At 51.1% G+C, this 135145-nt stretch overlaps 9 protein-coding genes across 30 annotated transcripts; 5 read left to right on the top strand and 4 right to left on the bottom strand.

The window, feature by feature from the left end:
* The first annotated feature begins 247 nt into the window (after positions 1-247).
* On the top strand, positions 248-5522 carry ASPHD1 (aspartate beta-hydroxylase domain containing 1). Its single transcript, XM_003930107.4, is given in 4 exon segments — positions 248-429; positions 431-1334; positions 4358-4471; positions 5267-5522. Coding segments are annotated over 4 exon segments (1173 nt in total). The 5' UTR covers positions 248-384; the 3' UTR covers positions 5377-5522.
* A 281-nt stretch (positions 5523-5803) lies between these two features.
* On the bottom strand, positions 5804-25387 carry KCTD13 (potassium channel tetramerization domain containing 13). 2 transcript variants are annotated; one of them, XM_039478345.2, is made up of 6 exons: positions 24946-25387; positions 22366-22535; positions 11001-11090; positions 10858-10910; positions 9700-9895; positions 5804-6572 (listed from the first exon to the last, which is right to left on the bottom strand). In XM_039478345.2, the coding sequence occupies exons 1-6, from the start codon at positions 25187-25189 to the stop codon at positions 6336-6338; spliced, it is 990 nt and encodes a 329-aa protein (XP_039334279.1). In that variant the 5' UTR covers positions 25190-25387; the 3' UTR covers positions 5804-6335. The 2 variants fall into 2 exon arrangements, with proteins under 2 accessions (XP_039334279.1, XP_074238112.1); XM_074382011.1 differs by lacking the exons at positions 5804-6572; positions 9700-9895; positions 10858-10910; positions 11001-11090 and adding an exon at positions 18511-20798.
* A 30728-nt stretch (positions 25388-56115) lies between these two features.
* TMEM219 (transmembrane protein 219) lies at positions 56116-66158 on the top strand. Of its 9 annotated transcripts, XR_012512767.1 has the most exons (8): positions 56116-56233; positions 57191-57392; positions 57493-57682; positions 61460-61689; positions 64210-64377; positions 64765-64845; positions 65180-65284; positions 66064-66158. XR_012512767.1 is itself a non-coding variant. In XM_010340697.1 (7 exons), exons 3-6 carry the CDS (start codon positions 57228-57230, stop codon positions 64342-64344), a joined length of 720 nt encoding a protein of 239 aa, XP_010338999.1. In that variant the 5' UTR covers positions 56116-56233; positions 56514-56785; positions 57194-57227; the 3' UTR covers positions 64345-64377; positions 66064-66158. The 9 variants fall into 9 exon arrangements, 7 of the variants coding, with proteins under 7 accessions (XP_010338999.1, XP_010338998.1, XP_010338997.1 ...); XR_012512768.1 differs by lacking the exon at positions 65180-65284; XM_010340697.1 differs by lacking the exons at positions 64765-64845; positions 65180-65284 and adding an exon at positions 56514-56785 and having other exon boundaries at positions 57194-57392.
* Positions 66159-66966: 808 nt separating this feature from the next.
* Positions 66967-85300, top strand: TAOK2 (TAO kinase 2). 4 transcript variants are annotated; one of them, XM_003930106.4, is made up of 19 exons: positions 66967-67755; positions 70836-71002; positions 71188-71259; positions 71349-71450; positions 71898-71943; positions 72075-72171; positions 72322-72435; positions 72541-72632; positions 74831-74924; positions 75025-75106; positions 75904-76071; positions 76242-76502; positions 76673-76834; positions 78301-78666; positions 78747-78950; positions 79273-79512; positions 82575-82787; positions 83774-83956; positions 84055-85300. In XM_003930106.4, the coding sequence occupies exons 2-19, from the start codon at positions 70871-70873 to the stop codon at positions 84574-84576; spliced, it is 3150 nt and encodes a 1049-aa protein (XP_003930155.1). In that variant the 5' UTR covers positions 66967-67755; positions 70836-70870; the 3' UTR covers positions 84577-85300. The 4 variants fall into 4 exon arrangements, with proteins under 4 accessions (XP_003930155.1, XP_039333755.1, XP_074238104.1 ...); XM_039477821.2 differs by lacking the exon at positions 84055-85300 and adding an exon at positions 83532-83637 and having other exon boundaries at positions 83774-83867; XM_074382003.1 differs by lacking the exon at positions 84055-85300 and having other exon boundaries at positions 83532-83864.
* A 683-nt stretch (positions 85301-85983) lies between these two features.
* On the bottom strand, positions 85984-89057 carry HIRIP3 (HIRA interacting protein 3). Its single transcript, XM_003930112.4, has 7 exons — positions 88512-89057; positions 88313-88433; positions 88091-88205; positions 86894-87843; positions 86623-86791; positions 86442-86540; positions 85984-86355 (listed from the first exon to the last, which is right to left on the bottom strand). The coding sequence occupies exons 1-7, from the start codon at positions 88574-88576 to the stop codon at positions 86195-86197; spliced, it is 1680 nt and encodes a 559-aa protein (XP_003930161.2). The 5' UTR covers positions 88577-89057; the 3' UTR covers positions 85984-86194.
* A 143-nt stretch (positions 89058-89200) lies between these two features.
* On the top strand, positions 89201-99070 carry INO80E (INO80 complex subunit E). Of its 4 annotated transcripts, none has more exons than XM_039478095.2 (8): positions 89201-89362; positions 89519-89589; positions 89782-89834; positions 93863-93941; positions 94033-94144; positions 94530-94646; positions 97863-97952; positions 98501-99070. In XM_039478095.2, the coding sequence occupies exons 1-7, from the start codon at positions 89282-89284 to the stop codon at positions 97929-97931; spliced, it is 582 nt and encodes a 193-aa protein (XP_039334029.1). In that variant the 5' UTR covers positions 89201-89281; the 3' UTR covers positions 97932-97952; positions 98501-99070. The 4 variants fall into 4 exon arrangements, with proteins under 4 accessions (XP_039334029.1, XP_039334030.1, XP_003930162.1 ...); XM_039478096.2 differs by having other exon boundaries at positions 98648-98734; XM_003930113.4 differs by lacking the exon at positions 97863-97952.
* DOC2A (double C2 domain alpha) lies at positions 98787-105474 on the bottom strand. Of its 7 annotated transcripts, none has more exons than XM_039478093.2 (12): positions 105456-105474; positions 104182-104233; positions 103274-103551; positions 102792-102871; positions 102537-102611; positions 102330-102439; positions 100503-100629; positions 100347-100406; positions 100101-100264; positions 99912-99993; positions 99722-99818; positions 98787-99640 (listed from the first exon to the last, which is right to left on the bottom strand). In XM_039478093.2, exons 3-12 carry the CDS (start codon positions 103536-103538, stop codon positions 99495-99497), a joined length of 1206 nt encoding a protein of 401 aa, XP_039334027.1. In that variant the 5' UTR covers positions 103539-103551; positions 104182-104233; positions 105456-105474; the 3' UTR covers positions 98787-99494. The 7 variants fall into 7 exon arrangements, with proteins under 7 accessions (XP_039334027.1, XP_010339007.1, XP_074238107.1 ...); XM_010340705.3 differs by lacking the exon at positions 105456-105474 and adding an exon at positions 104636-104665; XM_074382006.1 differs by lacking the exons at positions 103274-103551; positions 105456-105474 and adding an exon at positions 104636-104769.
* Positions 105475-116647: 11173 nt separating this feature from the next.
* On the top strand, positions 116648-117925 carry C12H16orf92 (chromosome 12 C16orf92 homolog). Its single transcript, XM_074382002.1, has 2 exons — positions 116648-117686; positions 117800-117925. The coding sequence occupies exons 1-2, from the start codon at positions 117026-117028 to the stop codon at positions 117889-117891; spliced, it is 753 nt and encodes a 250-aa protein (XP_074238103.1). The 5' UTR covers positions 116648-117025; the 3' UTR covers positions 117892-117925.
* A 303-nt stretch (positions 117926-118228) lies between these two features.
* Positions 118229-124990, bottom strand: TLCD3B (TLC domain containing 3B). Its single transcript, XM_003930114.4, has 5 exons — positions 124113-124990; positions 123137-123220; positions 120369-120603; positions 119509-119604; positions 118229-119262 (listed from the first exon to the last, which is right to left on the bottom strand). The coding sequence occupies exons 1-5, from the start codon at positions 124235-124237 to the stop codon at positions 118978-118980; spliced, it is 825 nt and encodes a 274-aa protein (XP_003930163.1). The 5' UTR covers positions 124238-124990; the 3' UTR covers positions 118229-118977.
* Positions 124991-135145: the final 10155 nt, after the last annotated feature.

The following is a 135145-nucleotide window of genomic DNA, read 5'->3' as shown; positions in this document are numbered from 1 at the left end:
CCAGGCAGGACCGCAGGGTCGGGGCGAGTGAGGAGCGAGGGCAAGGAGAGAGCAGGAGAGAAAGAAGCAGGGAGGCAGGAGAGAAAGAAGCTGCCACGGAGGAAGACAGGCTGCGGGTTTTCGGGGCCGCAGGTCCAGGAGGGGTAGGAACTGCTGCCCAGGGGAGCTAGGAGGAAGCGGGGAGGGAGGGAGAGAGCAAGCGAAAAGCGGGGGTGGGTGGGGGGAGAAGGAAAGGGGGAGACTGAGGGAGGAGAGAGAAGCAGAGGAAGAGAGGAGGCCGCTGAAAGGAGAAAGAAGAGGGAGAGGAGGCGACAGAGGGAGAGGAGGAAGAGGTAGAAGGAGAGAGAAGAGAGAAGGGAAAGGGAGAGGAGGGTTAGGAGGTGCATGAAGGAGGGGAGAAGGAGCTTCAGCGTGGAGAGAGGAGAGAGGACCGCGGAAGGAGAGCGCCCAGAGTGGAATGTGGAAGGGAAACAGCCCAGCGGGGAGCCAGGGGACAGCCATGGAAGGGACAGGTGGGGACCTGGGAGGACAGAGGAACTGGGGTCCGGAGGATGCTCCAGGCCTGTTGGCTAGGGCCTCCCTGACAATGCTCCCGTGGCCACTGCCTCTGGCCTCCTCGGCCCTCACCTTGCTCCTTGGGGCCCTCACTTCTCTGTTCCTCTGGTACTGCTACCGCCTGGGTTCCCAAGACATGGAGGCCCTGGGGGCTGGGAGCCGGGCTGGGGGTGTTCGTGGTGGGCCTGTGGGATGCTCCGAGGCTGGTGGGTCAAGCCCAAGGGGTCCTGGGGAGCCCGGGGAAGGACCTAGGACAGAAGGCCTAGTGAGCCGGCGGCTTCGGGCCTACGCCCGGCGCTACTCCTGGGCTGGGATGGGTAGAGTGAGGCGGGCAGCTCAGGGTGGCCCAGGCCCCGGGGGAGGGCCAGGGGTCCTAGGCATTCAGCGCCCAGGCCTGCTTTTCCTACCAGACCTGCCTTCAGCCCCCTTTGTGCCGCGGGACGCCCAGCGGCACGACGTGGAGCTCCTGGAGAGCAGTTTTCCTGCCATTTTGCGGGACTTCGGGGCTGTGAGCTGGGACTTCTCAGGGACTACCCCTCCGCCTCGGGGCTGGTCCCCACCTCTGGCCCCCGGGTGCTACCAGCTCCTGCTGTACCAAGGAGGCCGGTGCCAACCCAGCAACTGCCGCCGGTGCCCGGGGGCCTATCGGGCACTGAGGGGACTTCGAAGCTTTATGAGTGCCAACACCTTCGGCAATGCCGGCTTTTCCGTCCTCCTGCCTGGGGCCCGGCTCGAGGGCCGCTGCGGGCCCACCAATGCCCGGGTCAGATGCCATCTGGGTAAGTAGCTGCCGCCTACTGACCACCTCCTTGCCTCCATGATTTTCCCCCCAGGCCCTCCTCTCCGCACAGAGCTGTCTGCTCTCTGGTTCTCACTCTCTTCTTCCATGGCTCCCCGTTGCCGCCCACAGCAGCATTTCCTGAGCCTCTGTTATCTGCACACCATCTTCATAAGCTTTGCTGTGGTCGTTGCCACCTGTCCTACATTTCTTCACCTTGGCTATCCCCCGACCTTTTGTTTTACTTATTTATTTGAAATAATTTTTTTTTTTTTTTTTTTTTTTAGACAAGAGTCTTGCTCTGTCGCCCATGCTGGAGTGTAGTGCACCATCTCGGCTCACTGCAACCTCAGCCTCCCGGGTTTAAGCGAGTCTCCTGCCTCAGCCTCCTGAGTAGCTGGGATTACAGGCGCATGCCACCGTGCTCAGCTAATTTTGTGGTTTTTGTACAGATGGGGTTTCACCATGTTGGTTAAGCTGATCTCAAACTCCTGACCTCATGATGCATTTGCCTTGGCCTCTCACAGTGCTGGGATTACAGGTATGAGCCACTGCTCCTGGCCTAAAAGAAATCTTTATAGAACTATCATCAGCATTACTTGCCCTGAATAGAAGTATTCATAAAAAGCCTGGACAGGCCCAGCAAGGTGGCTCATGCCTGTAATCCCAGCACTTTGGGAGGCTGAGGCTGGCGGATCATCTGAGGTGGGGAGTTCAAGAACAGCCTGACCAACATGGAGAAACCCCGTCTCTACTTAAAAAAAAAAAAAAAAAAAAATAGGCGTAGTGGTGCATGCCTGCAATCCCAGCTACTTGGGAGGCTGAGGCAGAATTGCCTGAACCCGGGAGGCAGAGGTTTTGGTGAGCTGAGATCAGGCCATTGCACTCCAGCCTGGGCAACAATAGTGAAACTTTGTCAAAAAAAAAAAAAAATAAAAATAAAAAAATAAAAAAAAAGGCTGGGTATGGTGGCTCATTCCTGTAATCCTAGCACTTTGGGAGGTCCCAAGGTGGTTAGATTACAAGGTCAGGAGTTCAAGAGCAGCCTGGTCAAGATGGTGAAATCCCATCTCTACTAAAAATACAAAAATTAGCCGGGTATCATGGTGTGTCCCTGTAATCCCAGCTACTCAGGAGGCCGAAGCAGAGAATCGCTTGAATCCAGGAGGCAGAGGTTGCAGTGAGCCAAGATCTTGCCACTGCACTCCAGCCTGGGTGACAGATCAAGGCTCCGCCTTAAAAAAGAAAAGAAAAAAAAAAAGCTTTCAACCGTCTAGAACATTCTAGTCAAGTGCTCTAGTCTAAGCCTGAAGCCCACACTTTATATTTTAAAAGGGAGCAATGTTAGTGGGGTGTCAAGTTACAGTAGCACCAAACTGAGATTTTTTTTTTTTGAGACAGGGTCTCACTCTGTTGCCCAGGCTGGAGTGTGCAGTGGCACAGACATGGCTCACTATAGCCTTGACCTCCTGGGTTCAAGTGATCCTCTCGACTCAGCCTCCTGAGTAGCTGGGACCACAGGTGCCCACCACCATGCTCAGCTAATTTTTTAAAAATTTGTGTAAAGACAGGCTGGACCCAAACTCCTGGGCTCAAGTGATCCTCCTGCCTTGAGCTCCCAAAGTGCTGAAATTACAGGTGTGAGACACTGCACCTGGCACTTTTTGATGCTTTAAAGACTGGAAGAAAATGGAAAAGGAAATAATTTTCTGTTATTCGATGCCATGACCTTGTTTTGCCCCAAATAATCCCCTGCGCTGCCAGCTGGATGTGTCCTACACTTCAGGGCACACTGACCTCAGGATCAGTTCCAGATCCTTCCTCTCCTCCCCTCTCTCTGTGCTCTAAATCATGAAAGCCTTCTGGCTAATCCTGGCAGATGCCACACATGCTGTTCTGTTCAACCCAGAATCCCCTTCCCCCTTACCACTTCTTGACAAACTCCTATTCAGTCGCCAGGATTCAAATGTTCAGTGCCACACCTCATCTGGGATGCCTTCCTGATGTCCCATCATTTGAGTTGGCTGCTCACTTTCCTCACCACTCAGCCATGTGGTCCTTGGGCCAGGATCATCTTTAATCTTATACCTTGTGGGGAGACAGAGCCTATCACACAGTAAGCTCTTGAGTCAAACTGTCAGAAAGCCCAGGAGGAAACACCACTTCCTCCAGGAAGCCTTCTCTTTTCTCTAAAATGAGGGGTTGCAGCCAGGCACCAAGGCTCATCCCTCAAATACCAGCACTTTGGGAGGACAAGACAGGAGGACTGCTTGAGGCCAGGAGTTCAAGACCAGTGCTGTCTGTATAAAAATAAAATAAAATAAAATGATGAGTCTGGCCAGGCGCAGTGGCTCACACCTGTAATTCCAGTACTCTGGGAGGCTGAGGTGGGCAGATCACTTGAGCTCAAGGGTTTGAGACCCTAGCCAACATGGTGAAACCCCATGTCTCTACTGAAAATACAAAAATTAGCCAGTTGTGCTGGTGCGCACCTGTAATCCCAGCTACTCTGGAGGCTGAGGCAGGAGAATTGCTTGAACCCGGGGCAGAGGTTGCAGAGCAGAGATTAGGCCACTGCACTCCAACCTGGCGACAAAGTGAGACTCCATCTAAAAAAAAAAAAAAAAAAAATTAGCACTGCATTGTGGCGCATGCCTATAATCCCAGCAGTTTACTCAGGAGGCTGAGGCACAAGAAACACTTGAACCTGGGAGGCAGAAGTTGCAGCGAACTGAGATCACACCACCACCGCACTCCAGCCTGGGTGACAGAGAGACTGTCTCAAAAAAAAAAAAAAAAAAAAAAAAAAACAGATGGGGTCACACTACCCACAGCAGCATTTCCCCAGTCTCCTAGCACCTCCTCCTCCAGGACTGTATTGTGATTATACTGCAGCCACCTTCCAGAAAGAAAGGAGGGACGACCACAAAACCCGGCATTTAAGACCCTGAGAGCTGCTGACTGGCAAGGACGGGCCCCTGGGTTGGAGGCAGGAGTGCTGGATGCCCGGGTCTCTTCTTACAGGCCTGAAGATCCCTCCTGGCTGTGAGCTGGTGGTTGGCGGTGAGCCCCAGTGCTGGGCTGAGGGGCACTGTCTACTGGTGGACGACTCTTTTCTGCACACAGTGGCTCACAATGGTAACAGGGTGCCCATTCTACAGGGGGTGGTGAGGGTCTCAGGAGCAAAGAAGCGTAGACTAGAGGGCTGCAGAATCAGGCCCAGCGGACTTCCTGTCCTACCACCACCAGCTTCCAGCTGCATGACCTTGAACAAGTCACATAACTTCTCCAGTCCCCCAGGGCCCCCACCTTCTTTATCAAGTGGCTGCAAGGATTCAATAACGTTAAGTGCACAGAAAAGCGGTTACCAGCACAAGACTCTGGGTTCCTGTTCTACCTCTTGCACTTGGGCAAGTGACTTAACCTCCTTATGCCTCTGTTGTTTTGTATAAAATGGGGTTAATTACGGTAATACAGCATAGTTTGTTTTGATGATTAAGAGTTGATACCTATCAGCTGGGCGAGGTAGCTCACGCCTGTAATCCCAGCACTTTGGGAGGCTGAGGCGGGCGGATCACCTGAGGTCAGGAGTTCAAGACCAGCCTGGCCATGGTGAAACCCCATCTCTACTAAAAACATAAAAATTAGCTGGGCATGGTGGCATGTGCCTATAATCCCAGCTCCTTGGGAGGCTGAGGCAGAACTGTTTGAACCTGGGAGGTGGAGGTTGCAGTGAGCCAAGATCACGCCATAGCACTCCAGCCTGGGCGACAGATCAAGACTCCGTTTCAAGAAAAAAGATCTGATACATATAAAGGGTTAGAACAGGGCCTGCAACGTATTTACTGTTTGCTTTTCTGGTCTTTGGTGAGTGCTCTGGTGTGGAAGTACCTAATGTCAGCGGCTCTGCTGTTCCTGTCCCATGTGCCCTAGGCTCCCCCGAAGATGGGCCTCGAGTGGTCTTCATCGTGGACCTCTGGCACCCCAACGTGGCAGGGGCCGAGCGCCAGGCCCTCGACTTTGTCTTCGCACCAGACCCCTGAAGGAAGGTGCTCCCTTCACACTCCTGGGCTGGAGAGACGCTGCGCTCAGGGACGGCTTCATGGTAGCCAGTCCATACTGCGGGGGGTGGGCGGGGCGGAGGGTGGGCACTGGCTAGTGAGCACTGAAATATAAATTCTGAATCTTCTCCTAGCTCCTGACTACTTCCTTCCCAGGGAGAGCCTGGGGCAAGGCCTCATGTTCTCCCAGTACAACCAAACTAGTACCTCCTCTTCTTCTTTTTTTTTTTTTTTTGTAGAGTCAGGGTCTTGCTATGTTGCCCAGGCTGGTCTTGAACTCCTGGGCTCAAGTGATCCTTCTGCCTCAACCTCCTGAGTAGCTGGGATTACAGGTGTAAGCCATCACAGTTGGCGAGAGACCTCCTGACGCAGGAATCTCCCTGTCCCTCTCTCCAGGAGCCAGCACCAGTTCCTCAACTCAACTTTATTCCAATAATTTAATAGAAAATTAAAATAATAAATAATATGAAACAGACTGAGAACGCTGAGCTGGGCAGGCCCAGGCCAGTCTAGTAGAAAGTTAAGGAGGTAGGGAGGATAGTGGGGAGGACAGGGTGGACTGCCCTGCGCAACGCAGGAGGCGGCTCAGACTGCGGTGGTGTTGGGAAGGGCAGGCTGGACACTTTGGCATGGAAGATGCACTGAGAAAAGAGAAAGGGAATTCTAAATCCCTCTCAACCAGCTGGAGAGGGAAGGACGCAGGATGGGGACAAGCGTTGGCTTCGGAAGGCTCTGAGCGGCGGGGGCAGGAATGTACCGTGTTGTTAGCAATGGGGTCCAGATGGATGGAGAAGCGCCAAAGTGAGCTGTGCCATGCAATGAAGGGACAGAGAAGGACCCACGACTTGACCAGCAGAGCCGGGGCAAAGGTCTGGGAAGGGGAGGAAAAGAGAGGGAGACTGGGTCCCAAGGCAGGAGGAAGGCAGGGGGACGGTCAGAGGTCAGTCCTTGAAGACAATTTGTTGGCCATGAGGGCGCTCATCATGGGTGATGTGGCGCCGGACATGGATCCTGCGGACACGGTGCTCTCGGTTCTCCTCATCCTCCCCGCGACCGGCCCCACCAGCTCCAGCTGCTCCCGCTGTGGCCTCCAGGAGGGCTGGGTCTGGGCCCCGGGGAGTCTCGTAGATCAGGATGTTCAAGGTCTCCTCAAAGATCCGGGCCTCTGGAAATTCCACCTGCAAAAGGCCAGCCAGCCCCAGCTCCTTCCCTCTGGTGCAGTCACATATGGCCATCCCCCTGCCCAGGGCTCCTGCACAGACACACCTCCTAGCCCTGCAATCAGGTCCTTGGGCCTGGCCTGGCCTCTCTGCCACTCCTTTACTCGGCAGAGTCATACTTCAAGGCTCAGCTGTGATGTCAGGAATGCAGAACTTGTTTTCTCTCCTTCATCTCCTGCCCTGCCTAATCTCTTGGTATATGTTTGCATTTGACAAATACTGAGTAAGTGCACCGCACCAGGTATTGTTTTAGGCACTGAGAAAACATCAGTGAACAAAACAAGGCTCCGGTCCTCAGGAAGTTACATTCTGGTGGGAGGACTCAGTCATAAACTAGCTGGTCATGGTGGCTCACGCCTGTAATCCCAGCACTTTGGGAGGGATAGCTTGAGGCCAGGAGTTTGAGTCCAGCCTGGGCAACATGAGGAAACCCCATCTCTACCAAAAATACAAAAAATTAACTAGCTGTGTTCCCAGCTACTTGGGAGGCCGAGTTGGGAGGATCACTTGGGCATGGGAGGCAGAGGTTGCAGTAAGCAGAGATTGCACCACTGCACTCCAACCTGGGTGACAGAGTGAGACTCCATCTCAATACACAAATAAATAAATAAATAAATAAATAAAATATAAATGAAGATATAAGCCGGGTATGGTATCTCCTGATCAATCCCAGCACTTTGGGAGGCTAAGGCAGGAGGATCGTTAGAGCCCAGGAGTTCAAAGCCAGCAAGGGCAATGTAGGGAGATCTCATCTATTTTAAAAAAAGGGGTGGGGGGTGGGGAGAAAGAGAGAGAGAGAGACAAAGCAGGAAAGGAAGATGTGATGGCCAGAGCCAGGAGTGTTAGAACTTTTAAGAGGGACTCCAGGGAAGGCCTCACTGAGAAGGGGAAATTTGACCAAAGGAGTGGGGGTGGGGACTAGGCACACAGCTAGAAAGGACAGCCTGGGAAGGGCCAGAGCCAGCGTGAGAGCTGTGGGTCAGGAGTGTACCCAGCGTCTTACTGGAATATATTACCAGAAGATCAATGCAATTGAGGCAGAGATGAAAGAGAGTGGAAGGGGATGAAGTCGAAGAGGTGACTGGGGCATTCCCTTGTGTGGCCTTGGAAGCATCTAACACAGCTCTTAGGAAACTGTTTTTGTTTGTTGGTTTCTGAGACAGGATCTCACTCTTGTTTAGTAGGCTGGGGTGCAGTGGTGTGATCATGGATCCTTGCAGCCTCAACCTCCTGGCCTCAAGTGACCCTCCCATCTCAGCCTCCTGAGTACCTGGGTGTGCCACTATGCCCAACCAATTTTTTTCTTTTTATTTTTGTAGAGATAGGGGCCTTGCTATGTTGCCCAGGCTGGCCTCAAACTCCTGGCCTCAAGGGGTCCCCTGCCTCAGCCTCCCAAAGTGTTGGGATTACAGGCGTGAGCCATGCACTCTAATTACTGGTTTATCTTCCTATTTTCCCAATTACAGAGGATGTTTCTTGGAAACTGGGTCACTGATTCATTCATTTATTCAATACATGTTTCCTAGCTTCCACTGCGTGACAAGGGCCTGGCTAATTCTAGGGAGAAAGGAAAGAAAAAGACATGGCACTGCCCTCAAGAAACTAACACCCAACTGCTGACACAACCCCCTCCCCTCCACCCACACAGGATAATAAACACTGTCTTTAGCTATGAAGGGGGTGTGACCAACTTTGGGGTTGTTGGGTTGAAAGTTCATGAGTGAAAGTGACCCAAAGAAAGTGATGCTTAGCTTGAGTGTTAACATTAAGTACAAGTTCATTAGGCAGATAGAAGGAAAGAATTCCAAGAAGAGGCAACAGTGTATGCAGAGGTAAGAGGGGTGAAACAGCACTGGGTGCTTAGAGGCTTGCGGTGACTGGTGTACCGGAGGCACACGGCTCACAGTAAGCTTCAAAGAGACCACGTGAGGAAGGGCTTGTACTTTGCTCAGCACTTCATTCACCTTGATTTCCAGCCAGGTGCAGTACACAGCACAAAGAAGGGGCTTGGGGACTATCTGCTGATGATTGCCACGTTAATAACTCAGGATCTACAAACTCAGAGGATGTTCTAAGAGACATCTGGTCCTGAGGTTTTATGAATCTATTTTTGGCAGTGGACCTTTCTGAGTTTCTTTTCTTTTCTTTTTTTTTTAATTAGAGTTAGGGCCTCACTCTGTCTCCTAGGATGGAATGCAGTGGCATGATCATAGCTCCCTGCTGCCTCAAATTCCCGGGCTAGGCCGGGTGCAGTGGCTCATGCCTGTGATCCCAATACTTTGGAAGGCCGACGTGGGCAGATCATTTGCGGCCAGGAGTTTAATACCAGCCTGTCCAATATGGTGACACCTTGTCTCTAACAAAAATACAAAAATCAGCTACGCGTGGAGGTGGGTGCCTGTAGTCCCAGCTACTTGGGAGGTTGAGGCAGAAAAATCACTTGAATCCGGGAGGCAGAGGTTACAGTGAGCTGAGATCGTATCGCTGCACTCCAGCCTGGGAGACAGACGAAGATTCTGTTTCTGTCTCAAAAAAAAAAAAAAAAAAAAAATTCCCGAGCTCAAGCAATCCTCCCGCTTTAGCCTCCTGAGTGGCTGGGACTACCCGTGCATGCCATCACACGACCACGCCACCACAACTGGCTAAATTTTTTGACTTGTTAACAGAGATCGGGTTGCGCTATGTTGCCCAGGCTGGTCTTGAAGTCCTGGGCACAAGTGATCCTCCTGCCTTGGCCTCCAAGAGTCTAGAAATTACAGGTGTGAGCCACTATGCTTGGTCCCTTCTAAGTTTCTAATGGCAACTACAGACCTCCTATACAGAAAAACGCATACACCCCCATAACCTGCACACTAATTCAGGAGTTGCAGACAGCCTCGAAACCCATCCAACAGGCCTAGGCTAAGCAGCCTGCTCTAACCCATGACCCCGACTTCACCAAGAAACAGAGACCCACAGGGATAAGGTGGCTTGCCCGATGTTGCACACCCAGACTCCAGGATCTGGTTCCTGCCTCCTGCTTTTGTCCAGGGTCCTGGTCCTGCCCACCCCCAGCCCCTCGTGCAGGCTCTGAAACCCCTCTGACCTTGGTCTGCTTCTTCTCCGTGGCATAGACAATGGAGGTGCAGCACACCTCGGCGATTTTGCGGCCCTGCCCGTAGAAAGACCAGCAGCAGATCTCGTCCCCCAGGACATCCTTGAGGAAGAGCAGCCGCCCGTGGAAGCGCAAGGCCAGCTTGTCGAACAGCTCGATGTTCTTAAGTAGGTTGTCGTCTGAGGTGCTGAGGACCAGGGGACCAGGAGGCCTTAGCGCAGCTGGCACCCCTCCCTCTGTACCCCCAGGACCAGGGCCTGGATGTATCCCCAGCCCTCTGCTCCTGCCCAGGATTTTGGTGCCCAACAGGGAGCCCCCTCCGTCCCTGGGGCCAGGCTAAGTGGGCCTCTGAAGGGAAGCCACATGTGCTGAGCAAAGCCCAGCACAGCACGGTGGCTCCTGTGGGGGCCCTAGAGCCAGGCCACCTCCCTGGGGGTCCTGGTGCCCCCACCTTTTTTTTTTTTTTTTTTTTTTTTTTTTTGAGATGGAGTCTTGCTCTGTTGCCCAGGCTGGAGTGCAGTGACATGATCTCGGCTTACCACAACCTCCGCCTCCCAGGTTCAAGCAATTCTCCTGCTTCAGCCTCCCAAGTAGCTGGGACTACAGGCATGCACCACCACACGCAGCTAATTTTTGTATTTTTAGTACAAACAAGGTTTCACCATATTGGCCAGGCTGGTCTCGAACTCCTGACCTTATGATCCGCCTGCCTCAGCCTCCCGACGTGCTGGGATTACAGGCGTGAGCAACTGCACCCAGCTGGCACCCCCACCTTTTAAACTGGGTGACAGTAGGCAAGTTACCTCACCTCTTGGTGCCTCAACCTTCTCATCTGTAAAATGGAGCTCACAACAGTCCTGACCTCAAGGGGGAAGACTCTGCCAGTTCCTAGAGAGAGAGCACTTTGGACAGGCTCGCCATTATCATTTTGTGCTCACCCAAACCCCAGGTTACTGATGACTGAGCTGAAGCTGAGAAGTGGAAAGGACCTGCCCAGGGTGCCAGGGGTAAGAGGCGGAGCTGAATCTGCGAGCAGGCAGGCAGATGTTCCTGTAGGCCCCCCGTGTGGCCAAGGCCCTTGCCCTGGGCAGAAGCAGGGCTGTGTGGCATCCCAGGGTCCCACCCGGTACCCCGCACCCCCGCGGTCACCTGGTGTAGGAGTACTTGTTGTTACTGCGGTTGTGCAGGAGCTTCACCACGGGCTGGTGGGGGAGAGAGGATGGAGGAAAGGGGTGAGACTGCAGGGAGACGACCCCAGTGAGCCTCCACCCTACAGGGCTCAGGGGCCTCACCTTGGAGGTGCTGGCCAGGAGCTGCTGCTCCTCCCGGGGAGATGTCACCGTGGGGATGAGGCACAGCGGGGACAGCGTCTCCCTTTTTTGCTGGGGAAGAAGCGGAAGGTGGTTAACAACATGACCAAAGCCACGTATTCCCCATTTAAAAGCCTTCAAAAGCTGCTTGGGAACAACTGCAGACTCCTCAGTGGTCTGCAGGGCTCTGCGGGCTCCGGGCTCCGCCGACCTCTCTGTCATTCTCCCTTTGTTTGCTGGGCTTTGGTCCCACGGATGCTTTACTGCTTCACACATCCAGCTTGTGCCCACCACGGCCGCTGGCTGTGCCCCTGCCAGGGATGCTTCTTTGCTCAGCTGTGAGAGTGGCGGGTCCGTCATGCCATTCAGATCACAGCTCACACAGTGGCTCCTCAGGGCCAGCCCTCCCCAGGTCCCCTGGCTAAAACACCCTCCTCTACATCTGCCTTTTATCAGTTCATTTTCTACACAGCACTTAGTGCTTGACTTTTTCTAAAATTTTTATATATTTGTTTACGATCTGTCTCTTCCCACCTGTCAATTACTACCTAGTAAACAGCTGATGCTCTGTATTTGTTGGATGAATGAACGGATTTGTTCAGTGAATGAACCTCACTGGGTGGGGTGAGGTTGGAGAAAGAAATCAGAAGCAAATGCATGGGCTTCTTTCTCTTGTCTTCTAGAATCTTCATGCCAAAATCTCTCAATTCTCCCAACATTGAAAATTCAATGTGCAATTCTAATGCAAATTCCAGATTTTTTTTTTTTAGAAACTCATAAGACTCTCTAAAATTAACACAGAAGAATAAAAGTCTACAATTACTTAGGACATTTTTTTTTTTTTTTTTTGGAGAGGGTCTTGCTGTCACCTGGGCTGGGTGCAGTGACGTGATCACAGCTCACAGCAGCCTTGACCTCCTGGGCTCAAGCCATCCTCCCATACTTATGTCAGTTTTTAAAAAGAAGAGCAGAGGAAAGGCCTACCCTGCCTGATATTAAGATAGGCTGCAAAGCCGCAGCAGTGAGAACAGTGTCAGTTCCGGAACAGAAACAAAAACACCCGCGAAACACAACAGAGCGCTCAGAAACAGACCGCTGTGTGTATGAGGACTAGGATTTTTAAAAAGACACCACAAATGAGTGAGGCAAATTATGGAGCACAAATTTGTTATCTATCACTATGTAACAAACTGCCCCCAATTTAGCGGCTTAAAATATTTATTTATTACTTCTGTTTCTGAGGGTCAGGAACTCAGCAGTGGCTCAGCTGGGTGGCTGTGGCACAGGGGTCTTGTAAGGCTGTGGCCAAGATGTCAGTGGTGCTGTGGGCATCTGCAAGCATGACTGCCCCTAGAGGAAGCATTCTGAGAAAGCTGTTCATGTGGCTGGCAAGTTTGTGCTAGCTGCTGGCAGGAAACAGCAAATCTCTGCTATGTGGATCTCTCCACGGGGTTGCTTGAGTGCCTCACAGCATGGCAGTTGGCTTCTCCAGAGCAAATAATTCCAGAGAGGGCAAGGTAGAAGCCTCATTCTCTTATTTTTTTCTTTTTATAAGATGGAGTCTTGCTGTGTTGCCCAGGCTGGAGTGCAGTGGTGTGATCTCAGCTTACTACAACCTCCGCCTCCCAGGTTCAAGCGATTCACCTGCCTCAACCACCCAAGTAGCTGGGATTACAGATTATGTGCCATCACGCCCAGCTAATTTTTGTATTTTTAATAGAGACAGGGTTTCACCATGTCGACCAGGCTGGTCTCAAACTCCCAACCTCAGATATCTGCCTGCCTTGGCCTCCCAAAGTGCTGGAATTACAGATGTGAGCCACGGTGCCTGGCCCCTTATTGTCTTTTACCACCTAGGTCTGTTGGCCCTATCCAATGTGGAAGGAGATTACACATGGGAACGAGCCCCAGGGAATGAGAACCCTCAGGTTGCCTTGGTGACTCACTCCACAGGCCACCACTGGCCCTCAGCGATTTCCTCCCTCCCACATGCAAAATACATTCACCGGCTCCCAGGATCCCCCATCATCCCATTATAGCATCAGCTCAAAATACAGAATCTTATCATCTCAATCAGGTCAAGGTGGGGATGTGGCTCTAGTGAGCAGTTCCTTAACTACAGCTCCTTAAATGCATTTCTTTTTTGGGGGGATGAAGTCTTGCTCTGTCTCCCAGGCTGGAGTGCAATGGTACCATTTTGGCTCACTGCAACCTCCGCCTCCCAAGTTCAAGCAATTCTCCTGTTTCAGCCTCCCGAGTAGCTGGGACTGTGGGCAAGCGCCACCATACCCAGCTAATTTTCGTATTTTCCAAGTAGAGACAGGGTTTCACCATGTTGGTCAGATTTGGTCTCCAACTCCTGACCTCAGGTAATCCACCCGCCTTGGCCTCCCAAAGTGCCGGGATTACACGCGTGAGCCACGGTGCCCAGCCCTTAAGTGCATTTCCTATCTGCAGACCTGTGAACTAAATAAAGAGAAAGGTTATTTCCTCCACACACCCAGTGTATGGTGGAAGAGGCAGGCACAGGATAACCAGTAAGGTAGGACACTCTTGCTCAAAAGCAGGGGAAGCTAGGCATGGTAGCATGTGCCTGTCATCCCAGCTACTCGGGAGGCCAAGGTGGGAGGATCACTTGAGTCCATGAGTTCTAGACCAGGCTGGGCAACGTAGCAAGACTGTCTCAAAAAAAAAGAAAAAAAAAATGGGGCAAGGGACAGAAGGCACATATAAGTCTGTATTAATTCTATAATCCAGTTGGAGAAATGCTGGAAAGTCTCTGATGCCTACTCCTGTTCAGGAATGATTCTCCATGGATCTGCCTGAGTCATTCCACCTCTTCCATGAAAGATGTTTGCAGCTCCAGTTTCATCTGCCTGCTTCCTATAGAAGTTTGGGGGTGCAAAGGGCTCTTGTCCTTTTACATTGGCTTTGTCCCTTTCATTACAAGCTGGCAGTGTTTCTGCCAATATAATTCTCTTCATAACTTACTGGGTACCTTGCATGTCTTAGGGTTCACTACATTAGAAAAACCCACACCTAAAAATCTCTGCAAGTGGTCAGGTGTGATGTCTCACTCCTGTAATCCCAGCACTTTGAGAGGCTGAGGTGGGTGGATCACCTAAGGTCGAGAGTTCGAGACTAGCCTGACCAACATGATGAAACCCTGTCTCTACTAAAACTATAAAAATTAGCTAGGCATGGTGCCAGGTGCCTGTAATCCCAGCTACTCGGGAGGCTGAGGCAGCAGAATTGCTTGAACCCGGGAAGCAGAGGTTGCAGTGAGCTGTTTCAAAAAAAAAACAAAAACAAAAACAAAAAACAAATCTGCAAGGTAAGCCCTTCTCTAGTTTGGGCTTATGCTGAGATGCTACACAACACCTTTAAGGCTCTCAGAAGCGCTTTTATTACTTGATTTGACTGGAAGTTCCCTCTGAAGCATCTTCTTGGTATTTCAGAGATCTTAACAAACGGTTTTCATCACATCCTCAGCTTCACCTTTAGACCTCATTTTCCTGTATTTAATGCCTTGTATTTAATCTTTGCATGGAAGCCATTTGTTAATTTTAACATCACTTGTTATCTGGAAAGGTGGGAATTTTCACACCCATCAACTTCAGGCTCCTTTTCATTCAAATGGTTTTTTCTTTAACTTACCCTCTCCTCTTCAATTTTAGTAATAGTAACAAGAAGGCAGGTGGCACCTTCAATATTCTGTCTGGGCAGCTCCTTACCTAGACCATCCATTCATTAGTCGTATTTCCTATCCTCCACATTACTGCAGGAGACAGTGTTGCTAAACTCTCTGCCACTACACAAGGATCTCCTTTCCATGAGTTTCCAATAGCATTTTCCTAAATGTTCTTTAAGCCTTCATTGCAGCCTCCTTAAAGGTCATTGGACTCTTATTAACAGATTCTTAAACTTTAAATTATTTTTTTTTTTGAGATGGAGTTTCGCTCTTGTTACCCAGGCTGGAGTGCAATGGCGCGATATTGGCTCACCGCAACCTCCGCCTCCTGGGTTCAGGCAATTCTCCTGCCTCAGCCTCCTGAGTAGCTGGGATTACAGGCACACGCTACCATGCCTAGCTAATTTTTTGTACTTTTAGTAGAGACGGGGTTTCACCATGTTGACCAGGTTGGTCTCGATCACTTGACCTCGTGATCCACCCGCCTCGGCCTTCCAAAGTGCTGGGATTACAGGCTTGAGCCACCGCACCCCGCCAAAAAAAAAAATTTTTTTTTTTAGAGACAAAGTCTCACTATATTGCCCAGGCTGGTCTCGAACTCCTGAGCCCCCCACCTCAGCCACCAAAAGTACTGAGATTACAAGCGTGAGCCACTGTGCCCCGCCAATATTCTTTAACAGTCCTTAAGCTTTGTTAGTAACACTGTCCTCAAAGACCTTCCAGCTTCTTCCCGCTTCTCAGTTGTACAGCTACTTCTACATTTGAGGTTTCTGTTATGGCAGACCCCCATTCCAGAAACCAAACTCTGTTCTCTGTTACTGGGTAACAAATTACTACAAACTTAGCAGCTTAAAACAACAGTCCAGGTGTGGTGGCTCATGCCTATAATCTCAGCATTTTAGGAGGCCAAGGCAGGAGGACTGCTTAAAGTCAGGAGTTCGAGACCAGCCTGGCCAACATAGCGAGACTCTGTCTCTGTTTTAAAAAAATAAACATTTATTATCTCACATAGTTTCTGTGGGTCAGGAATTTGGGATGAGCTGAGCTGGGTGGCCCTGGCCCAGAGTCTGTCATGATTTTGGCCAAGGCTGCAGTCATCAGAAGGTTTGCCTGGGCCTAGAAGCTCTGCTTCTGAGACAGGTCACCAGTATGACAGGAAGTCTGTGCTGGCTGTTGGCAGGGGTTTCAGTTCCTCACCAAGTGGACCTCTACCTAGAGCTGCCTGAGTGTCCTCACACAGCACTTCCCAGAGTGAGTGACCCCAAAGAGAGGCAGAAGCTGTAATGTATTTTATGACCTAGCTTCAAAGTCTCATGCTGTAATTTCTGCAATGTCCTATTGGTCATACACAAGGATCTCCTTGGTGAGGAACTGAATAGGTCAGCCCTATTCGGTGTGGGAGGGGACTAAACAAGAGCCTGGACATGAGGAGGCAAGAACCCCTGGTGGCTCTCATGGGTGCTAGCTACCAGACTGTGAAATAGCTGGCACCAGGAAAACTAGCCCACCCTACGGAAGACAATAATGAGCTAAATCCCTTCACAATTCATATTTACAAAAGTGAGCTCCATTTAGATTAAAATACCCATATATGAAAAAAACCCATATTTAAAACTATAGGCCAGGCACGGTGGCTCATGCCTGTAATCCCAGCACGTTGGGAGGCCGAGGTAGATGGCTCGCTTGAGCTCAGGAGTTTGAGAACCACCTGACCTACATGGCAAAACAGTCTCTACAAAAAAATACAAAAATGGCCAGGTGCAGTGGCTCACGCCTGTGATCCCAGCACTTTAGGAGTCCAAGGCAGGCAGATCACAAGGTCAGAAGTCAGGAGTTCGAGACCAGCCTGGCCAATATGGTAAAACCCTGTCTCTACTAAAATACAAAAATTAGCCGGCGTGGTGGTGTGTGCCTGTAGTCCCAGCTGCTCAGGAGGCTGAGGCAAAGAAACACTTGAACACGGGAGGCGGAGGTTGCACTGATCATGCCATTGCTCTCCAGCCTGGGCAACAGAATGAGACTTTGTCTCAGAAAAACAAAACAAATCAGCCGGGTATGGTGGTGCACACCTGTAATCGCAGCTATCGGGAGGCTGAGACACGAAAATCGTTTGAACCTGGGAGGTGGAGGCTGCAGTAAGCCGAGATGGTGCCATTGCACTCTAGCCTGGGTGACAGATCAAGACTCTGCCTCAAAAAATAAAATAAAACTATAAAGCTAACAGGAAATGGAGAATCAGAAAAAAAATTTTAAACAAGGCCATAAGGATATGCCATTAGGCAAAAAATGGTGAGGAACTGTACTACATCAAAATCAAATATTTTTCAAGTTGACAATGGAAAGCATGACTTTACAAATAATCTCATGTAATAACGCTGAAGAGGTGATAAGAGTAACAGGTATTCTATGGCACAAATGCAATTACTGGTTCAAGTAAGGATTATCAAGTGATGTGTCATTGATAGGTAACTGTCTTAATTCAGGGGCCAAATAATATCATATGCATTACTTCATAGCTGGCAACAAGGAAATGTAACAATGATAGAGGGATCAAACCACCATCCCCTATATCCAAGGGCCAATTATGAACGTCATTAATGATGAATCGTATTAACAATATTACGGGTTGCTCAATGTGACCTAATATGAAATACATAGATAACATTACCTAAAATGTATTATAACCAAAATGTTTAATATCAGTAATTTTATTTTATTATTTTATTTATTTATTTTGAGAAGAAGTCTTGCTCTGTTGTCCAGGCTGGAGTGCAATGGTACAATCTTGGCTCACTGCAACCTCCGCCTCCCAGGTTCAAGTGATTCTCTTGCCTCAGCCTCTCGAGTAACTGGGATTACAGGTGCCCACCACCACTCCCAGCAAATTTTTGTATTTTTAATAGAGACGGAGTTTCACCATGTTGGCCAGGCTGGTCTCAAACTCCTGACTTCAAGAGATCCACCCGCCTCAGCCTCCCAAAATGCTGGGATTACAGGTGTGAGCCACTGTGCCCAGCCAGTATCAGTCACTTTAAATCTACAGTCTGGTATATAGGAAATTAAGGGTACGGTTGGGTAACAAACCAAATGATACAGGCCAATTTGGAAACAACCAGGCCAATTTGGCCAGCTGTGCAGGACAGCTGGCAGTATCTTTAACAAGCCAGGATCATGAGGAAAAAGGGACCCTTGGATTGTAATAAAGTAATGCATATGGTGTTATTTGGCCACTGTATTTTTGTTTTTTTGTTTGTTTGTTTGTTTGTTTTGTTTTGAGACCGAGTTTCGCTCTTGTTACCCAGGCTGGAGTGCAATGGCGCGACCTCGGCTCACCGCAGCCTCCGCCTCCTGGATTCAAGCAATTCTCCTGCCTCAGCCTCCTGAGTAGCTGGGATCACAGGCACGTGCCGCCATGCCCAGCTAATTTTTAGTATTTTTTAGTAGAGACGGGGTTTCACCATGTTGACCAGGATGGTCTCGATCTCTTGACCTCGTGATCCACCCGCCTCGGCCTCCCAAAGTGCTGGGATTACAGGCGTGAGCCACCGCGCCCGGCTTGGCCACTGTATTAAGGCAGTTACCTATCAATGACGAACCAATGGATAATCCTTACCTGAGGCAGTAATTACATTTGTGCCACAGAATACCTCTAACTCTTCTCATCTCTTTAACATCATTACATGAGATTGTAAGTCATGCTCTCCATAGTCAACTTGCAGATAACCAGACGCAACGTGAAGATCTAGACTAGTCCCTGGTTTGATGAACCAGGTATAAAAACACATTTCTGGAACAACTGGAGAAACTGGAGTATGCCCTGGACTGGACATTAAATATTTATTGACATGTAAAGATGGCAATTATTAACAACAACAAAAAGCAGATTATAAAACATTTCATACAACACGATTCTATTTTGGCAAGCAAAACACATACATGCACACATAAACTCACACACAGGAAAAGACCTGAAAGGATATTTGGTGCTTTTATTTTTTAGATTACTTGTGTTTCTGGAATTTCTACAGTTAATAAATACTGCTTCAAAATAATAAATGGTTATTTGTAGCTTTAAAAAAATCAAGGATTTCCATTCAATGCTAGATGCCATAAGCAGGTAACATTCTAAGAGAAAATACTGGCAATATCTACATTGACTAGATATTTTTATCTAGAACAGACTTTATCAACTGGAGTTCCGCATCTGAATCTCAAAAACCAGCAAAGCTGGGCATGGTGGCTCACGCCGAATCCACTTTGGGAGGCCAAGGCAGGCGGATCACTTGAGGTCAGGAGTTCAAGACCAGCCTGGCCAACATGGTGAAGCCCCATTTCTACCAAAAATTACAAAATAATTAGCTGGGCATTGTGATGTGCACCTGTAGTCCCAGCTACTCAAGAGGCTGAGATAGGAAAATCCCTTGAACTCCAGAGGCAGAGGTTGCAGTGAGCTGAGATTGCGCCATTGCACTCCACCTTGGGCAAAAGAACAAAAAAAAACAAAAAAAAAAAAGAAAAAGAAAAACAAAACACAGCAAATACTTAGAGTATTTTCTGAAATTTGTTGAGGAGGATAGGTAAACAGTCCCATTTTATAGGCTTCGAGGTTAATTTGTTATGTGCAATCCATCCCCAGGGCATGGATAAGACAAGCTCATATGTAATAGGGCTTAATTATCCCTAGGAACTAAACTAAAATATACAAGGATCTCCTGCTAAGCCACATGAAAAAGAAAACAGAAAATCTGGTAAAGAACATGAATAAGCAATTCACAGAAAGGGAAACAAAAAAAATGCTAGTGAGTATATGAAAAGATGCTGAACCTCATTAGTAATCAGAGGCATGCAATGAAAATGAGATCACACTACACTCATCAGATTGGCAAAATTAGAAAGCTGGATGATGCCATGTTTTGATGAGGACATGCAGAAATGGCATCTCTTATGCACTGCTCATTATGAGGATAAAGTGCTATAACCATTCGGGGAGCAATTTGGTGATATTTACTAAAACCCAGTTTGCAGGTGTCCTGTTATCCAGCAATTCTACTCCCAGCTACAATCACAGGAGACTCGGGCACAGAGCCAGAAGGGAGCACGTACCAGGATGCTTATGGTGACACGGTTTGTAGGACCAGGAACTGGGAGGCAATCTAGGTCTCCAACCTCAGGGGAATATGTGAACAAAATATGGTGAATGAACACCATAGATTCCTCTGCAGCTGTTAGAGGCAAAGAACTAGATGTACTTGGAGCAGCATGAATAGATCTTGAAAAAAGTGCTGAATTAAAAAAACACAATGCAACAGAAAACTGATTCACAGCTTCAATGCCATTTATGGACATTTCAAATGCACACATATGCAGAACAATGCTTTAGCTTTTCCAGCATATGTATCAAAACATTAGAATTGGATGGGTGCCCCTGGGGAAAAGGAAAGTAGGCAGGGGATTGGGAATGAAGGGAAAGAAATAAAATGAAAGAGAAAAGGTTTGCACAGACCAATAACGATGATGAAATGTCACACTAAGGAGTGTGCCGAGCTGTATGGGGTGGGGAGGGAGCTTGGAAAGGAAAGAGCAGGAGTACAGAAAAGCATTGCACTTGGGAGGCTGATGGTCAGATAGCCAGGTAACCTGGGGTCAAATCTGAGCTCTGCTGCTTCCAAGCTCTTTGACCTTGGATGCATCACCCAAGCTCCCTTGTGTTTCTTTTTATGTCAAACAAGGGTACAAGATACATACACAGGCAGATAGCAGAATTGCTCTTGAAACACAGCAGATACATGATAAAATTAGTAAATTTAAAACTGCAGGCCTCACGCGGTGGCTCACACCTGTAATCCCACCACTTTGGGAGGCTAAGGCAGGTAGATCACATGAGGTCAGTAGTTCAAGATCAGCCTGGCCGACATGGTGAAACCCTGTCTCTACTAAAAATACAAAAAAGTAGCAAATAGTGGTGGTGGGTGCCTGTAATCCCAGCTACATGGGAGGCTGAGGCAGGAGAATTGCTTGAACCCGGGAAGCAGAGGTTGCAGTGACCTGAAATCATGCCATTGCACTCCAGCCTGGGAAACAGAGAGACTCTGTTCCAAAAAAGAAAAGAAAAAGAAAAAAAAATACAGAGCAGGAATGTACTTCTAAGATCTAGTTCAATGAGTGTTTCTCAAATGCAAGCAGTAACTTATTAATGGGTCATGAAATAAGTAATGGGTCCCAAACAGCATAAAAAGAAAGAAGATCATCAGAGTACATTTCACTAAAAGTATCTTTTTATAAAACTGTTATTTCGGTTATATATGAGTATTAAAATGCATTTTTTCCCCTATGGGATGCAATGAAAAATTTGAAAACACAGATATTGTCCAGAGGAGTTCTACACCTTTGGGTTTCAAGAACCAGTAAGTATTCCCTGAGACAACAGAAAGTTGTTCAGACAGGCCACTTTTTAATCTACAAAGGACATTCGAAAATAAACTTTTATGATCGGCCAGGTGTGGTGGCACATGCCTGTAATCCCAGCATTTTGGGAAGCTGAGGCGGGTGTATCACAAGGTCAGGAGTTCAAGACCAGCCTGCCCAACATGGTGAAACCCAACTCTACTAAAAATACAAAAATCAGTTGGGCATGGTGGTGGGCGCCTGTAATCTCAGCTACTCGGGAGGCTGAAGCAGGAGAATCGCTTGAACCTGGGAGGCGGGGGATGCAGTGAGCCGAGACCATGCCATTGCATTCCAGCCTGGGTAACAGAACAAGACTCTGTCTCAAAAAAAAAAAAAAAAAGAAAGAAAGAAAAAATAAACTTTTATAATCTCCTCTTACTACTGTATCATAAAAGAAAGGACATTTTTTAACATTGTAAAAATAGAACAGAGTAACAGGCTTTATGTAAAACTCACTACTTCGTACTTATTTTTCTCCCTTCACTATCTTTTGGAACATGACAGAATGCCAGAGGTAGGAATGGACTCACTGAAGGTCACTGAGTCAGCTGTGACAGGTGACACAGAATTCCTATGTCCTGGCTTCACTTTCAAGCTCTGATCTTCAGAACCCTAAGGGGTCCACAGAAGTGAAGCCCAGCAGGTGGGCTCTCTAGAATCCCCAATCCTGTTTTACTGGGAGTGGCCCTGCTTCTGTGAGATTTCATTAGAATAAAGAATTTAACCGCTTAAAAAAAAAAAAAAAAAAAACAATTAGAAAGCCCCTGGGGGGTGGAAGCCATGGGAAATGCTGCCTCCCAGGATAGGACCAGATCGCAGAGGTTATTATATTTCAATTTAAATTTAGATGTTTTTCCCAGGTGACATGAGAGAGCTATTTAGCATTTCTGAACGAGAGAGAGAATAGATGGGAGTTGTGGTTAAGGATAATTACTCAGGTGCGAGTGTAACAGCTGGACTGGCTGCATAGGAACAGCAGGAAGCAGAGAGCAGCTATTTAACCATTGCAATGGTCCTGGCATGAGGCTGGGGTAGGGGCACTGCCTGAGGCAGCAGGGATGCAGAAGACAGCATCCCAAATTCTCTGGGGTTATGGCCAATCAGAGGCAGGCTCTCCAGGCCATACCCCATATCTCCTTTTTTCTGTCCTAATACCTGCTTGGGCAGCTCTCTCAGGAACATAGGCACAGGGACTCGGAAGGCCCTCACCTGCAGCGCCAGCTGGCAGTCGTCAATCAGGCCCTGAACCAGGTAGTAGCGTGCTTCTCCCAGCAGCTCTCCCAGTTCTCTGGTACTCTCCGGCAGTGGCACAGACCCGTCCCGCAGGTAGTTGAGGATTGTACCAAAGTGACGGCCGCTCCGGTCAATCAGCACCCAACCTAGTAGGGTGGGGAAAGGCAGAAGGAAAGATGGCTTTGCTGGGGGACCTGGAGCTACTAAATTAAAAAAAAATTTTTTGTAGAGATGGAGTCTCACTATGTTGCCCAGGCTGGTCTTGAACTCCTGGGCTCAAGTGATCTTTCCATCTCAGCCTCCCAAAGTACCTGAATTATAGGTGTGAGTCACCACACCTGGCCTAATTTATAAGAAAAAAAGGGCTGGGCACGGTGGCTCAAGCCTGTAATCCCAGCACTTTGGGAGGCCGAGGCGGGTGGATCACAAGGTCGAGAGATCGAGACCATCCTGGTCAACATGGTGAAACCCCGTCTCTACTAAAAGATACAAAAAATTAGCTGGGCATGGTGGCGCGTGCCTGTAATCCCAGCTACTCAGGAGGCTGAGGCAGGAGAATTGCTTGAACCCAGGAGGCGGAGGTTGCGGTGAGCCGAGATCGTGCCATTGCACTCCAGCCTGGGTAACAAGAGCGAAACTCCGTCTCAAAAAAAAAAAAAAAGAAAAAAAAAGAAAAAAAGGATTCCAGCTAGGCGTGGTGGCTGACACCTGTAATCCCAGCACTTTGGGAGGCTTAGGCGGGCGCATCACCTCACATTTTTTTAAGCTGTGAAGTCGGGAGCTCGAGACCAGCCTGACCAAGATGGAAAAACTTCATCTCTACTAAAAATACAAAATTAGCCAGGCATGGTAGCGCATGCCTGTAATCCCAACTATTTGGGAGGCTGAAGCAGGAGAATAGCTTGAGCCTGGGAGGCGGAGGTTGCAGTGAGCCGAGATGGCGCCGTTGCACTCCAGCCTGGGCAACAAGAGGGAAACACCGTCTCAAAAAAAAAAAAAAAAAAAGGATTCCAAAGTCACAAAAAAGACTGAATACTAATCTGTGCCACGGCCAAAATATCTTTAAAATATCTCTAGTGAGGTCTCCCATAAGTTTTTATACATATCCAGCCAGAGAATTAATTCTTCCATATCTGATCTACAGTCAGAAGGCTCTTACCATGAAAGTTCTTACCGAATTACCTTATCAGTAAACCTCTAACCCCCATGTTAATTCTGACCATCCTATTTAAAATGTCTACCTCCTCCCTCCAGTTCACTACCATTTTAACTTTTATATTCTTCATAGAACTTACCAAAAAAAAGAAAGAACTATCATCTGCAACTGCATATGCATATACATTTTAACTTGCTTACTGATCTCATCTCCCACCTCCTTAAAAAAGGGGACTTTCCATAATTTTGTCAGGTTCATTTACTTATGTATCTCCAGCATTAACTGATATTTTATAAATACTTATTGGACAAATGAATTCGTCACTTTTTTTTTTTTTTTTTTTTTTTTTGACGGAATTACGCTGAGTTGCCCAAGCTGGAGTGCAGTGGCACAATCTCGGCTCACTGCAACCTCTGCCTCCCAGGTTCAAGCGATTCTCCTGTCTCAGATTCCTCAGTAGCTTGGACTACAGATGCCTGCCACCACACCCAGCTAATTTTTGTATTTTTAGTAAAGACGGGGTTTCACCATATTGGTCAGGCTGGTCCAAAACTCCTGACCTAAGGTGATCCACCTACATCGGCCTTCCAAAGTGCTGGGATTACAGGTATGAGCCACCGAGCCCAGCCAAATTCTTCACCTTTGATACTTGAAGGCAGATGTCCACCTCCCAAATTTTTATTCTCCTGTTCTCATAGTCCTTGTTAACTCCTCCCTTAAGAATTTCCCAGTTCCAAACTCCAAAACTTTTAAGGTCTCACTTGGGCATGCAGGGTCCAAACTTGAATGCGACACTCCAAGAAGGTAAGGTTCACCTGCCAAGGAGACCTGTCCACCCCTCCACTCTGGTGTCCCTGGCAAACTCAAAGCATCCTCCTTTTGTAATGTGTATCGACAGGTGGATTCCTAGAGTGCACAGGGACCTGTGTCGGGGGAACACAGAGGCAGACAAGATCTCCCACCTCTCCAGGCTGGCTGAGCAGTTCTGAGGCAGAGAGGGAAACAAAAGGCTGGGCAGCTGGAAGAAACTGATGAAGACTGCCAGGAGTAGAATTGCAGGCAGCAGGGCTAGTACCCAAGTCTTGAGCTGAGGGGTGAAGGGTGGGAGAAGTTTCATGACGATTATGAAGTGACACGTTCAATCACTTACCACTTGCCTGGCAGAGTTACGGGTTCCGTAAATGTTGGTTATTGCTGGGGGTAAAGGACTGGGGAAGAAGGGAAATTATGAATGAGAAAGGAGAGGAGATGGGATGTGGGCGCTGGAGGAAGCTGAGAATGAGTTGACCGGACAGTAGTGAGCAGAGAGAAGGGGCATGAAGAGCCCCGGTGGTGAGAGACCGTGAGGTACGGGAGTTGGGGGTCTGGGGATGGATGCACGGTGGGGATGCCGCTCGTACCTCCGGCGTCGGTCAGCACCTCCACGCGGCCGCTGAACATGGCCTTGAGCATGGTGTCCTGTCCCGTGAGGGTGCGCAGCGTGGTGTAGTGCAGCGAGCCGCCCACGTTCAGCTTCACATACTTGCTGTTCGGGGTCAGCGGCTTGAGACCGTAGGCGGCGGGGCCAGACTCTAGACCCGAGGGCTTAGGGGTTTCCAGGGATGGGGCCGCGGCGGCTGCCGAGTCCGAGGCCTCCGCCGACATGCCGGGTGGCAGCGGCGGACGGCGATCCCAGGCTCTCTCCGCGCCCTCTGGCCTGCTCCCGAGACCCTCGGCCGTCCCCAGCCTTCTGGCCAGACCGCTTGGTGTACACGCCCACTCGCCGCGGCTACTCGGCGACACCTGCCCTCCGCCCCATCGCACTCGCACCACCCGGAAGCCGGCGCCGGGAAGCTGCGCAGGCGCGGCTCCGTCCCCGAAAGGGGGGCGGGGGCTGCAAGTACGGAGCATGCGCAGTGGGCTTGCAGGGGGAGCCGGCGGAAGAGCGGCTTGAGGCCTGAGGGTCTCGGAGCAGGTCGATATGCGCTCCCCTCTGGTCTGTAGTATCCAAGACCAGATCGAGGATGCTACCGACCCCTGCCAGATGTGGAAAGCGAAGTCTCTGCCTCGTGATTGGGTCTCTGCTCTTAGAGAGCTTCACGAGCTTGAGGGGAAACTGAGACCCAGAGGTCTGGGCTTTGGGCAGTTTCCCGCCTCCCAGCCCTGCGCAGTGAACAGACCGTGACGAGAACTGCGAACAAAGCACGGAGGAAAACTCTTAAAGGAGGCCAAAGCGGCTGGGCGCGGTGGCTGACACCTATAACCCCAGCCTCTAAGCCCAGCTACTCGGGAGGCTGAGGCAGAAGGATTGCTTGAGGCCAGGAGTTGGAGGCTGCAATAAGCTGTGATCGGACGACTGCACGTGGGCAGCATAGTGTCCTAAAACAAACAAACGAACAAAAAACAGAGGCCAAAGGGGTAGCAGTGTTGCGCGGGCAACCAAGGATGGAAAGCCTCCCAGAGGAGGTAATGCCGAGTTGAAGCTGGGAAGCGGCCATGTGGAGATGTGAGGAAAGAGTTCCAGGCAGAGAGAAGGCAAATCCAAAGATCCTCAGGGTGCGGTGACTCATGGTTGTAATCCCAGCACTTTGGGAGGCCAAGGCGGGTGGATCATGAGGGCAGGAGTTCGAGACCAACCTGTCGAATATGATGAAATCCCGTTTCTACTAAAAAATACAAAAATTAGCCGGGCGTGGTGGTGCACTCCTGTAGTCCCAGCTACTCAGAGGCTGAGGCCGGAGAATTGCTTGAACCCGGGAGGTGGAGGTTGCAGTGAGCCAAGATAGTGCCACTTCACTCCAGCATGGGAACAGAGTGAGACTCCATCTTTAAAAAAAAAAAAAAAAACTTCAGTCAGGCAGCAACACATTCTCCGTATTTGAGGAGCAGAGGGTGTGTCAGGGGTGGCCACAGCAGCTGAACAAAGGTCTTAGAATCCCAGCTAATGTCATGAGACCTAGCACCCAACCCCAAAAGAAAGAAGAAAAGATAGGAACCCACTGTTGACAAGAAAGTGCACTGACAAGTGTTTTTATCTGACCCAATCTGCATCCAGTTTAGACGCTGATACATCAGGGATTTAACAATCTGCCTTAATGTCTAGCAAGGGGGGGTTGCTGGAGGGAAAACACAGAGTTGGGGTTTTTCCTTCAACCCTGCCAGCAGGTTACTGGAAGATGCTAGACGAAAGACTTTTCTCTGGGCGTGGTTGGTGTCAGGGATGCACATGCAAGAGAGTGCGGAGTGTAAATGAGTGACATGGGCCCGTTACTGGAGATAAACGAGCCTGTAATGACCGGGAGCTCATGTTCTACCAAAGGGGTTGCCAGTTCTGATTTCGGTGGCGGTGAAAAAGAGAACAGCACCTGCTGCCAGCTGGGAGCTGGTTTGCACCCTCACTCCAGAAGCCTTGGTGTTGCTAGGAGCTGGCCTGGCACCAACAGCGAGGCTATGGTGGTGTCCTGTTGAGCATAAGAGTTTCACAAAAAACATCAGACAAGGTCACTCTGATAGATCGAGAAAAAGACCATAATTAAGCCTCAACACAGAAACAAGAACATTCTCCAAACCACAAAAATGACTAAGCACAACCCCCACCAAACACAACCCTCTCTCCTGCAGCATAAGTTACTGCTGCTTTTTGTTGTTGTTTTTGTTTATTTTGTTTTGTTTTTGAAACAGTCTTGCTCTGTTACTCAAGCTGGAGTGCAGTGATGCAGTCTCGGCTCACTGCAACCTCCGCCTCCAGGTTCAAGCGATTCTCCTGCCTCAGCCTCCAGAGTAGCTGGGATTACATGCGCATACCATCATGACTGGATAATTTCTGTATTTTTAGTAGAGATGAGGTTTCACCCTGTTTCCCAGGCTGGTCTTGAACTTCAGACCTCCAGTGATCTGTCCGACTCAGCCTCCCAAAATGCTGAGATTACAGGTGTGAGCCACTGCACCCAGTCACTGCGGTGTCTATACCAAGTACAATTTTAGCTTGACTCATTCCTCCCATTGTCTAGATGAGAATTATGAAAATAACCAGAAAGAACGATTCCTACTTCCTGATAACATCCAACCTAGAGCAAACGTCCCCCTTTTTTAAACCCACCTAGGAATTCATCTAACACAAGCCCCAATCTTGTAGTAAGTCCTTTCACACATGCTCTTACTGAGATGTCCGTGGTGTTTGGCCTCCCTTGTTCAACTATAGGTGCTTCCTGGTGGTCCTCGGTTGGAGGGTACTATCAGAAATGGAGGAACAGCAAAGACTCAGCGGAAGCCCTCACTGCCTTGGACTGAGACCTTTGACCCATCACTATGTGCACACCTGAAACCACTTATATCTCTGAGGTGCCATCCTGCCGATGGCTGGGAGATAAGTGCTCAATGAATGGAGTTCCGATATTTTGCTGATAGCCTTAAGCATTGGGTTTATTTATTTATTTATTTTGAGACAGGGTCTCACTCTGTCACCCAGGCTGGAGTGTAGTGGTACCATCTCAGCTCACTGCAACCTCTGCTTCCCAGCTCCGGTGATTCTCCAGCCTCAGCCTCCTGAGTAGCTGACACTAAAATTAACCAATGTCATTTATTTATTTATTTATTTATTTATTTATTTATTTATTTATTTATTTTCGTAGAGATGAGGTTTCGTCATGTTGCCCAGGCTGGTCTCAAACTCCTGAGCTCAATGTGATCCTCTCATGTCAGTATCCCAAAGTGCTGGGATTATAGGTGTGAGCCACCACACCCTGCTAAACTTTGGGTTTATTTTGTTTTTCAGTTTTTTCACTCCTGTAATAAGGTTCCCACCCTGGATTTTTAGTTTTCTGATCCGATTTTTATTTTGTCCTTGGTGCGATTGTTTTCTGTCCTTCTACACTCATTCCTGTGATGTCTTCTTGTCTAGTATTTTGAATGTTGCTTGTCTATAAGAGGCAAAGTTGGGCCGGGTGCGGTGGCTCACACCTGTAATCCCAGCCTTTTGGGAGGCCAAGGTGGGCGGCTCACCTGAGGTCAGGACTTCAAGACCAGCCTGGCCAACATGGTGAAACCTGTCTCTACAAAAATACAAAAATTAGCTGGGCATGACAGCAGGTGCCTGTAATCCCAGCTACTTGGGAAGCTGAGGAAGAAGAATCACTTGAACCCAGGAGGCGGAGGTTGCAGTGAGCCCAGATCACACCGTTGCACTCCAGCTGGGTGAGAGAGCAAGATTTCTGTCTCAAAAGAAAGGCTGGGCACTGTGGTTCCTGCCTGTAATCCCAGCACTTTGGGAGGCTGCGGTGGGTAGATCACCTGACGTTGGGAGTTTGAGACCAACCTGACCAACATGGAGAAACTCATCTCTACTAAAAATACAAAATTAGCTAGGTGTGGTGATGCATGTCTGTAATCCCAGTTACTTGAGAGGCTGAGGCAGGAGAATCGTTTTAACCCAGGAGGTGGAGGATTCGGAGAGCAGAGATCGCACCATTGCACTCCAGCCTGGGCAACAAGAGCAAAAGTCTGTCTCAAAACAAGAAAAAAAGAGGCAAAGTCGATATTAAAAGGATAGATGTAGGCCGGGCTCGGTGACACAGGCCTGTAATCTCAGCACTTTGGGAGGCCTAGGCGGGTGGATCATCTGATGTCAGGATTTCAAGACCAGCCTGGCCAACATGGTGAAACCCCGATTCTACTAAAAATACAAAAATTAGCCAGGCGCGGTCGCAGGCACCTGTAATCCCAGCTACTTGGGAGGCTGAGGCAGAAGAATCACTTGAACTCAGGAGGTGGAGGTTGCAGTGAGCCGAAATCATGCCATTGCACTCCAGCGTGGGTGACAGAGCAAGACTCTGTCTCAAGAAAACAAAAACAAAAACAAATGAAAAAAAACAGAAAGAATAAAAATAGGAAAGATGATCAGCCTCGAATGTCTAAGGGTATCACACATCTATTATTGCTGAATCTCTGGTGACTAAACACAACTTGTCCCTCTAGAAAGGTAGGGATGCCAACTGTTGAGGGGTTGTGCAACTTGTTAGCATCCCAGAGTCTTATTTGTTATCAGAATTAACTGGAGAAATCACTCCAGCAACCAAGAGCCAGTAAATCTGTCCTACAACCAGCCCCAGAAACTGTACAATTCAGAAGCTGTTCTCAGACTAAAGTCCTTTGAATAAACTTTGCCCAGGTCACCATTTCTTTTTCTTTTTCTTTCTTTCTTTTTTATTTTTTTGAGATGGAGTCTTGCTCTGTCACCCAGGCTGGAGTGCAGTGGTATGATCTCAGTTCACTGCAACCTTTGCCTCCCGGATTCAAGTAATTCTCCTGCCTCAGCCTCCTGAGTAGCTGGATTATAGGCACACACCACCATGCCCAGCTAATTTTTGTGTTTTTAGTAGAGACGGGGTTTCACCATGTTGGCCAGGCTGGTCATGAACTCCTGACCTCAGGTGATCTGCCCATCTTGGCCTCCCAAAGTGTTGGGATTACAGGTGTGAGCCACCGTGCCTAGCCTTTTTTTTTTTTTTTTTCAGACAGAGTTTTACTCTTGTGGCCCAGGCTGGAGTGCAATAGTACAATCTTGGCTCACTGCAACCTCCACTTCCTGGGTTCAAGCAATTCTCGTGCCTCAGCCTCCCACATAGCTGGGATTACAGGTGCCTGCCACCACACCCGGCTAATTTTTTTCATTTTTAGTAGAGACAGGCTAATTTTTTTCATTTTTAGTTTCACCATGTTGGCCAGATTAGGCTCGAACTCCTGACCTCAGGTGATCCGCCCACCTTGGCCTCTCAAAGTGCTGGGATTACAGGTGTGAGCCACCATGCTGGACCCCAGGACACTATTTCAAAACCTTGATAAGGATTTCTTCGGTTTTGTCTATGTCCTTGCAAACTGCTTTGTTTCAATTCTTCTGCTCAGAATCAGGAGGCTTTCTCTGGCCTCTGATCAGCGATGGTGTTTGGCTACTTTCTAGAGATACAAAATTGTACAAGCACCATTCTTTTAGACCCGAGTCTCAACTAAAACTGAGCCAGAGACCTGCTTCCTTATATTTTCTCATGATTTCAATAACTTGTACCCATACATCTCTAACTGACACAATTTCCTCAGGGACAGTTTGTAATTACAGTAGCCATTTGGTGGAACTTTTGATAGTAACAAGATTGTTCATTTGGGAGGTGCCTCAGAACACAAAGGGAAAAAACCTTCGTGAGATTGTCTGCCTTGTTTGTTAAAAACAGAGATTATTTTGTTTAACATAGGCAATATTTCATTTACTTATTTTGCATATTAATAAATGCTGCCAGCCGGGCACAGTGGCTCACACCTATAATCCCAGCACTTTGGGAGGCTGAGGTGGGCAGATCACTTGAGGTCAGGAGTTTGAGACCAGCCTGGTCAACATGGTAAAACCCCATATCTACTAAAAATACAAAAATCAGCTGGGTGTGGTGGTGCACATCTGTAAGTCCAGCTACTTTGGAGGTTGAGGCAGCAGAATTGTCTGAGTCCAGGAGGTGGAGGTTGCAGTGAGCCGAAATTGTGCCATTGCACTCCAGCCTGGGCAGCAAGAGCAAAACTCAGTCTCAAAAAAAAAAAAAAACCAACTATCTTCCTTCTCCTTGCAGAGGGAGTATAACCTGAGCCTTTTGGAGTGATAATTTCCTGTTTGTCTGAAGAAGCTTCTTCTCATATTTTCTTGCTGTTCCATTTCACTCTCTTTTTCCCCACCTCTCTCAGAAAGCTTTAAAGATTAACTAATCAAAAAATTGTTCAGTTGTATGTGCACATTCTAGGGAAAGCTAGTCCTAAAAGAAATAGGAATGTCTAAAAGAAACATAAAGTCATATTTTATATATATATATATATATATATATATATGTATATATATATAGAGAGAGTATCTGTATATATAATCACTGAAAAGTTTATTTATGTAATAGCCTTTGGTATCCCAACTATAAGAAAAGGTCTATCATGCCTGTAAGCCCAGCACTTTGGGACACTGAGGAGGGTGGATCACATAAGGTCAGGAGTTCAAGACCATCCTGGCCTACATGGTGAAACCCTGCCTCTACTAAAAAAAAAAAAAAAAAAAAAATTAGCTGAGTGTGGGGTCAGGCACCTGTAATCCCAGCTACTAAGGAGGCTGAAGCAGGAGGTGGAGGCTGCTGTGAGCTGAGATTGTACCACCGCACCCCAGCCTGGGCAACAAGAGCAAAAACTCCATCTCAAAAAAAAAAAAAAAAAAAAAGTCATCTTAGTTCCAAGATAAAAGAAGAAGTTTTGGCATGGCTCAGTTTAAATTTTTATTCACCCATGTAAAAATGATGCCAGCGTATTTTGATCTGTACAAGAATAGAGTTAATTCTCTCTCTCTTTCTTTGAGACAAGGTTTCACTCTCTCACCCCAGCTGGACTGCAGTGGCATGATCATAGTTCACTGCAGCCTCAACCTTCTGGGCTCAAGAGATCCTCCTGTCTCAGCCTCCAAAGTAGCCAGGACCCCAGGTGCACACCACCATGCCCAGCTAATTTTTAAAAAATATTTTGTACAGACAGAATCTCACATGTTACCCAAGCTGATCTTGACCTCCTGGGCTCAAGGAGTTCTCCCACCTTGGCCTCCCAGAGTGTTGAGATTACAGAGGTAAGCCATTCACTGCTCCTGGCCCTCATGATTTAAGCCTTCTCAATGTGTTTATGTTGATCTTATGAGTTAAGTAAATTGTGATGGCTTTCATAAATTGTTTAAGTTAAATGAAAAATATACACAGGTACTCCTTATTACACCTTGCCTTATTGCCCTTCACAAATATTGCATTTCTTACTAATGGAAGGTGTGTGGCAACCCTGTGTTGAGCAAGTTTATCAGTGTCATTTTTCCAACTGTATGTGCTCCCTTAATGTCTCAGTGTGACATTTTGGTAATTCTCACAATATTTCAAACTTTTTCATTATTATTTTATCTCTTATGGTGACCTGTGATCGGTGATCTTTGATGTTACCACCGTAGTTTTGGGACACTGTAAACATCACCCATATAAGATAGCAAACTTTCTTTCTTTCTTTCTTTCTTTTGAGACAGAGTCTTGCTCTGTCACCAAGGCTGGAGTGCAGTGGCATGATCTCTCGGCTCACTGCAACCTCTCTGCTTCCCAGGTTCAAGTGATTCTCCTGCCTCAGCCTCCTGAGTAGATGGGACTACAGGCATGCACTGCCATGCCCAGCTAATTTTTGTATTTTTAGTAGAGTCAGGGTTTCACCATGTTGGCCAGGCTGGCATCAAACTCCTAGCCTCAGGTGATCTGCCTGCCTCAGCCTCCCAAAATGCTGGGATTACAGGCATGAGCACTGCACCTGGCCTAAGATAGCAAACTTAATTGATAAATGTTGTGTGGTCTGACTGCTCTGCCAACCAGCTGTTCCCTTGTCTCTCTCTCTTTCTTCAGGCCTCCTTATTCCCTGAGATGCAATGATACTGAAGTTAGGCCGATTAATAAGCTTACAATGGGCTCTTACTTTAAGTCCAAAGCTAGAAATGTTCTGCCCCAGCCTGGTTCAAGGAGGTCGTCCAGCTGACTTTACCAAGCGGAATTGGGATATATTTCATACACATTTGCCTGACAACATGGAAAAGGGTTTTCCTCCTCCTTTCCCTCCAAGGTACATTCTACTGCTTTGAACTTCCAAGTATACCTAGTGACCTTTTAAAATGTAAACGTTTTCAGAAAATTGAAAGTTGTTTTCCTTATATGCGCTTGTTATCTTGACTACCTTAACTGCAAGGGATTTTTATACATTCATCTGTTCCAAAGTCAGCAACTCTCCTGTTGGTTCATTATTGAATGTGCTATAAATGAAGTCTTTTGCAATTAAAAAGAGATTTGTCCACATCCAAGATGAAAAAAAAAAAAAAGTGAAAAAGGCATGTCAAAAGCCAAGATAGCCTGCTTGTACCAGTTAGCCAACTTATGAATCCAGTGGAAAAGTTTTTGAAGGAAGTTAAAAGCGCTACTCCAGTGAAGACATGAATAATAAAAAAGTGGACGAGTGTGGTGGCTCATGCCTGTAATCACAGCACTTTGGGAGGCTGAGGTGTGTGGATCACCTGAGGTCAGGAGTTCAAGACCAGCCTGGTCAACGTGGTGGAAACCCATCTCTACTAAAAATACACAAAGTAGTGGGACATTGTGGTACACATCTGTAATCCCAGCTACTCAGGAGGCTGAGACTGGAGAATCACTTGAATTTGCGACACTGCACTCCAGCCTGGGTGACAGAGGGAAATTCCATCTCAAAAAAAAAAAAAAAAAGAGGAAAGTGAAACAGCCTTATTGCTGATATGGAGAAAGTTTTAGTGGTCTGAAAAGACCAAAACAGCCACAACAGCCCTAAATCTTTTCATTACTATGAAGACTTACAGGGATGAGGAAGTTGCAGAAGAAAAATTTGAAGTTAGCAGAGGCTAGTTCATGAGGTTTAAGGAAATAAGCCATCTGCAGAACATAAAAGTGCCAGATGAAGCAGCAAGTGCTGTGTAGAAGCTGCAGCAAGTTATCCAGAAGATCTAGCTAAGATAACTGATGAAACTGGCTTACAAAACAACAGATTTCCAATGTAGACAAAACAGCCTTCTATTGGAAGAAGATGCCATCTAAGACTTTCATAGCTAGAGAGGAAAAGTCAATGCCTGGCTTCAAAGCTTTGAAGGACAGGTTGACTCTCTTGTTAGGGACTAATGCAGCTTGTGACTTTAAGTTGAAGCCAATGCCCATTAACCATTCTGAAAATCCTAGGGCCCTGAAGAATTATGCTAAATCCATTCTGCCTGTGCCCTATTAATGGAACAAGAAAGCCTGAATGGCCACATGTCTGTTTATGGCATGGTTCATGGAATATTTTAAGTCTACTGTTGAGACCTACTGCTCAGAAAGAGATTCTTTTCAAAACATTAAGACAGTTTTTCTGGTCACTCAAGAGCTCTGATGGAGATGTACAAGGAAATTAATATTGTTTTGATGCCTACTAACACAATATCTGTTCTTCAGCCCATGAGCCTGAGTAATTTCAATGTTCAAGTCTTCCTGCAGTTGACTCTTGAACATTGTGGGGGTTAGGGATGCCAAGCCTAACACAGTTGAAAATCCATGTATAACTCTCTTTTTTTGGTAGAGATAGGGTCTTAAGATGTTGCCTGGGCTGGTCTTGTACTCCTGGCCTTAAGCAGTCCTCCCACCTCAGCCTTTCAAAGTACTAGGATTATATGTATGAGCCACCACACCCAGCCTCATATAACTTTTTTTTTTTTTTTTTTTTTGACTGAGTCTTGCTCTGTCGCCCAGGCTGGAGTGCAATGGCTCTGTCTCAGCTCACTGCAACCTCCACCTCCTAGGTTGAAGTGATTCTCCTGCTCCAGCCTCCTGAATAGCTGGGATTACAGGTGCACATCACCACATCTGGCTAATTTTTGTATTTTTAGTAGAGATGGGGTTTCGCCAGGTTGGCAAGGCTAGTCTTGAACTCCTGACTTCAGGTGATCTGCCCACCTCTTTCAAAGTGCTGGGATTACAGGCAGGAGCCACTGTGCCTGGCCTTGGCCTCATGTAACTTTTGACTGTCCCCAAACTTAACTACTAATAGCCTGATGTTAATCAGAAGCCTGACCGATAACACAAACAGTCAGTTAACACATATTCTGCCTGTTATTTTTATTTATTTATTTTTTTGAGATGGCATCTCACTCTGTCACCCAGCCTAGAGTGCAGTGGCTTGATTTTGGCTCACTGCAATCTCCGCCTCCCAGGTTCAAGAGATTCTTCTTCTGCCTCAGCCTCCTGAGTAGCTGGGACTACATGCGCATGCCACCACACCCGACTAATGTTTGTATTTTTAGTAGAGACAGGGTTTCACCATATTGGCCAGGCTGTTGTCAAACTCCTGACCTCATGATCTGCCCTCCTCAGCCTCCCAAAGTGCTGAGACTGCAGGCATGAGCCACCTCGCCTGGCATTCTGCATGTTATATATATTACATATTTAGTCTTATTACAAAGTAAACTAGAGAAAGGAAAATGTTATTAGGAAAATCATAGGAAGAGAAAATATATTTACAGAACTGTACTGTATTATGAATACCATAAGTTTACACCGTATGTTTATAAGATGAAAATCATCTGTCTGAAATGGTGGGCAGCCACAGCTGCAGACCTCAATCCACATTACATATCAAGCAGTTCAACTTTTTCTTGTAATGTCATGACTTTTCCCTGCTTCTTGGAAGCACTTCCAGCGTTACTAGTGGCACTTCACATGGGTCCCATGGTGTTATACAAGGCTTACGGTATTGCATTAAACGGAATGAAGAACACATAAGAACCACAAGATATCACTTTTTACTGTGAAGCATAATTCACTGGAGAGATAAACTGCTCATGTGGAGATGATTAGCGTTAGGTGGCATTTTTTTTTTTTTTTTTTTTGAGACGGAGTTTCGCTCTTGTTACCCAGGCTGGAGTGCAATGGTGCGATCTTGGCTCACCACAACCTCCGCCTCCTGGGCTCAGGCAATTCTCTTGCCTCAGCCTCCTGAGTAGCTGGGATTACAGGCATGTGCCACCATGCCCAGCTAATTTTTTGTATTTTTATTAGAGATGGGGTTTCACTATGTTGACCAGGATGGTCTCGATCTCTTGACCTTGTGATCCACCCGCCTCAGCCTCCCAAAGTGCTGGGATTACAGGCTTGAGCCACCGTGTCCAGCTGGCATTTTTAAAAATTATTATTTTTGCTGTTAAAAGTCAAAGGGGGAAAAAAAGAACAAAAAAATTATTTTTTCTGCTGCACCTTAACAAATTCTTTAGTTCTTTTTTATTTTAAATTGTTATGGGTGTATTAGTCCATTTTTATACTGCTATGATGAATTATGCAAGACTGGGTAATTTATAAAGAAAAAGAGAGGGGCCAGGCGCAGTGGCTTAAGCCTGTAATCCCAGCACTTTGGGAGGCCGAGGTGGGCGGATCACGAGGTCAAGAGATCGAGACCATCCTAGTCAACATGGTGAAACCCCGCCTCTACTAAAAATACAAAAAATCAGCTGGGCATGGTGGTGCGTGCCTGTAATCCCAGCTACTCAGGAGGCTGAGGCAGGAGAATTGCCTGAACCCAGGAGGAGGAGGTTTCGGTGAGCCAAGATCGCGCCATTGCACTCCAGCCTGGGTAACAAGAGCAAAACTCCATCTCAAAAAAAAGAAAAAAGAGGTTTAATAAACTCAAAGTTCCACATGGCTGGGGAGGCCTCATGATCATGGCGGAAGGTGAAGGAGGAGCCAAGACACGTGTTACATGGTGGCAGACAAAAGAGCTTGTGCAGGGGAACTGGCCTTTATAAAACCATCAGATCTCGTGAGACTTATTCACTATCATGAGAACAGCCGGGACCATCTTGGTTCACTGCAACTTCTACCTCCCAGGTTCAAGAGATTCTTATGCCTCAGCCTCCTGAGTAGCAGGGATTACAGGTACCGGCCACCATGCCTGGCTAGTTTTTGTATTTTTAGTAAAGACGGGGTTTCATCATGTTGGCCAGGATGGTCTTGAACTCCTGACCTCAGGTGATCGGCCCACCTTGACCTCCTAAAGTGTTGGGATTAGAGGCATGAGCCAAATTTTTTCTTGAGTAACAAAAGACAATAGAGAGTCAAAGGTAACAGGATGAAGATAAGGAAGATCAGGCAAAGAAAACCTTAGTTAAAGAGGACATTAAAGACAATAACATTAAAGGCAATAAGAATAACAGAACAAATGGTAGGAAAACAGATAACACACAGCCATAGAAATGAAGGAAACCATGTCCTTTGGAGCAACATGGATGCAGCTGGAGGCCATTATCCTAAGTGAATTAACACAGAAACAGAAACCCTAACATCATATGTTCTCACTTGCAAGTAGGAGCTGAACGTTGGGTACACACGGACATAAAGATGAGAACAATAGATGCTGGGGACTGCAGAGGGGAGGGAGGGAGGAGAAAGGGCTGAAAAACTGCCTATTGTTTTCTACTTGGTCGAAGTGATCAACAGAAGCCCAATCCTTAGCATCATACAACATGCCCTGGTAACCCTTTTATCTAAAATTAAATTAAATTGAAAAAAAAAAGGATAAGGGTCAGGTGTGGTGACTCACATCTGTGATCCCAGCACTTTGGGAGGCTGAGGCAGGAAAATTGCTTGAGGCCAGGAGTTCAAGACCAGCCCAGGCAATACAGCAAGACCCTGTCTCTCAAAAAAAAATTTTTTTAATGGGTTAGATGTGGTGATGTGTGCCTGTAGTTCTAACTACTCAGGAGGCTGAGATGGGAGAAAATTGCTTGAGCCCAGGAGGTTGAAGCTACAGAGAGCTATGATCACCACTGCACTCCAAACTGGGCGACAGAGTGAGATGAACCCATTGCCCACTCTCCTCCTGCCCCCCCACCAAAAAAAAAGGCAGAAGAAAAAAGGAAGAAAAGAAAAAAGATACTGAATAATCAAATAACTAATCTTGTTCTGTTGTATTCTGCAAGAGGTGACATATGTCTTTTCATTTGGGAAATGTGAATCCAAGATCAACAAACAAGTTTTATTATTGTGTCAGTTACCTGTTTTTGTTTGTTTTGTTTTGTTTCTGAGGCAGGGTATAATACTCTTGGCCAGGTTGGTGTACAGTGGTGCAATCATGACTTACTGCAGTCTCAACTTCCCAGGCTCAGGTGATTCTCCCACCTCAGCCCCCTTGAGTAGCTAGGACTACAGGCACAAGCCACCATGCCAGCTAATTTTTTGTATTTTTTTGTAGAGATGGGGTTTCACCATGTTGCCCAGGCTAGTCTCAAACCTCAGGTTCAAGCAATCCTCCCACCTTAGCCTCCCAAAGTGCTGGGATTACATTCATAAGCCACCACACCCAGCCTCCCAACTTTGTTTTAAAACTTTCTTTTAGGTGTATTCTTGGTGGCCCTTAACAGAAGGACATTGACACTGGAATCTGGATTTCTGTTTGCTTGTTTGTTTGTTTTGGATGCCAGGTCTCCCTCTGTCACCCAGGCTGGAGTGCAGTGGCATGATCTCAGCTCACTGCAACCTCCGCCTCTCGGGTTCAAGTGATTCTTTTGCCTCAGCCTCCTGAGTAGCTAGGATTACAGGCACCCGCCACCATGCCTGGTTATTTTTGTATTTTTAGTAGAGTCAGGGTTTCACCATGTTGCCCAGGCTGGTCTTGAACTCCCAGCCTCACGTGATCCACCCACCTTGGCCTCCCAAAGTGCTGGGATTACAGGCATGAACCACTGCACCCGGCCTGGATTTTTTTTTTCAGTGAAAGATATTGATTCTTAAAAAGTTGACTCAAAACAAGTTCTAAACACCCTGCATCCATTTCATGTTGCTATCACAGAATATCACAGTCTGCGTAATTTAGAAACAATAGACATTTATTTGGCTTTCAGTTCTGGAGGCTCTGAAGTCTAAGACACCAGAGCTGCCTTTGGTGAGACATCATCACATGCCAAGAGAGCACGAGAGAGAGGAAGAGGGGGCTGAACTTGCTTTTATAACAAACCCATTCATGCAATAATGGCATTAATCCATTGACCTAATCGCCTCTTAACGATCCCACCTCTCAACAGTGTTACCTCAGGGATTAACTCTCCAATGCATGAGCTTTGGGGGACTCATTCAAACCACAGTACTCTGAAATCAGAGAAATAGGTCTATGGGTGAGATTCCAGCTGAGGGTTGCCAATTTGCAGCCTTTCAGTTGAATGGTCTCCCTTCTGGATGTCAAGGTTAATACTGCTATGAACAGCTATTATGCACCTAAGTTGAACCAGAAAGAGAACACATCCTTTCACATGTACTGTATTTTATTTAATATTCTTTTCTACTAAGTCATTCAGAACTCTCTAGACTGTCTTCGTGCTGTGTTATTTGCAAGGTTGCCTGCTGCATGTTTGGTTATAAATGAGGTCAAATCCCAATTTTGCAGGAGGATGTGGATGTATGCCCATTCCCTTCCCGCTGTGAGCCAGTAGCCATGGGAACTGCGATCAAGTACACAATTACTCCTCCATGAACAAATCCTCAGGGAACAAAGTCCATTTGAATGAAGCTGGCTTGACCACAGATGAATCTGGGGGACTTTCTGAGCTTCTCGGCCTCGTGCCACCTCGTGACTTGAAGTTGGCTCTGGAGGAGGAGGAAGTGGAGATGTCCCAGGTATGGACGTTTTTCTGGGAGCTAGGGCTTGGACCAGGCAAAGAAAGGTGGTAGTGGGGAGAATTTCCCAGAGAAGGCAGGAGTAGGCCCTGGATACCAGCTCCGCAGGTCTCTGAGGGCTTTCCTAGTTCTGGGAGTATGTGGATTGAGCCTAAAGTCTAGAGGGAATACCACCATCACCCAGGGCGTTGGCTGGAATATCTTTAAGGACCCTTCGAGACCGGGAATAATAGCAGCAAAGGACGCAATTGTATGATGGCTGCTTTGGCCTGTGAAGACGGAAAGACCAGGAAAAGCTTTAGGCTAAACGATGGAGTTCACACCCCACTAATTCACCTCCCTTTCTGCATCCCTGACATTTCCCACACAATATGTGCTTCACTCTGTTCTCCAAAATGCCCAGGGCCATTGCCTTCCTCTAACTGCCTGAGATGAGTCCTGAAAACCCTGTTGCCTACCAGACCCCTGACTTTCTTCTTCTCTGCTCTGTGGGCCAAGGCCTCGGTTGGCCTGTCTGATGATACAGTTGCCCTAGGACTGCAGCTAGCCCTGGCATCCTAGAATCCCTGACAGGTGCTGGCCCCTGGAGTCAGGACTATCTTGCTGTGCCCTGTGCTTGTAACATCACAGTGGGCCTTGCTGCAGAAGAAACTGATTACTCATAACTGCCATTCTGAATATAGTCACTACCAGGAATCGCTGGCAACCTGTGACATACCATCTAGCATGGTACCACAGCACCTGGCCCAGCCCTTTGGGAGGCTGAAGTGGGAGAATCACTTGAGGGCAGGAGTTTGAGACCAGCCTGGGCAACAACCCCATCTCTACAAAACATTAAAAGATTAGCCGCCGGGCGCGGTGGCTCAAGCCTGTAATCCCAGCACTTTGGGAGGCCGAGGCGGGTGGATCACGAGGTCAAGAGATCGAGACCATCCTGGTCAACATAGTGAAACCCCGTCTCTACTAAAAATACAAAAAATTAGCTGGGCATGGTGGCGCTTGCCTGTAATCCCAGCTACTCAGGAGGCCGAGACAGGAGAATTGCCTGAGCCCAGGAGGCGGAGGTTGCGGTGAGCCGAGATCGCGCCATTGCACTCCAGCCTGGGTAACAAGAGCGAAACTCCGTCTCAAAAAAAACAAAAACAAAAACAAAAAAAGATTAGCCAAGTGTGGTGGCACATGCCTGTAGTCCCAGCTACTTGGGAGGCTGAGGCGGGAGGATTACTTGAGCCCAGGAGGTGGAGGCTGCAGTGAGCGATGATTGCACCACTGCACTCCAGCCTGAGTGACAGAGAGAGAGTCTGTCTATAAATCAACAAAAGAGATGGTTGATTTTCTAGAAAAAACAAAGGAGATGGTTTTTTCTATAAAAAACAAAGGAGATGGTTTTTCTACAAGAGAGTTAACATGCAGGGTGCTTTGCACTGTATGGGGTGGAGACTTACCGAGGTTCAGTGGGAATGAGAGCTCAATCCTGAGAGTGGGGGAAGGCATTACAGAGGCTGTGATCTTTGAGACTGGTCTTGAAGAAAGAGAAAATGTGTACAAGGCAGAAAGAAGGGAGAAAGTTCCCCAAAGAGAGAACTGTACCAGCCAAAAATATGGAGGTATGGAGTAGGTAGAATTGTGAGACATTTATGTGACTGGAGTGAAAAATGAGAGATGATGCTGGAAAGGAGGGTTAAGGACAGGTTTTGAAGGATCTTTTAAAAATAATAGGCCAGGCATAGTGGCTCACACCTGTAATCCCAGCACTTTGGGAGGCTGAGGCGGGCAGATCACTCAGGGTCAGGAGTTCAAGACCAGCCTGGCCAACATGGCAAAACCCTGTCTCTGCTAAAAATACAAAAACGAGCTGGGCTTGGTGGTGTGTGCCTGTAGTCCCAGCAACTTGGGAGGCTGAGGCGGGAGGATCGCTTAAGCCTAGGAGCTTGAGGCTGCAGTGAACTGTGATTACACCACTGCACTCCAGTCTGGGTGACAGAGCAAGATTCTGTCTCAAAATTAATGTATTATTATTATTATTAATTTTTTGAGACAGTCTTGCTCTATCACCCAGGCTGGAGTGCAGTGGCACAATCTCTGCTCACTGAAACCTTTGCCTCCCAGGTTCAAGTGATTCTCATGCCTCAGCCTCCCTAGTAGCTAGGACTACAGGCATGTGCCACCACACCCGGCTAATTTTTTGTGTTTTTAGTAGAGACAGGGTTTCACCGTCTTAGCCAGGCGGGTCTGGATCTCCTGACCATGTGATCCGCCTGCCCCAGCCTCCCAAAGTGCTGGAATTACCGGCACAAGCCATTGCACCTGGCTGGAGGATCATATCTGTTTCAAAAGGTGGAACTTTCTGTTGGAGGCAGCAAAGGTCTTCAGGCAGAGCAGCTGAGTCTTGAGGGTGCTCTTTTCGGAAACAAACTCAGCAGGCGTTGTGGAGGATGCATTGAATGGAAGAGAAAGTGGAGGCAGCGAGGAGACCTGCTGAGTCCTGATGAGAGACAAAGAAAGCCTGAAGGAAGCAATGGCAGCAGGAATGGAGAGGCGGGGAAGGCTTCAGGAAGACTGTGTGATGCACAGATTGCGTGGGATTAGGGCAGAGGGTGGAGTCCAGGCTGACTCACAGGTTTCTTGCTTGGGAGACTGGTAGATGATCACACTGTTACCTGAGATAAGACACAGTAAGAGGAGTTTATATTTAGAAAAAGTGGGCCTGGTGCAGTGGCTCATGCCATAATCCAATTATGGGAGGCTGAGGCGTGTGAATCACCTGAGCCCAGGAGTTCCAGAACAGCCTGAGCAACATACCAAAATCTCATCTCCACTAAAATTCGAAACAATTAGCCAGGCGTGGTGGTGCAGGCCTGTAGTCCCAGCTACCTGGGAAGCTGAGGTGGGAGAACCACCTGGGCCCAGGAGGTCGAGGCTGCAGTGAGTCATGATCACGCTACTGCACTCCAGCTTGGGTGACAGTGCAAGACCCTGACTCAAAAGGAAAAAACAGAAAAAGTAATAAGCTCAGTTTTTAAAAAGAAATTGCAGTAAAATACATACAACATAAAATTTAGCATTCTAACCAGTTTTGAGTGTACAATTCAGTGGCATTAAGTACATTCACAATGTTAGCAAGCATCACCTTGATCTAGCTCCAAAACATTCTCATCACCCCAAAGGAAACCCCTGAACCCGTTAGGCAGTGATTCTCTATTCCCCTGTCCACCCAGCCCCTTGCAGTCCCTAATCTACCTGTAGATTTGCCTATTCTGGACATTTCCTATGAATGGAATCATATAATATGTGACTATCGTTTATGTCTGGCCACGTTCACTTAGCACAATGTTTTCAAGGTTCATCCATGTTGTAGCATGTATCAGAATTCTTTTTTTTTGAGACAGAGTCTCATTTGATCACCCAGCCTGGAGTGCAGTGGTGCAATCTTGGCTCACTGCAACCTCTGCCTCCTAGGTTCAAGTGATTCTCCTGTCTCCCAAGTAGCTGGGATTACAGGTGCCCGCCACCACACCTGGCTAATTTTTGTATTTTTAGTAGAGACAAGGTTTCACTATGTTGGCCAGGCTGGTCTCAAACTTCTGACCTCAAGTGATCTGTCTTGGCCCCCCAGACTGGTAAGATTACAGGTGTGAGCCACGACACCCAGCCAGAGTTATTTATTAGGTACAAGTACATTATCAGATGTAGGATTTGCAAATACTTTCTCCCATTCTGTGAGTTGTCTTTGCACTTTGTGGCCGATATTCCTCGAAGCACAAAACTTTTTATTTTGATGAAGTCTCATTTATCTATTTTTACTTTTGTTACCTGTGCTTTTGGCATCATGTCTAAAAAATTATTGCCAAATACAATATAATGAAATTTCCCCTATGTTTTCTTCTAGGATTTTTACGGTTTTTGTACTTAAGTTTAGATCTTTAATCCATTTTATCCAGTTAATTTTTGTATGTGAGTTAAGCTTTCTATGTGGGGTACAGAAAAGGTCTAACCTCATTATTTTGCATTTCCCACCCCACCGCCCCGGACCGCCACCATTTGTCAAAAATACGAATCCTTTCCACATTGAATGGCCTAAACAACCTTGTTGAAAATCAATTAACCGTATGTGTGAGGGTTTACTTTTGGGTTCTCTATTCGACTCCATTTTTTTATCTACCTACCCTTAGGTCAGTATCACACTAGGTTTTTTGTTTGTTGGTTTGTTTGTTTTTAAATTTCTCATTTTTAGTTTTTGTAGGTACATAATAGGCATATATTATGGGGTACATGTGATACTTTTGATATAGGCATGCAACTCATTATAATCACATCAGGGTAAATGGGGTATCCATCTCCTCAAGCATTTATCCTTTGTCTTACAAATAATCCAGTTATATTCTTTCAGTTCTTTTAAAATATATAATTAAATTATTATTGACTGGCCTGGCTTGGTGGCTCACACTGTAATCCCAGCACCTTAGGAGACGGAGATGGGCAGATCATTTGAGGCCAGGAGTTCAAGACCAACCTGGCCCACATGGCAAAACTTCATCTGTAATAAAAATACCAAAAAATAAAAATAAAAAAGATTAACCAGGCATGGGGGTGCATGTCTGTAGTCCCAGCTACTTGGGAGGCTGAGGCAGGAGAATTGCTTGACCTAGGGAGGCAGAGGTTGCACTGAGCCAAGACTGAGCCACTGCACTCCAGCCTGGGTGACAGAGCTAGACTCCATCTCAAAAAAAAAAAAAAAAAAAAAAAAAAAAAAGGAATAGTCATATGGCTAAAAAAAAAAAAAGTAGTTTTTCATTCTGTCTATATGTTATAAGTAAGATGACCTGCACTCCCTAGGGATATGTGTCCATTATTTTCACCATTAGAATGAATTAAGGTGCTTGGTATGACTGTCCCATTTATTAGTTCTTAATTTTTAATTTTTAAATTTTTTTTTCTTTTTTTTTTTTTTGAGACTGAGTCTTGTTCTGTCACCCAGGCTGAAGTACAGTGGCGGGATCTCGGCTCACCGCAACCTCTGCCTCTTGGGTTCAAGTGATTCTCCTGCCTCAGTTTCCTGAGTAGCTAGGATTACAGGCACACGCCATCATGCCCAGCTAATTTTTTGTATTTTTAGTAGAAACGGGGTTTCACCATGTTGGTCAGGCTGGTCTCAAACTCCTGACCTTGTGATCCACCCACCTCGGCCTCCCAAAGTACTGGGATTACAGGTGTGAGCCACTGCGCTCGCCCCCGCCCCCCCCCCCCCCCCCCCGCTGTTTACTAGTTCTAATAGTTTTTCGGTGGAGTCTGTTTTTCCAAATATAAGATCCTGTCATCTGCAAAGAAGAATTTTTACTTCTTCCTTTCCAATTTGGATGCCCTTTGTTTCTTTCTCCGGTCTAATTGTTCTAGCTATGGCTTCCAGTACTATGTTGAGTAACAGTGGGCAGCCTTGTTGTGTTCCATATCTTAAAGGAAAGCCTTTCAGGTTTTCCCCACTCAGTATGATATTAGCAGTGGGTGTGTCATATACGGCTTTTGTGATGTTGAGGTATGTTTCCTCTATATGCAGTTTTAGGGGGTTTTTTTTGTTTGTTTTTTGTGTTTTTTTGAGACAGGGTTTCATCATGTTGGCCAGGATGGTCTCGATCTCTTGACCTCATGATCCACCTGCCTCAGCCTCCCAAAGTGCTGGGATTACAGGCGTGAGCCACTGCGCCCGGCTAGGGTTTTTATTATAAAGTGGTGTTGAATTTTACCAAATGCTTTTTCAGCATCAATTGAAATGATCGTACGGCTTTTGTCTTTAATTCTGTTGATATGATGTATCACATTAATTGATTTGTGTATGTTGAACCATCCTTGCATCCCTGGAAGAAATTCCACTTTGTCATAATGACATGATTTTTTTTTTTTTTTTTTTTTTTTTTTGAGACAAAGTCTCCATCCGTCACCCAGGCTAGACAACAGTGGCACAATCTCAGCTCACTGCAGCCTTTGCCTCCTGGGTTCAAGTGATTCTCTGCCTCAGCCTCCTGAGGAGCTGGGACTACAGGCACGTGCCACCACATCCACCTAATTTTTTTATTTGTAGAGTCAACATTTTGCTATGTTCCCCAGGCAAAATGGGTAACATTTTGAACTCCTAGGTTAAAGTGATCTTCCTGCCTCAGCCTACCAAAATGTTGGGATTATAGGTATGAGCTACCGTGCCCAGCCAAATACTCTCTTATTACCTATTATTTTAAACTGATGGCAACTTAACACTGGTTGAATAAACAAACAAGCAAAATGAAAAATCTTGCTTTTTCTTTTTTGTTTTTTGAGACAGAGTCTTGCTCTGTCACCCAGGCTGGAGTGGTGCAGTGGCATGACCTTGACTCACTGCAACTTCTGCCTTCCTGGGTTTCAGCAATTCTCCTGCCTCAGCCTCCCCAGTGGCATGCAATCACTCTCAGCTACTTTTTGCATTTTTAGTAGAGACGGGGTTCACCGTATTGATCAGACTAATCTTGAACCCCTGACCTCGTGATCTGCCTCACTCGTCCTCCCAAAGTGCTGGCATTACAGGCAAGAGCCACCTCTCCCAGCTCCCACTCCTTTTTGACTTTGTTTCTCTTTATGTCTTATTGTACTATATATTGAAGTGTTGTTGTAGTTATTATTTTTTATTGGTTTATTGTTTAGCTTTTCTACTTAAGTAGTTGGCTGGGTGTGGTGGCTCAAGCCTGTAATCGTAGCACTTTGGGAGGCTGAGGCAGGCGGATCACCTGAGGTCGAGAGTTCAAGACCAGCCTGACCAACACGGAGAAACCCCGTCACTACTAAAAATACAAAATTAGCCAGCCGTGGTGGCGCATGCCCGTAATCCCAGCTACTCGGAAGGCTGAGGAGGAAGAATCACTTGAACTTGGAAGTCGGAGGTTGTGGTGAGCCAAGATAGTGCCGTTGCACTCCAGCCTGGGCAATAAGAGTGAAACTCTGTCTCAAAAAAAAAAAAAAAAAAAAAAAAAAAAAAAAAAAAAAAAAGATAAGAGAACTTTATATACCAAAATTACAGTGTTATAATAGTCTGTATTTTTCCGTGTGCTTACTATTACCAGTGAATTTTGTACCTTCAAATGATTTCTTACTGCTCATGAACCTCCTTTCCTTTCAGATTGAAGAACTCCCCTTAGCATTTCTTGTAGGACAGGTCTGTGTTGATGAAATCCTTCGGCTGTTGTTTGTCTGGGAAAGTCTTTATTTCTCCTTCATGTTTGAAGAACATTTTTACCAGACATAGTATTCTAGAGTAAATTTTTTTTTCCTTTAGCACCTTAAATATGTCATGCCATTCTTTTCTGGCCTGTAAGGTTTTCACTTAAAAGTCTGCTGCCAGACATGTATTATAACTCCATTGTATGTTTTGTTGTTGTTTTTATTTATTTATTTTTTTGAGATAGAGTCTTGCTCTGTCACCCAGACTAGAGTGCAGTGGTGTGATCTCAGCTCACTGCAACCTCTACCTCCCAGGTTCAAGCAATTCTCCTGCCTCAGCCTCCCCAGTAGCTGGGACTACAGATCTGCACCACCTTGCCTGGCTAATTTTTTTGTATTTTTAGTAGAGACAGGGTTTCACCATGTTGGTCAGGCCAGTCTCAAACTCCTGACCTCAAATAATCTGCCTGCTTCGGCCTCCCAACGTGTTGGGAGTCAGGCAGTGGCATAAGGCACTGTGCCCAGCCTCCATTGTATGTTATCTGGTTCTTTTCTCTTGCTGCTTTTAGGATCCTTTATCTTTGACCTTTGAGAGTTTGATTATTAAGTGCCTTGAGGAGTCTTCTTTGGGCTAAATCTGCTTGGTGTTCTATAACCTTGTTCTCAAATGTTGATATTTTTCTCTAGGTTTTAGAAGTTCTGTTATTCCTTGAATAAACTTTCTACTCCTATATCTTTCTCTACCTCCTCTGGTAAGGCTAATAACACTTAGATTTGCCCTTTAGAGGCTATTTTCTAGACCTTGCGGGTATTTAAAAAATGATTTTCCATTCATTTTTCTTCTGTCTCTTCTGCCTCTGTGTGTGTGTGTGTGTGTGTGTGTGTGTGTGTGTGTGTGTGTGTGTCTGTGTATGTTTAAATAAAGATGGGGTTTCACCATGTTGGCCAGGCTGGTCTCGAACTCCTGACCTCAAGTGATCCGCCCACCTCCACCTCCCAAAGTGCTAGGATTACAGGCATGAGCCACCATGCCCGGCCTATGTGTTTTCAAATAACCTGTCTTCAAGCTCACTAATTCTTTCTTCTGCTTCATCAATTCTGCTATTAAGGAACTCTAATGCATTATTTAGTATGTCATGTCCATTACATTTTTCAACTCTAGAATTTCTGCTCGATTATTTTTAGTTATTTCAATCTCTTTTTTAAATTTATCTTATACAATTCTGAATTCCTTCTCTGTGTTAATGTGAATTTCTTTGTTTCCTCAAAACATCTTTTTTAAATTCTCTGTCTGAAAGGTCACATCTGTGTTTCTCCAGGATTAGTCCCTGGTGCCTGATTGGGTTCATTTGGTGACATCATGTCTTCCTGGATGGTCTTGATGCTTGTGGATATTCATCAGTGTCTGCACATTGAAGAGTTTGGTATTTACTGTAGTCTTTGCAGTCTGGGCTTGTTTGTGCCCATCTTTTTTGGGAAGACGTTCCAGGTGCTCAGAGACTTGAGCTCCAAGTCCAATAACACTGTGGTTCTTGTGGACTCCTAGAAGTATCGCCTTGGTGGCCCTAGATAAGATCCAGAAAAATTCTTTGATTACTAGGCAGAGACTCTTGTTCTCTTTCCTTACTGTCTCCCAAATAAATGGAGTCTCTGTCTCTGTGCTGCGCTGCCTGGAGCTAGGGGTGGGGTGATGCAAGCATTCTTATGACCACCACCACTGGGACTGTGCTGGGTCATACCTGAAGCCAGTACAGCACTGGGTTTCACCCATGGCCCACTGTAACCACTACCCAGATACCACCTATGATCACTCAAGGCCCTGGCGCTCTACAATCAGCAGCTGGGACCACCAGTCAGATATTTATCTTTCCCTTCAGCGCAGCGAATTTCCCCAGGCCCTGGGAGGGTCCAGAGATGCTGCCTGGGAGCTAGGGATTAGAGTCAAAAACCTTAGAAATCTACCTGTATTCTACTGCAGCTAAGCTGCGACTCAAACCACAAGACAAAGTTCTTCCCACTCTACTGCCCACTTTCCACGGATAGAGGAGCCTCTCCCAGTGGCCGCCGCCACCACTGGCCCACAGAGAATTCTGCGCACAGAGAGTTCTGAACCCTCACTTAAAACCCAAAGGCTCTTCAAGCCAACTTGTGGTGAATGCTCTCAGGCCTGGGACTTACCCTTTAGGACAGTGGGCCCCCCTCTGGCCCATGGCAGCTCCAAAAATGTTGTCCAAGAACTTAGATCTGGACTCAAGAAGCCCAAACATCTGTTTGGTGCTCTACCCCACTGTGGCTGAGCTGATACCTAAGGTGCAAGACAAAGATCCCTTTGCTTTTCTCTCTGCTTTTCTCCAGCAGTAGTCTTTCACCAGAGCCACCATAGCTGGGAATGTGCTGGGCCTCCCCTGAAGCCAGCACAACTCAGACTCTCATCCAAGGCCCACAGATACTACCTGGGTACTGCTGTTGGCTCTTCAGGGACCAAGGGCTCCTTGGTCAGCAGGTGATAAGTCCTGCCAGGAGTGGGTCCTTCCCTTCAGGACAGCAGGCTCCCTCCTGGCCCAGCATGTGTCATCTAGGAGCTAGAGCCTGGAATGAGGGCCTCATGACTCCCCCTGGTGCTCTATCCTATGGTGGCTGATCTGGTATCCAAGATGCAAGACAAAATCCTCTTTACTCTTTGTTTCCCTCTCCCCAAGCAGAAGGAAGGAGCTACTTTCGTTGCTGTGAGCGATGCCGCCTAGGTCTGGGGAAGGGTGGTGCATGCACTCCCTTAGCTGCCCAGGCTGGTGTCCACCTAGGTCCTGTGCCACCCTAGTCCACTGATTCTAAGCCCAGACCAGCACTAGGACTTGCCTAAAGCTTCCAGTCCTTGTATCCTAAAATGCCTTTCAAATTTACCTAGGACCCCAGAGCATTTTAGCCCTGCAATGGCAAGGCTTGGCACAACTTGAGTTCTGACCACTGGGATGGACGATTCCCTCTGGTCCAGGATGATACAAATGCTCCCTCCTCGGGCAGGCACAGGCTGAGGCCAGCATGGCTTTGCTCTCCACTGTGACAGGGCAGCACTGAGTTCATTGCCAAGTCTCCCAGTTCAATGCCAAGTCCCCCAGATCATGCACTCTCTCCTCCAAGTGCACAGTTTCTCTCTGTGCCAAGCAGCTACTGCTGGGGGTGGGAGACGAGTGGCGTCAGGGATTCAAGACTGTCTTTCCTGGCCCGGGCATGGTGGCTCATGCCTGTAATCCCAGCACTTTGGGAGGCCAAGGAGAGCAGATCACTTGAGGTCAGGAGCTCAAGATCAGCCTGGCCAACATGGCAAAACCCCATCTCTACTAAAAATACAAAAAAATTAGCTGGGCCTGGTGACACGCGCCTGTAGTCCCAGCTACTAGGGAGGCTGAGGCAGGAGAATCGCTTGAACCTGGGAGGCGGAAATTGTAGTGAGCTGAGATTGCGCCACTGCACTCCAACCTGGGCAACCAGAGCGAAACGCCGCCTCAAAAAAAAAAAAAAAAAAAAAAAAAAAAAAAAAGAAAGAAAAAATAAATAAAAAAGAAGAAATACAAAAATATTAGGCGAACATGCATTTTTCTAGGGAAAGAGTCCCTAGCCAGATTATAGTTTCAGGAGGCCAGAGATCATGAATACTTCGTCCACCACCATATTCCCAGCCCACAGAATACAGCCTGGCAGCCAACAGATGCTTATCAAATGAACAATCCTCAACCAGGCTTTCTTATCCCTACATGCTAGGCTGTGGTCAGGCTTCAATCATAACCCAACTTCTGCCGCCCAATATATGCGTGACCTTGGTTAAATTACTTAAACCAGCAGTCCCCAAATTTTTTGGCACCAGGGACCAGTTTCATGGAAGACAATGTTTCCACCTGGGAGGAATGGTTTCAGAATGATTCAAGCACATTACATTTATTGTGTACTTTATTTCTATTATTATTACATTATAATGTATGATAAAATAATTATACAACTCATCATAAAGTAGAATCAGTGAGATCCTTGAGCTTGTTTTCCTGCAACTAGATGGTCCCATCTGCTGTTGATGGGAGACAGTGACTGACAGCTCATCAGGCATTAGATTATCATAAGGAGCAACCTAGATACCATGCACGTGCCGTTCACAATAGGGTTCATGCTCCTAGGAGAATCTAATGCCACCACTGATCAGACAGAAGGCAGATATCAGGCAGTAAAAAGGGATAGGGAGCAGCTGGGAATACAGATGAAGTTTTCATCACCAACCATTCACTTCCTGCTGTGTGGCCCAGTTCCTAACAGGCCACAGACCAGTACTGGCCCCACAGCCCAGAGCTGGGGACCCCTGACTTAAACTAAGGGCCAGGTTTCCAGAGTGACATCCACTTTAAAGGCTTATTGAGTGGATTAAATCAAAATGTCGGTATACTTGGCCTGGCGCAGTGGTTCACACCTGTAATCCCAGCACTTTGGGAGTCTGAGGCAGGTAGATCACCTAAGTTCAGGAGTTCGAGACCAGCCTGGCCAAAATGATGAAACCCCATCTCTACTAAAAACACAAAAAATTAGCCGGGTGTTGTGGCAGTCACCTGTAATCCCAGCTACTCGGGAGGCTGAAGCAAGAGAATTGTTTGAACCTGGGAGGTGGAGGTTGCAGTGAGCTGAGATTGCACAATTGCACTCCAACCTGGGCAACAAGAGTGGAAACTTCGTTTCAAAAACAAAGCAAAACAAAACAAAAAGTGTTGGTATACTGTTGGAGCATTATAATGCACAACTAATTTTGTGTCCTGTCCTGCTCTCCTACCACTACTTACTTTCTCTGTGTAAGTCATTTGTTCCTGGGCCTCAAGGCAGTTCCTTGCTCTAACCAGTGTGTCTCTACTAGTCCATAGAATTGCTTGGTGTGACCGAATGAGTAAATATCAATTATGTTCACTTACAAGAACCATTACCCAAATATGCCTACTTATTCTGTGGGAAGCAGAAAAGTTCCTTTTTGAAGTTTCCTTTCTTGATAAAGAATAAGTGTGCTAATAACTTTGTTAAACCCTATCCTATTTAGCTGTTAGACATGCCATGCTTACAGGCACGTAGGATATTCTATTTCCTTGTACTTTAATCAAGACATCTGTGCTAGACGTGCTCACAGGCATGTCCCAGCTCTCCATTGCTTTTACCTGTTTAGAAAATGTTAAGTTGTTAGGCAACTGGGTTTTAGTTTAAATTGTGAGGTCTGGCTCCAGCCAATGGAGATCAGACACAGCAGTAAGGAGGACCCCAAATGCATAAGAGATAAATTTGTGTGTTTTCCTTTGTTCATTGTACTCTCATGGCATGATGGCTAGCGAGGGTACCCTTCCTGCAGTCCAGGAAGTAAAAATTGTGTTGCTGAAAGATACTTTGTCTCAGCGTTAATTTTTCTTTGTGGCACCGAGCATCTATTTCCAACATATTCCAGAGCAAAAGAATCATGAGGGGCAGTTCCCAATTCTGGAACTCCCATGCTGTATGGGTCCTATGCTGGCACTTTCATGCCTTAACCCACAAATTAGGCTTGTCCTTAAGTAGAAGCATTGACAAAGTTTTTGCTACATAGATGGTAATTTTCTGCCTGGATCACAGCAATCTTAAAAAAATTGCTGACTGAATAAACTCTGTTTAGTTTTTACTTATTTATTTATTATTTGAGATGGAGTCTCACTCTGTCACCTAGGCTGGAGTGCAGTGGCACCATGTCAGGTCATTGCAACCTCTGCCTCTCGGGCTCAAGCAGTCCTCCCACCTCAGCCTCCAAAGTATCTAGGACCACAGGCATGTGCCACTACACCTGGCTAACTTTTGTACTTTTGGTAGATATGGCGGGGGGGTTTCTTCATGTTGGCCAGGCTGGTCTTGAACTCCAGGGATCAAGCAAACTGTCTGCCTAGGCCTCCCAAAGTGCCAGGATTACCAGTGTCAGCCACCACACAGGCCTATTTTTTTTTTTTTTTTTTTTTTTTTTTTACAAACTGCCATACTGTTTTCTGTAGAAGCTGCACTATTTTACTTTATTTCATTTTATTTTATTTTGAGACAGTCTCACTCTGTCACTCAGGCTGGAGTGCAGTGGCGTGATCTTGGCTCACTGCAATCTCTGCCTCCGGGGTTCAAGTGATTCTCCTACCTCAGCCTCCAAAGTAGCTGGGATTACAGGTGCCTGCCACCAAGCCAGGCTAATTTTTTTTTTTTTTTTTTTTTTTTTTTTTTTTTTTTTTTAGACGGAGTTTCGCTCTTGTTACCCAGGCTGGAGTGCAATGGCGCGATCTCGGCTCACCGCAACCTCCGCCTCCTGGGTTCAAGCAATTCTCCTGCCTCAGCCTCCTGACTAGCTGGGATTACAGGCAAGCGCCACCATGCCCAGCTACTTTTTTGTGTGTGTGTTTTTTTTAGTAGAGACGGGGTTTCACCATGTTGACCAGGATGGTCTCGATCTCTCGACCTCGTGATCCACCTGCCTCGGCCTCCCAAAGTGCTGGGATTACAGGCTTGAGCCACCGCGCCCGGCCAGGCTAATTTTTGTATTTTTAGTAGAGACAAAGTTTCTCCATGCTGACCAGGGTGGTCTCGAACTTCTGACTTCAGGTAATCTGCTCGCCTCGGCCTCCCAAAGTGCTGGGATTACAGGCGTGAGCTACTGTGCTGGGCCAGCTGCACTATTTTATATTCCTACCAACAATGTACAAGTATTCCAATTTCCTCACATCCTCACCAACACTTGCTATTTCCTGATTTTTGATAGTTTACATCCTAATGGGTCTAAGGTGGTATCTCATTTCGGTTTTGATTTTCATTTACCTAGTGGTTAGTGTGGTTAAGCATCTTTTCATTTGGTTGTTGGTCATTTCTACAGTATGGCATATATTTCCTTGGAGAAATGTCTATTTTCAAGTCCTTTAACCTTTTAATAGAGTTGCTTACTATTAAATTGTATGAGTTCTTTATGTATTATAGATATTAACCCTTTATCATATATCTGATTTGATATTTTCTCTCATTCTGTTGGTTACCTTTTCACTGTTGCCTTTTGTTTTTGGGGGGCTGTTTGTTTCTTGAGTTTTCTTTTTTGAGAGTTTTGTTCTTTTGCCCCGGCTGGAGTGAAGTGGTGTGATCTCAGCTCACTGCAACCTCCGCTCCCCAGGTTCAAGCCAACTCTCCTGCCTCAGCCTCCTGAGTAGCTGGGGTTATTATATATAGGCACCCGCCACCATGCCCGGCTAATTTTGTACTTTTAGTAGAGGCAGAGTTTCGCCATGTTGGCCAGGCTGGTCATGAACTCCTGACCTCAGGTGATCCACCCACCTTGGCCTCCCAAAGTGCTAGGATTACAGGCGTGAGCCACCATGCCCAGCCTATTGTGTCCTTTGATGTAAGAAAAGGACTGATGCACAATCCTTTTCTGAATGTTCACAGAACCCTTGTCAAAAATCATTTGACTATTCAGGGTGCGGTAGCTCATGCAGTAATCCCAGCACTTCGAGAGCCGAGGCGGGAGGACTGCTTGAGGCCAGGAGTTGGGGACATGCCTGGCAATGTCTCAATTGTGTCTACACACAATGTAAAAATTAGCCGGGCATGGTGGGTGGCGTGCGACTACCAGGTGTCTTGACTACCCAGGAGGCTGAGGTGGGAGGATCTCTTGAGCCCAAGACATCCAGGCTGCAGTGAGCTATGATTGTGTCATTGAATTCCAGCCTGGGTGACGGAGGAGCAGAATGCCTCAAAAAAAAAAAAAAAAAAAAAAAAAAATCATTTGACCATTTGACTGTATATGCGAAGGTTTTGTGCCATAAACTTTTGTGGCTGGTGATAGAAACATCATGGTCTCTGCCTTAAGGAAGCCACAGTCAAATTAAACAGATTCCGTTTCAAGTAGCATTTGTCCCGTGTGCTCAATCGGCACTGGTCCCATGTTTTCCCACACTTTGCCCCTTAAGCTTCTGATCCAACCAGTGAGATAGGATGTTCCTCTTTAGCAGAGGGGTAAACTTAGTCCAGGGAGAGCGCAGCTATGGCTGATGCGAGGGCGCAGACAGTCAGGATTCGAACCCAGAGTTCCTGGCTCCATGTGTCATGCTACCTCAGGTTAAATGTTCTCACCTCTAGAACGTGGGCAGAAGTGAAATGAGATGCTCTCTACTGAGCAGCTCTTCAGCTCCATGAACCTATAAAGAGTCACCAGATTATAAATCGTTCTACTACAAGGACACATGCACACCAATGTTCACTGCAGCACAGTTTACAGTAGCAAAGACCTGGAATCAACCCAAATGCCCATGGATGATAAACTGGACAGGGAAAATGTGGCACATATACACCATGGAATATTATGCAGCCATCAAAAACGATGAGTTCGTGTCCTTCGTAGGGACATGGATAAACCTGGAAACCATCATTCTCAGCAAACTGACACAAGAGCAGAAAACCAGACACCGCATGTTCTCACTTATAGGCGGGTGTTGAACAATGAGAACACATGGACACAGGGAGGGGAGCATTACACACTGGGGTCTGTTGGGGGGAAATAGGGGAGGAACAGTGGGGGTGGGGAGTGGGGGAGAGAGAGCATGGGAGAAATGCCAGATACAGGTGAAGGGGAAGAAGGCAGCAAATCACACTGCCACGTGTGAACCTATGCAACAATCTTGCATGTTCTTCACATGTACCCCCAAACCTAAAATGCAATTTAAAAAAAAAAGAGTCACCAGATGCTAGAGTAGACGAGAAAGGAGCAGGTATTAAGCATGATCGAGGTGCACAGAAGAGCTGAGCCCAAAACACCACTACCAGTCCCCGAGGACAGAGTACTAAAGCGGCACCTCTTCGAAGCTGAGTGGACCCCGAGTCCTCAGCCGGAACCCGGACGCGGCTGGGCTGTGCTATTGGTGAGGGTGGGGGATGCGCAACCCAAAAATGCCGGCGACAAGCTTCTCGGGACAGTTCTCGCACAGTTTCTCTGGAGGGAGCCTGCGGGCTTCTGAGACGTCTCTAGCACTCGCCCCCTAACATCGCTCCCATTTCCTCCCATTCCGCGGAGGTTATTCTTCCCGGTGGCCCCTTCCTTGGGTGTCCCTTTGGTACGCCCCAACCCTAGCGGGGAGTGGCGCGGCGAGCGTCCGCGTGGCCACTGCGCATGCGGACCAGGCAGAGTGTAGGGTGGGCCGGGGAGGGAAGCGCGGAGCACGGACCCCGCCCCTTCGCGGCTCCGTGCGTGACGTCGCTAGGGGCGCCGGCCTCCGCCCGGCCCGGAGGGGTAAGAGCGAGTGGCCGGAGGATCCGTCGCGCGAGGCCGGGAGGGGACGAGGGTGTTGCGATCGTTCGGCGTGGGGGGGGGGCCTTCTGGGGAGAGGGTGCTCAGGTGCACCGGCGGCCGCGGACCCCCAGATTCTGCCCTCCCCTCCCTTTAATCCCCTTCCAGCCGGACGGGAGGCGGGGCAGGGGTGAGCATTTGTGACACCTGCATTTCCGTGGCTCCCTCCTCCTCCCCGGCCCCTGTTTATCTCCTCACCTTCCATTAAGTTCTTTTCCATCAGGCTGTCGTTCCTTGCGTGAAAGCAGGAGGCGGAGTTCAGACCTTGGCCCTACGGCTCCTATGTTAAAGTCCACAGGCCTCAGTTTCCCCCACAGTATTTTTTTGCCTGGCCTTACCTGGTTTTGAGGATCCTTACGGGAAAGAGAAAGGAAATGGACATTTGTTGAGTTCCTGCATGGCTAAATACCACGCAGACTGCTTCCTCCGCCACGTTTAATCCTTACTACTTGGTGTTCTCAGCAGTCCCATTTCACGGATTCTTAAGCTCACAGAGTGAGTAGCAGAAAGGGATTCATATCTAGCCATTTAGCTGCGAAGTGGAGTTTTTCTCCAGAGTCTTCCCTTGTCTGGGCTCTGGCTGGAACTGTTCCTCAGCCAAACCCTCGCCCCAGAACAGTGCTTCCTATTTCCCTAGCTGAGAAGTCTCCCTTTCGGGTTCCTTTTTCCAGCACGGAGTGCCCTGCTCTGCCTCCCCTTAGATTACTTCAGAAATGACATGCAGAAAATACGTATCAAGCAGTGCAGGGAGGTCGACTTCTGGAGTCGAGAACCTTGGATTCTTGTTTTGGCTCTGCCACTACCTGTGAGGCCTTGGGAAGTCCCTTGCCTTCTTTGAACTTGCGCTTCTCTTTGTGTGTAAGGGGTGCTCTTGTCCCATTCTCCCTCCCTGTCCTCCAGCAGGCTCTCCCTGGAGGCCCAGGCCCCTCTGCTCCCCATGGGCAACTGCCAGGCAGTGCACAACCTGCACCTGTGTCTGGCCCACCACCCACCTCTGGTCTGTGCCACTTTGATCCTGCTGCTCCTTGGCCTCTCCGGCCTCGGCCTTGGCAACTTCCTCCTCACCCACAGGACTGGCCTGCGCAGCCCTGACATCCCTCAGGTAAGTTCCAGCCCCTCCAAACCTGCTATTCCTTACAACATAGACAGGCTTTTGCTGTTAATCTCATCTCACCCGTCTCCCACCCTCCTTTTGCTTGTAGGACTGGGTCTCTTTTTTGAGATCTTTTGGCCAGCTGACCCTGTGTCCCAGGAATGGGACAGTCACGGGGAAGTGGCGAGGGTCTCACGTCGTGGGCTTACTGACCACCTTGAACTTTGGAGACAGTCCAGACAGGAACAAGACCCGGACATTCCAGGCCACAGTCCTGGGTAGTCAGATGGGATTGAAAGGTGAGATCAGAGGCTGGGTGCGGTGGCTGACACCTGTAAGTAATCCCAGCATGTTGGGAGACCAAGGTGGGTGGATCATTTGAGGACAGGAGTTTGAGAATAGCCTGGCCAACATGGTGAAAGCCCATCTCTACTAAAAATACAAAAATTAGCCATCCATGATGGCAGGCACCTCTAATCCCAACTACTCTGGAGGCTGCGCCAGGAAAATCGCTTGAACCCGGGAGGCAGAGGTTGCAGTGAACCGAGATTGTGCCACTACACTCCAGCCTGGGTGACAGAGTGAGACTCTGTCTCAAAAAAAAATTAAAAAATTGGCCAGTCTTGATGGCTCACACCTGTAATCCCAGCACTCTGGGAGGCCAAGGAGGGTGGATCACAAGGTCAGGAGTATGAGACCAGCCTGGCCTACATGGTGAACGCTGTCTCTATCAGAAATAAAAACCTTAGCCAGGCATAGTGGCGTGTACCTGTAGCCCCAGCTACTTAGGAGGCTGAGGCAGGAGAATCACTTGAACCTGGGAGGCAGAGAGGTTGCAGTGAGCCGAGTGACTGCTAAAAGGTACAGAGTTTCTTTTTGGGGTGATGAAAATGATCTAAAATTGACTGTGGTGATGCCTTGCCACTGCACTCCAGCCTGGATGACAGAGCAAGACTCCATCTCAAAAATAAAAATAAAAACAAAAATAAAAAATAAAAACAAAAATTAGCCAGGTGTGGTGGTGGGTGCCTATAGTCCCAGTTACTTAGGAGGCTTAGACAGGAGAATTGCTTGAACCTGGGAGGCAGTTGCAGTGAGCAGAGATCACACGACTGTACTCTAGCCTCGGTGACAGACAGAGAGAGACTCTGTCTCAAAAGAAAAAAAAAAGTTAAAGGTGAGATCAGAGAGGACTGTGGGGTCGGGCATCAGAACACTCAGGGCTGGGCCCTGCCTCTGACCCCGCCAATGATGACCTTGGGCACATCCCTGGACCTTAGTCACTTCTGTGATTAGGGCTTTCAGTTAACATGCTGCCCCGACAAGGTAGGTTTTCTACAAATACTTTCTTCCTCTGCCAGTTCTGACGTTCTCCGAGTCCTTCCTTGGAGGTCTGATGAGGTAGGCTAGGTTTGACCTAATGTTTCTCATCCTTTAGCCACCTCCTTTTAGAGACACCTTCTTTGTCCTCAGGGATATCAGAAAAGCATAGTCTGTTTAATTAAACTAGTGTCATGAGGGCCTGCTATGTGCTTAGCATACTCTATATGCTACAAAGGATGCAGAAAAAAATTATACACCATCAATTTCCAAAGAGCTTATAGTCTTCTGGGAAAATGACAAGCGAGAGAGACAGAAAGTAAAAATGTCAGTAGATGCCATTAATCCCTGTGTGACATTTGGCCTTATCTAAAATATGCAGAGATAAAGAGGGAAGGAAGAGGGTGGTATTTTCTGATTTCTGAGGTCTTTTACAACACTCTCACTCTAAGATTCTCCTATGAGAATGTGTTGTGGGGAGTGGGACTATGCATGTCCAGGTATACATGTATGTTAACAAAAATAAAGAATGTGTCTGATATATGCAGACTTTGGACAATTTTTCCCATTCTTTTTACTCTTAAGTAGATATATAATAGTTTTATTGAGATAGGATTCATATACCATTCAATTCACCCATTGAAAGTATATGGTTAGGGTTGGGCGTGGTGGCTCACGCCTGTAATCCCAGTACTTTAGGAGGCCAAGGCAGGCAGATCGCTTGAGCTCAGGAGTTTGAGACCAGCCTGGGCAACATGGCAAGACTCTGTCTCTACTGAAAATACAAAAAAATAGCCGGGCATGGTGATGCACACCTGTGGTCTTAGCTACTCGGGAGACTGAGATGGGAGGATTGCTTATCCCTGGGAGGTAAAGCTTGCAGTAAGCCGAGATCATGCCACTGCACTCCAGCCAGGGTGACAGAGTGAGACCCTGTCTCAAATAAATAAATAAATAAATAAATAAATAAATAAATGTACCATTAAGCCAGGTGATGGCTTGAGCTCAGAGTTTGAGACCAGCCTGGGCAACATAGTCACAAAAGTATGCAGGCATCACCACAGTCAATTTTAGATCATTCTCATCACCCCAAAAAGAAACTCTGTACCCATTAGCAGTCACTTCCTGCCACACCCCCATCTCCCAGCCCTAGGCAACCATTCATCCACTTTCTGTCTCTGTGGATTTGCCTAGCCTAGACATTTCATATAATTTCATTCCATTTCATATATAATGGTCTTTTGTGACTGGCTTCTTTTAGATTTTGTGTCTTTCATAGAAAGGCCTTCCTCATTTTAAAATTAGAAAATATTCTTTCCAGACGCAGTGGCTGATGGCTGTAATCCCGGCACTTTGGGAGGCCAAGGCAGGTGGATCACCTGAGGTCAGGAGTTCAAGACCAGCCTGGCCAACATGATGAAACCCCAGCTGTAACTAAAAATACAAAAAATTAGCTGGGGGTGGTGGTGAAAGCCTGTAATCCCAGCAACTCGGGAGGCTGAGGCAGGAGAATCACTTAAACCCGGGAGGTGGAGAGTGCAGTGAGCTGAGATCACGCCACTGCATTCCATTTTGGGCAACAAGAGTGAAACTCCATCTCAAAAATAATAAAATAAAATAAATTATTCTTCTGTATTTTAATACTTAAAGTTTTTTTTAGTTTGTATAGTTCTTTAACACATCTGGACTTTATTTTATATTATGAGATAACAGATGCTATGATTTTTTTCTACATGGAAATTTTCCCAAGGCCATTTACTGAGGCCATCCTTTCCCCACTAATTTAAAACAGAGTGAGAACCTTTTAATGGATTTTGGTACCAAGTGGGAAACTGCTTTCTTAAAAAGGATGAGCTAGTTTATGCAAACTGACATTGGCAATGTGTATCTGCCCATTTCACTGCAGCCTTGCGAGTATTGGTATCGTTGTTGTATTGATTGTAATTTAAGTTAATTTAAATTACCACTTAATTTGTGTTTATAATGGTACAAAGTTATTTTCACTTCTCAGTGATATAAATAATGGTATATGGAATACTTTATTGAATAGAATCAATGCCAGATCACCTAGTATTATAGAAAGCCTTAAAAACTGAGTAGGGCTAGGTGCAGTGGCTCATGCCTAGAGTCCAGCATTTTGGGAGGTCAAGGTAGCAAGATCACTTGAGCCCAAGAGTTTGAGTCCAGCCTGGGCAACACAGTGAGACCACGTCTCTAGAAAAAAATTTTAAAATTAGCCAGGCAGATAGTGTATGCTTTTTTTTTTTTTTCCCCCTCCCCGGGACAGGGTCTCACTCTGTTGCCCAGAATGGAATGCAGAGTGGTGCAATCACAGCTCACTGTAGCCTTGACCTCCTGGGCCCAGGTGATCTTCCCAACTCAAACCTCCTGAGAAGCTGGGACCACTAGGCTGGCTAATTTTTGTATTTTTTATAGAGATGGTGTCTCACTATTTTCCTGGGCTAATCTCAAACTTCTGGGCTCAAGTAGTCTCACCTACTCAGGAGACTGAGGTGGGAGGATCACTTGAGCCCAGGAGGTTGAGGCTGCAGTGAGCTGTGATTATGCCACTGCACTCCAGCCTGGGTGACAGAGTGAGACTCCATTCAAAAAAAAAAAAAAAAAAGGAAATACAAGAAAAGAAGTGTGAAAGTGTGAAAATGTGAAGAAATACAAGAAAAGTGTGAAAGTGTGAAGATGGAGGCTCCCGCCTCACCCCTCATTTTCTTCCATCTTCTCTTCTGTGCCTTTCACAGGATCTGCTGCAGGACAACTAGTCCTCATCACAGCCAGGGTGACCACAGAAAAGACTGCAGGAACCTGCTTGTATTTTAGTGCTGTTCCAGGAATCCTGCCCTCCAGCCAGCCACCCATATCTTGTTCAGAGGAGGGGGCCGGAAATGTCACCCTGAGCCCAAGAATGGGTGAGGAGTGCGTTAGGGTCTGGAGCCACGAAGGCCTTGTGCTAACCAAGCTGCTCACTTCGGTAAGAGCCACAGATCGGTCGCTAGGGTTTTGTAGACTCCATGCTGACTGCTGTATCTTGAAGGTTCCTGGAAGCAATTCTACCTTGTAGAAAAAGCACAGGTTTTATAACCCTGCCTTGGGGGCTGTGTAACATACACCAAGTGTCTAAACATCTCTGAGCGGCAGCTTCCTCATCTGTAAAACAGAAAACATGACCCTATCTCTTAATTCCACCAAATAAGGATTAAATGAGAATGACTGTGAAGTGCCCAGCACAACATAGAGATTTGATAAATGACAGCTATTATTATTGACTGTTGTCTTTAAAACATTATCTCTACCTCAAAGGATTTCAGAAGCTGTAATAAGAGGCAAATGGGCTAATTGCTATTAGACAGATGTGAGCAGAGTGTTATGCAAACACAAAGTAAGGAGCCATTAACCCTAACTTGAACATTTATGGAGAGTGCTTCACAGAGAAGGTGGCATTTACAAAAGAGCATTGTGTACAGTAGTTTATAATGCACAGAGTGCTCTCAGGGTTCATTAACTCATTTGATCTTAAAATAGCCTTTTGAGGTAGGTGTTACTCCATTTTACAGATGAGGAAACCAGTTTAGAGAGAGGGAGTGAATTGCCAAAGGCCACACAGCTGGTTAAGTGGCAGAACCAGGGTTGCAACCCACACCTTCCATGTGGTCAGGATGATCCTTGAAGAATGAGGAAGATTTGGACGGGGATTGCAGTAGAGGTGTTTCAGGAGACGGGGAGGCACACTCCAGACAAAGGCACTAGGATGGGTACAGGTCTAGAGATTGATAAGTGTTGGTCGGGTTTGGAGCCTGTAATCTCAGCACTTTGGGAGGCCGAGGCGGGCACATCACCTGAGGTCAGGAGTTCAAGACTAGCCTGGCCAATATGGTGAAACCCTGTCTCTACAAAAATACAAAAAGTAGCCAGGCATGATGGCAGGTGCTTATAATCCCAGTTACTCAGGAGGCTGAGGCGGGAAAATCACTTGATTCCAGGAGGTGTAGGTTGTAGTGAGCCGAGATCGTGCCACTGCACTCCAGCCTGGCAACAGAGCAAAATTCCATCTCAAAAAAGAACAAAAAAAAAGAAAAGTGTTCAGTTAGCTCTCACACCTGTAATTCCAGCACTTTGAGAGGCCAAAGCAAGGAGAATGCCTGAGGCCAGGAGTTCAAGACCAGCCTGGTCTTGAACACAGCAAGACCCTGTTTCTTAAAAAACATTTTTTCTAAAAAAAAATTAGTAGGGTGTAGTGCTGCACACCTGTAGTCCCAGCAACTCAGAAGGCTGAGGTGGAAGGATCCTTTGATCCTAGAAATTCGAGGCTGCAGTGAGCCATGATTGTGCCACTGCACTCCAGCCTGAGTGACAGAGGGAGACCCTATCTCAAGAAGGAAAAAATAAGACGTGTTCAGCCTTTGGGAACACTCCATGATGAGAGGCTTAGGAAGGAGAAAGGCAAGAGACCCCAGGGATCTGATTGACAGGTGCTGTGAATGCAGGCTAGAGGGCTGTGACCTGATGCTGAAGGCTGTGGGGGCCTCTGAGGAGTTTCAAAGAGGAGAGAGACCTGCTCCACTGGTACTGGGTGGAGGAGACTGGCTGAGTGGAGGGACATCAGTCAGGAGGCTGCTGCACACTCCAGTCTCACCTTTGAAAAGACCCCATGAAGTGCGGTGGTGGCTCACGCCTGTAATCCCAGCACTTTGAGCGACCAAGGTGGGCGGATCCCTTGAGGTCAGGAGTTCGAGACCAGCCTGGCCAACATGGGGAAACGGTGTCTCCACTAAAAATTTAAACATTAGCCAGATGTTTTGGTGGGCACCTGTAATCCCAGCTACTCTACGGGGAGGCTGAGGCAGAATTGCTAGAACTTGGCAGGGAGAGGTTGCAGTGAGCCAAGCTCATGCCACTGCACTCCAGCCTGGGTGGCAGAGTGAGACTCCATCTCAAAAAAGAAAAGAAAAAGACCCCATGAAGAAACGCGACCTGGGACCTGGAATCAGACATGTGGTTTCTACATTCAGCACTGCTGGCACATGTTTAAAAAGTGGATCATAATTTGAAGTTTCCTGTCTCACAGAGTCATGATGAGGGTTCAGGTTGATAATTGGGTAAGAAAGTTGTTTTTAAACTATCAAGACAAATGTTCCAGCCTGGGCAACATGGTGAAACCTCGTCTCTACAAAAAATCCAAAAAAATTAGCCAGGCATGGTGGCCTACACCTGTGGTCCCAGGTGCTCAGGAGGCTGACGGGGAGGATTGCCGCAGCCCGGGAGGTGGAGGTTGTAGTGAGTCGAGATCGCACCACTGCACTCCAGCCTGGGTGACAGAGTGAGACCCTGTCTCAAAAAAAAAGAAAAAGAAAAAGACAAATGTCAGCTTATATGAATATAACATTTTCCTTTCAGTTGTTCCCTAGGTGTGGAGAGCTGTCTCCCTCCTGGAGGCTCCCTCTATGGCCCTTGGGCTGGGTTCAGATGTCCTCCCCCTCTCCTCCCTCTCTAGGAGGAGCTGGCTCTGTGTGGCTCTAGGCTGCTGGTCTTGGGCTCCTTCCTGCTTCTCTTCTGTGGCCTCTGCTGTGTCACTGCTGTGTGCTTCCACCCACGCCGGGAGTCCCACTGGTCTAGAACCCGGCTCTGAGGGCACTGGCCTAGTTCCTGACTCGTTTCTCAGGTGAGGTTCTTGCTCCATTCCTGTGGGAGCAGGGAATGGGGCGGGGGTGGAGGTTGTAACTGGGGTAGAGCAGATCCTTGCACTCTTCCTCAAGTGCTGCAGCTTCTGAGTCCCTGAGAACCTCTTCAACCACAGCTGTCCCTTAGGGACTGGGAAAAATTTGACACCTTCAGCATTCAATATTTTTCTAATTACTTTTACTTTTTTATTATAAAATATTTAACCCTCATGTAGAAAAGTCCAAAAGCATAAAAGGACAGCTTGGCAAATTGTTATAAAGTGGATACTTATAAATACCACTGAGGGAAGGAGGAGAATATTACCAGCAATCCAGAAACCCCCCCTCTCCGGTCCCTTCCTTCCTGACAATGCCCTCCCTCTCCTTAGAAATAACTACTGTCGGCCGGGCACAGTGGCTCATGCCCGTAATCCCGGCACTTTGGGAGGCCGAGGTGGGCGGATCATGAGGTAAGGAGTTTGATAACAACCTGGCCAACATGGCGAAACCCTGTCTTTATTAAAAATACAAAAAAATTAGCCGGGCGTGGTAGTAGGCACCTGTAATCCCAGCTACTCGGGAGGCTGAGGCAGGAGAATTGCTTGAACTTGGGATACAGAGGTTGCAGTGAGCCAAGACCGCACCACTCACTCCAACCTGGGCGACAGAGTGAGACTCTGTCTCAAAAAAAAAAAAAAAAAAAAGAAAAAAAAAGAAAGAATTACTGTCCTGCTTTATAATTTATTGCCAAGTATGTCTTCCTAAATAATATGGTTTGGTTTTACTTTTTTTGAACCTATATAGACAGAATTATACATATTCTTTTGTGGCTGACTTCTTTCAAGAAACATTGTGATTTTAAGACTCATCCATATCTCTAGTTCACATCCAAGCATTTGGGTAACAATGGTGAGTTAAGAAGGTTCACGTTTGATGATTCGTCCTGGATACGAACGATGTTTGTCTTGTTTTTGTCCTGAAATCCTGATACCCAGTTTTACGATGGAAATTTTGTAAAATTCAACTTGAACCTCTCAGAAGAGTCTAATTGATGATGCCCATTTACTGAGGACATATGTGCCCAAGAACTTGACAGGCACCTACCTTCTCTCTTCCATTTAGTCATCATTACATTTAGAAAAAGTTGATTCCATTGACAAGATATTTGGAGGGAATCAGCTTCATAAACGTAGCAGCAGGTGGGGGCCATATTGGTTAACTAGTTCACACGTCAGCTCACTAAAGGAAAAAATATTTCTGCAAAAAATCTTCACTTGTCAGAGGGGGCGCATGTAATTTCAGAGCCCTATGTGTTATGCATGCAGCTCTTGAACTGGTCTCAGCTTGAGCTGGCTGCAGTGCCCTGGGAAGTTACTATGGGAGAAGTGGAAACAGTTCAGGCCCAGGGAACTGATCAGGCCAGAGCAACTGGAAGCTCCAGATCAACTCTGCTTATTTTGCTGATGGCTGGGCCTAAAGGCCCCAACCACTTACTTGGGACAGGAAATGACAGGACCCTCTCAACCTTGGACTGGGAAAGGAGGGCTTCCTGGCCCCTGGCAGACCCAGGGTCCTGCGGCTACCTGAGTTGAGATTAAATGCCTGTATTGGTCTCTAGCTGTCACTCCCTCTGCCTTCCCCTAGCAGCTTTCTGACTTGTTCTGTTGTTTTATTTTCTTTCTCCTTAGGTGTGAATCTTCTTTGGCCTTGGCTCTGAGTTGGAAACGGTTTTAGAAAAATTGAAAAGCTGGAATGTGGGGGAAAATAAAAGCTTTTTTGCCCAGTGGTGTGTAAGGTGTTTATTGGGGGTTGGATTGAGGTGGGGATTTTAGGGTAGGCAGGCTTAGAAGTTTTGAGGGACTCTCTCCTGTTGACTCTTCAGTTTGAACACAGGTTGCCATAAGGCATAGGTTACTTCAGCCCTCCCCACGGTTGACTTGGCTTTGGAAAACACCTGTCTTGTTTTCTTCTACGAAATAAAATGGATAATTACAGTTAGTTGGGCGGATGCGGTGTCAGGTCATGGTAATGTTGTGCCATAAATGTACTGTGACCTTGTCACGTCATGCAACTTGCAGCACCTCAGTTTCCTTACGAGATCTAATCGACTTAGTTTTCCCAGCGTCGATGGGCAAAGATTCCTCGCACTTGGGGACCCTCGTCCAATCTAGACGGTTGCTAACGTCGGAACAGTCCATTTTCCCGCCTTTTGCTCGCTCAGTGGCAGCTTCCCCTGCCCCTCCCAACTTCCACCCTGCGCACGCGCGCAGATCACCACTGCTGTAAGTCCACCCGCGCCCCCTCAAAGCTTCCCCTAGCAACAAGCTCAGGCTAAGCGCGAAGGCGGGCCGGGCGCATGCGCCGCAGCTCTTTCCACCGCCAGTCTTGGGATAGAGTGCCGGACTCCTCCCCTTGCAAGCCTAGCCCTTCTCCCCGCCTACTCCGGCCCGGGGTCCGCGTGGCGGGGCGCGCGCGCACTCGGGCTCGGCGGCTGCCGGTCTCCCGGGCCGCGGCGGTGAGGAGAGAGGGCGGGGCTGAGTCCTCCGCGGCTCCGCCCCCTTTGGCCCGGCGTCCCTACCGCGCCTGCGCGCTCCCGCCCGGTCTCCATCTTGGAATTGGGAGGAAGAGGGAGAGGGAGACCGGGACAAGATCGGGGCTGTGGTGCGGAGAGAGGCTGAGACGGAGAGGAGGCGAGACAGAGAGGGCGCGGGGACCGTCAGCAGCGCCTTAGCTACAATCTTCCAGCTATTCTCGGAAGAGAGAAGGGAGAGGGAGGAGGCCGGGCCGGGAGTGGGGGCTGTCACCCTCGGACCCCGGCGTGAGAGGGGCCGTGCGGCCGGACGTCCTCGGGGTGGGCCCCCAGTCGGTGGCCGAAGACCTAGGGCTCAGGCCCCTGGGTCGCAAATTTCCGGGCTTTGTCCCTCGCTTCTCAAATACCCGGGTATCAGTCCTCATAGTTCAGATATCCGGGACTCGAGTCCCAACCTCTCTAATCCTGGGTCTCTGTTTCATTGAATTTCAAATATCGGGTTCAGGCCCTTTCGTGCACCAGTATCCGGGGTTCATTCCCCAGGCATTCAAATATCAGATTCGGTCTTCCTCCCGTTCAAATATTCGGGGTTCAGACCCCACAATCAGAAATCCGGAATTCGGCAACTGTCGCCCTCGAGGAGGGGGAGGACTGGACCGCGAGGTCAGATCAGGTTGTCACCCCCTCCCCTCCAGGGGAGGCTTCCCGGGCCCGCCCCTCAGGAAGGGCGAAAGTCGAGGAAGAGGTGGCAAGGGGAAAGGTCTCCTTGCCCCTCTCCCTGCTTGGCAGAGCCGCTGGAGGACCCCAGGCGGAAGCGGAGGCGCTGGGGCACCATAGTGACCCCTACCAGGTGAGACTCGGGGTACAGGGGCGCGGGTCCCTGTGTCTAAGGGTGCGCCTTTCTGAGAAGCTGGACTTTGGTAGGCCCTCTTCTCAGGATGGGGAAGCCGAGCTGAGCCAGTGGTCAGCCTCTGGCCAGCCTTGCCTTCTGTTGCCTCCCTCTTCCCCTTCCTCTTCCCTTCATTGTGTCTGGTTGGTGGGGGACCTCAGGTGACAGGGTCTCTGATGTCACCGGGGTTCACACCCTAGGGTGCTTCAGCTAATCAGATGGATTTGCACTTCAGTCTTGTTGCCTTCACTTTGCTCCTCACAGCCACCTCCTCCCTGATAGGCCCCTTTCTCCTGACTGCTCTGCGGTGTTGATTCCCATACCTTTGATTCCCATGGTGGGTCTGCTTATCTGCTTTTCAGGCTTGGTCTAGTTGGATTTCTTGTCCTTGCAAGGAAATGTGTGTTTGTGTGTATACATGTGTGTTTTGAGGTGCCGGGCAATGTTTCCCCTTAACTGCAGTTACCTTCCAACCTCTTGCTGTGATGGTGTCCGTAATCTCATCCATTTGTCAAACGATCTTTTACAAAGTGCTTTGATAGCCATTCTCTCATGTGACATCCCCCTCGTTCACCCTGTGGGTCTCTTTTATTGGCATCTTCCCATTTTACAGTTGAGAGCATTGAGGCCCAGAGAGGTTACCCAAGATCACACAGTGGCAGAACCAGAATTTTGAACTCAGGTCCTCAGTCACATCTTTCCCTGATGCATGCCTGGTTCTTGCCATCTCTTTTCGAGTTTGGGCTCAGCCTAGGGGTCCCTAGGAGACCAGGTTGGGGTGATAAGAATGGGAATGAGATAAGCTTCCTTTCCAGGAGGGCTCTACTCAGAAGCTTTTTCTGATAGGAGGCTCTGGCTTTTGCTTCTGCCTCATGGAGTTTTCTGTCCACTGTGACCTTCATCTTTACCCTGATCCCAGAGTTTGGCCTGGATTCCTGAGAGGGCTCTCTCTTGACAAGTGGTAGCCCTAATGCATCTTTGAACCACTCAAGCCAGTCTGTTGGGGTGGAGTGATCTCCCAAAAGATTAAAGCTTTGTGGGGACCTTGGAGGGAGGGAAGGAAAAATCCACATGCTGAGTGTCTGCATGGTGTTCCTAAGTCTGAAATCTCATTAAAATCTTACAAAAGCTCCATGCTGTAATCCATTTCACTGAAGAGAAGACCAAGAACTAGAAGGAACTTACTGAAAACCCTGTTGCTGTACATTGCAGATGGGATGTACTGATAGCATAGTTTAGGAACAGATAGATACGGGTTTCCTCATCTGTAGAATGGAGATAACATTACCGGGTTTGGAAGGTGGTTATGATTTAGCACAGACCTTGGTCACTGTTCAAGTATTTGTTGTTATGAGGAAGGGGACCTGCATGATATTTTGCCAGTGGGTGGCACCCCTTCCATGTGGCCTAGGGTCCTAGATTGGCATTCTGGGGCCCTGTGTTGGTAAAGAGGTCAGGAAGATTCTTTTGGCAAGTTGAGAGCACCTGCCTTTGTGTGTGGGTGTATGGTGCGGGTGAGGGGTGCTTGGCACTGTTGCTGGCAGAAGGGAGAAAAGGGCCTGCTTTGAGCAGCAGCCTGGGAGCTGCTGAGGGCTGAGCAGAGAGCAATCAATCAGTCTCCCAGGCTATTCTGAGCCCTCTGCACCCTGGGGGCCCATTGGAGAGTCAGGCTCCCTCCTTGCCCTCCAGCTTCCAGTTGGGCTGAGGAGACAAAATTAATAACACAACAGGAAGCAATGCATGACAGAATAAATTACATGCTAAAATCGTTAGGTGCTTTTAAGTAGCTAGAACTCTGCCCCAGGAGTCCAGCTCTGCCAAAGGCTCCTTTGTGCCTAAATTCTGACAAGTGCTCAGGCTGGAACCTGTCTTAGAATCTCCTTGAGGGTCCTGGTTCTGGCATCCTGCAGGAACTTTCTCCGGGTGTTTGGCTGGGTGCCCTAGGAGCGCTTCCCAACAGCTGAAGTGGTCAGGACAGGCTTCCTTTGAGAGCGGAGCTGAGCTTGGGGTGACAGCCAAGAGAGTAATGGGCACACAGGCCTAACCGGGGAGCAGAAGGTCCTGTTCTCTGACCTTGGAGAAGTCCTTTTTCTTCTCTGTGCCTCAGTGACCTCACCTGGGAAATGGTGATCACGACTCTGCCCTGCCTGTTTGGAAGGGATTCTCTGAAGTCATACTGATGGAGGATCAGCTTTGGACAAGGCACTTAACCTTTACCGAGCCCGTTCCTTCATCTGTAAGATAGCGGAAATCATAATACTTGCTTCATAAGGTTGTGGTGAGGACTGAATAGAGATAATGCATGGAAGGTGCTTACTGTACCTGCTCAGTAAATGTTATTTGTACCCTGCAAATGTCCTGTACCTGTGTGTGATGCTTACGCAATTGGACTGGACAAGTACGGTAGCCCAGACCACAGAGAGGCCCTCACAGCCAGATGCCATTTGTATCCCTATTCTTCCCATCTTAGATATCTCCCCCTTCCCCTTTTTGAGAGTGAGTCTGCTGGCCCCTCTGGGCCAGTACCCACTTCAAACAATGGCCGGATTTCCACCGCCTCCGGCCTGGCCATTTCCTGTTCTCTTCCAGGGTGTGAGAGGTTGAGGGAGGAGGGGGGCCTCAGCGCCCAGGGGAACAGGAAGGTGCCTGGAAACAGTTGGGGTATGGGACTTGTGGGACAGGACACTTGGGGCTCTGGAGTGCTGCCTGGGAGGCAGAATGTTTTATCCTTGAGAGGAGATACAGGGGCTGTAGGGAAATTGGAACTTGTTGAGCACTGAAGCGGGTGGTGAGGATGCTTAGCCTCCCGGAATCTTCCTAGCAGTTTTAGGGACTCCAGGGACCCAGCCCTCGTGATCTGGTTGCCCGGGCAACTTCATTTTTTGGAGCTTTGATGTTGTTCCTAATCTCCCCCTCCCCTTCCTCAGCAGTGCCTCCCCCTCATCAGGGAATGAGGGGAGGAGATGGCAGAAACTTGATGGGTCCCTTCCTCTCCCTAAAGGCCTGATCCTTGCTCTAAAGGTCCCATTTCCATTCCCCAGGCCAGGCCCCACTCTCAGGGCCCCCAGGGGCCACCATGCCAGCTGGGGGCCGGGCCGGAAGCCTGAAGGACCCTGATGTGGCTGAGCTCTTCTTCAAGGACGACCCAGAAAAGCTCTTCTCTGACCTCCGGGAAATTGGCCATGGCAGCTTTGGAGCCGTATACTTTGTGAGTTGGGTCTTGGGGAGGGTGTTAGAGGGACGGGGACTCTTCCTATTCCTGTGGACCTCCCAACAGCCCTTGCACACCACTCCATCATACTGGCCTTTCCTGCCCTCTCTTGTTGGGCCTGCAAGTCTTCCCATGGTCGGCTGTCACTGGGGCCTTCAACACGTTCTGGTCTGGTCTTCTAGGCCCGGGATGTCCGGAACAGTGAGGTGGTGGCCATCAAGAAGATGTCTTACAGTGGCAAGCAGTCCAATGAGGTGGGCCAGGTGCAATACAGCCAGGTTGGGGGCAGGGGACCTGTGTCAAGATGCAAGCTAGGTAACCTCCACCTACCCTGACCCCCTAGAAATGGCAAGACATCATCAAGGAGGTGCGGTTCTTACAGAAGCTCCGGCATCCCAACACTATTCAGTACCGGGGCTGTTACCTGAGGGAGCACACGGCTTGGGTGAGCTGGTGCCAGACTCTGGTCTGATCTTTACCCCTGTTCACGCCTGTCCTTATCCTGGTCAAGTCTCTTAGGTTGGCCCTGATCATGGTGCTGTTATGGGATCTTGAGAAGGAGGAAGTTTCTTTTGTCCACTTTAGTCCTCAAACATACCCTCTGAGCAAAAGCCTGGCTCAGAGTGACATAGGCTGTTAGCTCGTGGGACAGGGCACTGTGGGCTGGAGGAGGTGGAGATTGACTGGGAGCTTGGAGGGATTCCGTTGGATGGTGGTGAATGTCTTAGGCCCAGACTCCAGGAACTCTCCCACCACCCCCTCAGTGTCTCCACTTGTCTTTCCTCCTTGTCATCACCCCAGGGACATAGCTTGAGTGCAGGATAGTCAAGGAAACTCTGTTTTGAGTCTCTGCACAGCAGATTCTGATCTCTGACTCTTGTCCCTTCCTTAGCTGGTGATGGAGTATTGCCTGGGCTCAGCTTCTGACCTTCTAGAAGGTAAGTGACTCATTGGCCAGTAAGTGGAGAAGGGAGAAGAACAGAGGAGCCATAGGGGAATGGTTAAGGGGAGCTTATTCCAGTCCCATGCTTGCGCTCCCTCAAATTGAAGTTCTTCCCTCACTTTTCAGTGCACAAGAAACCCCTTCAGGAGGTGGAGATCGCAGCTGTGACCCATGGGGCGCTGCAGGGCCTGGCGTATCTGCACTCCCACAACATGATCCATAGGTATGAGCAGCACCGGCGATGCCTGGGAGGGGAGTACTAGCTGCACCACCTGTCACTTAGCTGGGCTGTAGTCTTCCTGGAGGCTCTGGCCAAAGCCCCTCCCTAGCTTCCTGAGACATGTGTCTCATCCCTGTACTTTGCCTCTGACAGGGATGTGAAGGCTGGAAACATCCTGCTGTCAGAGCCAGGGTTAGTGAAGCTGGGGGACTTTGGCTCTGCGTCCATCATGGCACCCGCCAATTCCTTCGTGGGCACCCCATACTGGTGAGTGAGAGTGGTGGTGAGTGGAGAGAGCTCCCAGGATATTGGGAGTCGTCATGATAAAGTCTCAGTGGGTGATTCATCTCTCTCTCCTGACCATTCTCCCAGGATGGCACCCGAGGTGATCCTGGCCATGGATGAGGGGCAGTATGATGGCAAAGTAGATGTCTGGTCTTTGGGGATAACCTGCATCGAGCTGGGTAAGAACATCCTCCTCTCTGCTCCCTCATCCCCTTTTCCACCCTTTTCTTTTACTTCCCAGACTACCCCATTCTCCTAGGGATGGGATCTCAGGCCTCCAACTTCCTGTCTGTTGTGACTCTACCCTGGAGCCCCAAATATAGGCAGCTGTCAAATTCTGCCAGTTCTTAGGCCTAGAGATTTTGTAGCATTCATCTCTTCCTGTCCACCACCCTAGTTCTAAGTCTTTTCTGAGTGCCCACCATGTGATTCTGGAGGGATAGCAGTGAATGAGAATCCTGCCCTCATGGAACTTACATTTATTTGAGTTAGGGAAACCAGTCAGGCATGTTTTCTTTCAGTGTGATGAGACCTGAGTGGAGAAGTTACAGGAGCGGTTCAAATGTAAAATAAGAGACTTGACCTAGTTTAGGGGCTGAAGAAGGCCTCCTTGTAGCAGAATGTTGAAGCTGACCCACAAGATAAATAAGAGCTGTTTGAAGGATATAGGGAAGAGCTTTCCAGGCAGGGAGAATAGCATGTGAGAAGCCTAGAGGTAAGAGCAGGCCTGGGGAACTGGGACTAGCTTCAGTTGTTTGGAACATAGCATGTCATATAGAGAATAGTGAGGAATAAGGCCAGAGAATTAGGCCCAAGTGAGTCCTTAAGGCCTTGAAGCCATGCTAGGGTTCTCATCAGCACTATTGAAACAATTCTGTAATGAGGTCGGTAACCTTTATAAGGCTTCCAGCACAATGCCAGACACAAAATAGTTGCTCAAGAAAGAGTTGCTGTTAGTTTCTCTTATCAACAGCCTCCTGTGGTGACCTCTCCAGTCTCTCCTCCCTTCCAGTGTGTCTGAAATACTGATGCCAGAGAGGTCTGCCTAAGCTCAGTGCTGTTATTTCACTCCCTGTTTGGATCCATCAGTGCCCCCCTGTTGCCTTCAAGACTGAAGCCATCTCTGTCATTCCTTGCACCAACCTAGAGGCTCTGCTTCCTAAAGGCTGGCCCTTTCCTTCATGGGCTCCACCTCTGAGTGTGTCATGAACGTTTCCACTTCCTTGCTTTGGTTCATATTGGGTCCCCTGCCCGATGTCAGAGATTTGGATGAGCTGTTTTCCTCCATCCCCACAGTCTGCATTTACCATTTGAGGCCAGGCCCTGCCCGAGGTCAGAGATTTGGATGAGCTGTTTTCCTCCATCTCCACAGTCTGCATTTACCATTTGAGGCCAGGCCCAGACAGTTGATGAAAATGTAAGAAACAGACCCAAGTATAAGAAAAAGCTAGATTTGTCCATTTTATTTCTAGTTTTCGGAAGAGATGGGGATACAGAGAAATATTACTCTACTATTGAAAAACAACACAAGTCTGATTACAAATGTCAGCTCATACTCAGTCAGTATCAGGGAAGCAGTGTGGAGCAGGCTGTGGCAAACTGGAGATTGCTGTTTCCGTAGAAAGAGGGCAGCTAGTGCTTAGCTCCTGACCATTGTTAGGCAGTAATGTAGACTCCATTTCACCAGATCTAATTCTGAAGGAGAAACTGAAAACTTACATTATTTGATTATTACTATTGGCAATTAATTTTTAAAATCATCGTTTAGACCAAAACGACAGGACTTTTTCTGCACTACAAGGGATTCTTAGGGACTCTTAGCTTGCAACTTCTAATCTCAGGTCTTTTTTCAAAGCCCATTCCTGAATTCCCTGAAGGTGTACTAGCTTCAAGGCCCACTGCAAACTCAACTTCCTGGCCACTTTCCTGCCTCCCTTTTATACCAGTTAGTACTTTGATGTTATTTTTTCAGTCCTGTTTAATCTTATCTTTTAGATTGGAAGTTCCTTGAGGGCAGGGCCTAATTCCTGATTTTATCTTTCCCATAGCAATTAACAAGTTATCTGCTTGCTCCCTTTGGCCCCTAAGAAGTATTACTTGGGGTGATAACCGAATGTCCGTCCTTCTGTCTGTTAGTGCTTTTGTATATGTTATTTTCTTTGATCCCTAGTCTACCCATGTGCAGTGAAGGATGGGTGTTGTATTTTACAGAGGAAGGAATTGAGACGTAGCAGGATGATGGGAACTTCTCAAGGTCATGTGGCAAGGCAGTCAAGGAGCTGGGGTTTGAACCCAAGTTGTCTCAATTCCATTCCATTGTTCTCTAACCCCCTTCCCCGCCCCCTCTCACCTCCTTCCCCTTCACCTTTCTCTGTAGCGGAACGGAAACCACCGCTGTTTAACATGAATGCAATGAGTGCCTTATACCACATTGCACAGAATGAATCCCCCGTGCTCCAGTCAGGACACTGGTGAGGACTGAGATTCCTGGGACCAGAGGTGAGGCCATGGGGTATGGCTGCCTGGCTCATGCCTTCCCCACTCCTCTCCCAACCCTCCTGTGACTTTCAGGTCTGAGTACTTCCGGAATTTTGTCGACTCCTGTCTTCAGAAAATCCCTCAAGACAGACCAACCTCAGAGGTTCTCCTGAAGGTGAGGGCCTGCTAGCCTAGCATTCTCCTGGAACTGTAGCTTGTTGGAGGCTCAGGAATCCCAAGGGAAATTAGTGGTTCCCAGTTCCTCTTCTGTCAAGAGCTTCATTGATGAATTCCCACCCCATCCCCAATGCCCAGTGGACTCTGTGTTTTAAAAGATTGTGTCTACCAGACTGCCTTAATTTATTAAGTAATAATCTGTTTTCCCATCTTTTATTAATCAAAGATGTATATAATTGCCAGCCAGAGCTTCTGGTCAGCGTGCGATAACCAGGGTTGCCCCACTGATCTGATGTAATGCAAGCCAAAAGCCTGTATAGCCTTATCATGGGTAAATGTATGATTTCCCTTAGGTGTTTTTTGAATTATCAGAAATAGAGGGGCCCCATTCCCTTCACAGACCCATGGGGACTTAAGGAGCCCTAGTTGTAAACTTTATAGATGATGTAGTTGGACCCACTTGGTTTGTAATTGTGGGATACTGTATGAAGCCCGTGTCCATCACATGTCCAAGGTTACCTAGCCGTTTAGTAGAAGAGCTGGATGAGAATCCAGATCTCCTGAATGTTCCTGTCTGTCAGCCATGCCTGGAGGAACAAGAATCTGTCTAGGGAGTAGATACTGGGTGGTGCAGAAAATTGTTGTGGGAGAAAGGCTTGGGACAAGGCCAGCATCAACCCATGGTGGGTGTGGGCCCCAGAAGAATGCCTCAGGTCAAGAGAGAATGCCAAGGGCTGTGGGTTATGGAGGGCGGGAGGGGAGTTGGCAGCAGGCCTCAGCGTCCTCTTCCCCCAGCACCGCTTTGTGCTCCGGGAGCGGCCACCCACAGTCATCATGGACCTGATCCAGAGGACCAAGGATGCTGTACGGGAGCTGGACAATCTGCAGTACCGCAAGATGAAGAAGATCCTGTTCCAAGAGGCACCCAATGGCCCTGGTGCTGAGGCCCCAGAGGAGGAAGAGGTGACCCAGCTTGCCCTGACACCCCTCTTTATCCCCCGTGTGTCCCTGCCACCTGCAGTTTTTTGGCCCTTTCCTCAGCCCTACTCACACCACCATCTCCCTGTGCTCCCTCCATGCATACACCCCAGGGCTTCCCCTTCCCTGCCCAGCAGCCTACGCCCTGTTCACAGGAGGCCGAGCCCTACATGCACCGAGCCGGGACCCTGACCAGTCTCGAGAGTAGCCACTCAGTGCCCAGCATGTCTATCAGCGCCTCCAGCCAGAGCAGCTCTGTCAACAGCCTAGCAGATGCCTCAGACAACGAGGAAGAGGAGGAGGAGGAAGAAGAAGAGGAGGAGGAAGAAGAAGGCCCTGAAGCTCGGGAGATGGCCATGATGCAGGAGGGAGAGCACACGGTCACCTCCCACAGCTCCATTATCCACCGGCTGCCGGTATGCAGCTCACGCTTGGGGGGCCCAAGCCTCCTGATCTAGAACCGCCTGGGTCCTCACCCTCCCTCCCTAAGCTCAGCACTCCTCTGTGTCTGAATGGTTCTCCTCAGGTAGCTGTCTTTGGGCTCAGTGTCCTCTGAGCCTTGGGTGGTTCTTCTACCTCCCTCTAGGGCTCTGACAACCTGTATGATGACCCCTACCAGCCAGAGATAACCCCCAGCCCTATCCAGCCGCCTGCAGCCCCAGCTCCCACCTCCACCACCTCTTCTGCTCGCCGCCGGGCCTACTGCCGCAACCGGGACCACTTTGCCACCATCCGAACTGCCTCCCTGGTAAGTGTAGCCATCCTCACTCGGCCTGCTCACTGTCCGTTTTTTAAGTCTAGAAATTATTTCCTCCCAGTGGCCCATGATTAAGTCCGGATTCCATCCTCACTTTCTGTTGCTGGCTCCTGCCTGCTCCCCTTAACCTTCCCACCTCCCTCCTCCTCCCAGCGGACTGTTTTGGTCACATGGCCCAATCTGGGTGTTTCTAGCTTGGCAAACTTATTCCGTTTTGATGGCCTGACTTAACTGACATCTCGTGGGCTGCCTTCCCAGGCTCCTCTGGTGAGTCAGGTGCTTCACAGCCCTGTGCTGGGGGTGCCCTGTCCTGGGGGAGTCCTGTACCGGGGATGCCCTGTGCTTGGGTGGTCCTGAACAGCAGCATGTTCGGTTTGCCAGATTCTGTGCCCCAACGGGCAGGGATGGTGTTCAGGTGTCTGTCTCCTACCAGCACTTAGCCCTCAGGCTCACACACAGGCCTGTGTAAAGCCTTCCAGCTCCCTGGGGATGGGGAGAATAGGATCCCGTTGGAGAAATGAGGCACCTGTGGCTCAGAGGAGCCACTTGCCCCACTGCCTTTGGTGGCTCTCTGCTCCTGTAAGCAGGCCCTTAGTCCTCTCCAAAAATCAACTCACGGCAATCTTTTTCTCAGTTCACAGGGAAAAGTGATTAGGCTTTTCATAAAACATAGCTTTTCACCCATGTTTTTAATAAGCCTTTAGATCACATTCCTGCTCAGCTGCATTTGAGTATCAACGATCCCCTTAGAGGCCATTGATGCAGTCTAGTATGTTCTTACAGCCTCTGCTTGGGGGTGGTTGTGTTCCAGCAACTCTTCAGATCCTGTGGTGCTCTGCAGTACTGTGCAGAGAGGTCTTGGCTGCCAGGACTAGTATGAGAGCCACTGGCAGAGTCATTTGAGAATGAGATCTGAAATCAGACTTACGGTGAGGGTGTCCAAGCCCAGTGTTCTTGTTATTCCAGCATCGTGTGGCCCCATCCCAGCTTAGTACCCACCATGTTTGCTGAAAAAGGAAGCCAGCACTTATTAGATAGATTCCAAACTTACTTCACAGCCTGTATAAGAAGGTATTATTTCCCTGTTTAAGAGATGAGGGAACTGGTGCTTTGAGAAGTTAACTACTCGAGATCACATTGTTGGTAAGTGGCAAAGCTGGGATTTGATCCCAGGTCTGTCTGACTCACTGTTTCAAATGAGCATGCATTGTTCCTACTTTTGTGCCAAGCCCTGTGCTTGCCACCTTTTATCATTCGGTTAGACCAACCTGTGAAGTAGATAGTATCGCCATTATCAGGTTGAGGAAACAGGCTAGAGAGGGTGTGTGTGAGAAAGGTGCTAAAGGAGAATGAAACCCATGAGTTGAAAACCCATGTTCTTCCCCGTGGAAGACCCTCTGTGTTAATTAACTGGGGGCCAGGCTGAGCCCCAGCTCTCACCCTCTCTCTTGCCCCAGGTCAGCCGTCAGATCCAGGAGCATGAGCAGGACTCTGCGCTGCGGGAGCAGCTGAGCGGCTATAAGCGGATGCGAAGACAGCACCAGAAGCAGCTGTTGGCCCTGGAGTCTCGGCTGAGAGGTGAACGGGAGGAGCACAGTGCGCGGCTGCAACGGGAGCTCGAGGCGCAGCGGGCCGGCTTTGGGGCAGAGGCAGAAAAGCTGGCCCGGCGACACCAGGCCATTGGCGAGAAGGAGGCTCGAGCTGCCCAGGCGGAGGAGCGGAAGTTTCAGCAGCATATCCTCGGGCAGCAGAAGAAGGAGCTGGCCGCCTTGCTGGAGGCACAGAAGCGAACCTACAAACTGCGCAAGGAGCAGCTGAAGGAGGTGGGCTAGGGCTGCTGGTGGGGTGGGGTGGATGGCGGGCCTGGTGGGCCCTGACCCTGCTCCCCTCTGACCTCTCCCAGGAGCTCCAGGAGAACCCCAGCACGCCCAAGCGAGAGAAGGCCGAGTGGCTGCTGCGGCAGAAGGAGCAGCTCCAGCAGTGCCAGGCGGAGGAGGAGGCAGGGCTGCTGCGGCGGCAGCGCCAGTACTTTGAGCTGCAGTGTCGCCAGTACAAGCGCAAGATGTTGCTGGCTCGGCACAGCCTGGATCAGGACCTGCTGCGGGAGGTAGGCGTCCCAGTCCCCCGTCTCCCGCCTCCCGCTAGCTCACGGATCCCAGGGACCCACCCTTTTCCGTTTGCCTCATTCTTGTCTTCTTTCTCCTTGGCCCTCTTGGTGTTAAAGGTTCAGCTTTGCTTCAGTGCCCCTTTTATTTCCCATCACCAACAGACCCTGCCAGAATTTCCTTAGGCCTCTGTTGCCAGGCTAGGCAAGAGCTTGGCTCCATCTCTTGCTGTCCCCAGCCTTCTCTGTCAAGGAGCCCTGGCCCCTCACTTCCTTGACACTGACCGGGCCTCGGGCCTCGGGCCCTGCGTTTCTTCTGCCTCAGGACCTGAACAAGAAGCAGACCCAGAAAGACTTGGAGTGTGCATTGCTGCTTCGGCAGCACGAGGCCACACGGGAGCTGGAGCTGCGGCAGCTCCAGGCCGTGCAGCGCACGCGGGCTGAGCTCACCCGCCTGCAGCACCAGACGGAGCTGGGCAACCAGCTGGAGTACAACAAGCGGCGCGAGCAAGAGTTGCGGCAGAAGCACGCGGCCCAGGTTCGCCAGCAGCCCAAGAGCCTCAAAGTACGTGCAGGCCAGCGCCCCCCGGGCCTCCCGCTCCCCATTCTTGGGGCTCTGGGCCCACCCAGCACAGGCACCCCTATAGAAGAGCAGCCCTGCTCACCTGGCCAGGAGGCAGTCCTGGACCAAAGAATGCTGGGCGAGGAGGAGGAAGCAGTTGCAGAGAGAAGGATTCTGGGAAAGGAAGGGGCCACTTTGGAGCCTGAGCAGCAGAGGATTTTGGGGGAAGAATCAGGAGCCCCTAGATCCAGTCCACAAAAACATGGGAGCCTGGTTGATGAGGAAGTTTGGGGTCTGCCTGAGGAGGAGATAGAGGAGCTTAGGGTGCCCTCCCTGGCACCCCAGGAGAGGAGCATTGTTGGCCAGGAGGAGGCTGGGACGTGGAGCTTGTGGGAGAAGGAGGATGGGGGTCTGGATGAGGAGTTTGAGCTTGGCTGGGTCCAGGGCCCAGCACTGACTCCAGTCCCCGAGGAGGAGGAAGAAGAGGAAGAGGGGGCTCCGATTGGAACCCCTAGGGATCCTGGAGACGGTTGTCCTTCCCCAGATATCCCTCCTGAACCTCCTCCGACACACCTGAGGCCCGGCCCTGCCAGCCAGCTCCCTGGACTCCTGTCCCATGGCCTCCTGGCTGGGCTCTCCTTTGCAGTGGGGTCCTCCTCCGGCCTCCTGCCCCTCCTGCTGCTGCTGCTGCTCCCATTGCTGGCAGCCCAGGGTGGGGGTGGCCTGCAGGCAGCGCTGCTGGCCCTTGAAGTAGGGCTGGTGGGCCTGGGGGCCTCCTACCTGCTCCTTTGTACAGCTCTGCACCTGCCCCCGAGTCTTTTCCTACTCCTGGCCCAGGGTACCGCACTGGGGGTTGTCCTGGGCCTGAGCTGGCGCCGAGGCCTCATGGGTGTGCCCCTGGGCCTTGGAGCTGCCTGGCTCCTAGCTTGGCCAGGCCTGGCTCTACCTCTAGTGGCTGTAGCAGCGGGGGGCAGGTGGGTGCGGCAGCAGGGACCCCGGGTGCGCCGGGGCATATCTCGACTCTGGTTGCGGGTTCTGCTGCGCCTGTCACCCATGGCCTTCCGGGCCCTACAGGGCTGTGGGGCTGTGGGGGACCGGGGTCTGTTTGCACTCTACCCCAAAACCAACAAGGATGGCTTCCGCAGCCGCCTGCCTGTCCCTGGGCCCCGGCGGCGTAATCACCGCACTGCCCAACACCCATTAGCCCTGTTGGCAAGGGTCTGGGCCCTGTGCAAGGGCTGGAACTGGCGTCTGGCACGGGCCAGCCAAGGTCTAGCATCCCACTTGCCTCTGTGGGCCATCCACACACTGGCCAGCTGGGGCCTGCTTCGGGGTGAACGGCCCACCCGAATCCCCCGGCTACTACCACGCAGCCAGCGCCGGCTAGGGCCCCCTGCTTCCTGCCAGCCACTTTCAGGGACTCTCGCCGGGCGGAGATCCCGCACCCGCCAATCCCGGGCCTTGCCTCCCTGGAGGTAGCAGACTCCAGCCCAAATCTAGAGCATTGAGCACTTTATTTCCCACATCCAGTGAAGTTTCTCCAGTCCCCAGTCCTCTCCTTTCACCCACCTTCCTCAGTTTACTCCCTCACCCCAGGCCCAGCCCTTCGGACCTCTAGACAGGCAGCCTCCTCCGCCGTGGAGTCCAGCAGTCACTCTGTGCTCTCCTGGCACTCCTCCCCTAAGTTATTGCTGTTCTCCCGCTGTGTGTGCTCATCCTCACCCTCATTGACTCAGGCCTGGGGCCAGGGGTGGCGGAGGGTGGGAAGAGTCATGTTTTTTTTCTCTTCTTTGATTTTGTTTTTCTGTCTCCCTTCCAACCTGTCCCCTTCCCCCCCACCAAAAAACGAAAAAGACAAACACAAATAAAATATCTGAGCGGAACTGTGCCTTTGGCCCAGGCTGCCTCTGTCTGCTTTGTCCTGCCGCCTAGCCTCCCTGGTATGCCCCCAGGCTGACCCTTGGCCTGGCTCCATGACCTCTTCACCCCGCCTCCGTTATCTCAGCCCCTCTCCTCAGCCTCATGCTCTATGCCTTCATAGCTTCATTGTACCATGATCGCCACCAGCTCTGGGGCCTGGGCCCCTGTAGAACTTCACCGAACTTCTTGATCCCACAGGGCCCCTGTTTGTGGGTTCCTTCCAGAGCCCTTAGTTTCCAGGCCCTTGGTCTCCTCATCCCCTGCCTTTTCTCCCAACCCGTTCCCTCCGTGGTTCCCGGCTGCTGGGGGCCAAATTGCTCTCCTGCATCAGGCGTTACCCTAGTGGGTTGGGGGCCCTCCATAGTAGGGGGTGCTGAGCTGGGGGCAACCAGGAGGAGTATGGGGGCCGTGGCAGCAGGATCCACTGTGGGCCTGAAGTGGGAGTGTGTGTGTGAGGGGCTGGGCTGGAATGCGGATCTGGTCAGGGTGGCAGCTCCTGGCCGGTGGAACTTGGCAGGTCCTTTTTGGCCACCTCCTTTGCCCCCTTCTTTTCTGTGGCCCAAAATGGGGCAGCCCCTTCTTACCCCTTTCCAGCTCGGTGTTTCTCCTCCTCCCCTGCCTTCTTCCCTGAGGTGCTGGACCTGGGACTTCCTGTGTCTGTCCTTAGTTGTGTTGCTTTCTTCATGGGTGTTTTGTGTGACTGGTTCTTCTTGCTTGTTATTGTGCACGTTCTCATATTTGCTCACGTGCTTCTGTCTCTAGGTCACAATCTCTCCCTCTTTGCCTGGTCAGAGCTTCCAAGATCCTCAGTTCCCCGTCCAGTAACTCTGATGTTCTTTCTCGTGGGTATCCCACCCAGCTCCGTGCACGTGCTCTTGAAAACTTGTCTTCTTTGCATCTCTTGCCCATCGAGACCTTCCTGATCTCTCTCTCTCAACACGATCCCACCTCTCCATGTCTGTCTGTATACAGCTCCCCCCACCCCCTCTGTCTAACATGTTTTCTGTTTCTCTCCCTCTCCCTGTCTCTGCTTCTGTCTCCTCTCCTCTTCTCTCTCTTCTCCCCATTTCCCCTGGTTGTTCCTCCTCCTCCTTTTCCTGCTCCTCCCCCTGCCCCCATCCCCCCTTGATCCGTCCACTGCATAGTCTAAGGAGCTGCAGATCAAGAAGCAGTTCCAGGAGACGTGTAAGATCCAGACTCGGCAGTACAAGGCTCTGCGAGCACACTTGCTGGAGACTACGCCCAAAGCTCAGCACAAGAGCCTCCTTAAGCGGCTCAAAGAGGAGCAGACCCGAAAGCTGGCGATCTTGGCCGAGCAATATGACCAGTCCATCTCAGAGATGCTCAGCTCGCAGGCGGTGAGGCCTGGGGCCCAGGGCGGGAGCGCGGTAGAGGCTGGGCTCTGTACTTTGCTTTAGTGAAGTGGACAGTGTGGGGCGTGCACAGAGCTAGGGCTTTTTTACTTGGGAAACTCACATACTCTTTCTTGGTTAGTGTTCTCCACAGTGATTTGATTATTTCATATTCTCCTCAATGGTTTTATTCTTTCTCTTAGCATTTTCTTAAGGTCTTGACAAAGCCATGTGCCTACTCCCAAGAACCACGAAGGAAAAGAGTGGCTATTATTTTTTCCTGGGCCCAAGTTAGTTTAATGGGTAAACAGGGTGCAGATTAAAGTGTGTGGCCCTCAAGCCTACTTACTCAGACCTCTGGAGGATTTTGAAAGTTGCTGTTCTAAAAAAAATGACCACACCTAACACTGGAATGGGCCACTTTAAAAAAGTAATGTACTAAGAGAGTAGAGTGGAAACGCCCCACCTAAGGCTGTTAACTCACCTAGTCCCACTTTTCACAGGTAACTTGTTAATAATTAACTGTATTTTGTGTTTTTTCAGTGTACATTTTGAAAACTTATATGAATTTTAGACAAGGTGGAATCATACTGTACATTTACTATTCTCTAACTTCCTTTTTCCACTTAATACTTCTTGGACATCTTCCCCTGTCAGTACACCTGTCTCATTTTTTTTACAGCATAGAATTTTCCATAGTATGGCTGTACCATAATTTATTTAACCCATCCCTTATTGGTGGACATTTAGGTTGTTTCCAGTATTTTGCTATCACAACGCTTCCGTGAACACCTCGAACACATGTGCAAGTATACCTGGGGGAATAGATTCTGCAGTGTAATTGCTGTGCCACAGGGTATGACCATCTTCCATTCTGATAGATGTTGAGACCGCTGCTTCTTGAAACCTTAGGGCCCAGGCCTACCTGGGGCAGGGGAGGATAGTGGGGGTTGGGGAGGAGATCCCTACAACTGGTTCTTTGTCTCCTCCAGCTGCGGCTTGATGAGACCCAGGAGGCAGAGTTCCAGGCCCTTCGGCAGCAGCTTCAACAGGAGCTGGAGCTGCTCAACGCTTACCAGAGCAAGATTAAGATCCGCACAGAGAGCCAGCATGAGAGGGAGCTGCGGGAGCTGGAGCAGAGGGTCGCACTGCGGCGCGCACTGCTGGAGCAGCGGGTAATGGGCCTAGCCTCCAGGACCAGGACCGGGGATGGAGGGTAGGCTCCTGCCCCCCGCCTCCCACCCGACTCTAACCTTTGTTCTGGGTGCCCCAGGTGGAAGAGGAGCTGCTGGCCCTGCAGACAGGGCGCTCCGAGCGAATCCGGAGTCTGCTGGAGCGGCAGGCCCGGGAGATAGAGGCCTTCGATGCTGAAAGCATGAGGCTGGGCTTCTCCAGCATGGCTCTGGGGGGCATTCCGGCCGAGGCTGCTGCCCAGGGCTATCCCGCTCCACCCCCTGCTCCTGCCTGGCCCTCCCGTCCCGTTCCCCGTTCGGGGGCACACTGGAGCCACGGCCCTCCTCCACCAGGCATGCCCCCTCCAGCCTGGCGCCAGCCATCTCTACTAGCTCCCCCAGGCCCCCCAAACTGGCTGGGGCCCCCCACACAGAGCGGGACACCCCGCGGTGGAGCCCTGCTGCTGCTAAGAAACAGCCCCCAGCCCCTGCGGCGGGCAGCCTCCGGGGGCAGTGGCAGTGAGAACGTGGGGCCTCCTGCTGCTGCAGTGCCTGGGCCCCTGAGCCGCAGCACCAGTGTCGCTTCCCACATCCTCAATGGTTCTTCCCACTTCTATTCCTGAAGTGCAGCGGGGAGGAGCAGGGAGTCATTCTACTCCCCTCCTAAACGGGCAGGGCAGGGCAGGGGTGGGTGGAGCCTGACCCTGGAGGGCACTGTGCTGGAGGCCCAAGCAAGGGTAGGGGACAGGATGTTGGCTCCAGCTCCCCTCAGACCTCCTCATCTCATGAGCTTCTCGGGGCTAGCCAGCGGCCCAGGGCCAGCTTGGGCATAGGTGCCCCAAGGCTGCCCAGGAGCCCCGCCTCCCCACCATGGTGCCAGGGTCTCCCTCCGCCACCTCCAGGGAAAGGAGGGAGATGTGCGTGTCAAATATTCATCTAGTCCCCTGGGGGAGGGGAAGGGTGGGTCTAGATATATTATATTCAGAGAACTATACTACCCTCACAGTGGGGCCCTCAGACCTGCCGTAGGGCAGAGCAGGCCTGGGGCCTGAGGCGGGGAGAATGAGAGGCCGCCTTACTGGCAAGAAGGATCAGGATGGGGTCTCGGGGTCAGGATGCCTGGGTCTCCCATTCCCCTGTTGCTGTCTGACGTCCTGTGCCGTCTTGTCCTTTATCTTTTTTTTTTTTTTTTTTAATTGGGATCAGGGCTGGGGCGGGGAAACAAGGGAAGGACCTTGGAAGGGGCTGCTCCCGGGCCTGGGGGCAGTCGTGGGAGCCCCTCTCAGCTGTGGGGCTGGCACAGAGCCCCAGGCTAGCTTTTAATAAACTGTTCGTTATTCTAACAGACTTCAAGACTTCACCTTTCTGTCTACGGTGTGCATGAAGGACTGCTCAGTAGCTGGTGAATGGTACTGCTTGTGTTTAAAAAAGTATTGGGTTGTGTATCTAAACACTTCAGTGATTTTAATGACTTCAGGTGTGACCAGATCTCAGCTCTCAAAGGTCTTCAACCCCTTGACCTGTAATTCCTGTTTGCTTTGCTTTGGCTTCAAAGATTCATAGAAGGTTTGCCTCCTACACAGACCATGCTCACATCTTCCCGCAAGCCTCAGCAGCCAAGAGTCCAGTGGAGACTTGATATGACTGCACAGGCTGGGCCTGTAGCAAGAGGCCTGGAGGGCTTGGACTGGCCCAGGATGTCTAGGCTCTTCCCCAACCCTTCCAGGCTAACAGCCCCTGGACAAAGTGGCTGTTTCCAGAAGAAGGGGGAAGGCTTAAGCACCAGCTGCCCTCAAGTCATTCTACTCCCCTCCTAAATGGGCATTAGGTTATCAGACTGGGCTAAAAGCAGAGGAGTCACAGACCCTTCTCCAATAAGAGTCTGGTGGCTGCTGGATGACAGGGTTGGGAGGCAGGGACTTCAGGAACCTGGTGGAAATTAAAAGGCAACCAGGCCAAGGGAGGGGGTGGAGGCAGTAGCTACTCATTTTTCTGGCCCAGAATACAGTAGGTGACAATAGGGGACCAGATTTGATGAGGTGACTATAAACACACCTTTTATTGAGTCTTAAAAAATAAACACCTTAAATGGAGAGGGTGAAGCTGAGAAGTAGCATCCAACCAGCTTATGTCCTTGGGGGCTGCAGTCTTCTCTGAAGAAAGCTGCTTCTGCTCTGCAGACACAGGGTACTATGTATGCTTTGTATTTGTGTCAGGGGTCCCTCCTGGGAGGGGTGGAGCTCAGTTACTCTCGCCATCACTGCTGATGATGCCACGCATATGTGACCAGTCTGGAGGTGCAGGACGGGGCCGTTCTTCTTCTGAGTCCAGGGTCCGCTGGTAGAGCTCCCCTGGAGGGGCTGCTTCTAAAGGGTTCCAGGCCGTACGTCTGCGTGGCCGGCCTAGAGGAAAGGGGAAATGAGAGATCAGATATCTAGAATGTCCAGCCTCACCCATCTGCTCCTGGCAGTGAGAAGAAACCCTTTACCTGAGCCACTGATGATGTTGGCAACATCCAAGGCAGCCACCTCAGCGGCCTCTTCCCGCTGTTCCTTCAGGGCTCGACACTTCTCTAGGGAAGGGTTACCTGGAGCAGAAGAAGCTGGTGATCCTCTCCTGCCCAGCAGGAAGGCCCTCTCCTGCAGCCCCCAAGGCATGCCTGCCCTCACCCTTCATGCCTAGGGCTTCCAGTTCTGCCCGGAGGACACTCAGGCGCTCCTTGTGTGAGCGACAGGAGCCCAGCAGCTTCTTGTAGTTGCGATGGGCACCACAGGCCCGAATGTAGCGCTTCAGCCTCAGCACAGCCGGGTGGTCCTCTCCACGGCGACCTAAGCCAGCCTGGCAAGGAAAGACAGCAGCTGCTGAAGGCCAAGCCTGCTGGGCCTGAGGCAGGGTCTCCCTCTTCCCTAATGGTGGCTTTCCAGCCCTCCACACCCTCACCTTCCCTCCTTCGTCCTCTGGACTTCCATCTGAGGAGGAAGATGAGCTTCTCGTCCTGCCTTTCCTGGTGCTCTTCTTGGAAGAGCGGTTCTTCCTCTCCCCCTGGCGGCCTCCCCCTGCCTCGCTGTCACTCACCTCCCTCTCCAGGTCACTCTCCTCACCACTGGTGCTGCCCAGTCTGGCCATCTTTCTAGTGCCTTTAGCTGTGGGTCCCCCCTTCCCACTGTCTTCCTCGTCCTCGCTGCTTCCACTCAACCCCTTCCCACCCTTAAGCTGGGTCCTGTCCTTGATCTTCCTCCGCACTAGGGGTTCTTCATCTTGCCCACTGTCATCCCCACTGCCTGCTGCCTCTTTCTCCTCTTCCTCGCTGTCCGAGTCTCCCAGGAGCACCCTTGCCTGACTTTTCTGCTTACAGCTCCTCTCCTCCCTAGCTGACCTCCTGCCATTGCTCCTGGCTCTGGGTTTCCAATCTTTCTCCTCTTCCTCCTCCTCTTCTTTCTCTTCCTCCCCTGCTTCCTCCTCTCTACGCTCTTTCTTCTTGGCTAGGATCTCCTCGTCCTCTTCACTCTTCTGTTCTTTTTCCTTCAGGCTTTTAGCTCCTTTATTTCTCTCCACCTTCTTTGATGTCCTCTGAACAGGTTCTTTGTCGATATCCTCACTTTCTTCCCTGGCCTGCTTTCTACTGACTGAGGCCTTGCCTGATGCCTGCTGCTTTGCCACAGGTTTCCTCCTAGCCTTCCCCTTGCCTCCCTTCTCCTCCTCCTCACTGCTTTCCTCTCCTCCCCTCTGTCCGGGCATGTCTCTCCCCCGTTCCTCATCACTGCTCTCCTCAACTGCCTTCTTTGAGGCTCGCCTTGAATTCTCCTCCTTGGCTGGGCTGACTTCTGTTGCCACCCCATTCTTTGCTGGGGGTCCAAAGCAGTCTGGGCTGGAAGCTTCAGAGCGAGACTCTGGAATATGGAAAGGAGAGAAAGTTGAGACAGGTTCCTCCTGTCCCTTCTCTCTTCACATAGGTTGTCTCCAGGGCTGCCCTGACAGAGGGAGGGGCAGCAGGAAACAGCTATCTGTCCTCGTCGTCCCGGTTCCTCATTGGCCTCGCTCATTTAACGCCTGGGGTCATAACAGATGCGCAGTGAATGCTTCTTGAGTGAAGCACCAAGGATGCAGAAGGCCCCATAGCAGGGAGGATGCACTAACCCGACTCTGAATTGAAGCGGAACCGTTTTCTCTCCGGGTCGCTACAAGGGGTGGGAGGCCTCTTGCCCTTCTTGGTAAGGTCCAGTTTGACTTCCCTGGAAGAAGCTTCATCCACCTGTGTGTGCGCCAAGAGGGCCAACTATGCACCAAGGCTCCGCTCACCGCGCCCCGTCAGGCCCCTCCTCCGCCTCCACCTCCCGCGGCCCAGGCTCCGGCCCACACCTGCATCTTCAGCAGCTCCTCTTCCACCAGCTGCTTCAGTGCTTGCTTCTCCTCGGGCTCCAGGTGGTCGCGGCCCGAGTGAGCCAAGTACCTCCGCCGCACAATGGAGTGCGTGAGCGTGCTGCGGGGACAGGATGTCAAGACGGAGTCCCCGTCCCACGCGTCCCCTTTCCAACCCCACCTCCAACCCCCTGAGCACCTGAGGTCCGGCCGGCCTCGGAAGAAGCTACGGGTGAACTCCTGCATCTCCTTCTCCCGCGCCATTTTGCTCCATCGGGATTGGCGGCTCCCGCCTTTTTTTCTTCTCGGCCTCCGTCAGCGCGTTTGACAGCGGCTCGCGCACGCGCTATGCTGCGGCACCGTGGGGCGAGGGACCGTTGGGCCTCGGCCGCGGACCGCTTGAGCCAAGAACTTTGCTGGACAAGACTTGTTTTCCCTGGGCAGTTAGAGGGTCTCGCGGCTCCTTCCCTTTCTTGTAACGAATCGTTTTAAAAGTTCTTGTTAGAAACCGATTCGGCGCCCGCACCCTTTGGGTGTAATCAGCCCGCGACACTCCCTGCCTTCCTGGTCATGGGCACCAGCTAGGCCGCTGTTATTTCACAGGGCAGAAGAAAAAAAGCCTCCTCGCCACGAGACGAGAAACCTCGGGGGGAAATCTTTTTGTGGCTTTAAGTATCTAAGCACATTAGAGTAAGGAACAGCGTCTTCCAGCGTCCGCCATCTTTGTGACGTCACCGCGTCGCTGCGACGCCATCCCCAGCGCAGCCACTGGCTGCCGCATTCCTTTCCCAGTATACCCCCGGGGAGGGTGGCCCTTGCGGTAACTCCGCCTGGGCGCGGGGTACGCTGGGAGTTGTAGTTCCGGCGGCGCAGCCTTACAGAGTCTCCGGAAGTGTAGGCGTGAGCGGCGGGGCAGCGCAGGGTTTGGGTAGCGGGACTGCAGAAGCTGGCTGCCTCTCCCGGCCGGTCATGAACGGGCCGGCGGACGGCGAAGTGGACTACAAAAAGAAATACAGGAATCTGAAGCGGAAGCTCAAGTTCCTCATCTACGTGAGTGTTGCCACGGGAGGGCTGTGGGGGGTGAGGCCTGGCGTAGACAAGATCTCGGTTTACTCAGGTGTAAAGCGGGTGGGGCGAGCGGCCGCCGGGTTCCGGGGCCCTTCACCGATGACCGTTGGCCCAGCGCCCCCCTTGCCCGTGATGCAGGAGCACGAGTGCTTCCAGGAGGAGCTGAGGAAAGCGCAGAGGAAATTACTGAAGGTGTCCCGGGACAAGAGGTAAGGCACGTTGCAGGGGCTGGGGGCGAAGTGGTTCCTAGCGATCTACATTCCGACCCCATCCCCGAGTAGGGCCACAAGTGCATGGACTCTCAGGGATCCCATGGGCCAGCTGGGAGGGACAGGGGCCCAGGAGGACATTGCTTCGCTGGGAAATCACTGCCCACCTCTCCTCTTCTGCCCTCCCCTCAGTTTCCTCCTAGACCGACTTCTGCAGTATGAGAACGTGGACGAAGACTCTTCAGGTGAGCGAGTTCTTGAAAACTTGGTGGAGGGCATGGTTCCTGACGTTTACCAAGCTTCCTGGGCCCCCATCTTTTAGGCAGTGGCGGCTGATGGAGCCTCCAGTGGATCTTAAGCCTAGTTGCCTGCCTTCAACCTCCTGAGCACCTATTATGTTTCAGGCACTGTGCTTGGCACAGGGGATACTGGAGGGACAGAGATAGACAAAGCCCTTGGTCTCTTGTAATTTATATTCTAGTTGTAAGTAAATGAAGAAATAGACTAGAATTTTAGGTCATAGTAAGAACTAGAAGGTAATGATAACAGAATTCTGTGGTCGTGGTTATAGTAGAACAAGGGTTAACCAACTGTTTCTGCAAAGGGCCAGATGGCAAATGAGCTTTCTGCAACATACAATTTTTGAAGCACCCACTGAACTGTGCTGTTGTAGTATAAAGTAGCCATAGCCCATGTTCAAATAAATGAGTATGGCTGTGTTTCTATATAATTTTATAGCCACTGAAATTTGAATTTCGTATTATTTTCACATGAAAAAAAATTTTTTTTCGACCATTTAAAAGTTAAACAGCCATTCTTAGCTTGCAGACTACACAAGCAGACAGCAGGCACCGTCTGAATAGAGTACTCAAGAAAGGCCTTTCTTGAGTTGGGACCAGATTAAGAAACCAGCCTTACAGCCTGGGCAACCTAGTGAGACCCCCATGTCAATTAAAAAAAAAAATTAGCCGTAAGGAGGCTGAGGCAGAATTGCTTGAACCCAGGAGGCGGAGGTTGCGGTGAGCCGAGATCGCGCCATTGCACTCCAGCCTGGGTAACAAGGGTGAAACTCCGTCTCAAAAAAATAAAAATTAAAATTAAAAATAAATTTTAAAAAATTAGCTGTACATAGTGGTGCACACATGTGGTCTCAGCTACTTGGGAGGCAGAACCAGGAGGATCCCTTGTCTGAAAGGTTGAGGCAGCAGTGAGCCATGATTGTGCCAGTGTGCTCCGGCCTGGGAGACAGGGAAAGACAGTTTCAAAAAAAACAAACCAACCTTGTGAAGAAGTAAGCTAGAGCTGTCCTGGAGGAATAACACATTCAGGTACCCTGGGCTGGGCTTGGTTGAAGAGCAGAGGGATGAAAAAGAGCACTGTTTTCCTCCCTTTAGTTGAGTATTGTCTGCATTTCACTGTATTTTACATCATGACCAGGGCTCAGTATACATAGCTACAAAACAAAGTTTAACAAAACTTTTTTTTTTTTTTTTTTTGAGACGGAGTTTTGCTCTCGTTACCCAGGCTGGAGTGCAATGGCACATCTCGGCTCACTGCAACCTCCGCCTCCTGGGTTCAGGCAATTCTCCTGCCTCAGCCTCCTGAGTAGCTGGGATTACAGGCATGCGCCACCACGCCCAGCTAATTTTTTGTATTTTTAGTAGAGACGGGGTTTCACCATGTTGACCAGGATGGTCTCGATCTCTCGACCTCGTGATCCACCCGCCTCGGCCTCCCAAAGTGCTGGGATTACAGGCTTGAGCCACCGCGCCCGGCTTTTTTTTTTTTTTTTTTTGAGATGCAGTCTCGCTCTTGTCGCCCAGGCTGCAGTGCAGTGGCATGATCTTGGCTCACTGCAACCTCTTCCTCCTGGGTTCAAGCAGTTCTCCTGCCTCAGCCTCCCAAGTAGCTGGGATTATAGGTGCCTGCCAGCATGCCTAGCTGATTTTTGTATTTTTAGTAGAGATGGGGTTTCACCATGTTGGCCAGGCTGGTTTCAAACTCCTGACCTTTTGATCCACCTGTCTCAGCCTCCCACAGTGCTAATGATTACAGGCATGAGCCACCGCACCCAGCCAAAATGTTTTTAAGATCACTGTACCAGTTCATCTAGATACTTTTTTTTTTTGCCTTAAGAAGACTTCACTCGAACCGGATACTTTTTAGACTGTTTTCCCCCCCCTTCTTTTAATGCTAGTTGCAAACCAATACATTGATTTCATGACCTCCACTAATGGATTGAGACCCACAGTTTGAAAAAGCCCTGAGCTGGGTATTTGTGGGCCTATTCCTGGGTGGGACCCTCATAGGCCACGTCACATAGAATCACCTCTCCACAGTGCCTTTAAACCTTGGTCTGAGGCAGGGATTGGCATGTATCAGCCAGCCAAGTTTTGGGACATAATTGTTTTGTTGGAACACATGACACCCATTTGCTTGCTCTGGGAGTACTGAAGATGAGGTTAGGAAAATAGTCAAGGGCCCACTCAGATAGATGATAGTAGGAGGTTTGGCTCTTACTGTAGCCTCTCATCCCCTGCCTCTCCCTTCCCTAAGGGCTTCCAGGTAACGTCCTATTTGAGGGGATTTCAGGGCTTCTGCCTCGTAGGAGAGAACCCAGCATGTTCATGGCCAGAGTGGGTGGCATCTGAGAAGGAAGAACCAGCGATGTGGGCCCCATTCCTGTCATGAAGGTTCACAGCCTGGTCAGGGAGACACAAACGATGCTCTTCAGCACAGTGTGGGGATAGCCATGACAAGTAAGAGCACAGGGTTCTGGGAAAGCCTGCAGTTAATTGGGCTTGAGGGATTCTAGAAGACTTCTAAGAGGAGGTGGCATTTAATCTGCTCCTTAAAGGGTCTATCTGAGCAGAGGCATTGGCAACAGCTTCTGTGTGTAGCAGTCGTTTGTTCAGTGAAAGATGGCCCTTCTAGGCAGAGGCACTGAACTAGGAAATACGTTTCTTTTTTAAGGAAATAGGTCAGTGTGCTGTAAAGAATACAGTTATGGGCCAGGTGTGGTGGCTCACACCTGTAATCCCAGCACTTTAGGAGGTGGAGGCAGGTGGATCATGAGGTCAGGAGTTCAAGACCAACTTGGCCAATATGGTGAAACCCCGTCTCTACTAAAAATAGAAAAATTAGCTGGGCATGGTGGTGAGTGCCTGCAGTCCCAGCTACTTGGGAGGCTGAGGCAGGAGAATCACTTGAACCCGGGAGGTGGAGGTTGTGGTGAGAAGAGTACAGTTATGTTAGTTGACCAGAAAGATATGTTGAAGCCAGATTAAGCAGCACTAAGAATTCATCCAGTTAGTAGGGCATATCATCAAGAAGGATGTGACCAGGTCGGTTTTCGGTTACTCTGGAGTTGGAGCTTTGGAGTTGGACTGTGGGTAGCAGGGTGAGGTGATTTTGACATGCTGGTGACCTGACCTGTGGCAGTTGGCGTGAGGAGTGATAGATGAAGGGGAGGATGAGGGGTGGGTGAACAGGCCCTGGTTGTGGAGAGGAGCTGAGGCAGGTGCTGAAGACGGCTCTGCTCAGTGGCAAGGAATGAGTGGCATCAAATAGCCAAGGAGTCACAGACCTGGGTTGGAGTTGCAGCATCACACCTTACCTTCTGAGCCTTGGTGACCTCATGTGACAAGTGGAGGTACTGACTGCCCTTTCCATTCTCCTTGGATGGTCTGATGACAGGGTGGTAAGTGGGAAGGAGGCTGGAACCCTGGCCATGCATAGCAGGTGTGTTATGAAAGAATCAGAGCAGGAGGGAGGCTGAGGAGGCTGGTGAGGCTGTGGACCTCCCTGGGACGGCATTGGTGTGTGTGTGCATGGGTGTGCCCGCAAGCTGGTGAGTCAGATTCCCCCAGGGGCCCTTGGGTTGGGGTTTTGGTTTGTTTGGTTTTTTTGAGACAGGGTCTTGCTCTGTCTCCCAAGCTGGTATACAGTATTATGGTCACGGCTCACTGCAGCCTCGATCTCCAAGCAATTCTGCTTCAGCCTATTGAGTAGCTGGGACTACAGGCACACACCACCATGCTTATGTAATTGTTTTTGTTTTTAGTAGAGATGAGGTCTCGCTAGGTTGTCCAGGCTCCTCTTGAACTCCTGGCCTCAAGCAGTCTGCCCACCTTGGCCTCTCACAGTGCTGGGATTCCAGGCGTGAGCCCCATGCTTGGTCCTCTGGCGCCCTTCTGTAGTGTAGAAGAGGTTATACCCTTCTGGGATGGACTGGGATTCCCCCACCCCTACTGACCTGCTGTTCCTGTCACAGACTCAGATGCCACTGCATCATCAGATAATAGTGAGACAGAGGGGACACCCAAGTTGTCTGACACTCCAGCCCCTAAGAGGTGAGAAAAAGATGCATTCCTCTCGCTGGGGAGGGTCAGGCGGACTGCCTGGGCTCCTAGCCACCTCTGACCCCTCCTGTCCTTTCTCCAGGAAGAGAAGCCCTCCGCTGGGGGGGGCCCCCTCTCCCTCCAGCCTCTCCCTGCCTCCTTCAACAGGGTTTCCCCTTCAGGCCTCCGGGGTCCCCTCCCCATACCTGAGCTCGGTGAGTTGGGGTCAGGGGTGGGAATTGTCGAACTAAAATGCCTGGGAGTAAGGTGGCGTCATTTGGGCAGAAGGGCTGGGCCTCGGGGCAAGGCCAGCCCAACTCTGGGGACATCTGTCTGCGTGTGGCCAGCAAGTGTCCCGTGGAGGGTGTGAGTTGGGGCTGCCCCCTTCTCTCTGGTGTAGGAACGGGGCCAGGCGTGACAGAGGAGAGCAGAGCCCAGGACGTCGTCCTGCTGCTGCCCCGCTTCTGTGCTCGGGAGCCCCAGGAGCCGCACTCATCACCATCTCTTTTGTTTTTCCATCCTCCTTTTGTTTGCATTTCTTCCCCCCACCCTCACCCTGTCCACTCCGCCTCCCATCTCCATCCCTACTCCCGCCCACAGCTGGCCTCCCCCCGCTACCCCCCATTCCCTTCTGACTACCTGGCCCTGCAGCTGCCCGAGCCCAGCCCCCTGAGGCCCAAGCGGGAGAAACGGCCCCGCCTGCCCCGGAAACTCAAGGTACCCTGACGTGGGGGCGTTAGGGAGGGGCAGGACGGCAGGAGGACAGCCACCTGAGGGAGGCTCAAGGCGGGGGCCTGTCAGAGAACCCTGAACGGTTGATTTGGGGCTGCAGGGGATCCAGCCATTGCTCTGCACTGAGGGGTGAACCAGAGGAGTCCCAGCTCACAGGCCCGTGTGGAGACAAATCAGGGCAGAACCAGCCTCGGGGAACCCCGCATGTTGATGCTGGGGATCTGCCCTTTCACGGCTGCAGCGTAGCGGGGCCAGGCTCATTTTCCCAGGTGGGCATGTTCTGTGATGCCCGGCCGCCCCAGGTGGCAGGATTATGGGCTCTAGCGTCAAGTCAAGACTGCCCGTTAGAAACCACGTGGCCTTGAGCAGGTCTCTGCTACCCACTAGGCCTCCTAGACTTGGCGAGTGGTCCCACTTGATGTGATCAGCAAGCGCCCCTGGAGTGCCTCCCATGGGCCAGGCACTGTCCCAGCTGTGGCAGATGGTGGCAGTGAACAAAGCCGACCAGTCCCTGCCCGTATGGAGCTCACATTCTAGCAAGATAGGCAGAAAACATACCGGAAAAATAGGTACCTGTGGAGAAGAACGGAGTGAAGTACAAAGCACGGGGACCCCTGGGGACAAAGCTGACACTTTTGGCTCGGTAGTCTGGGTTGTTCTTTGATCAGAGACACAGGAAATGACAGCAAGCCGTGTCGCTCCTGGGCCGTGTTTCGGTCGGGCCGAGACTCTGAGAGGGTGTGAGCTGGGCTTGTTGCAGGATCTGGAAGGAGTCTGTGTTAGGGAGGAAAGTCAGCAGGGACGTGGGTCCTAGAGCAGGTCAGAGGCGGGAACTCCTGAGGTGCCACTGAGCAGGCTTCGCTGTGAGTGAAGCCTTGGAGAGGGCAGTTCCCCGGCAGGGCGCAGGATGCAGGCATGGAGGGGAGTCTGATCTCATTGCCTCTTAACTAAATTCCAGGCACCAGTGGTCATAGAACAGACTGGGTGAGCGGTGGGGTTCGTCAGGATGGGAGTGAGGAGGCAGCCTCAGTAAACCAGGCAGAGGGTCCAGAGCGGGCTGCAGACCCATTTCAGAGAATGAGCCTCGGGAGTTCCTGGAGGGCCTGGTGTGGGCTGTGCGGGAGAGAGGCCAGGGTGCCTGCAGGGCTGCGGCCCGAGTGCGAGTGCAGTCGCCCTCCCTCAAAATGGGAGGGCTGTGGGAGCACAGGCTTGGAGGGAAGCTGAGTCTGGCCGCAGACGCATCAGGTGCCATCTGGAAGGCAGCTAGACAGCGGCCTGTGAGGGGCTGCGCGTTTGGAAGCCGCCAGGCTGGCAGTAGATGCAAGCCTTAGAGATGGGGATGGGCTGAGGGGCCGAGCTGAGTGGGGACCAGCTGGACAGCTCTCGGGGTTCTGGAGCCAGAAGCAGAATGAGAGGCCGCATTTGCGGTGGTCTGGAGTGCAGGATCTGGAGCTCGAATCCCAACTCTACCCTTTTCTCTGTGTGACCTTGGCCCTGTGGGACTTCACCTCTTGAGCCTGAGAAGCAGAGGTGACAGTACTGGTCCTGGTTCTTAGCAGGGGGGTGGCAGGCAGGGTGAGGTTGGCGTGGCATACGGGGGCACTTTAAGGCTTTCTGGCTGGGCGTTGAGACCTAAAGTGGAGTGTTGTCCTAGAGCAAAGTTCTGGACGTTCTGGAGAGAAGGTTTGGGAGGGCACTTTAGGTCCATGGCTGTGCAGGGAGGCAGGGAGAAGCCAGGAAAGGCCTCAGTGAGGAGAACGTGTGAGCCCCGGGTGAGTGGATTCGGATATTCCTGGCTGAGGCCATGGTGGGAAGGGAGATGGGCACAGTGAAAGTGCAGCCTGGGCCTGAGCAGGAGTGGTAAGAGACATGACATTAGCAGATGAACCGGGTGGGGTGGGGTCGTGGAAGGCCTAGACGCCCGTCTGAAATGGGAGTTTGCCTGTGACTATTAGGGGAGTGGGGGTCCCTGAAGGATCTGGGGGACTCGTTGTGAGGAGATGGAAGGAAGGGAGTTAAAGCAGAAGAGGGACAGCTGTTGAAGACAGAGGCAGCTTGGTTCTGTCAGGCCTAAGTCGGACTTGGCCGGGTTTCAGTCCCAGCTCTTCCAGTACTCACCGTGCAACCTCGGCGTGTCATTTCACGCCTGGAGCCACAGCTTTCTTCTCTGTTCACTAGCGTCATTTTGCAGAGAAAGTGAGTGAAGGGATGAAAAGCACTGGCCCCATGCCTGGCCCTCAGTAAGCCACAGAGAATGGTGAGCTGCTGCCAGTCAGGCTGAGGGTGCCACTGAGGAAGTCCAGGCCAGGGTGGGATGTGCTGTGCACAGCGGGGAAGGAGAGGTGGTGGGCAGAGGAGGGGAAGGAGAGGTGGTGGGCAGAGGAGGGGAAGGAGAGGTGGTGGGCAGAGGAGGGGAAGGAGAGGTGGTGGGCAGAGGAGGGGAAGGAGAGGTGGTGGGCAGAGGAGGGGAAGGAGAGGTGGTGGGCAGAGGAAAGCAGCCTTTCCAGTCAAGCACGCACGCCTGCTCCTGTGTGTACATGAGGGGGCCTGGGACAGGGCGAGGCAGTGCTGCTCAGAGCTGGGCCCCATCTGTTGTCCATCCTGCCAGCCTCCTGTATCTTGAGGCCTGACCCACCCTGGCTCTCATGCCAACCCAGGAACAGAGGTGAGGGTGGGGACTCCTTAGGAAGCAAAGAAGAGGCCACAGGGCCAAATGTGACACTCAGAAGGGCCACTGGAGACCACGCATGGCATTTCCTGCCAGCCCACCCAGCACCTAGCCCAGGGCCAGACTGGAAACTGCCCCTCAGGACTCAGCAGGACTGTGCTTCAGCACCTCCGTCTCCACGCCAGGCTCAGCCTCCTCTGCTGGCACCTGACCTCTTGCCGCTCCCCAGCATCCTGAGGCTAGGAAGGCATTAACAGAAACCACCTGACACACAGCAGATGCCCAGTTTGTGCCCACAGACAAAGCATGGGGACTGCAGAGGAGACCCATAGAGCTCTCTGGGGAGGGTCTGTGAGAACCTGGCAGTGGGGGATTGGAGAGTTGGACAGGTCACATCCCAGCCTCAGAGGACAAAGGACTTATGACAAATAGAGCAGGATGCCCAGGTGGAGGGGCCACCTGTCATCTGGCAGGCGGCACTCCCGTCCCAAGGCCCTGAGTGGTGCAGTGACGCGCTCAGGTCTGTGTTTTAGAGCACGCGCTCTGGCTGCAGTGCGGAGGAGCTGGATCTGGGAGAGGCTGCAGGCAGGGAGTCCAGTTAGGAGGCTGGGACCGCAGCCCAGGTGAGCCGAGAGGAGGGCTGGGCCTAGGCCATGGCTGCGGGGATCCCGAGGAGGGGCCCATCCAAGACATAACGGGCAGAGAAGCCGCCAGGGCTCCAGGCTTAGGCAGCCTGTGATAACCTCCACTGAACCAGTGAGTCCTGCAGAAGAGGAGGAGGAGGGAGAGGAAGCCGGTGGCACTAGGTGGCACCTTCGGGACCCAGCAGCAGGCAGGCAGGCACTCCAGGCCGACTCCGCCTCTGGCTTAACTTGCCTCAGGGCAGCCCAGGCGCCTCCCTAGAGAGGGCAGGGCCGGGCCTTTCCCTCCCGGTTTCCTGTGAGACACCCCCATCCCCTCATCTCACGTCCATCACCACCCCCAGGCACTTGCTGCTTTGAGACTCACGAGGGGCTGAGGGTGGGCAGGCCCTGAGTGCAGCATTGGCTGGCCCGGCTGTGCCCAGGGCCCCTTCCCTCTCCCCAGAGCTGCCCTGGGGGGCAGGGCCCGGTCCCCTGAGGCCCTAGTGCCTCCCTGACTAGCCCCCCTGTGTTTCTTCCCCCTGCTGCAGATGGCGGTGGGACCCCCTGACTGCCCTGTGGGAGGGCCGCTGACCTTCCCTGGCCGGGGTTCTGGGGCCGGGGTCGGGACAGCCCTGACCCCCCTCCCGCCCCCCAAGATGCCCCCCCCCACGATCCTGAGCACAGTCCCTCGGCAGATGTTCAGCGACGCAGGTAGTGGGGACGATGCCCTAGATGGGGATGATGACCTGGTGATCGACATCCCGGAGTGACTGCAACGTTGCGCCACGCCCACCGCAGCCCCACCCAGCGCCTCCCTGTGCAGCACACACGAGCCCAGCTTCCCGGAGGTGTTTATTGATACCCAGCTGCCATGCTCCGGCTACTGACACAACCAGAAAAGGCATAAACATGCACGGGTGTCCCCCAGGAGGGTGGCAGGGGCCCTGCCTTCAAACCCTGGCCCCATCTAGGGGACAGTTAAACAAGTGGCTGGGAGCATCTGCCACCTGCTGGAGAGGCAGAGACCCTGCGATCGCCACCCCTTGAAAAGGGCAGCTACCTGTACGGGGCTAGGTTTTTTAATGAAGTTTCTGTATTAAAGGAGTGGCTCTGGGTCACTGTTTTTTTTGTCCTGTTCTTTCTTTCTATTTTTTTTTCTTTTTTTGAGACATTCTCCTTCTCTGAACCTCCCCTAATCCGACCTCCTCCCTGTGGGGGGAGAGGGACGGGGCAGCGTGGAGAGGCCGGAGTGAGGAGCTCAAGGGCCTGGGGCCGGGCTCTGAGCACTGCCCAGGTATGCAGAGAGGATGGGGTGTTTGCATATTTGCAGGGACTAGCGAGTCAGGCAGGAGGTTTGCATATGTGAATATAGAACTCCACAGCCCCTCACGAGCAGACAGACCCGGGTCACTGAGACTCACAAAAATAAGACAGGTAGTGCAGGGTGGGGGCAGCCCACCCCGTGTAAACGTGCAACACACTCGTGCGAAGGTTGGGTACTGGGCCCAGCCCGATGGGCCTATGCAGGGCACTGCTATCCACTCAGGCTAAGGACAGAGCGCCGGCCGCAGGGGGCAGCTCGCTGGTCAGGGTGTGCCAGCGCTCCAGGGCTGCGTCTGGCTGCTGCAGGCAGTCACTCCAGTGCTTACGGGCCTCACCTCGGGCACCTGGCCCGAGGGACACGCCACCTGGGGGAGCAAGTGGTAGAGTCAGGGCCACCTCCCTGGCACTCACCCTCCCCTGGCACCCACAGCCAGCTCATCCCTCACCGATGAAGTCATTGGATTTGCCAATGTCATAGTCCCAGACGGTGACTTCCAGGGTCTTGGTGGCCAGAGTGGAGAGCTCTATCTCATAGAAAAACTCCTGGGGACAAAGCCAGCCGCCCGTTCGTGAGCTGACTCCTCAGCCCCCCAGCCCCTCCCTGGCCTGCCTCTGCGTCTAGTCCCACCCGGGTACCTCATTAAATTCTGGGTTGAGAGTCTTCTTCTTCACACACGTCTTATGCTTGGATTTCTTGTCCACGTCAGGCCTCAGGTACCTGGGGGTGTGTTGGAGGGAAAGGAACCGAGGCGTCAGGGACAGGCCATGCCCGATTCAGGCAGGGGCAGGCTCCCTGGGGAGGAGAGGCTCAGCGCAAGGGCTCACGTCTTGACGTAGGGGTCCGAGTAACCGTTGACGTCCATGGCAGCCAGGTGGGCGCAGCGCAAGATGCCTACCAGCAGTCCCCGGCGCCTCGAGTTGTAGCTGAGACTCAGCAGGATGCGGCCACGCTCCTCCAGCAGCCCCGGCCCCTGCTCTGCCTGCTCCAGCTGTGGGGCACAGGTGCAGGGTCAGCCTGGGCCCCCACTGCCTCCCACCCACATGCATCCCTGTCCCTGTGAGGTGCCTTACCTCCTTCAGATAACAGGAGATGCCCCTCAGCGCTGCCGACATGGAAGAGGGGGATGCCAGCTGAGGGGGCAAAGAGAAGGTTCTGGAACCCTGGCCTCCCCTCCGGCACTCCTGCAGGGCCCCCTCCTCTGGCACCCCTCAGCCCCCCACACAGACCGGGACCTGGCGCTCGAGGCAGATGTTAAAATGCTTCTTCTGGCAAGGCTTGAGGCGGCGGAGTGGCACGCGGATCTCCCCAATAAACTCATTGTGGCTAAGCTTGTCCTCATCACACACGGCAATCCTGGTGGGGAACGGCAGTGTCAGGGTCCTGGGGGTATCTGAGCCCCGTTCCGGCCTGGAGGAAAGTCCTCAGACCAGCACAGCTCTGCCCTAAACACTCCGTCTCATCTGGAAGACGGGCTGGCACTTGAGAAGGACAAGCAGATTTGCCTGGTCCTCTGTCCCTCCCTCAGCAGCCACCCAGCTGTCCCTGGTCCCTCAGGAGCTGCTCAGCCTCTTCAGGAAGCCCTCCGAAATCTTGGAGCACCGCTTACTGCCTCCATTCAGGGCCTGGGGGCAGAAGCCAAACACCAAGGTAGATGTGGCCACAGACGGAGGCCATGAGAGCTAGAAGGACCTTGGAGCTTTGAGCAGCCAGACGAGGATCCCATGCCTCCTTAGGACCCCCATCCTTTTCCTGCATGCAGCACAGAGCCAGCCCGGCAGGGATTCATGAGTCCAGCGACTAAGAAATGACTGTTCTCCGGCCACCCATCCTCCCGCAGTGCCTGCTCTGCCTCTGCTGTGACCCACTGCCACGTCGGCCATCTGTGGCTTGGAGGGCAGGCAGATCCCAGCCCTGCCACTTCTGAGCCACCTGTGTGACCTGGGGCAAGTCATTTAATCTCCCTATGCCTCAATTCCCATTTGTAAAATGGAGAGAATCAAGGGAAAGAAAGAAAGATGAAAATGCTTTGTCCAGGCTGGGCACTGGGGAGTGCTCAGTCATTTTGAGGTTCATTCTGGTTTCGGCCTCTGGCCTCCCCTCCATTCCACCCGCATACCCGACACCAAGGTGGCCTCTCTGCCACACAGCCCTGACCATCAGGGAAGGGTCCCGGCTGCAAATCCAAGCACAAAAGCAGAGGTCTCTCTGGAGCCTGGGTTTCGCTGCCCACCGCCTCACTTGAGGGAATACTCTCCCCACATCTCCATCTCCTGGGATGATGGAGTAACTTCCCTGTCCCTGAAGACTTCACTCCTTAGAGATTTTAAGGGAACTCAGGGCACAGAAGGGGCAGACCAAAGCTGCAGGGTTCTGAGAAGGGGTCCCAGAGACCCAGTAACACTCTCAGGAGTGGCCAGAGCTTGGACTGAGCCCCAGGTGAGTGGAATTTAGGCTAGCCAGGAGGAGCTTTCCAGATAAAAAAACAGAACAGGAAAAGCAGGAGTTGTGAAACTGGCCAGTTGGAAGGGAGTCCTCTGAGAGGTAGGAAATACTCGTTTTTGTTTAGTTTTGTTTTTGAGAGAGTCTCACTCTTGTCACCCAGGCTGAAGTGCAGTGGTATCTCTGGTTACTGCAACCTCCACTTCCTGGGTTCAAGCAGTCCTCCTGCCTCAGCCTCCCAAGTAGCTGGGATTACAGACAAATGCCACCTGCCCAGCTAACTTTTGTATTTTTAGTAGAGACGGAGTTTCACCATGTTGGCCAGGGAAGTCTCAACTCCTGACTTCAAGTGATTGGCCCACCTCAGCCTCCCAAAGTGCTGTGATTACAGGTGTGGGCCACTATGCCCTGCCTGCAGGAGATATTTGGAGGGCAGGAATGGCAGGGAAATATTTTGGCCTGCTGCCAAAGGGGATAGGGAGCCACTGATGATTCTTGAGCATCAGAGAGATAGGGGCTTAATGGGATATAGATCAATCATCGGCTACAATGACAGCTGTCCCCGAGCTGCTGCTGGACCTGGATCCTGGGTGTCAGGGAGGGGGGGCCCTCACCTGAGAACCTTGTGTGTGATGTCCTCATCCGTGATCCCACTGTACGTCAGGTCCTCATTCCACACAGGATTCAGCGTGTTCCTCTGAGTCTTCGTTTTTAGCTTATTGGCCTGGGGTGTGGGGATAAAACGTTCTCAATACCTGTCCTCCAGCAACACGGCAGCTGAAGGCATGGGCAGCGGGCTGGGAGGGAGAGGAAGCTATTACCTTACAGGCTCCAGGCAGCAGGTGCAGCTTGACATAGGGGTCTGCGAGGCCATTGAAATCCATGGGCTTGAGGCCCTGGAGCAGAGGGGAGGGGAGAGGGCTGGAGGCTCCCGGCATCTCTCTCCCTCCTTCTTGTAGAGCGAGGCCCAGAAGGAGGGTGCAGGGGTGAGAGGAAGGAGCAGGCCTGGGAAGGGAGGGATGGAAACCCATCCCTCTGGGGGCCGCACGTGGGCTTGGGAGGCAGGGAGTGCCCACCTTGGCCCTGAGGATGCTACAGTGCAGAGTGCAAGAGGCCCGGTCATAGAGAAGGTCAAACTCCAGCGTGCCCAGGGCGGCTGGAGAGAGAGGAAAGGCAGCGTGGGTTTGTTTGGATACAGGTGTGTGCAAGAGGCCGGCAGGCGGACACTGGCTGCGTATGTCTCCCTCTCTGCCCACCTGTGAGTGTGTGTGCAAGAGGCTGAGTGGGCCCGTGCGTGTGTGTGTCTGGGTCCCTGGCTCAGCCGCAACTGGGGCTGTGTGGGTGGTGGAGTGTCTCAGCAGAAATATTGAATATTGAGCCTTGCTGAAGCTGTAATCTCCACACCGACTGCAGCTGTGTCGGCCGTCCCCGCCACCGCCCCCCACCCCACTGCCCTCCTCCCCTACATGCACACCCAGCAGGGCTCATCCTCCCCACCCCCCACAGCAAGCCTGGAGACCCCCACCAGCATGTGGGGCCTCCAAGCCCCCAGACTCACTGCCATCATCCGAGTCATAGCCGTCCACCTCTGCACCATCCTCAGGCGTGTTGGCCCCAAGGAGGGCTGCAGGGGGGGCCAGAGCCAGGGGGGCCAGATGGGTGGGGGCCTCCCCACCGCCCCCGCCGCCCCCTTCAGGTCCTGGTCCCCGGCGGGGGAAGTAGTCAGAGATCTGGCGGATGGGCCGGATGGGCCCGGGGCACACGTTGATGGCCATGTGCTCCTGGATGTTGATGGTCATGCGGTCGCCCCTGCGGCCCCTCATGCAGCACCCCTGGCTGGGGGAGGCCGTGTGAGCGGGTGAGCCCAGGGCCAACTCCTCATACCTCACCGTCCTGGCTGAGAGCCAGGCAACAGCCTTCTGGGTCTGCAGGGCCCTCACTGGCCTCCCTTCCTAGGTCGAGGGAGAGGGTGGCCTGTGCCAGCTGGTGGCAGGCCGGAGGCCTGGGCCCTGCAGACCCCAGGCCAGCTCCACGGGGGCTGGGCTGCCAACCCACTCCCCTCAGAGATCGAGGCTGCACCACCCCGTCCTCACCCAGCCACCTCTAGGTTGTTCCTGTATCATCTTGCCAGCTCCTTCCTCTCCTCCCGGGCTCCCATCTGCTCCTAAGCCTGCCGGTTCCTCAAGGGGCCCTGCAGGGCCCCGCCTCTGTTTCTCGGAGGCTCTGTCCTCCTCTGCAGCAGGCGCTGGTCTGGTCAGGGTATCACCCACCCCTCTAAGCTCCCATTTCCCACTGTCCCTTCATTCAGCCCCAGGACCTGTCTGCCTGCCTGGTTCCCCCGCGCGCTCACCGCAGCCCACGGTGGAGACCCCAGCCTAAGATGCCACCTCAGGCTCCCCCGTAGCGCACACAGGCTGGCACGCTCCCCCGCACCTTCACGCCCCCGGTCTGCCCAGCCCCCTGCACCTGTCTCTGCCTCCAACAGGTGCCCAGGCACTGGAGGAACGGCGGGCGCAGGCTGGGCGGCGGCGGTCGGCGATCCCCAGGGCGGCGGGCGAGGAGAGCGCGGAGTCCGGCGGTGTGAGCCGACAGGGAAGGAGAGCCGAGAAAGTGAGGGGAGGAGGGGGTGAGCGAGGTGGAGGCGAGGATGCAGCCGGCACCGCCGGCGGGGGGCAGGGAGGGGCGCCGGGGCTGGGGAGGGGGCGGGATCTCAGGCTCCCACCCAGGGCCCACTCGGTAGCGCACGCGAGGGCACACACACACACGTGTGCTCGCGCGCGCACACTCACGCAGGGGCACGCGGGCCGGCACACACTCGAGTGTACACATCCAGCCGGGCACCCCCGCGCGCACACTCCCGTGCCCACGTGTGCACGCTCACACGCTTGCACACCCCCCAGGGGCGCGCTGGCACACTCACCGGAGAACTTCGCACGCACACGCACCCGCAAACACGCGGGATCCCTGCGCCACCGGGAAGCGGCCGGCAGAATCGCCAGGTGTTCCCCAACTCCTCCTGGGAGACCCGGGCCTCCGCTCCCGCCCGCGCGCGCGGCTACGGCGCCTCCTTCCCTCCTTCCCTACCTCCCTCCCTCCCGGGTCCCCAGGGCCGGACCACCGGTCTTGTTGCCATGGCGACGCCGGCTCATCTTCCCCCCTCCCACCCCCGCGCGTCTTCACTCCCCTCCCCTGCAGGGAGCTAGGGCCTCCGTCTGCCCGTCTCCAGGTCCGTAGGGACCCAGGGGCGGAGAGGGGCAGTAGGTCTGATCCAGGCCAGCGATGTCGAGGTCCCCCGAGCGGGGCTGGGGAGCCTCACGGTCTGAGGGAGGAGGCAGAGGTCTGAGGCTGCGGCTTGCCCACGCCTCCTCCCTTTGGCGGTTCAGGCCTCTCTCCTTGTGGCCCAACCCAACTTCCAGGGGCCTGTGTCCCCTTAACGGGGATGGCATCTCCTTTGGGAACCAACCTCCCTCACCCTGTCCTCTGCCTTCTCCAGTTTTGCACCGTAGATGGGGAGGAGTGTCGGGGCTTGGCTCTGAAGGCCCTAGAGCCCTGCTGTGGCAATTCCCCATGGGCTGCCATTTCTCACCCAAACCCTGCCAGCCCCAGGCCGAACCTGCCCTGCGCCTGCCATGGGCTGTCAGTCCACCCCTGGCCTGCGATCTTCACTCTCCTGTGTCCCAAACTTACCATCCCGAGAACACGAAAGGGCTCATCACCCCCACTGCCCACCACTGACTCACCCAACCGTTTCCTGCAGTTCCCGGGACACAGCTAGACGGCTCAGGCCTAGGATCTTGGCTCACATGCACTCCTCTACCTGGGAGCCGTGCTTCCTCAAGGGGTCACCCTGGGTCCCCTCTTCCTAGGAGCCTTCCTGGGGCATCCCGCTCTGCCCCTCAGCTCCAGCGCCGTCAGGACTTCGCTCTGCCCGCACCGTTTCACCAGTGCCTCCCCCACCAGCTGGGAGTTTCACTGGAGTGGCTGATTCATCTGGGAGTCCCTAGTGTCCCAAACTGGGCCTGGCACGAAGTCGGCATCTCTAAGTAAGTGCTGTTATTTAAAAGAGAAATCTGGTTACACAATAAAGCGAGCATATCTAACACACCTAGCCTTACCCTTAAAAATGGTCAAGATGGTACATTTCGTTATGTGTACTTCACTGCAATTTTTTTTTTTTTTAAATAAGGGAAATGGAACCGAGCGTGGCGCGTGTAATCCCAGCTACTCTAGAGGCTGCGGCAAGAGGATTGCTTGAGTGAAGCCAGCCTGGGCAACATAATGAGAAGCAGTCTCTTTAAAAAAAAAAAAAAAAAAAAAAAAGTAAGAGAAATGTAAAGTCAAGAGAGAGGGGCCGGGCGCAGTGGCTCATGCCTGTAATCCCAGCACGTTGGGAGGCGGAGGCGTGTGGATCAGTTGAGGTCAGGAGTTTGAGCTCAGCCTGGTCAACATGGCGAAACCCTGTCTCTACTAAAAATACAAAAAATCAGTCAGGTGTGGTGGCGCATGCTTCAGGAGGCTGAGGCAGGAGAATTGCTTGAATCCGGGAGGAGGAGGTTGCACTGAGCCAAGATGGAGAGACTGCACTCCAGCCTGGCAACAAGAGCAAAACTCTGTCTCAAAAAAACCAAACCAAACCAAAACAAAAACACTGAGATATCACTTATTACCCATAAAATGGGCAAAATCAAAGTGTTTGGGCCAGGTGTGGTGACTCACACCTGTAATCCAGCTCTTTGAGAGACAGAGGTGGGCTGATTTCTTAAGCTCAGAAGTTCAATACCAGCTTGGGCAACATAGCAAGACCCTGTCTCTACCCAAAAAAAAAGGGCCAGGCGCGGTGGCTCAAGCCTGTAATCCCAGCACTTTGGGAGGCCGAGGCAGGTGGATCATGAGGTCAAGAGATCGAGACCATCCTGGTCAACATGGTGAAACCCCGTCTCTACTAAAAATACAAAAAATTAGCTGGACGTGGTGGCACATGCCTGTAATCCCAGCTACTCAGGAGGCTGAGGCAGGAGAATTGCCTGAACCCAGGAGGTGGAGGTTGCAGTGAGCCGAGATGGCACCATTGCACTCCAGCCTGGGTAACAAGAGCGAAACTCCGTCTCAAAAAAAAAAAAAAAAAAGCCAGGCTTAGTGGTGTGCCTGTGGTCACAGCTACTCAGGAAGCTGAGGTGGGAGGGTCTCTTGAGCCGAGGAGATCAAGGCTGCAGTGAGCTATATAATTGTTCCACTGCACTCCAGCCTGGGTAACAGAGTGAGACCCTGTCTCAAATATATATATATATATATATATACATCCTTAGACCCAGAAATTCCACTTTTAGGATTTTATCTTAAAGACATGCCGATCCATGAGCCAAATGATAGAAGTTCGAGATTCTTAAATGCAGCATGTTCCAAAAGATTGAAAACCACGAAGATGCCCAGAAGTGGGACCAATTAAATCAGTCACAATGTAATTCCCTACAGTGAAATAGTATGCAGCCACAAAAAAGGAGGCTGTTTTGCTCTTGTTTAGAATCATCTATTTTTTTTTTCCAATATGCAAGGTCTCACTTATATATTACCACCCAGGCAGGCTGTTCTCAAACTCCTGGACTGAAGCAATCCTCCCACCTCGTCCTCCCAAAGTGCTGAGATTACTGGCATGAGCCACCATGGCTGGCCCTAGAATCATCTTCACAGTTTCATTTTAACTTAGAAAAGCAAAATGCAGGCCAGACGTGGTGGCTTACACCTGTAATCCCAGCACTCTGGTAGGCTGAGGTGGGTGGATCACAAGGTCAGGAGTTCAAAACCAGCCTGGCCAACATGCTGAAATCCCGTCTCTACTAAAATTTAAAAAATTAGGTGGGCATGGTGGCACGCACCTGTAATCCCAGCTACTCAGGAGGCTGAGGCAGGAGAATCTCTTGAACCTGAGAGGCAGAGGTTACAGTGAGCCAAGATTGTGCCACTATACTCCAGCTTGGGCAACAGAGCAAGACTCCACCTCGGGGTGGAGGGGGGCAGGGAGGTGGGGGGTGGTGAAGAAAAGCCAGTGCAGAGAATAGTGCTTGGAATACTGCTGTTTGAGAGGGAAAGAGATTAGCCATGTTTGTTTAGTTGTTCATACATTGTTTCTAGAAGCTGCACAAGAAAATGGTAACTGTGTCTCTTGACAAGCTCAGAGAGTGAAAACATTTAAAAATATATAAATAAGAATAAATACGCAAAAGAAACTATTAACTATGGTTACCTGTGGGGAGACAGGTCAGGAAGAGGAAAGACCTACTTTTCAAGTACATCCTTTTGTATCTTTTGAATTTCATGCCACATACATAGGTTACCTGTTCCAAAGAATACATTAAAATATTTTTGTCTTTTCTTTTTTTTTCTTGAGACAGGGTCTCACTCTGTTGCCCAGCCTGAGTGCAGTGGCAAGATGATAGCTCACTACAGCCTTGAACTCTTGGGCTCAGGCGATCCTCTCACTTCAGCCTCCTGAGTAGCTGGGACTATAGGTATGCACCACCATTCCTGGCTAATCTGTTTTTGTTTATTTATTTTATAGAGATAGGTCTCACTATGGTGCCCAGGCTGGTTTCAAACTCCATCCTCCTACCTTGGCCTCCCAAAGTGCTGGGATTACAGGTGTGAGCCACAGTGCCCAGCAAAATAATACAGTTTTTTTTTTTTTTTTTTTTTTTGAGACGGAGTCTTGCTCTGTTGCCCAGGCTGGAGTGCAGTGGCACGATCTTGACTCACTGCAACCTCCACCTCCCAGGTTCAAGCCTCAGCCTCCTGAGTAGCTGGGATTACAGGTGTGCACCACCACGCCTGGCTAATTTTTGTATTTTTAGCGGAAATGGGGTTTCACCACGTTGGCCAGGCTGGTCTCGAACTCCTGACCTCAAGTGATCTGCCTGCCTTGACCTCCCAAAGTGCTGGAATTACAGGCGTCAGCCACGGCACCAGGCCAATATTTCTTTTTTTGTTGTTGTTGTTGTTGTTTTTGAAACGGAGTTTCGCTCTTGTTACCCAGGCTGGAGTGCAATGGCGTGATCTCGGCTCACTGCAACCTCCGCCTCCTGGGTTCAGGCAATTCTCCTGCCTCAGCCTCCTGAGCAGCTGGGATTACGGGCACGCGCCACCATGCCCAGGTAATTTTTTTGTATTTTTAGTAGAGACGGGGTTTCACCATGTTGACCAGGATGGTCTCGATCTCTTGACCTCGTGATCCACCCGCCTCGGCCTCCCAAAGTGCTGGGATTACAGGCTTGAGCCACCGCGCCCGGCCAATATTTCTAAAGTAAAGGCAACCATTAGGTTTCCTTTGTGGCTTTCCAGGATAAGAAAGGAGGCAGGACGAAGGGAGCTGGTGAGTTTAGCAAGGTTGTTCATGGCCTGGGTACAGGGGGCCTGCAGTGGGGGGAGGAGGGCAATCTGGTCCAGGAACCTGCCGAGTCCTGTCTCCTATGCTGTCTTCTCATGGTGCTTGCTCAAACCCAGCCCTGCTTGCCTCCAGAAAGACTTGTTGAAGGTAGGTGATAGTGAGGCTGGAGCTCAAGTCAGTTGCAGAGGAAAATGACAGACAGTGCTGAGCCTTGGTTTGTCTGGAGGCGGGACGCTTTTGCATCAGTCACCCAGTTATTCAGTAAATGTTGACATCGACTATAGATTGTAGGGATAGGCTGGGTGTGGTGGCTTGTGCCTGTAATCCCAGCACTTTAGGAAGCCAAGGCGGATGGATCACGAGATCAGGAGATGGAGACCAGCCTGGCCAACATAGTGAAACCCTGTCTCTACAAAAATACAAGAAAGCCAGGCGTGGTGGCATGTGCCTGTAGTTCCAACTACTAGGGAACTCGGGGCAGGGGAATCGCTTGAACCTGGGAGGTGGAGGCTGCAGTGAGCCAAGATCAAGCCACTGTGCTCTAGCCTGGCAACAGAGCGAGACTCTGTCTCAAAAAAAGTAAAAAAAAAAAAAACAAAAAAAAAAAAACTGTAGGGATATAACCAGGACCAAGGTCGATGGGCTGTGACTTCACAGCCTCATAGGGAAGATAAACAAATACACAGACAATCCCCATCCAGAGAAACTGACATGGGGACAGGGGATGGCCAGAAAGCCATCGGAACTCGAGTCTATGAGGCAGGAGGGAACCAAGATGAACACCTCACCTCCTAGAGGAGATGTTGTCTCAGCTGAGACCTGAGGGATAAGGAGGAGTTAGCCAGGTCAAGCGTGGGGGCAGGAGTATTCCAGGCAGAGAGGTGTGCCAAGGCTGGGAGGCAGCCCAAGGATGGCACATTCAGAAAAGATATCATTGTACCCGCCTGGTCAACATGGCAAAGCCATGTCTCAAAAAATAAAAAAGGAATGGTGGCATGCGCCTGTAGTCCCAGCTACTCAGGAGCTGAGGCAGGAGGATCGATTGAACCCAGGAGTTTGAGGCTGCAGTGAGCTGAGGCTGCATCAAGCCACTGTACTCTAGCCTGAGTGGCAGAGCGAGACCATGTCGAGAGAGAGAGAGAGAGAGAGAGAGAGAGAGAGAGAGGAGAGAGAGAAAGGAGAGAAAGAAATCATTCTACCAAAAATACACTCACACTTTTGTGTTTATTACAACACTATTCACAATAGCAAAGACACGGAATTAATCTAGGTGCCCACCAACAGTGGATAAAGAAAATGTGGTACATATTTGTCATGGAATACTATACAGCCATAAAAAAGAATGAAATTATATCCCTTGCAGCAACATAGATGCAGCTGGAGGCCGTTATCCTAAACAAATTAATGCAGAAACAGAAAATCAAATGCCCCATGTTCTCATTTGTAAGTGAGAGCTAAACACTGGGTACCTATGTACATAAAGGTGAGCATAATAGACACTGGGGACTCCAAAAAAGGAGAGGGAGGGAAAGGGTTGAAAAATTACCTATTGCTGGGTGCAGTGGCTCACACCTGTAATCCCAGCACTTTGGAAGGCCAAGGCAAGCGAATTGCTTGAGGCCAGGAGTTCGAGACCAACATGGCAAAACCCCATCTCTACTAAAATACAAAAAAAAATTAGGTGGGCTTGGTGGAGCGCACCTGTAATCCCAGCTACTCAGGAGGCTGAGGCATAAGAATCACTTGAACCCAGGAGGCGGAGGTTGCAGTGAGCCAAGACTTCACCACTGCTCTCTAGCCTGGGTGACAGAGTAAGAAGACTGTCTTGAAAAAAAATAAAAAGAAAAAAAAACTGAGGCTGGGCATTGTAATCCCAGCACCTTGGGAGGCCAAGGCGGGATCTCTTGAGCCCAGGCATTCAATACTAGCCTGGGCAACATAGTGAAATCTTGTTTCTACAAATAAATAAATATTAGCTGGGGCTGGGCGTGGTGGCTAACGCCTGTAATCCCAGCACTTTGGGAGGCCGAGGTGGGCGGGTCACAAGATCAGGAGATCGAGATCATCCTGGATAACACAGTGAAACCCTATCTGTACTAAAAATAAAAAATAATAATAAAATAATGTTAGAAATAGGAAAGAAAAAAATTAGCTGGGCATGGTGACTTCAGCATGCAGTCCCAGCTACTTGGGGAGCTGAGACAAAGGATCGCTTGAGCCTGGGAGGTCGAGGCTGCTGTGAGCTATGATGGCACCACTGCACTCCAGCCTGGGTGACAGAGTGAGATGCTGTCTAAAAAAAAAAAAAAAAAAAAAAATCAAAAAGAAAGAAAAAAGAAAATGGAATCAACAGGTATTTTTATTCTTATCTTTTACAGAAGGGATTCTGTGTCACCCAGGTTGGAGTGTAGCAGCATGATCATGGCTCACTTCAGCCTCGAACTCCTGGCTTCCAGTGACCCTCCCACCTCGGCTTCCCAAAGTGCTGGGGTTACAGGTGTGAGCCCCCGAACCTGGCCTAACAGGTCTCAATTTGGGGTTAATTAGGTGAGAGATAAGTATCCAGGATGATTCTTAGGTTTCTGTGTTGGGCAGACCATCCAGAGGAAGGATGGAACCATCTGCTGAGATGAAAAGACAGGAGAAGAGCAGGCCTGGAGTAGCAGAACCAAGGACTCCATTTGTGATCCATCGCCTTGGAGATGTTTTTGGTCATCACAAACAGACATCAAGTAGGGAGCTGGATACAGGAGTCTGGAGCTCCGAGGAGAGGTCTGGGCTGGAAATATACATTTATATGAGTCACTGGCATATAGATGATATTTAAAGCCACGAGTATGGATGAGATCACCTAGGCAGTGAATATAGATAGCACGACAAGGCCCCAGTCTGAGCTGGCTGGAGAAGGAGTCCCGAGAATTGGCGAGTGTGTCTCCGGGACTCTGAGTCAGGGACAGGTGCAGCTGCTGGGAGGCAGATGGAATGGAAAGAGAGGGAACCGTTCGATTTGGCAGATTATGAGTTCATTCATGGACTTGATCAAAGCAGCTTCAGTGGAGTGGTGGGAACGAAGCCAGATTAGAAGAGGTTGAAGAACTGGCTGGGCATGCTGGCTTACAGCTGAAATTCCAGCACTTTGGGAGGCAGAGGCGGGCAGATCATCTGAGGTCAGGAGTTTGAGACCAGCTTGGCCAACATGGTGAAACCCTGTCTCTACTAAAAATACAAAAAATAGCCTGGCATGGTGGCAGATGCCTGTATAATCCCAGCTACTCAGGAGGCTGAAGTGGGAGAATCTCTTGAACCCAGGAGGCGGAGGTGGCTGTGAGCAGAGATCATGGCACTGCATTCCAGCCTGGATGACAGAGTGAGACTCCATCTCAAACAACAACAACAACAAAAAAAAAAAAAAAAAAAAAAAAAAAGAAAGAAAGAAAGAAGAGGAAGAGGTTGAAGAGTCCATTAAAGGTGAGGGAGTGGACACAGGTGCAGATGACCCAGAGTTACCCGTCTACACTAGAATGATGCACATCTGTGAGTTCCCTCTTTTGTCATTCCTGAAGGCAGGGGCCATGCCCTGATGATTTCTGAGCCATAAATGGAGTCCAGCCAGTGCATAGCGGGAGCTCAGCATGTTTATTTCATGGTTGGATAAATGAGTGAACGGATAATGCATTGTTTGGGTCGAAAGAGCCTTTTTCTGGGAAAGATAGTAGCCGTATGTTTTGAGGCATTTGTGGAAACAGAAAGTCAACCCCAAAGCCCATAGGCTCTGCGTCCCTTCTCTCAGCTAACCTCAAGGAGCAGTTGCACATGGGCCTGGGGCACGAGCCCTGGCCCAGCATCGGGAACCAGATTATTTATTTATTGAGACACAGTCTTGCCATGTCACCCAGGCTGGAGTGCAGTGGCGTGATCTCAGCTCACTGCAACCTCCACCTACTGGGCTCAAGCAATTCTCCTGCCTCAGCCTCCTAACTACCTGGGACTACAGGTGCGCATCACCACATCTAGCTTTTTTTTTTTTTTTTTTTTTTTTTTTGAGACAGAGTCTTGCTCTGTCACCCAGGCTGGAGTGCAATGGCACCATCTTGGCTCACCGCAGCCTCCGCCTTCTGGGTTCAAGCGATTCTCCTACCTTAGCCTCCCAAGTGCCCACTACCACACCGAGCTAATTTTTTTTTTTTTTTTAATAGAAATGGGGTTTCACCATGTTGGCCAGGCAGGTCTCAAACTCCTGACCTCAGGTGATCCACCCACCTTGGCCTCCCAGTGTGCTGGGATTACAGGTGTGAGCCACCTTGCCCAGCCTTTTTTTTTTTTTTTTTTTTTTTTTTTGAGACAGAGTTTTACTCTCTTGCCCAGGCTGGAGTGCAGTGGTGTGATTTAGGCTCACTGCAACCTCCGCCTCCTGGGTTCAAGAAGTTCCGCTGTCTCAGCCTCTCTAGTAGCTGGGACTATGGGCGCATGCCATCACACCCAGCTAATTTTTGTATTTCTAGTAGAGACGGGGTTTCACCATATTGGTCAGGCTGGTCTGGAACTCCTGACTTCAGGTGATCCACTTGCCTCAGCCTCCCAGGGTGCTGGGATTATAGGCGTGAGCCACCACACTCAACCTTCTTTTGGATTTTTAGTAGAAATGGGATGTTGTCAGCCAGGTTGCTCTGTAACTCCTGGCGTCAAGTGATCCACCCATCTAGGCCTCCAAAAGTGCTGGGATTACAGGCATGAGCACCACACCTGGCCCAAAAACCAGGTTACTGAGTCCCTTCTGCCATCTCTCATATGCCCCATGGCTTTGGCTAAATCCCTTCCTCTTTCTTAGAAGTGACCCGCATGGTGGTTCGCACTTGTAATCCCAGCACTTTGGGAGGCCAGGGTTGGAGGATCACTTATGCCCAGGAGTTTGAGACTAGCCTCGGCAACATAGCAAGTCTCCATCTCTACAAAGAAAAAAAATAAGGTAGGCTGAGTTCGGTGACTCACACCTGTAATCCCTTTGTAAACACTTTGGGAGGCGGAGGCAGGCAGATCACTTCAGGTCAGGAGTTCAAGACCAGCCTGGCCAACATGGTGAAACCCCGTCTCTACTAAAAATACAAAAATTAGCCGAGCATGGTGGTGGGCGCCTGTAATCTCAGCTATTCGGGAGGCTGAGGCAGGAGAATTGATGGAACCCAGGAGGTAGAGGTTGCAGTGAACCAAGATTGCACCACTGCACTCCAGCCTGGGTGACAAATCGGGACTCTATCTCAAAACAAAACAAAACAAAACAAAAATAGACAGGTGTGGTGCATGCCTGTGGTCCCAGCTACTCAGGATGCTGAGGTTAGAGGATGGCTTGAGCCCAGGAGGTCGAGGCTGCACTCCAGCCTTGGGTGACAGAGGAATACCCTGTCTCAAACAAACAAAGGAAAAAGGAAGCCCCCAGCACAGCACAGGGGAAGCATTTGAGCCAGTCCCATACATATTAGTTTCCCTGCTCTTCCCCGCACCCCATTTTGTTTTGTCTCCCTGGGCTTTTTACTTGTTTAGGAACTTGAAGCAGTTCATGGTGAGTACCCCGAGTCCTAGCCCCCCCGTTCTCTGCACACAGTTGCTGCTGAGGACGTCACGCGTGCACAGACACACGCCTGGCTTTGGGGGAAGTCGTGGCACTGGGTCTGCAGAGTCCGCTGAGCGCGCATCTTCATCGTGACACTTAGGAGACCCTGGAGTGTCCTTGGGCTTGGGTGGGGTGGGACATGCCCGTGATAGACAAGCCCACCTGCCAATCAGAAAGGAACTGTCCTGAGCTGAGATGGGGCCACAGAAGTGGAAATGGCTGGTGGGGAGTGGCAGAGACGGGAGATCGGGTGGTCACGGGGGAGCCGCCGGCCACAGAAGGGGAAACGGAGGTTCAGGGAGCGGAGTCCGCCAAGGCCCCGTGGCTGGCCAAGACATATGCCTCGGAAAGGGCCGGGGGACTTCCTCTGACAAATCCCCAACGGCCATTCCCAGCCTTCCTTTTTCGTGCAGCTGCAGATGCAACCTGTGGAAGAGGCGGGAGGAGGTCGGTGAGTCCGCCCGGCTGCGCCTTCCCGCGGGTGGGAGCCGGGACTCAGGCGCGGACGCTGCTGCCATCTAGTGGGAGATGCCTCTACTCCTCTCGGTTCCTAACCCCAGGGTCGTTCCCGGCTGAGCACTCAGGCAGGTTTGGAGGAGGATGGGGGAGATCCCTGGGCCCCTGGATCTGGGGACACGATGCAAGGGGGAGCCTCAGGACGGAACACCTCCCCCAGAAAGTGTGCATTGCCCACATTGCTTTTCCCCACTGTGCCGTGATTCCCTCCCGTGTATAAGGGAGGCAAGAGTACCTGCCTCTGGACTGGGCTCAGTGGTTCACTGCTGTAATCCCAACAGTTTGGGAGGCCGAGGCGGACGGATCATTTGAGTTCAGGAGTCAGAGACCAACCTGGCCAACATGACGAAACCCCATCTGTACTAAAAATACAAAAATTAGCCAGACGGTGGTGAACGCCAGTAATTCCACTATTCAGGAGGCTGAGGCAGGAAAATCGCTTGAACCCAGGAGGTGGAGGTTGCAGTGAGCTGAGATCATGCCATGCACTCCAGCCTGGCCGACAGAGTGAAACTCCATCTCCAAAAAAAAAAAAAAAAAAAAAAAAGGAGTACCTGGCTCCAAGATCAGCCCGAGGGTAAATGAATCAATCTGTGCAAGGGACTTAGTCAATGGAGTCCAACCAGCATAGTAATAGGTGTTCAATAAATGCTACCTGCTGGGCATCATGGCCCATGCCTATAATCTCAGCATTTGGGGATGCTAAAGCTGGAGGATCACCTCTCAGGAGTTCAACACCAACCTGGGCAACGTAACAAGACCTAATCTCTACAAAAAATACAAAAATTAGCCAGGCATGGTGGTGCATGCCTGTGGTTCCAGCTACTCAGGAGGCTGATGTGGGAGGATCACTTGAACCCAGGAGTTCGAGGTTGCAGTATGCTGTGATCACACCACTGTACTCCAGCCTGGGTGACACAGTGAGACCCTGTCTCTGAAAATAAATAAAATAGGCCAGGCACGGTGGCTCACTCCTGTAATCCCACCACTTTGGGATGCCAATGCGGATCACCTGAGGTCAGGAGTTCGAGACCAGCCTGGCCAACATAGTGAAACCTTGTTTCTACTAAAAATACAAAAATTAGCTAGGCGTGGTAGTACGTGACTGTAATCCCAGCTGCTTGGGAGGCTGAGGCAGGAGAATCGCTTGAACCAAGGGGGCGGACACTGTAGTGAGCTGAGATCATGCCACTGCACTCCAGCCTGGGTGACAGATGGAGACCCTGTCTCCAGAAAAAAAAAAAAAAAAGAAAGAAAGAAAGAAAAGAGAAGAAATAAAACAAATATTACTGTGGCTGATGCAAGCAAGGGGTAATTGGAGGCGTGTGGCCCTGTGCTGCCACTCCAAACTGTGCCTGAAGCTTCCCTTAGTTCTGGCTTTCAGCAAGATGGCCCTGCCACCATCCCTTCTCTTTGTAAATGCTGGGGCTGCCACCGTTATGGTGTTTTTTGTTTTTTGTTTTTTTTAGATGGAGTTTCACTCTTGTTACCCAGGCTGGAGTGCAATGGCACAATCTCGGCTCACCGCAACCTCCGCCTCCTGGGTTCAGGCAATTCTCCTGCCTCAGCCTCCTGAGTAGCTGGGATTACAGGCACGCGCCACCATGCCCAGCTAATTTTTTTGTATTTTTAGTAGAGACGAGCTTTCACCATGTTGACCAGGATGGTCTCGATCTCTTGACCTCGTGATCCACCCGCCTCGGCCTCCCAAAGTGCTGGGATTACAGGCTTGAGCCACCGCGCCCGGCCGTTATGGTTTTATCATCAGTTACATTCCGGAGGATGAAGGCCTCTCCTCTCCTCTTCTGATGAGGGTGAAGGATGAGGGAGGGGTCCCAGCTCCTGGCACTTTCTCCCCTCACCCCATAGTGCCATCAGAACAGCTCTGGGCTGTGACATCACAGAGCCCCCACCTCATGATAGGAGTCATGAGGCTAAGGCCACAGCTGCTGGTGTGGGTGTGGCTGGCTGTGCTGGGGGCCATCGAAACTGGTAAGAAGGTGTCTTGGGAGCAGCAGGAAGGCAGGCAGCTCTGGGACATAAAGAGTGATGCCCGCCTAGGGACTGAGAACCCAACCCTGCCCCCTCCCCTTTTCTCTCCACTCTTCTCTCCCATCCTGCCTGTCCCACCCATCCCCCAACAACCGAGAGCCTTGTTGTGGCGCACTCAGCTGACCCTGAGGGAAATCAAGGCCCTCCACATCCGCAATAGGGCTGGGTGGTCTCACAGGGTCCCAAGTCAGCCCCTGCTTCAAGAATTAAAGGCAGGGGTCTGCTTGGCCATTGTCACAGACTTTGCTTGGGTCCTAGCACCCAGACCCAAGCGTGCCAGGGCGTCGGCCCTAAGGACAAAGTCTCCAAGCTTCTTAGACAGACCTGACTTCTTCGATTATCCAGACTCGGACAAAGCCAGGCTCCTGGCTGTGGCCCAGTTTATTGGAGAGAAACCCGTCATGTTCATTAACTCAGGTATGAACCAGTTTGAGAAGGGGCCTCCCTCCCGCTGGGTCCTGGAGGAGAGCAGCCCCGAACCCACCCATTGGGCCATCAGAAGGGAGTTAAGGGTCCTGCTTGTCTAGCAGGTTCCAGCCCCGGACTCTTCCATCACATCCTGGTGGGCTTCCTGGTGGTGGTGTTCTTCTTCCTCCTTTTCCAGTTCTGCACCCACATGTAAGGCCTGCCCCCTTCCTCCAACCCTACCCACCTCCACCTTCCTTGGGAGCATCTGAAGACCCCAGTCCTAGCGGGGCAGTGTGTGACCTCCCCACTCTGATCTCCATGCCCCACAGAAACTTCCAGAAAGGGGCCTAAAGAGCCAGACAAGGGCGCTGGACTCAACCTGAACGCCCAAACGCATCTCCTCTCCTGTCGATGAGTAAAAGTCCCGGCTTTCCTCCTCCCTGACTGCCCAGCGAGCAGCGAGGGGTCCTGCCCTCTCTGTGTTTCCCATAGCCCAAGCCCCTCACCTCCTCCCTTCCCAGCCCCAAAGAACATGGTGACGAGGGCCTTGGTGGCGTTCACGTTCACGCAGATCGTCTTTTATTAGCGGTCTGTAAAGCACCTCCCAGGGTCCCCCGACCCCAGATTGGAGGAAGCCTTGAGAGGTCAGTAGCACCAGGGACATGCCAGGGCCCGAGGGCGCAATGTGCAGCTGATGGTGAGGGACGGGGCGCCCCTCGCCTGCCCCCGGGGTTGTCAGCACTGGGAAGGCTTGCGGGTAGCAGCTACCTTCCAACCCCAACCCAACAGACTAGTTCAAATTTGGGTAAATAAATAAAATAAATAAGATTCCTCAAGCTGGCCTAACTGGAGAGGAGCCATGGGGTCAGCTGGCCACTCGGGAGACCCGAGGGCCAGTGGGGGTTGGTTGGAGAGTCCTCTCCTCCCAGGTGACAGGGAGCCGGGGTGGGGGTGGCAGCGGAGGGGCTGGGATGGCCTTGGCAGCAGCGCCTTCCGACATTCTGACTCCTGGTTCCCCTTGAAACCCTGTCGATCTCCGCCCCAACAAGCCTTCCCACCCTCAGTGGGTGGGAGGTGGTGCCCCCTCCCCTCCTCCAGCACAGGGGTGTGCAGGAAGTGGGCACAGTGGGGAGAAGAGGTCCCATCTCTCCTGCCCTCAGCCCCCGAGAGATGGCACCTCTTCCCCTTCGGGCTCATCAGTCCTGGGGCTCTCCGGACAAGAGGGCCCCGGCTCCCACCCCCGGCCAGCAGCCCCAGAGCCCTGTTCCCATGGGGCTGAGGGTGGGGAGGGGGAGGGTCCTCAGTCCTGGGTCTGGCAAGCCGGGGGTGGCCGGGAGCGAGGCCAGAAGAGCCGGCAGGCCCCGCGGCAGATGAGGAAGAACCAGTAGAGCTGGGGGGCCAGGAGCAGCGCGGCGCCCAGGTTGACATGGGCTGGGATGGCCAGGGGCACGGCCAGCAGGGGCAGGCCGGCGTGGCGCCCGTAGGCCCAGTACAGGTAGGGGAAGAGCAGCACCCGGCAGCACAGGAAGCTGAGCAGCATCAGGGCCCCGTTGACCTTGTGCAGCAGCGTGTGCTGCTGCTTGTACTGCAGGGACACAGACATGGTGGCCGTGGCAGCAGAAGGGCTGCCCCCCTCCCCGCCCGCTTCCTGCCTCCCCACTACCCCAGCAGGCAGCTCCTCCCAGACCAGACACTTTGCCAGGACACAAGCACCAGCTCAAAGGGCACGGAAGGATGACAGAGGGGCCAGAGCCCTCGGCAGCAGCCCTGGAGGTCCCTCCCCTTCCTGTGCCCTTCCACTGGGCTCCCGCACCCTCCCCTGCCCACTCACCTGGATGAGGATCTTGCCAAGGCAGACGAAGGGCGTGCTGACCTCTGCCATCAACATGCAGCCCAGAAAGAAGTCTCCCTTCCCCTGTCGCCACACCTGAGCAGAGAAGCAGGAAGGTGAGGGGCTGGGGCTCCCCCTGGGTTCTGGGGCACCCCCCCGCCCTTCCTCTCTCCCCTCTGTCGCTTTTGGAGATGCTTGACTCTGAACATCAGAACACCTGGGTGCAAAGCTGGGCGCGGTGACTCACATCTGTAATCCCAGCACTTTGGGAGGCTGAGGCAGGCGGATCACGAGGTCAGGAGTTTGAGACCAGCCTGGCCAACATGGTGAGACCCCTGTCTCCACTAAAAATACAAAAACATTAGCCAGGCATGGTGGTGGGCACCTGTTATCCCAGGTACTCAGGAGGCTGAGGTGGGAGAATTGCTTGAACTTGGGAGGCGGAGGTTGCAGTAAGCTGAGATCTCACCACTGCACTCCAGCTTGAGCTACAGGGTGAGACTCCATCTTGGGGTGTTGGGGGAAGAAAGAACACCTGGATGCAGGAGCAGGTCATGACTTGGCTGCCTCCCTCCCACAGTCCTGCAGAAAGACTGTGTTCCCTACATCATGGGTGAGGAAACTGAGGCTCAGAGACATGCAACCACGCATCAAAGCGCTACAGCTGGGCATCGTTCAGGCCGGGGCCAGTGCCCCCACACTCTGGTGCCTCTTGCAACTGGTCTGGGCTGGGAACCCTACTGGTCCACAGCTTTCCCTGGGAACGCGCTGGGTCTGCTTGTCTGCTGGTACCCAAACCCAGGGCTTCCCAGGCTCCTGCTGGCGCCTGCACCCCACCCACCCAGCTCCCCGGAACTCACCACCGACAGCGGGAAGCACACCAGCACCATGGCGGCGTGGTGGAGCACCATGAGGAACTCCTTGTGCAGGTAGCCGCGCGCGATGGCCCACGTGCTGCCCGGAGCTCTGGCCGCGCTGTCGTCCCCTCCGTGTCCTTTCACCTGGTGCTTGTGCCAGTGACAGAGGAACATGGCGTAGATGTCATAGATGAAGTAGGGCACAGCAAACTGCGTGTAGGCAGAGGACAGCCAGTGTCTGTTGGGCAGAGGAGGTGGGGAGCAAGGAGGAAAGGGGTGCCAGTGAGCGGGGGCGGACCTCGGGGGTCAGCTCGGCAGTCGTGGGCAGGAGCAGAGTCTCGGGTACAGTGAGGGATCCGGAGAGTCACACAGTGACACAGGTCAGGCAGTCATGCAGCTAGTAAGAGATGGTGCTGGGATTCAAACCTGTGGCCTCAGAACCCACCCATGTTCCTCTCTCTCTGCCCTACAGTGGGGGGGAAAGAAGAGACCAGAAGATGCCCACAGACCAAAGGGCACAGATAGAGTGCCAAAATAAGCCCAGGCCAGGCAGGTGGGACCTTGCCATGGTTATTTGTCCTAACCTTACCCTGAGGTGAGGATCAGCAACAGCTGAAGGAGCGAGTGCTAGAGAGAGAGGTCTCGGGCGTGGACACTGTTCCTGCCTCCCAGGGCAGGCGATCTTCCGAACCTTCACATGCATGCACTTATTTACCCCTCCCAAAACCCTGTAAAAGGTAGGTGTGGCCGTCATCCCCCCATACAGATGAGGAAGTGAGTCACAGAGGGGCTAGGTAACCTGGCCAAGGAGGGGACACGGGCAGTGTGGCTCCACAGCCCTCACTCTCAGCCCTGCTGTCCCCAGAAGATCTCAGAGGCATCAGAGGCCCTGCTTGCTGGCAAGTGAAAGGACTTCTCAGCGCTGTTCACCCTGCCCCAAAGTAACCCAATCTCTTGTCTGTTGTGTGTTGTTTTTCAGGGACAGTGAAGCATTAAGGGGAAAACGCAGAACAAAAGGAGCCAAGGACAGAGAAAGTGCCATGTACTTGGAGAGTAAACAAACATGAGAAATGCAGGATATGCAAGACTGCATTTTTCTTCTGGAGTCAGCACATTGACATTTCTCTTAAACCCTGTAGTCCTGAGACTGGTCTGGAGTGGGGGCAGGAGGTCAGAGAGGCAGGCCCCGGGGAGCCTGTCCCACAACGGGGAGGAGGGAGGAAAGCAGAGTCAGCCAGAGGCCATCACCAAACATGAGGTGCGTGAGGGAGCCGTAGAGAAGCTGGGGCTGAGGCCTCTGAGGCTGGGGAGCCTGGGGCAACCAGCTTGTGAAGGGAGCCAGCCCACTCTCCAGCATGGACAGTACCAGGGAAAAGATAACCGGAGACCATAGTGCAGTGGTGTGGAGCTGAGGCCAGGAGTGACGACAGCGGAGGGGTGGCTTTGGAGAACATGAGGTGGGAACACAGGGAGAGAGGGGCCAAGTGGCCTGGAGGAGTCAGGGCAGGGAGCAGCCCAGCGAGCTGGCCCAGCAGATGAGACGAGAGATGGGAGCACTGGGCTGGGATGGGAGACCAGGAGGGGCCACCAGGCCCAGGGCTGCAATGTGAGGTGTTAAATCCCATCCCCACCCTCTCAGCAATTAGGTGCTCAGAAGTCGGAACAGCTGCTGCCCTGGATTAACCTGGATCCTCCCCACCTATCTGAGGATTAAAGTGGGGAGGAAGGACAGGAACAGACACAGGGGGGCCTGGGGAGCAGCGGGGGTGCAGAAGCCAAAAGGTGACCTCTGTGTGTGAAGGCTGGGGAGGAAGCACCGGATCCCAGGCTCAGCTTGGAGCAGGGATGGGAAGGGGCGGGCAGAGGCCAAGAGGCAGCCAAGTCCCTGGGCAGGGTCTGAAGAAAGAGTTAAGCCAAGAAGTGTCCTCTGAGGCGGCCACTAACTCAATTCCTCTCGCTGAAGCCTTTCCAGGAAGGGCCAGTGCCTCACCACAGAGGAGGCGACTCATCTTCGGGAAAAGAGGCAAACAGAAACACCCCCCACCAGGGGCAGCCGGAGAATGTCCCCTGGGGCTCATTGGCTGCCAGGGAAGGGAAGCAGGGCCAAAAGCTATGAGGAGGGCGTTGTGGATGCCTCGCAGACAACTAGCAACGGGCCGCCCGTGGGTCACCTGCGGTGGCCGTCAGCACCACGGACAGGGCCCCTCTCCTCCCCATCCTCCGCCTCCTGCCTGCACACCTCTGAGCCTTTTTGGCAAGCGCCAGACACTGCAGCAGCTGCCCGGCCACAGTTTGGCCTCCTCGCCCTCGTCCCCTCCCCCACTGCCTGGCGCGTGTGGCCTTGTGCGTGTCATCTTCCCATCTCCTCTCCCTCACGCGTGGATTCTGGGAGGGGCTACGGGGTGAGCCTGGCGTGAGGACGGGGCGCCCCACCTGGGCGCTGGCTGGAAATGGGGTCTGCCTCCTGGGGCAGAAGGCTGGAAGGAGGTGGGGAACCCATGACACCACGGGAGACCTGGAAGCTACTAGGAAGCACTTGGAGGATCCTCTCTGATCCCCACTCCTTCCCCGCTTGGGGCTGCCTTTCAAGGACAGGATGGGATCAGTTCATTCCCCGGTGCTGAGTTGCAGTTATTGCAGTCAACTTGCTCCGGCCTAAGTTAAGAGCTTAGGGACCCCGGACAGAGCTCCCTCCAAGATGTGGGGTCTTCCGGGGTCACGCGTACACACCAGCCACTGGCACCTGGGCAGAGGGGTCTCAAGGCACTTACTGGTCATCGATGATGTGCTTGCAGGAGGTGGAGACGATGTAGCCGGCGGTGGAGGCCATGATGGCCTGGACAGAGGACACCAGCCTGGGGGAGAGAGGGGCGCGCTAGAAGGGCGGAAGGGAAGAGGCATGTGCCTCCATTTCTCCTCGTTGCTAGTCTAGCGACTGCGCTTTAAGTTTAGCCACTGCTTGGGCCAGTCCTTGCCCACCTTCTCCAAGGCTGGGCTAGCCCGAGATGTGCCCCACCACTGCCACCTCACAGCCCCCTGGCCTGCTTGGCTGCTGTTCCTCAGTCCGCCACCCTCCTCACCACCTTCTCCCTTCCCCTTCCCTGTGTGTGGAAGCTGAGTCTCCCTCTTCTCCAGCCGGCAGGGAGGCTGTCCTGAGGTGAGACTCTGCCAAGAGTGAGCTCTTGGCTGGGCCTCTCCCGAGAGGGGACCCTGGGCCAGTTCCTGCACTGCTCAGCTGCCCAGTCATGACTCGTGCCTCACTCTGGCCCCTTCGTAACCCTGAACCCCCCAGTCACTGTCCCACCATCTCCTTGACTGCCACCAGCCTCCCCTCTGCACTCCAGCCCTGTTTAGGGATGTAGAGTTCTACCGTCCACGCCTCCATCCCTGGCCCCCAAACAGTCGCCCTGAATGACACCTAGCTGTCTGGCCCAGGCCTCGGTCCCTAAAATCTTATAGGAATGTCTTCCCCACCTGCTGGCCCTGTTTTGGAGGGTGGGAGGGTCTATGGGGAAGGAGAGAGGCAGGCTGAACACTAGTAGACTAGATGGCCCAGCTGGACGAGGTCTCCCAGGACAGTGAGCGAGGCAGGCAGCGAAGAGGGAGGAAGCTTGGGGGTAAAGCCCCAGACCCCCTGCAGAAGCTCCCAGTCCCCACCCACTGAGGGGTCAGGGAAGGCTGGGTCCCTTCCATCCCCTGAGAAGCCCAGGAAGTGGAGAGGGGCTGAGGTGAAGGGAAGCCGTTTACCTGGCTGAGACAATGACCGCGTCGGCCTCCTCCCAGCGCAGCTGGGGCAGCCTCTGGAGCGTGCTCTTGGAGAGGAGGAAGAGTCCGGGGAACACCACCCCCCCAGCCACCATCGGGGTCAACATGGTGGCTCAGGACTTGGACAGGGAGGCAGGCGGGTCGTGAAGGGGCAGGAAGGCCAAGCGGAAGGAGTTAGGGGTGGAGAAGGGACGCCAAGCCCAGGAAGGAGGGAGAAAACAACGGGTAGGGGCACAAAGGGGACAGGGCGGGGACGGGATGGGGCCAGGGCACCAGAGCCGAGAAGGGAGCCCGATGACACTGGGGAGTCGGGAAGGGGCCGGCTGAGCAGAGACGGGGGAGGGGAGGATGGGAGAAGGGGAGCAGGAGCAGACCAGTGAGGGATGGGGAGAGGCGAGGAGGGGACGCCTTGCTGAGGGACAGAGGAAGAGGGGACAGGAGGAGGAGGGTGCAGATGGGGGAGGGGAGGGAACCACCAGGCAGGTGGGGAGGGGAGGCTTACGTGAGAGGCTGGGAGGGCCCGAGGAGGCGGGGAGGGGGTGGGGGTGGGTCCGGGTGCCAGCCCCGAAGGAAGGAGGTGGGCGGGAGGGAGCGGAGGAGCCGCCGGGCTAGCGGTCAGCGGTCACCGCCGCTGTCCCGGCTCCACTGCCTCCTCTCGCTGCCGCCCCGGCCCCCGCCGCCCAGCATGGACACATGGCACCATAGAGACTCCGTGCCCAGCCCCCTGCCCCCTCGGTGGGGAGGGGGAGGGGGAGGGGAAGTGACCAGCTTGGGGAGGGCGGGGGAGGGGCGGGGAAATGATGGCACAGACCAGACACCAAGAAACCGGACCTGCAGCAGCGTCTCCCCATGCAGCTCTGAGCCACAGCCGCGCGGCTGCGACAGAGATGGGGGGAGCAGAGAAAGAGGGAGGGGGAGGCCCTTAAAGGGACAGCAGCTGCCGTGGCACAGGGGGCTGCTGAGGACAGGGCCCTGGGGAGGGCCAGCTCTTCTCTTGGGATTAAAGGGGGCCTGAGGCTCCTTGGCCAGCTGGGAGGGGCCCTGACCCCCACCGGGGCCTGACCCTGTTTCCCATCAGCACTTGGCAAATGCCTGGCGTCTCCCCCCTCGCCAAGGCATCCCTCTGTGGCCTGCCCTGGGTCCGGCTTCGGGTGCCCACTCCGGCGGAAGAGAGGGTTCCCCGGGAGAGGGAGCAGGAGCAAGCGGTGCTTTCTCAGAAGGCAGAGCTGAAGGAGGGGATGGGGGCAAAAGCGTCTCAACGCAGCATCCTCAGACCCGGAGGCCCTTCACAGGCCGGCAGGGAAGGAAGCTGGCGCTGGCCAGAGGGGACACCTGACTGCTGCCGGGCTGCCCGGGTCCTGTCTGCCGCAGAAGCTCCCAGGGCGCTGCACCTGTCCTTCCCACAGGGCCAGCAGCGGTCCCGAGGCCCTTCTCATTTCAGGCGTCGGAGCGGCAGGGAGGATGGAAGAAGTGCTGGGGAATGGGGGAGGCTGCCTCTCAGGAAGTCCCAGGGAGTCCCAGGACTCCTGGCCCTGTTCTTCAAGCTGCCCGCCCCTCCCGGCCTCTCCTAAATTCCCAACCCTCTAACGCCCCTTCCTCTAACGCCCCTTCCACAGGCAGCCTAATTTCAGAGTGGGAAGGGACCCCGGGGTGGGCTGGTGCAAGCCCCTCACTGCCCCATAAGGAAAGTGAGGCCTGGGGACCCGGCCAGGGTCGTGCTGTGGGGCTCGAGCCAGAGGCACTGCCGCCTTGAACTTCTGCCCTCCTGTCCTGATCCCAACTGTCCTGTGAACTTCAGCATGCCAAGGGCCTGCTCTGCAAACTCCTTGGGACTCCAAGCTCAATTATCAACCCTGTGCTTTACCTTTCTCTGCCCAGAGCCCACTCCTCGCCTTCCCCAAGTAAGGCCGGGGACGGGGATTTGCTGTTTTGTGCTGCCCTCTAGCGGCAACCAATAGGAAAGCCCCAGGAAGTGTCACCTTAGGCCGATTTAGAGCGGGTTTAGAGACAATAGCGGACCGGCTCCACCGGAGGGGGAAAGGGGATCCAGCTCCCTGAGTTTTTACTACATGCTAGGGACAGTACCAGGTGATTTCTACTGATTCTTAATCTTCCTACGTAGTGGTATCCCTGTTTTATAGAAGAAACAGGTTTAGAAATTTTGTGGGTTTTTTTTTTTTTTTTTTTTTTTTTTTTGGTTAGGGTCTCATTCTGTCCCCTAGGCTGGAGTGCAGTGGCACGATCATGGCTCCCTGAAACCTCAACCTTCCTGGGCTCAAGTGATCCTTCTACCTCAGCCTCCCGAGTTGCTGGAAGTACAGGTGCACACCACCATGCCCAGCTAATTTTTGTATTTTTCATAGAGATGGGGTTTCACCAAGTTGCCCAGGCTGGTCTCAAACTCCTGGGCTCAAGCGATCCACCCGCCTCCGCCTCCCAAAATGCTGAGATTACAGGTGGGAGCCACCACCCCTGGATGAAAGTTGGGTTTCAAACCCATGAACCCCAAAGTCACACATGAGCAAAACTGCAAAAAAGACTGAGGTCGGGGAGGCTGGTGATGGGCGATCACTGTCACTACTCGATTGAGGACTACAAGGCTGGTCACGGAACTGTGGTTTCACTTTGAATGAGTAGAGACGGGTTTTTTGTTTGTTTGTTTGCCAGGGAATCCAAGTAGACACCCTAGTAAAATCTGTGTTCTGTGTACTCCCTCCCCTTCCGATGGCTTGCTGACAATGCACATTTATGGTAAGCTTTGCCACACAGGCTATAGATCTGCAGCCCAAGGGCCCAGCCCAGCCCACAGACATGTTTTGTTTGGCCAGTATGTAGCTGTCAGTACAGCAGTTCTTAAAGAAACTCTAAGTTACTTATTAGTGTTTGAGAATTGGGAGAGGCTGGGCGCAGTGACTCAGGTTTGTAATTCAGCACTTTGGGAGACCGAGGTGGGCAGATCACCTAAGGTCAGGAGTTTGAGACCGGCATGGCCAACATGTGAAACCTCATCTCTACTAAAAATACAAAAATTAGCCGGGCATGGTGGCATGCACTGTAATCCCAGTTACTCAGGAGGCTGAGGCTGGAAAGTTGCTTGAACTCAGGAGGTGGAGGTTGGAGGTTGCAGTGAGCCAAGATCAAGTCACTGAACTCCAGCCTGGGTAACAGAGTGAGATTCTGTCTCAAAAAAAAAAAAAAAAAAAAAAAAAAAAAAAAAAAAAAAGGCTGGCAGGCAGATCACCTGAGGTTGGGAGTTCAAGACCAGCCTTGCCAGCATGGAAAAACCCCATCTCTACTAAAAGAAAAAATACAAAATTAGCTGTGCATGGTGGCACATGCCTGTAATCCCAGCTACTCGGGAGGCTGAGGCAAGAGAATCACTTGAACCCAGGAGGCAAAGGTTTCAGTGAGCCGAGATTGTGCCATTGCACTCTAGCCTGTGCAACAAGAGCAAAAGAAACTCTGTCTCAAAAAAATAAAAATAAAAAAAAGGATTGGGAGAGAGCCAGACACAATGACATGCACCTGCAGTCTCAGCTACTCAGGAGGTTAAGAAAGGATAATCACTTGAGACCAAGAGTTTGAGACCAGACTGGGCAACATAGAGAAACCCCGTCTCTACCAAAAATCCAAAAATTAGTCAGGCATAGTGATGCGCACCTATAGTCACAGCAAGTTGGGGGGCTGAAGAGGGAGAATCACTTGTCAGGATGTCAAGGCTGCAGTGAGCCATGATCATGTCACTGCAATTCAGCCTGTGTGACAGAGTGAGAACCTGTCTTAAAAAAAAAAAAAAAGAAGAAGAAGAAGACAGGCACAGTGGCTCATGCCTGTAATCCCAGCACTTCAAAGGCTGAGAAGGGAGGATCATGTGAGCCCAGGAGTTCGAGACCAGCTTGGGCAACATAGTGAGACTCGATCTCTAAAAAAAAAAAATAGTAATTAGCCAGGTGTGGTGGTGCCTACCTGTAGTCCCATCTATGGCAGGAGGATTGCTTGAGCCCAGGAGTTCAAGGCTGCAGTGAGTCATGATCCTGCTACTGCACTCCAGCCTAGGCAACAGAGCAAGACCCTATCTCAACAACAATGACAAAGAATTATAACCCCCAAAACATTGGCCCATGTTCTAACCATATAACATTATCAGTAGGCTGGCACAGAGCCACGCTGGCCCTCAGCAGAGAAGGTGAGTCCTCCAGCCCACGCCATCCCGGCAGAGCCCACATCCCTCATATTATCTGCAGGAGCTTGCAACCCCTGCTCTTACAGACGCTGATTCACATGATCCTCACACAACATCGCCATGAAGAAAGGGAAGTGGGTGTTATTATTAAGCTCATTAATCAGTGAGGGTTCTGAATTTCAGTGAAATTAAATGACTCGCAAAAGACCCCACTTTTTTTTTTTTTTGTTTTTTTGTTTGTTTGTTTGTTTGTTTGAGACAGAGTCTCACTCTGTCACCTAGGCTGGAGTGCAGTGGCACGATCTCAACTCACTGCAACCTCCACCTGCCAAGTTCAAGTGATTCTCCTGTCTCAGCCTCTGGAGTAGCTGGGATTACAGGCGCCCGCCACCACACCCAGCTAATTTTTGTATTTTTAATAGAGATAGGGTTTCACCGCATTGGTCAGGCTGGTCTCGAACTCCTGACCTCAGGTGACCCGCCCACCTCAGCCTCCCAAAGTGCTGGGGTTACAGGCGTGAGCCACCGCGCCCGCCTGCTGGTGTCTTTTGACTTCAAATCCCAGCTCCACCCCACACTGCTTCTGCTTTCACCACGAACTCATCCTGAAAGTGAGAGATCAGTTGCACCAGCCATGGCCCCAGGGAGGACACCCTCACCCTGGTCCTCTTACTTGGATGCCACCAGGACAGCCTCTTGTCTGTCCATCTGCAGGCCGGTGTGGTTCTGCAAGCCCCAGCGAAGGACAGTGAAGCACAATGGGAAGAAGACGCAACCCACCGCGAACAGCAGGGCCATGCCTGCCTGCAACCAAGAAGACAAGAGAAGAGGGCCGTGAGATACCTTAGCACAACATCCTCAGACCATCCTCGCCTTCTTCACCCCCAGTGAGGCAATGGCCCAAGACGCCCATCCATCTGCAGCCATCGAAAGCCACCAGGCAAACCTCTTCTCTAAGCTCTTTTGCATCTTTATGACTCTTAATATTCCCCATCCGGGGCAAGTTCACATCCTAATTCTTGTTTTACACCCAATTAAGACAATTTCTTTTCTTTCTTTTTTTCTTTTTTGGAAATGAAGTCTTGTGTTTGTCATCCAGGCTGGAATGCAGTGATGCAATCTCAGCTCACTGCAACCTCCACCTCCCAGGTTCAAGTGATTCTCCTGCCTCAGCCTCCTGAGGAGTTAGGATTACAGGCTCCTGCCACAATGCCTGGCTAATATTTGTATTTTTAGTAAAGGCAGGACTTTACCATGTTGGCCAGGCTAGTCTCAGACTCCTGACCTCAGGTGATTCACCCGCCTCAGCCTCCCAAAGTGCTAGGATTACAGGTGTGAGCCGCTGCACCCGGTCCCTCCTACTTTTTTTTTTTTTTTTTTTTTTTTTTTTTTTCGAGACGGAGTTTCGCTCTTGTTAGGCAGGCTGGAGTGCAATGGCGCAATCTCGGCTCACCGCAACCTCCGCCTCCTGAGTTCAGGCAATTCTCCTGCCTCAGCCTCCTGAGACCTGGGATTATAGGCATGCGCCACCATGCCCAGCTAATTTTTTGTATTTTTAGTAGAGATGGGGTTTCACCATGTTGACCAGGATGGTCTCGATCTCTTGACCTCGTGATCCACCTGCCTCGGCCTCCCAAAGTGCTGGGATTACAGGCGTGAGCCACCGCGCCCGGCCCCCCTCCTACTCTTAAACTCCACCCTATTCCATCTTCTGCATGCCCCCTACTGCCGCCCATCCTATGCGACCTCTCCCTTCTCCCCAGGCCTCACCACTGAGGGACAGGTTGGAAGACAGAAAAAGGGAGGTTGATGGTTTCTCCTCAGTACCCAAAACTTGGTAAAAGGGAGGCGGTTGTCAAGCTACTTGGAACTTTAAAATGACATTTCTCGAAAAAACAAAATAAAGCCAAAACGATTGTTGTTCCATTAAAAAAGAAAACCAAAGAAATAACAGGCACAAGCCTGAAACGACATATATTTACATAGATATCATTTTTGTTTAGAAAGACCTCCCCTCCCATCCACTCTGGGGAGCAGAGGCATGGGGCAGGCACAAGCAGGATGAAGGGAATCAGGCCCTGCCATCCTGCCTTCCTGAAGTGACTTCCAAGGGACCTTCTTGGGATAAAAGGAAGGTGTCAAACTGCAAAGGCACGAGGCTGCTCTGCAGAGGCAGTTGGGGAGGGCAGGAGTATGCTTTCCCATTGGTGGACTGCCTGGAAGATGCCAGTCTCCCATTGGCCAGCCGGTTGATATATGTGCCCTATCATTTGCTTCCTGTGGGGGCTGGAGGGTGGTTCCAGCAAGCCTTGCCTCGAATTGGCCAATTAGAATCCATTGATGACTTGATGGACAGCTACATTTCAGGGACAGCGCTCGAAGAAGGAAAAGGAGAGAGTGGAAATAAGAGCAGGTGCAAGGCCGGGCGTGGTGGCTCAAGTCTAATCGCAACACTTTGGGAGGCTGAGGTCAGGCGGATCACTTGAGGCCCGGAGTTCAAGACCAGTATGGGCAACATGGTGGAACCCCGCGTCTCTACAAAAAATAAGAATAATAATAAAATAGTCCAGGGCAATGGCACACACCTGTGGTCCCAGCTACTTGGAAGGATGAGGAAAAAAAAAAAGGAAAGAATTGCTTGAGCCCAGGAGTTCAAGGCTGTAGTGAGCTATGATCACACTGCTGCACTCCAGCCTGAGCAACAGAGCAAGACCCTGCCCCCGCAAAGCAGTCCTCAGTAGTAGTTGTTTTGTTGTTGTTGTTGTTGTTGTTGTTGTTTGAGACAGAGTCTTGCTCTGTCACCAGGAGCCAGGCTGGAGTGCAATGGCATGATCTCGGCTCACTGCAACTTCTGCATCCTGGATTTGAGCAATTCTCCTGCCTCAGCCTCCCAAGTAGCTGGGACTACAGGCGTGCGTCACTACACCCAGCTAATTTTTGTATTTGAGTAGAGACGAGGTTTCACTATTTTGGCCAGGATGGTCTCAATCTCTTGACCTTGTGATCCATCTGCCTTGGCATCCCAAAGTGCTGAGATTACAGGCATGAGCCACCTCGCCCAGCCCTAAGTAGCTATTGACTTAAAAAGCAGTGTAGGATAAAAGATAAAGAAGGCAATTTCTTTTTTCTTTCTTTCTTTTTCTTTTTTTTTTTTTTTTTTTGAGATGAGGTTTCGCTCTTGTTACCCAGGCTGGAGTGCAATGGAGTGATCTCAGCTTACTGTACCCTCCACCTCCTGGGCTCAAGCAATTCTCCTGCTTTAGCCTCCCAAGTAGCTGGGACTACAGGCATGTGCCGCCATGCCCAGCTAATTTTTCTATTTTTAGTAGAGACAGGGTTTCACCATGTTGACCAGGATGGTCTTGATCTCTTGACCTCGTGATCCACTCACCTTGGCCTCCCAAAGTGCTGGGATTATAGGCGTGAGCCACCGCACCTGGCAAAGAAGGCAATTTCTACCGTGGTAGTACATGGACTTCAAATGCAGAGTCCACAGATAGTCAAAGAAACATTTCCTTTCCCTATTGCTGAAATAAAGAAACAATTAAAGAAACACACTGTATGGCTCTGTTTACATCAAATTCAGAAGAGCAAAACGTCTGTTAGGAAAAATCAGAACAGTGTTTAACTTGGGGGAAGGTATTGACTGGTTGGAGACCCCAGGGAACCCTCTGAAGTGTTGGAAATATCCTTATATTGATCACTAGTGTATGCATATGTAAATGTTCTCCAGGCATCCTCTGTGTGCACCTTAAGTGAGCTGCAGTTTTTAAAACGTTAAATGTAGGCTCTTCTTTTCTTTGAATGATGGTGAACAAAAAGCCTTATGAGCCTCAATTTCTTCATCTGTGAGGTTGAGTTAATAATAGTGTCAGATCATTAAATGCTGCTTACACTACAGGTCAGACATTGATCTGCATTCTCTGTTTCTAAAAGAAAAAAAAATCCCAGTGTGGTCATGCACACCTGTAGTACCAGCACTTTGGGAGGCCGAGGCAGGAGGATCACTTGAGGCCAGGAAGTTGAGGTGACAGTGAGCCTTGGGCCACAGAGCGCGACTCTGTCTCTAAATAAATTAATTAAAAACATCAAGTTATTTCTCCAAAGCAACCTTGTGGGTAGGGATTATTACTGTACTTTTACTTTACAGATCAGAAAACAGAGGCACAGAGAGGTTTGGTACCTTGTCTAAGGTTAAACAGTCAGGAAGTGAATAAGAATTTTTTTTTTTTGAGACTAAGTTTCACTTTTCTTTTTTGTCCAGGCTGGAGTGCAATGGTGCAATCTCACCTCACCACAACCTACGTCTCCAGGTTCAAGCGATTCTCCTGCCTCAGCCTCCCGAGTAGCTAGGATTATAGACATGAGCCAACCATGCTCAGCTAATTTTGTATTTTTAGTAGAGGTGGGGTTTCTCCATGTTGATCAGGCTAGTCTTGAACTCCCAACCTCAGGTGATCTGCCTGCCTCAGCCTCCCAAAGTGCTGGGATTACAAGTGTGAGCCACTGTGCCCAGCCAGAATTTTTTCAATCATCTTCTCTGAATTTATGTGTCTCTATATTGTTAGGCAGATATAGAAAGCACAAACTCATTTTCCTAAGGAACTAAAAGGTTTCTTTAAAAGGAGGGAAAAAACACCACTGAATACAATTTAGACATCCTCCTTCATATTCTCAGAACTTATCCTTCTTCTTCTTCCTCTTATTTTTTTGAAACAGGGTCTCACTCTGTTGTCCAGGCTGGAATGCAATAGTATGATCCTACCTCATTGCAGACTGGAACTTCTGGACTCAAGCAATCCACCTCAGCCTCTGCCTCAGCCTCCAGATTAGCTGGGATTACAGTGTGCACACCACACTGAGCTAATTTTTGTATTATTTTTTTAAAAATTAGCTATGTTCTATGGAAAGGCATCTTTGTATTTTTTATAGAGAGGGGTCTTGCTATGTTGCCCAGGCTGGTCTTGAACTCCTGGCCTCAAGCAATCCCCTACCTCAGCCTCCTAAAGTGCAGGGATTACAGGCATGAGCCACCATGCCTGGCCAGTGTTCATTTCTTTCTTTCTTTTTTTTTTTTTTTTGAGACGGAGTTTCGCTTTTGTTACCCAGGCTGGAGTGCAATGGCGCAATCGCAGCTCACCGCAACCTTCGCCTCCTGAGTTCAGGCAATTCTCCCGCCTCAGCCTCCTGAATAGCTGGGATTACAGGCATGCGCCACCATGCCCAGCTAATTTTTTGTATTTTTAGTAGAGACGGGGTTTCACCATGTTGACCAGAATGGTGTTGATCTCTTGACCTCGTGATCCACCCGCCTCGGCCTCCCAAAGTGCTGGGATTACAGGCTTGAGCCACCGCACCCGGCCTCCAGTGTTCATTTCTTTACCAACTTTATTTTCTTCCCTCTGGGTGGGCCTCTGAAAATAAAAAGTTAAACCACGAGTGACTGGGCATGGTGGCTCACTCCTGTGATCTGCATTTTGGGAGGCCGAGAAGGGTGGATCACCTGAGATCAGGAGTTTGAGACCAGCCTAGCCAACAGGGTGAAACCCTGTCTCTACTGAAAGTACAAAAATTAGCCAGGTGTGGTGGTGTGCCTATGTAATACCAGCTACTTGGGAATCTGAGGTGGGAGAATTGATTGAACCTGGGAGGCGGAGTCTGCAGTGAGCTAAGATCGCAACCAATGCACTCCAGCCTGGTGACAGAGCGAGACTCCATCTCAAAACAAACAAACAAACAAACAAACAAACAAAACCCACAAGAGGGAGATAAAGTTATTGACAATGAGGCTTCTAAAAGGCTAACCAGCATCCACTCTCACCTTCTGCCTTATTTTCCTGGAGACTGAACTGTGCCTATTTAAAAAACTCTATTTCCAGCCAGGCTCTGTGGCTCATGCCTGTAATCCCAGCACTTTGGGAGGCCAAGGTGGGCAGATCACTTGAGGTCAGGAGTTCAATACCAGCCTGGCCAACGTGGCGAAACCCCGTCTCTACTAAAAATAAAAAAATTAGTTGGGTGTGGTGGTGCATATCTATAATCCCAGTTACTCAGGAGGCTGAGGCAGGATGATTGCTTGAACCCAGGAGGCAGAGGTTGCAGTGAGCCAAGATCATGCCACTGCACTCCAGCCTGGGCAACAGAGCGAGACTGTTTCAAAAAAAAAAGATATGACAAGATCCTGAGCTGGGATCTGAAACCAGACGGCCTGCCCTGGTATTTTCCCAGCTCCTGCATAGCTCGTTGTAAGGACTAAGTCATGCTAATGCATAGACACTCCAGTACTTCACACAGCAGCTGGTAGCCAACTACTGTCATTCCAAGCGCCCACCATATGCCAGGCACCAAGCTAAAATACTTTACATACATGCGCCCATTTAATTGTCTGTTCGACTTTACAAATAACTTCCCCATTTTACAGCTGAGAAATCTGAGTCTCAGAGAAGTTGAATGGCGCGCCCCAGACCATAGAGTACATGACCAACTCGGTCAATGTGACTGCTGGCTTCCAAGTCTGGAGGAAAGGAGGCACTGGGAGAAGGCCAGGGTTGGGGATAGAAGAGAAGAGGGGAGAGAGAAAAGGGGAAGAGAAGGAATGAGAGGAGAAGAGGCAGAGGAAGGAGTGAGGAGGAGTAGCACCCTTCTGGGGGGTCATTTTCTCCCTCCCCCTTTTTTTAAATTTTGAGACAGGATGTCACTCTGTCTTCCAGGCTAAAGTACAGTGGCACGATCATAGCTCACTGCAGCCTCCACCTCCCGGGCTCAAGGGATCCTCGTATGTCAGCCTCCCGAGTAGCTGGGACTACAGGTGTGCACCACCACACCTGGCTAA

The sequence above is a fragment of the Saimiri boliviensis genome, chromosome 12 (genome assembly GCF_048565385.1).
Source record: "Saimiri boliviensis isolate mSaiBol1 chromosome 12, mSaiBol1.pri, whole genome shotgun sequence".
Taxonomy (NCBI): Eukaryota; Metazoa; Chordata; class Mammalia; order Primates; family Cebidae; genus Saimiri; species Saimiri boliviensis.
Note: the sequence above shows the minus strand (reverse complement) of the source record. Positions and strands in the feature narration are given on the sequence as shown.

Coding starts and splice junctions, on each gene's coding strand:
- KCTD13 (XM_039478345.2), bottom strand. CDS start 25,189: ATGTCGGCGGAGGCCTCGGACTCGGCAGCCGCCGCGGCCCCATCCCTG. Junction 9,896..10,857: donor AACAAGTACTCCTACACCAG/GTGACCGCGGGG, acceptor CCTGGTCCTCAG/CACCTCAGACGACAACCTAC. Junction 6,573..9,699: donor CGGAGAAGAAGCAGACCAAG/GTCAGAGGGGTT, acceptor GGCCTTTTGCAG/GTGGAATTTCCAGAGGCCCG.
- TMEM219 (XM_010340696.1), top strand. CDS start 57,228: ATGGGCAACTGCCAGGCAGTGCACAACCTGCACCTGTGTCTGGCCCAC. Junction 57,393..57,492: donor GCAGCCCTGACATCCCTCAG/GTAAGTTCCAGC, acceptor TTTTGCTTGTAG/GACTGGGTCTCTTTTTTGAG. Junction 61,690..64,209: donor TAACCAAGCTGCTCACTTCG/GTAAGAGCCACA, acceptor CTCCCTCTCTAG/GAGGAGCTGGCTCTGTGTGG.
- TAOK2 (XM_010340701.2), top strand. CDS start 70,871: ATGCCAGCTGGGGGCCGGGCCGGAAGCCTGAAGGACCCTGATGTGGCT. Junction 72,172..72,321: donor TCCCACAACATGATCCATAG/GTATGAGCAGCA, acceptor TGCCTCTGACAG/GGATGTGAAGGCTGGAAACA. Junction 75,107..75,903: donor CCTCAGAGGTTCTCCTGAAG/GTGAGGGCCTGC, acceptor CTCTTCCCCCAG/CACCGCTTTGTGCTCCGGGA.
- HIRIP3 (XM_003930112.4), bottom strand. CDS start 88,576: ATGGCGCGGGAGAAGGAGATGCAGGAGTTCACCCGTAGCTTCTTCCGA. Junction 88,206..88,312: donor AGGAGCTGCTGAAGATGCAG/GTGTGGGCCGGA, acceptor GCGCACACACAG/GTGGATGAAGCTTCTTCCAG. Junction 86,792..86,893: donor CAGAGGACGAAGGAGGGAAG/GTGAGGGTGTGG, acceptor TTTCCTTGCCAG/GCTGGCTTAGGTCGCCGTGG.
- INO80E (XM_003930113.4), top strand. CDS start 89,282: ATGAACGGGCCGGCGGACGGCGAAGTGGACTACAAAAAGAAATACAGG. Junction 89,363..89,518: donor AGCTCAAGTTCCTCATCTAC/GTGAGTGTTGCC, acceptor CCCGTGATGCAG/GAGCACGAGTGCTTCCAGGA. Junction 93,942..94,032: donor GACACTCCAGCCCCTAAGAG/GTGAGAAAAAGA, acceptor TCCTTTCTCCAG/GAAGAGAAGCCCTCCGCTGG.
- DOC2A (XM_039478092.2), bottom strand. CDS start 104,544: ATGTGTACACTCGAGTGTGTGCCGGCCCGCGTGCCCCTGCGTGAGTGT. Junction 102,872..103,273: donor CTATGACTCGGATGATGGCA/GTGAGTCTGGGG, acceptor CTCTCTCTCCAG/CCGCCCTGGGCACGCTGGAG. Junction 99,641..99,721: donor CAAATCCAATGACTTCATCG/GTGAGGGATGAG, acceptor TTGCTCCCCCAG/GTGGCGTGTCCCTCGGGCCA.
- C12H16orf92 (XM_074382002.1), top strand. CDS start 117,026: ATGAGGGTGAAGGATGAGGGAGGGGTCCCAGCTCCTGGCACTTTCTCC. Junction 117,687..117,799: donor CGTCATGTTCATTAACTCAG/GTATGAACCAGT, acceptor CTTGTCTAGCAG/GTTCCAGCCCCGGACTCTTC.
- TLCD3B (XM_003930114.4), bottom strand. CDS start 124,237: ATGTTGACCCCGATGGTGGCTGGGGGGGTGGTGTTCCCCGGACTCTTC. Junction 120,604..123,136: donor AAGCACATCATCGATGACCA/GTAAGTGCCTTG, acceptor TCTGCCCAACAG/ACACTGGCTGTCCTCTGCCT. Junction 119,263..119,508: donor TTGGCAAGATCCTCATCCAG/GTGAGTGGGCAG, acceptor GTGTCCCTGCAG/TACAAGCAGCAGCACACGCT.